The 125,616-nt window shown below is 43.7% G+C and overlaps 3 protein-coding genes across 11 annotated transcripts; 2 read left to right on the forward strand and 1 right to left on the reverse strand.

The window, feature by feature from the left end:
* The first annotated feature begins 17,203 nt into the window (after window positions 1–17,203).
* On the forward strand, window positions 17,204–36,245 carry GOSR2 (golgi SNAP receptor complex member 2). 8 transcript variants are annotated; one of them, XM_024573052.4, is made up of 6 exons: window positions 17,204–17,311; window positions 25,433–25,493; window positions 26,913–27,049; window positions 27,896–28,028; window positions 30,377–30,517; window positions 33,518–36,245. In XM_024573052.4, exons 1-6 carry the CDS (start codon window positions 17,283–17,285, stop codon window positions 33,677–33,679), a joined length of 663 nt encoding a protein of 220 aa, XP_024428820.1. In that variant the 5' UTR covers window positions 17,204–17,282; the 3' UTR covers window positions 33,680–36,245. The 8 variants fall into 8 exon arrangements, with proteins under 8 accessions (XP_024428820.1, XP_024428824.1, XP_024428821.1 ...); XM_024573056.4 differs by having other exon boundaries at window positions 17,207–17,311; window positions 26,941–27,049; XM_024573053.3 differs by having other exon boundaries at window positions 17,213–17,311; window positions 25,429–25,493; window positions 26,941–27,049.
* Window positions 36,246–47,181: 10,936 nt separating this feature from the next.
* On the forward strand, window positions 47,182–87,228 carry GDPD1 (glycerophosphodiester phosphodiesterase domain containing 1). 2 transcript variants are annotated; one of them, XM_045182489.2, is made up of 10 exons: window positions 47,182–47,449; window positions 63,077–63,119; window positions 70,980–71,115; window positions 73,143–73,188; window positions 78,395–78,606; window positions 79,021–79,110; window positions 81,260–81,393; window positions 84,001–84,060; window positions 86,099–86,150; window positions 86,535–87,228. In XM_045182489.2, the coding sequence occupies exons 1-10, from the start codon at window positions 47,308–47,310 to the stop codon at window positions 86,655–86,657; spliced, it is 1,038 nt and encodes a 345-aa protein (XP_045038424.2). In that variant the 5' UTR covers window positions 47,182–47,307; the 3' UTR covers window positions 86,658–87,228. The 2 variants fall into 2 exon arrangements, with proteins under 2 accessions (XP_045038424.2, XP_024428900.1); XM_024573132.4 differs by having other exon boundaries at window positions 47,183–47,449; window positions 78,395–78,513.
* On the reverse strand, window positions 70,132–70,545 carry LOC112316456 (small ribosomal subunit protein uS8-like). Its single transcript, XM_045182514.3, has one exon. It carries the CDS (start codon window positions 70,519–70,521, stop codon window positions 70,132–70,134), a length of 390 nt encoding a protein of 129 aa, XP_045038449.2. The 5' UTR covers window positions 70,522–70,545.
* Window positions 87,229–125,616: the final 38,388 nt, after the last annotated feature.

Raw genomic sequence — 125,616 nt, forward strand, 5'->3', positions numbered from 1 at the left:
GTGGAATGACAGCCCTGCTCCCCCCTACCTGGTGTTTAATCTTTAATGCAGCCCCAGCTGCCCTCGGGCAGGACCCATCAACCCACCCGCTCTGATAAAAGCGATAATTAGCTCTTTTTCAACTTTTCACTTCTCCCCCCTCCACTCTGATGTGTGAGCATTGGGAGAATTCCAGCTAATGGGGCTGCCCTCAGCCAATTCCCTGCTGATGCAGGCCGGCATGCACACAGGGTCATTAGCTGGGCCTCCGGGCAGGGGCCAGTGCTTGGGACGTGCTCTCCTGCCTGCTCTGGGTGCCCCAGCCACCCGGGAGAAGGCCCAGCCTCAGCAGAGCAGACCTGCCTGGACCTGCTGGATCCCACCTTCCTCAGTGGCGGCCCCTTCCTGCACCTCAGCAGAGCACACTGGGAGGTGGCCTTAGGCTCCCATGGGGCCAGGCTAAGAGGACACAGGGCCATCCGTCCCCAGGCATCGCCCTGCTTCCAGGTCAGGGAGCCCAGCTGGGTTCAGCCACCGGTCAGTGCGGAGACTGCTGGTTGGGATCCCCCCGCCCCCACCCCCCAGCAAATTATAATAACTAGCTTGTGCATGGTGCCTGTCCCTTCCAGATAGCTCAGCTCAGAGACTGCTGCAGCCCAGGGCTTAACCACGCAGGCTTGGGAACTGCACCTCAGAAGCATGGGACGATTCTGGCTTAGCTCCTCTTCCCTTCTTCTCTGACCAGCTCCAGCCAACACCCACAGACTCATTGGTCACCCAGTGCCAAAGACCACTAGCACCTAGAACTGTGGGGCCTCCATCACTAATACCACAGAGGCCCCAGCACCCAGATTGCCCAGGGCTACCAAGTCTAGCACCACTGCCTCCAAGAGGCATAAACAGGACCACCTTCACCTGGTGCTGTTGACACCTGGAACCATCTAGCCTCACAGGACGCAGGCACTGAGAACCCCAGAAGAGCCCATCCAAGACCACCATGGACTAGAACTCTAGAGTCATCATGAGCCAGTAAGATGAGCCACGGAGTCCCTGATGTCTAGTCCATCCTTGGACTTGTATTGGATTGAGGAACTTTGCAGTAAGGCCACACTGGCACTTAGTGACGGGCTCCCTTGTAGAGCTCCAGTGTATGTTCCTTTACTGACCCTGCTTGGCAATGAAATGCCATAGAGACTCTTGGGCCACTTCTTCCACTGCCTGAACCAAAGCGTTCCTCGCTACCTGGGTCCTGGATTCTCACTGTGAACTTTCCGAAGAGAAAAACAAAAAGTGACATGTGTCACATGGGTGTATCAAACGCCCAGTGTCTGTCCTTCAGTGGGGACTGTTCAGCAAGAGAGTCAGTGCCTGGCCTCCTAATGTGGTCTCCTCTTTTTCCAGAAAGTACTTTGGGTAGTAGGATCAAGGGACTTCCTGGAGGAGGCAGCATTAATATCCCAGAGACAGAGAAGAACATTATCAGGAATGGGCCACTGGGGCCAGGGCCTTCCTAAATCATATCCTCCCCATTCCACCCACCCAAGGGCCAACATTTCTCTGTGCATTTCAGCCTTGGCCACTACTGAGATCTTGCTGAGATACCCCAGGAAAAATGTGGGGAAAGGCTTTTCTCTTCCCACTTCCCCACCTTCCCCTCTCCAACAAATGCACTGCTCAGAATATCTTAAATGCCAACAGAAAAAGTTCCAAGCTCTTAACAACTGAAATCTTAGTAATATTGATTTTTAAAAGTCTTATATTTTAAATAATTCCCACGCGGTGTCTTGGCCTGCTACCCCAAGGGTTTCTACTGCTAAGTTCAAGGGTCCCCCAGGAAGTGGGCTACTTCTCCGTGGTCTGTGTCCATGGCTGTTCTCCTAAGACCGACCTCTTCTCTGGCCCCCCGGGGGTCTCCAGCCACCCAACTGTGTGTGGGGAGGGCGCAGCGAGACCTGTGGGGATGACAGGGCTAGAGGAGAGTTAGAGACTAGAGCCAGAAGAAAGTACAGAGGCAGGCCAAAGGGAGAGATGAGCAAACGAAGTAAAGTCATGGGGACTCTTGCCTTGTGGAACCCAACATTCAGAGAGGACCCTTGTCTACTGGAGCCAGCCTCCACTGAGTCAGACAGCTGTGTGTTCCGACTGTAGCAGCAGCAGCAGCACCTAGGACCCCTCAGACCTCGTAACCCTCATCGCTGCTGGTGAGAACAAAAATGGGGCAGCCCCAAAGAGACGGAAAACTCTTTGGCCGTTCCTCAAAGTGTTAAACATAGAGTTACCATATGACTCAGCAGTTACACTCCTATGTATTTGTCCAAGAGAATTGAAACATGTTCATTTAAAAACTGGTACAGGAATGTTCATAGTGACAGTATTCATAATAGTGGAAAGGTGGAAATAAACCAAAGTCCACCCACTGGTGAGTGGATAAGCAAATGTGCGCTATCCCCGTGGTGGAATATTATTTGGCCGTCAAAAGGAATGAAGTACTGATGCAGGCTACCACATGCATGAGCTCTGAAAGCATCATGCAGAGCAGACGAAGCCAGCCACAAAATGCCACATGTTGTATGATTCCATTCATATGAAATGTCCAGAATAGAAAAACCCACAGTGACAAAAAATAGAGTGGTGGTGGCCTAGGACTGGGGGGAGAAGGGCAAGGGAGTGAGTGCTAATGGGTGTGGGTGTTTGTGGGGAGGTGGTGAAAATGCTCTTGAATTCGATAGTGATGATAGTTCCTAATTCTGTGAATATACTAAAAACCACTGAGCTGTGCACTTTTAAAGAATGAACTTTATTGCATGTGAATTCTGCCCCAATAGAGCTGTTGTTTAAAAAATCCCAGGAAACTGTTAGGGAAGTTGATTATCTCATTTAACTCTCCCAGTGACCCACAGCGGAGGCAGGGAGGTGGTCTCGTGGAGCAGTTAGGAGCATGGGCTTTTCCGTCTGACTATGAGAGTGTAACTCCAGCTCTACCCTCTACTAGTCCAGGGACCTTGAACAAGTCCCTCAGCTTTCATGAGCCTCAGAGTTCTCATCTGTAAAATGGGCACGACGGTCTGTGTGTTACGCAGACGGCGCAGTGCCTGGGGTGGGTAGGCATCAGTGCTGTTACAGACGCTTCCTTTGCAGCCTCCTCCACCCTTTTCCACGTCCCATGCCCCATGAAGAGCAGTCGGCCTTAGAGGGTTAAGACGGTGAAGGAGAAGGGGAAGCGCTCATGAGAGTCTGGCGTCCACTTCTCTTGGTCAGCTCGCTCCTGGGTGTTCAGCATAGTAGGACACAACTAGGCAGGGAGACTGCAAGGAGCTAATCTCTATCAGCACTTTTGCAGCAGATTTTTGTTTGTTTCCTTTTTCATTTCAACCCAGGAAAGTGGTCCAGGCTGGAGATTTTATTGATTCACTCATTATTGAACATCATCTACAGGCCAAGCTCTGTACTGCAGGATAGAGTGGGGACCAAGACCGTCCAGCGCCTGGCCCTCAGGGGCTTCTATTCTAGTTGGGAGAGGTAGATACAAAAAAGTCAGCATATAAGTAGTGTGTTTTCAATCATCTATAATGCAATTAAAATAAATCAAATAAAGATGTGAGGGGTACACACCCCCCCCCCCTTATATATACATGTATCTGTTCAAGAAAGGGTTCTCTGAAGAACTGGCTTCTGAGCTAAGATAGGAGGGCATATGAGGGAGAGGGAACTGAAGTGGGAACAAGCATGACACATTTAAAGAACAGCAAGAAGGTCCGGGTGGCTGGAGCTGGGACAGCAGGGGGGATGACCAAGGGGAGACCCCAAGGTAGGCAGGAGCCCCATTACACTGAGAAAGTGGTCTGTATTAGACACCTGATTTTTGTACCTAGTGCAGCCAGCTGCTTTGGGAAGGGTCTCTGGACTTCTTGTGAGGGGGTGCCAATAGGGGACGCAGGATTCCAAGGAATACATCTAGCACAGTAATGCCCATGGCAATGGAGTGAGGCCTGAGTCACTTGCAACAAGTCTCTTGGTTCCCTCCACAGTGTCCAGCTGTCGTGCTCTGTCCCTGGGCTGGATGCAGCAAGACTTTTACCACTGAGATTCCTCCTGGTGTCTGTAATCGGCACAGCTGGACAAGCAGCCTCCCTCCCCGAAAGCTGCCTTGTCAGCATCTTCCTTGTGGTCGGGCCACGTGCAGTACACGAGGTTAGGTGAATCCAATGAGATAACAATCAAACCCTTTCCTTTGCTTTAGATCAAGCTCAGTCTCTGGCTCTGTGAAGTGCTCGTGCAGAAATGAAGGCTCAGAGATGGCAACTTGTGCAAACCCCATCAGAAACTGGTGAGGGGAGGGTGTCTGTGCTGGGGAGGGGCAATGCACTAAAACAGACATTTTCCTCATAGTTCAGAGCAATTCAGTGGACACCTAGATAGCGTGTGTGTAGGACCGAGAGACAGAGAAAACTCTGTGGCAGGAAGTTTTCACTTGGCCAAGTTTTAACAACAAACAAGGAGCAGTTTGTGGCTAAGCAGCAGGTCTAGAGGGAAAAACAAACAGAGTAGGGGGCTGAGAAAGCCAAGATGAGTTTCCCATCCCGGGGTGGGGGAGAAACACAAAACGCTGGGATCTGGTTGCCAACAGACACTGGGAGTAGCCTGGTCCCCCTTCTTCGAGGTAAAGGAACCCCAGTTCTAATGAGACACCCATTCTCCCCAGGGAAGGGATCTCTGTCTCCAGTTAAGGGATAAATCCAGGTGTGATCAACCCTTTTCCCTTTGCAGAGATTACTTTGAACATGGGCAGGTGATGCAATGCTGTTCAATGAGAGTTGAAGCCAAGTTCTTCTGGGGCTTTTGGGAAAGTTCTCTCTCTTGAAAAGAGTTGCAAGAAGAAACTGTTCCTCTTACACTTCAGTTATTATACTGTAAATAACTAAATACTAAAATTTACAGTATTGGCCCCCCGTACCCAGCTGTGTGGCTGACACTTTAACACCATGAGGTGAGCTGGCAGGCAGAAAGAAAACACCTGAATTCTCAGTGATGCATTGAGTCCCTGAATTGACCAATACCGAGCCTCCTGCCTCTGGCCTTCTTGCTATATGAGATAAGTTTTTCTTGTTTTTAAAGCCCTTTCAGGCAGGGCACTTCTATCCTAATCGATTCTGTCTCCCTCGCTGGAAAACGAGTTGAAGGTAGGAACCATGGCTTCCTCACCTCTCAATCTCCAGCACCCAACACGAAGGTTAGCTTATTGAGGGTGCTCGACACATGGATGGATGGATGGATGGATGGAGCTCACCATCTCTCACAGCAACTTTGTCCCAGTATCTGCTCTTATATTCTTATTTTATCCCCAATCAAGGTTAGAATGGACCGAAGAGGCATAAAAGCCCTGAACGCAGGAGACTTGCATGAAGCCTTCATGTGAACACAGGCCTGAGCTCTGCCTGGGGCTGCAGGAAAACTGGGACCTGCCCAGCAAAGACCTCAGACCGAGCCCCCTTTGCCCAGGGTTTCCTGCAGAGCTCTGCCACTCCCTTAGACAGGAGGTGCTCCTGTCTCCTGGGCCCCCTACCTGGGCCTCCATCTCTCAAAACACAGAGCAGGAGCGGCCACTCCCATCACACAGGAACCAGCTCTGGGATCTTGGAGCAGCTCTCCGTGTGTCCCAAAGCCTCCGTTTCTACACTGGATACAGGGGAACCACAGCGGCCCTAGTGAAGTGACCTTCTTAGACAGCTTGCATCACTGAGTCCACAGGTCCCCTGTGAAGATGACGTTTGGAATAACCCACCCCCAGCCCAAGTGGGCAGCAGCAGGAAGACAGAATTTTGTCCTTCTGCTGAGTCACGAACTGATCCCTTGTGTACACATTGCACACAGAGAGCAAGTCCTGGTACAGGGTAACATCTGTGGCAGTGGAAGAGGAGGAAATCTATGGCTCGAAGGATTAACCCATGACCTTGACCTCTTGGGCAATGAACACTGACATTGGGAATGAACATTGCTTCCCATGTCCCATTGTGCCTTGTGGCCCAGGACAGCCCCATGAAACGTCAAGCAGACAGACAAGTCCATAACTGGTCGCTTCACCCAGCGGCCCCTGGACTATGTGCTTGTGGGGGAGGGGGAGGAAGGTTGTGTGCCTGTGAGTGTGTGCCCAGCCCTGCAGACTAGGGTCCTCCAAGGGATCTGCCCCAGCGTGAAGGAAAGACCCCGCCCAGCCATGACGAAGTGACGAGGACATCTTTCCACAGCATCTGGGAGGAACAGGCAGGTCCGGATGTGAGCCGCTGACCTTCTCCCTTCCTCCCTGAGAGGAAGCTCCTCCTGCGGCCACCTTTGTGCTGACCGTGGGCGGGTACAAATGCATTCCCTGACTGTCATCTCTTCCTGAGCAGTGAGAAGCGGCTGGCCCAGCCCGGCCCAGCCCCCACTCCCAGGGAAGGAGCTGCACACCCTGCTTTCTGACCAGTGCTGACGGGAGGGGTGGCAGGCAAGGACCAGAGGCCAAGCCAAGGCCTTCCCTGGGCCTCTTCTGCAGCTTGGCTCCCTCCCCTCTCCCATAAGAAAATAGACACAGGGTCAGAAAGGACTTCCCTGAACTAACAGGACAGGGCCTGCCAAAGGCCTGAACTGGGGCCAGCAGATGGATGGAGAGCATCCCTGGGCAGGGAAGCTGGCCAATACATTTCTTTTAACAAAACAACCTGTAGCATGTAGCATGTGCCGTTTGTAATTATTACCGTATTCAAATCCCACAACAGCCCTCTGAGGAAGGTGCTCTCATCATGTCCATTTTACAGATGAAGAGACTGAGGCGCAGAGAGGTGAAGCACTGGCCTGAGACTGGCCATCTGGGACGTGGCAGAGCCCAGATCTGAACTCAAGCAGCAGAGCTGATGCTCCTAACTAATATGCAACCCAAACATACAAAAATGAAAGTATTGCATGAGTGCGCACTAGGAGTCATCACAGGGTCCTGTCACTTGAGAGACCAGCCGATAACTGTGCCACAGCCACACTGCCGTAAGAGCTGTTAGGGTGATCAAGGCTACATTGAGGGAGGGCAGGAGACAGAAGCAGGACTTCCATCTGAGAGCAGCATCCACTATGTGTTGTGCCAAGTACCTTGCAGTACGTGATTTCATTTAATCTTTGCAAAATCTTATCAGGGAAATGTAGGTCAGAGTAGTCACGTAATTTATCCAAAAATGCACAGCCAGCCAGTGGCCCAACGCAGGTCTTTCTGAGAGCAAGGCCAGATAGCTTTCCACTACAGCAGGGGCATATGAGGGGCACTTGCCAATTAAAGATACAGAGCTAAGAGAATTCAAGCAACCTGCCAAGGTCAACAGGAGGCAGGGGGCTGAGGCAGGATTTGAACAGAGGTCTTTCTGATGTCCAGATGAGCAAGGCTTCCCGTTCATCTCTGCCCTGTTCTCAGGACTTCAGCCCCAGTTGGACACCCCCTGGGAGGGAAGTAGAGAAGAGAAGTCCATGTTCTCGTCCACCTGGCAGCAAGAGCCTGACCGTGGCTATGAGCACTCAGGGCACTTGAGGTCAGCTGACCCTTGGTGAGCTTGGTGCAGGTGTTAGATCCGGTGGGGAGGACAGCTGGTCCTCCGCTCTTATCTGAGGGACCTTCTACTCTGCAGCCCCAGCTCTTGGCACAAACAAGGCTTTGGAGACTTCTATTGCAACCCAGATCTCCTGACTTAAAAAAAGAAAAGATAGTAAAGATAGCTTCTCAAATTGTATGCTATTTTCTTAAAAGCAGGCCCCACCAATTTCTATCTTGCCCTAGGCCCCTTAACCACAGCTCCAGTTGGGAGAGGGGAGTGTAGAGGAGTGCAGCCCCAGCATTGTGGGTGAGCAGGCTTGGGGGGGCATCCCAGCCTGGCTTGCAGACCCCTAATCCCCCACCAATGGAATGTGCTTGATTCTAGGAGGCTAAGGTTTTGCAGAAGTCCCCTTTAAAAAGCCCAATGTTCAGACAGGCCTGTGGCCCTGCTGTTTGATGGTTCTTGATGGATGAGCCTCCGACCCTCCTGCCGAGCCTCCTTGTCCCCCCTCCTTGTGCACCCCCCTCACTCTGTGAGGTCTGGCTTGTGCAAGGAAGCCTGTCAGTGTTGGGACACGTTAGCCCATGGCCTGCAGCAGCATGGAGGCCTCTGAGGGGTGCCTGCCGTCTGGCCCTCTCCTCACAGGGCTCCTCTAGCCCCGTGCCTCAGGCTCTTGGGCGCTTCCCTTTCAAAGCTGCAAAATTATCGCCATTAATGCAGCTTGTCTCCTGAAGGCCCGAAAGTGGGGCAAGGAGGCCCTGGCAGCAGATCTGGTTATTGGGGGCTGGCTCAGTGGGTGTTGAGTGGGGCTTTTGCCTGTGGGAGGCAGGGGCTCTTAGGACCACCCTGGGACTGTGGTACGTTCATCTGTGAACCTCTGTGGAGATATGGCCCCTGCCTGGTCCCACCGAAGGAACCATATTGGAGCTGGAAGCAGGGGGAACGGCAGGTGAAGTTCCTAGGGTCATTCCGCACCTTCTGAGAATGAGTGCCCCCTTACATTCTGTGCCCTCGGTACCTGGCTTGCCTCATTCTTGTCCTGGGCCCACTTGCCTTCAACAGAAAGCCTGCCTCGATCACCCTCATACCCAACTCTGAGAGTCGGGATCCGAGGGGCCTCAGAGGAGTCCACAGGGAAGGGCAGTTCAGTCTGGAGACTTGGGGACCCACTTTGCACATCAGCATGTGCCAGTCGGGGATCTCAGGCTGGGAGGAGTGAGTGGGTGGAGGAAGTACTGGCCAAGTCAGCTCTCCGCCCTCGGGAGCCTGCCGTCTCATAGGCCAGCCACATGGTACAGTCTAGACCAGCCTCGTCCCGTAGAAACAGAGCACATCTGCAAACACAAGCCCCGTGTTTAATTTTAAATTTCTAAAAGTCAGCTTAGAAAAGGGAAGGAGATAGGTGAACTCATTTTTATAACATTATCATTTCAACAGGAGTCCATGTAAAAAAGTAGTGGGATATTTTATATATTTTTAAACGTGTTTTTGAAAGCCAGTGTATATCTTACACTTACAGCCCAGGCCCATTTGCACTAGCCACACTTCAAGGGCTCCATTGGGGCCAGTGGCGAGCCCATTGGACAGCAGAGCCTGAGACCACGAATGTCATCCTTTCTGTCTAGCTTGGGCCAGGGGGACAGCACCTTCATTTCAGAGAGAAAAAAACCCAGATAGGATGCGCCAAGGCACAGCAGATTTGGGAGACTTGGAGAGGCTGAGGGATTCCTCCCTGGAGACTTTTCAGTCTGGGTGGGTTTCTTCACCTCCTCGCAGATTGAAGGCAGTCTGAATGTAGGGGTGGCTCCTGAGCTCTGGCTTCTGGCCTGTGCTTCCAGAATCCCTGTACGCAGGGCATTGCTGTGTGTGTCACCCAAGAGGCAGTGTGAGGCAGGGAGCTGCGCACTGGGCTGGGAGTCGGGCGTGTCGTTCCAATCCCAGCTAGGCTTTGAACTCTGTGCGATGTGGCACATCACATCCCCTCTTTGCACCTCAGTTTCTTCATGGGGGAATGAGCAGGCTGGTTGGTTCTCAGTTCCTTGGTAATCAAGGGCATGGGAAAAACTTACTCGACACGCCTGCCTCCCACCACACACCTGAAACCTTGAGGACTCATTGAATGGTGGAGATACAGGGGCTCCTGCTGGCTCAGTGAAAGTTCTATGGGGCTGTAGAATAGAGGGAAGGGCTTTTACGTTGCCACTCTTTGCCAGGTCCCATAATGTTGCCACCCGCCCAACCCCCCCCCCCCATCATATACACACTGGCCTTCCATGCCTCCAGTCAATTTGCGGATGTCAATTTACATATTGAGTTCTCCAGTAAGCCAGATCCTCAAAGTACCACTGCTTCAGGGCCTCACGTGGCAGGGTGAGATACCCTTTTCTGCCATGTAGAGGGATTGATTCCGGAGGACATCCCCGTAGGCCCACTGCCTCTCCAGTCTAGATCAGCTGAACAAATTCACTGAAAGACACAAGGTCTTTGCCCTCAAGAAGCTTGTGATCTAACCCAGAAGAGATGGATTATACATGGAAAGCCAACATGCCCGGGAGGTGAATGCTGAGGCACAGGGAATGGTAAAGACAAAAGAATAGAGGGGTTTCGACAGGATGGGTGGTCAGGAATCCAGCCAGAGGAGGGGTTGGGATCTGAGCCAGCTTGGAAAAAGGGACAGATCACTTCAAGGAGCCAGCACAAGCCCACAGGTATGAGAATACACAGTACGTTTGGACTCCCAGAGTAGGATTGTAACTCGAGCCCATGGTTGGCCAAGCAAGCAGAGGCTGTAGGTTTGGGGGCAGGAGGTGGGCCGGTCCAGGAAAGCTGAGTTCCATGCTGCGGAAGCAGTAGCAAGTATTGTGGTTCCTGAGTGGAAGACATGCATAAAGTGGTCTGTTAGGCAGGTGAATTTGAAGGCAATATGCCTGGAGAGGCAGGGGCACCAGGGGACCAAAACTGAAGGCATGAAACTCACTCAGGAGGTCCTCCGAGAATCACTGTGACAATAACTAACACTCAAATCCTGTGCAAAGCCCTTCATTCCCCTTCTTATTTAATCCTCCTTCGACATGGTGAAATACATAGAGTGGATCTTATTGTCCCCATCTAAGAGGTAAAGAAACTGAGGCTCAGCAATTAATTGATTTGGCCAAAAGGACCAAATTAGAAAATCAAACTCAGGCTCTATGTATCAAATCCTGAACTCTGTCTACTAACCCATGCCTCAGTGATCCAGGTTCATGGGGGCCCAAAAGAAGAAGGCACAGACAACCAAGGGAGGCTTCCTGGAGGTGGGGTGAAATATATTTAGAGGAAAGTAGAACTCACTTGACCAAAATTCCCTCAGAAGTTTTCACACTTAAATACTGATCTGGTGCATCTGATCCAACTGATGCTGAAATACCAGGCTCGGGAGTCAGCAAGACCTGAGTTCAGGTCTCAGCTGGCCACTTACCCACTGTGTAACTTGGGCACTTTTACTTAACTTCTCTGAGCCTCAGTTTTCTCGTCTATAAATGAAGATACCTGCATACAAGGGGCTTGTAAGGAATGAATGAGATCATTAGAATTAAGAGCCCAGAGAGACCAATTCTCAATCAGTCCCTCAAGTATAAATTAAGCCAACTCATTGCTGCATGTGCTGACCTACAAGCCTCCACAAGGATTAACCAGGAGACCACCTCTTCCCTTTGCAACTGCCCCAGCCTCATGCTAACTCTGTCTTCCTCAGACCTCCTCTCCTTCCAAGGATGCCCACACACTCACTCTGATCCATGTGGCCCCGAGGAGCAGGGGCTCAGAGGCATTTCTGCAGCCTGGCAAAGGGCTTCCCAGAATCTGTGCTGAGCCCTCTGAGTGCCTAATGAACATGGGAATCACTTAGCAAGAGGGAGAACCAGACCTTTGCCCTGGTGCTGCTCACAGCTGATGGGGTTAGATGGGGTTAATTGGGAATTCTCTTTCCCTGCTCAGGGCTACTGGTGGGGGTCCAACTCCCCGATGACCTGGGGACACATTAGTCAGTGATAAGTGGGGCTTTCCAGCCCCTTTTATCATGTTTACAATACACTGGCTCTTTTTGGACAAAACCCTGCTCCCCCACCTTGCTCCTGGCTGTTATGGCTACATGAGACAATTTGCTGATGGACTCTCTGTGGAGGGCAGCTTCCTGGGAGACCCCTCCCCACCTCCTGCAGCACCTGGGGCAACATCCCCTCCACCTGGTGGGTCCCGGCAGGGGCCACAGATGCTTGTTTTTCTCAGCTCATTGCAGCATCTGAGTTCAGAAATGTCAGCCTTTCTGTCTGCTCAGCTTTAATCGAAGGGGTTGGGGAGCAAACCCAGAGGCAATGAGATTATGTTTCTTTGGCTTCGGTGGGGTGACTAGGGTTTTGTTGCTGTTCAAAGTGGAAGCCGTCAGAGATGTCTTACTTATCTGTGGCAAGGCCCTGTTTGGGTCTACAGGAAGGAGGACACAGAAGCTACCTGCAGGGTGCCATGTGACTGCAGCCTGGACCCACTTCCCCTCTCCCGCGGTCAGCGCCAGAAAGCAAGTTTGCCTCTCCGAAGCTCAGCGTGTCTGTCTAGGAAACCGGGATGATGAAGCCTGTCCTGCCTCCCACCAGGTGGTTATGAGCACAGAATGAGAAACGGTTGTGAAAGTGCTTAAAAAGAAGGCATTTTCTTTAGCACTCTGCACTGATTTCAAGTGACAGCTCTTTCCGCAGGAATGGCTCCGCTGACCAGGCAGTCTATAATTGCCTAAAAATCAACTTTCAAATAATTCTGGGCTTCTGAAATGGCAGAGAGGTAGAATACTTAGGAGAGTGAGTTCTTTAAGTGGAGTCCATTTCAAGTCAACAGATATTTAACCAGCACCTAGAGTCACTGAGTTGGATGCCAGGGAAATGCAAGAATGAAAGATATACCTCCTGCCCTCAGGTTAGTGGACAGAGAATTGAGACACCTGTGGCAAAGATGAGAGGGAGCACCATGTGCCAGAGGAGCATGGGGGAGGAGTTCTCACCCAGCCTGGGTTTCAGGGGTGTACCCCAAGGGAGGTAAAACCAGACATCCAAAGAGTGGGAGTTAATCAGGCTTAAGGCAGAGGGGAGGGTGTTTGAGGCACAGGGAACAGTGCGTGCAAAGGCCAGAGGACACACAGGCCTTGTGAGAAAAGCTGCAATGACTCTAGTTAGGATGGGGGAAATGACCAGGGATGTGGCCAGTAAGGAAGCTTTGACTGCCAAGTGTGTGTCTGAGGCACCAGGGAGCTATCAAAAGGCTTATGACATCAAATCTCTTTGTTAGAAAGATCTTTTGGGCAATGTTGAAGAGGATTATTGGAATGGGAAGGGAGTGGTTGAGGAGTGACAAGGACCTTTCAACAGGCTCTCACAGTTTCATAGAGGCAGTGAGACATATTTGCAGCTGGCACCAATGATTCCAGGTGGTGCTTGGGCATTGGCACATGCGGGATAGACAACAGGTGCAGGGGGGCTGGTCGGGAGGGAAGAGAAACAGATGGTATGTGGGGGTGGAGCCCAGGGCTGGGGGAGTATTGGGAGCACTCATGGTTTGGTAGAAGGGGTAACAGAATCGTCTGTTCAGTTCAATTGAGATGGCCAGAGAGACACAACAGATTAATGTAGTTTCAGAGATATGAGTTGTTTCATCAAATTGGACAGACCAAAAAGACTCTTCAGAAGGATGTGTTCCAAGTTTATCAGACTATAAAGGGAACAAACAGGCTGACAATGGATTGGTTGGTCAAATCCTGGAGCAGTAGAACTGTGGGACATCTCTTGAAGTTCAGATATAAGGAGAGAGCATGAAGTCATCATAGTGATTTCCCTGAAATGGTCTTGACTCCATTACTAGAGGCTCAAAACCCTCTAGACAGTCCCCAAAGCCACAAGATGGAGACAAACATTTTTCCTGTCTGCAGTATAACTTTCCTTCACCATTCCAGCTTCATCTTTCTCTACAGCAGAACCCCCTGCTCTAGCCAAGAGGAACCACATAGACTGCCTCTTGGGACCACCTACACCTTCCCAACTTAACCTCTCTGCTTGCCAGGAATGCCCTGTGCCTGCCTCTCCATAAGTCTTAATCCTTCTTGTATTTTAAGGTCCTGCTGAAATCCCATCTCTTCTGGAAAGTCTTCCCTTATCCAAATTCAAAGGGCTCTCTTCCTTTTCTGCATTCTAACAGCATTTAATTGTCTTTAATACTCATTACACATTCACACTTTTTCTTGCATTGTTACCCCTTCATAAGCCCTGAACCCCATCTCCCCAATTAGAAGATGTTAAACATTTTGAGGTTGGGAACCTATTGCTGCATAACAAACCACCCCCCAATTCAGTGGCTTAAAATATCATCCACTTACTATATCTCTTGATTTTGTGGGATAGCAATTCAGGCAGAAGTTTAGCTGAGCAATTCTTCTGTTTCATATAGAGTCTGCAGAGGTCACCTGGTGGGATTTAGCAGGAGGATAGACTAGTACAGAGAGTACAAGGTGTCTTCACTTACATTTCTGGAGCCTTGGCTGGAAGACTGGGCTCTCAGCTGAGCATATTGACTAAAGCACCTGCAGACGTGGCCTATCTGGCATGAGGGCCTCCTTTCTAAGTTTCCTTTCAGTGGTTGGGATTGTCCCCGTCTGTTTCTTCTCTTCAGGATACTCTCCAGCCCTGCACCTCATGCGTGGGTTGACCAGGTGCTCTGAAAAGCTTTCAGGGCTCATGCCTATGGGTTGTCTAGGACAAACTGGCAAGCAAATTGCTTCTATTGGACAGCATAGTATTTCTTTTGTGGCACTGCACAAGGCCAGGCCACTGGAATGGTACTTACTTGCTGATCTGGAGGTGATTCCCATTTGCATTGGATACAGGATGAGTTCAGGACTCTGGGCTGCTGACAATCCACTACTGACCTTTGGGCTTGAGCCACCTGTGTGGGTCTATGCCATGGCTCTTGCCAGACTGTGTCTGACCACAGGGCTGCCTCCAGGCTACCGTGTACCAGAATAGTGGGGTGGCAGTATCCTTTGCCCTGTGTGGGGCTCCCCATTACCACCTGGACATCACATGTCAGGCAGTCCTCCAGAGGTGAGCATGCCTATCGAATCTCCACTCGAAACCACTGCTCTGCAATGCCAGCTTGCTTTTACAATCAATGTCCTATCTTCCTTTTGACCAATGTAGTGACTGGAGGAGCCACTAAGTCAGTCTTAAGCTGGTTCAGGTGCGGGCCAGATATTTCTTGCATGCAATATCTTGCTCCACCCATTGGACCCTAGCCTATCCACTCCTTCCCCTCTGCCAACTGGTTTCAGTGCATGGAAGGCAGGGGAGTAGTCAACACTGAAAAAGATCATGTCCAAGGAATGCAGTGATTAACACCTAAGAATTCAAGAGGAGACATGGCCAGAAGATATATTATTGTACATTCGCACTACAAAAATGTTTTTCATTTTAATTTTATGTTTATTTATTGATTTATTTTAGAGAGAGAAAAATAAAAATTTGTTGTTCCACTTATTTATGCATATATTGGTTGATTGTTATATGTGTGCCCTGACCAGGGATCAAACCCACAACCTTGGTGTATCAGGATGATGCTCTAACCAAATGAGCTACCCAGCCAGGGCCTGTACTACAAAATTCTCAACAGTGAGTTATTATTCATATTTCACTGCATACTCTAGGCAAAACTTGCCATTACCTCTATCCCACACTCATCACATAATATTCTAATTATCTGTGTAGATGTTTCCCTCCCAGCATATTAAAGAACTTCTGTGGCAAGCTGGTGTCTTACTCATCTTTGTAACACAACCCTTGCATTGCACTGTATGAGCTCAGTGAGTATATGTAGGATGATTCATGAAGAGAGACCACTGGTGAGCCTAGACAACAGTTCTAGCAGAACAGAGGAGAGGTTGGAGGGCAAGTCACTCACAGAAAATGTCAGCAATGTAAATCAATTGGTCGATCAAGTGGTTTAGCCTTAAAAGAAGAATTGGGATAGAAATTAAAAGTGCAGCAAGATGGAGGGATGGAGTTCTCTTCTCTCTGGAGGAAGGACTAAACACATACAAAGGCCTAACAGACCGAGTGGTAGAGGGGAGGTCCTCTAGACTTCAATTTCTTCATCTGCCTTACCCACGTCACAGGGATGTTGTGAGGTCCAAAGAAGAACAAGATATAGGCATAAACATTCTCTGAGGAAATTTAAAATTTCTATCCAACCTCTGATAGCTTCCAACTACCTATAGAATAAAAAAATCTATAAATAAAAATCTAAGCATAACATTTATGATCCCCCATGATCTGGCTCCAACTTTTCTTTTAATCCTATTACTGCCCCAAGCACCCTACACACAGCCACAGGAGATTCACGTTCTCTTTTGTTCAAGGTATTTTCTCAGCTTCAGATGCCTCCCCTTCATCTCCACCAAGCCAATACAACAAACATTTACTGAGTAGTAGTGTGTGCGAGGCACTATTAAAATTCTATTGATCTTTGAAGGCCCTATTCATGTTATTTAAAAGTCCGTGAACACTTGCTCTTCTCCAGGGAAATGGTTCTCTCTGTATCAATTGTAGCACATATTGTACCTGATAATATAGCCCAAGGGCATGACTAGCCCTCTCAACAGAAAATAGAAGATGAGAGATTTGAGGGCTGTGTCTTACTAGTATTCCTACACCTAGTACCCATGCCTTGTAATAGTAGGTGCTCATTAATAAATAAATATTAAAATAAATGGAAAAATAATGTTAGGGAAAGAATGTACATGGATAGACAGTCTCTGGAGACACAAAAGTGGGTGGGATCCAGGATACAGGAAAATAGTAGCACCAACTTGTCAAAGGAAGAGGAACGTCTCCTCCCTTGGGAGGAACCACAGATAAGCCTAGTGGGATGGAAATGGGTTAGGCCTATGTGGCGAGGCCAAAGTGTCCAAACCCTTCAAGTTTAAGTCCTAATTCCAATGCCACCTCCTACATTAACTCTTCCTTGAATCTACTACCAGAGCCAATCCCAGATCGGTTCAATATATTTGGACTTTCCACCTTGTAGACGTTTATCTGTATACATAATTTATATCCTTTCCTGGACTTCGACCTCTTTGAGGGCAGGAAGAACCTGATTTCCCCCACAGCATACATGACACAGTAACCGCTTTCAATGTGGGTTTACTGGACGGATAGTGTGGAGGTGGTGCAAATGGGCGATCAAGTGAGCAGACAAATTCGAGATAGCAGAAGCTTGTGCCAGAGACTCCGGTGAAGAGCTAGCTCTCCAGTTGCACAGTTAAACAGTTTAATGCGAAGACTAGTAGAAACCCCCCACCCCCCTCCACCTAGTCTTCAGGAGGGAAGAGCAGATACCCACCCATTCGCTTCCAACTTTGCTCTGAGGATCTCACGTCAGTACTCTGAGACTGCCCTTGCCAGTGCCTGACTCAATGTTGAACACAAACTCCCGCGAAATCCTATACCTCCTAGTCCCCCATCTAAATCCGAACCTCCGACTACATTTAAGCTTTCTCTCCCGGCCTCTTTTCTCGTTCCCCTTCCTTTTCTCGTACCCACCACCACCAGTAGGGCGTGCGGGGGTCAGCCCTGGCCGATAGGGTAGAGAGGGTCCTGAAACCGGAAGCCGAAAGCCGGAAGGAGCGCTGTGAGGACGTGTTCGGAGGAAGCCGGAGCCGGACCCTGCAGGGCCGGCGACATGGAACAGCTGTACCAGCAAACGCACAAGTGAGGGCCGCGTCGGGGCACGGGTGGGGCGAAGCTAGGCTCGGTGAGGACCGCTTCCCAGGCTGGGGCCTGGGGATTCCGCCTTGGTGGAGGCCGAGTTCTCCCGCCGGATCTCTGCGGGGGGCAGCTCGGAAGTGCTCAGTTGTAGGCGGGATGCCCATCTCAGAGGCGAAAGCAAAGTCTGGCCTGGGACCTGAGACTTTGTATTAGATGGCTCCCGGCATCTCCGAGGCCGTGATTACCTGCTGGGTAGACGAGGTGAAGTCGCACCTACAGGTTATAATACTTTGTCTCGCACCTGCCAACTCAGTCCTCGGGGTTGGTAGAGCTCGTGGAGAGTCACTAGGCCCTGCACAGAGGAGTTTGCGGTTTAGTTGGAGAGTCGGGCAATGTACGAAAATAGAGCTAACGTGTAGCAGGATAGCATTGAGGGTAAAATAAGCAATATAAACAGGATCAGCTTAAGCAATTTAGAAGGGTCCATCACTGGGCTAATGTCAGAATAAGTTTCATTATAGCTCGCAGTTCCTGAACGATGTCAGCCTCCACTCTTGAATGACACTAATCTTGACGGTACATGGTAATTTTTTCTTTTTTTCTGATTTGGTTTATACTAAAGACCATAGTCTTTAGTCTTCTTATGATACAAAGAAATTGCTGTAAAAGTACCATTCAGTATTACTACTTGTTATTCCTATCTAGTTACAGATTACCATTAAGATCAAATTTTGATTTAGCTTCCCAATTTAAATTCCTTGGTAGTATCTTTTATTAATATTGTCCTGTGTTTTGGGAACTTGCTGAGATACATAGTTGATTATGGTAATAGGGACTATACCTATCTTGTTATCTTGGAAAGAACTTCTGTGATTTATGTCATTTTTATTGTGGTAAAATATACATAACATAAAACTTACCACGTTAATCATTTCTAAGTGTACGAATCAGTGACATTAAGTACATTCGCAATGTTGTGTAACCAGCTATTCATTTCCAGAACTTTTTCATCAGCTCAGACACTCGATGTACCCATTAAGCAGCACCCTTCCATTCCTCCCTCCCCAAGCTCCTGGTTACCTCTGTTCTAACTTCTGTCTTTGAGTTTACCTGTTCTAGGCATCTCACATAAGTGGCATCATACTGTACATGTCCTTTTGTGTTTGGCTTATTTCACTTAACATGTTTTCTTTCTTTCTGCCCTTTCTTTGTCACCTGAGGACTTTTTTTTTTTTTCCATTGCTTTTAGAAAGAGAGGAAGGGAGAGAGAGAAACATTGACCAGTTGCCTCCTGTATGTGCTCAGACCCGGGACCATGTGCACCTGGACTGGGGGTCGGACCCACATCCTAGGCGTGTGCCTTGACCAGAAATCAAACCCGCAACCCTTGGGTTAGGGGACAGTGCTCCAACCAACTGAGCCACAGCAGACAAGGCTCACTTAACATGTTTTCAAAGTTCGTCTTTGTTGTAGCATGTATCATAATATCACCCCTTTTTATGGTTGAATAATATTCCTCTGTGTGTACACAACCCATACTTTGTTATCCATTCATCTGCTGGTGGATGCTTGGGTTGTTTCTACCTCCTGGCTATTATGAATAATGCTAATGTGAACATTGGTGTGAACCTGTTTGAGTCCCTGTTTTCATTTTTTTTGGAGTATGTATCTATAGCAATCCTATTTTAACAACTTTCATATTTATGCTGTAGTTTTGTTATGATGAAAGTACTTAAAACCACACTCCTTGGGCCTGCAAGGGAGATAAAATAGGGGCTCGCCTCCTTAATGAATTCACAACAACAAAAAATGCTTTGGAGCATTAGGAATAAGGATGGTGATCCTCTTACTCTTTCATTTTCTAAGTGTTTTGGTTTTTTTTTTACTTTAGTGATTAAGTGTGTGGTTGGGGTGGGTAAAAATATATAACCTACTTTGTAATGGTATTAAAATGACAGAATTTGCTCTTATACTGGAGAGCCCTATTCTGTATACAAATTATAAGAAGGGATTTAAACAATTCGACCCATGAGTCAGCTGGAAAAGGAATGAAACAAAAAATTATGCTCACGTTACTAAGGAAGGTAGATCTTTTACAACAGTAAGGCTCAGTGGGCTAAGTGTGCCTTGTAGTTAATCCGTACAGTCTCATCCAGCTAGTTGATGTGGTTAAAGGATGTTGCTAAGGAGACTGACCAGTTTATTCTCAAGAAGAATTTTATTTAGTCTCAGTCTGTACTTGTTATCCGGGTAGCAGGTAGTTGACCACTGAGAAATCTAAGTTGCTCAGTTCTATGTAAACTTAGGGAGAGGGGAAATACTAAGTGGTGTCTCAAACAGAGTGTAGATGAAGTACTTACCTCTGCAGGCCTCCAACAGTCTACCATTGGACTCTATAACAGGGCTCACCAACTTCCGTCAATGGCCAGGTAGTAAATATTTCACACTTTGTAGGCCATACAGTCTCTGAGGCAGATACTCAGCCCTGCTGTTACAGCATGAAAGCAGACATAAACAATATGTAAACAAATGGATGTGACTGTATTCCAATAAAATTTTATTTACAAAAACAGGCAGTGGGCCAGATTTGGCATATCACTGTTAAGTCCTCTACAGTGCGGTCACTCGTTCATTCAGTACTCTGTGTTCAGCACCATTCTCAGTTCTGGCAGGACAGCCCTGCCTCAAGGAGTTTCCCGTTTTTCATGCTGCAGTATATTCTAATCTGCCTTTCTCCTCAAATACTAAACCGGTGGGGTTCTGGCTCTAGGCCTCTGCCTTGTTTTTCCTCACCTATAAAATGGTAAGTTTTGGGCTGGTTAAACTGTAAGGCTCCTTTCTGCTTCACAATACTGGTGATTGTCTTTAAAAGGAAACATGCAGAGACCTGTGGGCATCAGAAATTAACTTCTGCAGTTGCAGAAATTAATGATTGTAGCTGAATTGACCTGAGCATATTAATTGTACTGGAACTTTGAACCCAAGTTGTGGTTATCTCTTGCCAGTGTCCCTGAAAGTACATTGGAATTAGATAAACATTTTAAAGTTATGTATCTTAAAAACTCCGGAACTGCCCGAACAATGAATGGAAAAGAAAACGGAAAGCAGAAGAAACATTTTACACTTAATGTGTTAGGGTGAACTTTAACGAGGAGCCAATAGCCAGGCTTCTGTTTCGGAGGCCCCAGTGTTGGAAAGGTGCCCCGTTTGCCCCCTTGTAGTCCTGGAAATCCTGGTTCAGAAATGTTCTTGTGTGACAGGTTTGGAGTACAAGAAGCTCTGTTTTTCCTCTGCCTGTGAGTCTGTTTCTCTTTTGTTTGTTGGTTTATTTTGTTCATTATATTCCACATATGGGTGAATTCTTATGGTATTTGTCTTTCTCTGACTGGCTTCTCTCCTTCTCTCACTTAGCATAACTGCTCTCCAGGTCCATCCATGCTGTTGCAAAGGCTGAGATTTCCTTTTTTTTTTTTTTTTTTTTTTACGGCCAGGTAGTATTGCATTGTATACATGTACCACAGTTTTTTTATCCACTCATCTTTTGATGGGCAGTTGGGCTGCTTTCATATCTTGGTGATTGTAAATAACGCTGCAGTGAACACTGGGGTGCATGTATTCTTTCTAATTAGTGTTTCGTGTTTCTTTGGATATATTCCCAGAAGTGGAATCACTGGGTCATAAGGCAGTTCCACTTTTAATTTTTTGAGATAACATCATACTGCTTTCCACAGTGGTTACACCAATCTGCATTCCCACCAACAGTACATGAGGGTTCCCTTTCTCTACATCCTCAGCCAACACTTACTGTTTTTTGATTTATTGGTGATAGCCAATCTGACAGGTATGAAGTGATATCTCACTGTGGTTTTAGTTTGCATTTCTCTCATGATTAGTGATGCTGAGCATCTTTTCATATGTTTATTGTCCATCTGTATGTCCTCTTTGGAGAAATGTCTATTCAGGTCCTTTCCCCATTTTTAAATTGGATTTTGTGTGTGCGTGTCTGTGAGTTTAAGAAGCTCTATTTTTTTAATAGGCTCGTCTGGTGATTTTGATGAGCAGCTGGATTTAAGAACTTTATGTCAAGACCAGTTTTTCCTCTTTTTTTTTTTATTTTGCCTTCTGACGAGAGGCTAAATACTGGAGGCAAAGTGGGTGAGGTAAAAATGACCAGACGGTTTTACTACTTTTAAGTAAAGTTAAAACAACAAACTCTTATGATGCTGTATAGGTCACATGGCATTTTCATGTTGCATTTGGATCTGTCACCCTAAAAGTAATTGTGATTATTAGTCTCCCTATTTTACAGTTGAGGAAACTGAGGTGTAAAAGAGTTATATGACTTGCTCAGTGTCCTTCAGTTAGTACACAGTGGATCTAGAACTTCAACCAGGTCTTTTAACTCCAAAACCTTGTTTCCTGCTTATGGTAGTCAGAGACAGCATGGATGGACTTTTAAAAAGAAATTCTGTTTTAAAATGCTTCCCAGATTTCTTACTGAACCTTTTTTAAAAGTCAGCAGTAGTGGCCCTTGCTTACTTGCTCCTGTGTCTCTGCTTAGTCATATCATCACCCAAGCCCTCCATGGACCCCATGCTAGATAGGGCGAGGACTTCGGATTTCTAGTGTCCACAGTCCCGGGTCTCATGAGAGTATCATCTGTTCCTCACTGGCTCTGAGTGTGCTGTCTGAACCCCAGGTCAGTTTAGAACAGATTTTCCACTTGGCACGTAGTAGTTCCCACCATGCCATGCACGCTTGCTTTGTTGTTGTGCGTATATTTCCTCTCAGGCATGAAATGTAAAGATTGGAATCACTTTGTTGGCTATATGTTGTTTCTAGTTCATTCGAAGCAAAAAGAGATTGGATGAGAAAAAAATCAGTTGTGTTTCCCCACTACTTAAAAAAAGAATTATTTATTTACTTTTAGAGAGAGGGAGAGAAACGTCAACTTGTAGTTGCCTCTCCCATGCCCCCAACCAGGGACCTGGCCCACAACCCAGGCATGTGCCCTGACTGGGAATCAAACGGGCAGCCTTTTGGTTCGCAGGCTGGTATTCAATCCACTGAACCACACCAGCCAGGGCTCCCTGCAACCTCATCAAGGTTATCCTTTTTTGCTTAGGAAGTGGTCAAAGTCAGCTGACGATTGTTACCGGGTTTTGTGGGTGTTGGCCTCATCTCTCCCACTGTCCTGGCAAGATCTCCCATTCCACCTCACTCTGCTCACCCTTTGTGTTTAAACCTGCAGGGGCTCTTTATTTCCTTTTCTTGACGAGATAGTTCATAATTCTTTTTGTTTGTTTTTTTTCTTGTGTTACCCCGAAATCTGTCATTTTGAAATTTGCGCCTTTAGTCCTGGTTCTCCCTTACCGTGCAGCAGCAGAGAGCAAGCCGCTTACTTTCTGTGGGTCAGCTCTAGGTAACCTGGAGAGCAGCAGCTGCTCCGTCTCCTTTCGTTTTTTCTCTTCTCTTCTTTTCCAAGAAGCTTATTATCACTTGCTATGTTGACCATTTCTCTTCATAACTCGACTTCTAAAGGCTTCTTCACTCATCCTTTTCAACTGCCATTGGGGAAAACCTTGAATTGATAGGGTTTCTTTATTAGATGGCTCCCAGATTTGAATGTCATTCTATAGTGTCCATTTGACTTTAAACAAAAATCTCAAGTCAGAATGCTTTTTAATCCCTATTTTAGTCTGAATGGAAAACGTTAATGTTTGTTTTGTTGTACAGTATCCTAACCCCTTATCCTGGCACAAAGTCATGTGCAAATTCCATAAACATAAGTTGACTCCTTTTCAATATCAAATGACACAGAACCAAAGGCAGGGCTGTGGTGGAACACTGGAGTCAGTCCCTCAGTCTGTATGTTCACCATGAGATATCACGAGAAGTTATCAAGTGCCTCTTGAAATCCACAGAAACGTACTGTGGTGTCCTCAGTGTATCGCTCCTTTCCCGCCATGGGCACACCTGTGGTTTCGTTCCCCACCTGCCCGTGGGTCCTCCTGATTGTACATCCCACTTACTTGCTGAATGAATGAATGAATGGATGGCTGAGTGAGGAAATAAATGATCCTTGTTAAACCACTGACTCTTAACATCTGGGAAAAAACTATTATAGTTAGTTATTTTATCTATGAAATATTTCAAACAAAAATAGAGACTAATATAACATATGTTAGGACTCATTTAATGTATGTGCTTCAAGTCATAGATTTAAAGACAAAAGAACTGAATCCCACACCCATTCTCTCCCCTTCTGAGGCCTCATTCCTAGGAGTAAAATGCTGGGCCAGAGGATATACACATATTTGACTCTATCAGGTATTGTCAAAAGGCTATTAAAAGTGTTTCTACCAGTTTATAACCCTACCAGCCATGTTTGAGAGTTCTGGTTTCCCCACGTCCTAATCAGCTGTGTTCAGACTTTACAATATTTGCCAATCTAATGGGTGACATGTGAAGTCACATTGTTCCTGTTCCTGTCAGCAATGCCACCAATTTTCAGATTTGCTCTGTTAGGCTACCATTGAAAATTTCCCTCACTGCCGACATCCAAGCCTTCAGTAAAGCCCCAGTTCTCCCTTCGATCGGTGTGACCCTCCAGTCCTCTGTAGCCGTTTCCACTGACCCTGATCCAGCTGTTCGTTACCTCAAGCTGAACTCCTGCATTTGCCTCCATGTCTCCATGTGCCCCATCCAAAAATGTCCGGACTTACTCTACTAAAGGATCAGTCTGGTCTCTCAGACTCTTGTAGTAGATTTCTAGTTGCCTCTAGTAGTGATTTCCAGGGGACATGGGTCTTGCCCAGGAGCATTCTGGGAGTCATTAGAAGGCTGGCCTTGCTTCTGGTGCCATGGGTCATGTTTAGAGGCCGCAGGGAAGCCCTGGAAAAGACCAGAGAAACCAGATTTGGGCCCCTGGCTTGTATTGGTACATCTGGGGTCATAGTTTGCGGTACTCATGGTGAAAGATGGTTGCTGACCTTTCCCTCAAGATTTAGGGGTGATACAAGAGCTCAGCAGGTCCCTTCAAGAGACTGTAAGCACCAGGAGACAGTTGCTGGGGGTAGCATAAGCAATTCCAAGGACGGATCCCAGGGACACTGGGAAAGGGTTCTGAGGGTGACCTTGGGGAGCCCCCAGGGAGTGCCCTGGAGCCTGATGTCTGGGACACGCCAGAGGCCCAAGGTGCAGTGTTGCCTTTCCAAATGAGATGGCGGTTGCCTCATATTGGCAGGGAAAGACCGAAGAAAAGATCCCTTTCTTTGAGGGCCTTCTGCTGGTCCACTAATCACCTCATCCCCCTTTCCCTTCTGACCCCGACTCTCCCAGTCAGGCCAGCCTGCTTGTGCTCCACAGGTCTTGCCTTGCCTGCTTCTTTGCCTGTCATTTTCTTCATATCTTCCTTCACCAAATCATACCTCCCTTCAAAATGATGTTCAGAACTCCCTTCACCTGCAACACCTCTCCAACTTAACTTTCTCAGCCCCAGCCCTTTCGTTCACTTGCCTTTGCTTGGCACCGCGGTGCTTATTAGCTCCTCAGCTCTGTATTTGTTTGCATACACACTTGTTAGTTGTCTCTTAAATCTTCTTGGGACTTTTCTTGTCCATTTGGCCTGTCTTTCCTAATTACATTGTTTCTCAAGGACAAGGATTCCATCTCTCTTGCCCTTTGACTCTCCCTAGTACAGACCAGTGCTCAGCACATTGGGTCAGACAGCAGAGAGTGGGATTGGCTGGGTTCACATCGAGGTTTATCACTTGCTCTGTGACCTTGAAAAAGTTACATAACCTTTCTGGACTTCAGTTGTCTTATTTATAAAATGAGAATGATAATACTTTACTCATAGGGTTATTGACTTTGCAGAATGTCTCAGATGTGGTAACCACTCAATAAATGCTGCCTGTCAGTATTATTATTAATATTAACGTGAAAATATCATAAACCATGCCAAAACATTTGGCATAAAATGCCACATACAAATTTTACAGTCCAGTGATGCTGTCAGTTTAAATCTGTTACATGCTGGCATCAGAAAGATTGTCGTTCCCGACTGAAACATGTTGATGGCTCCTGTCTCACCCATTTCCTCCCTCTTCCTTTGATAGGCAGGTCCACCAGATCCAGTCTCACATGGGACGCCTGGAGTCGGCAGACAAGCAGTCTGTGCACTGTGAGTAATTACCTATGGAGACCAGAGTCCTTTCTCTGACCACACGGTGCTAATGGGCTGGGTTTCCTGAGTGCATTTCTGCCTCAGGGGCTTACGATTCAGCGTGGAATGAGTTGTGTTGTTAGAGCGCAGAAAACCCTGTGGCACACTCACTGATTTCCCTGATTGTGCCCTCTGGAATCCGTGAGTCTCATCCTCCATTACCCCTCCACTCAACCCGACAGGGCCCTGTGGGAGTGCAAGTTCTTTCCTCCATCTGTCTTAATCTAATTACCGAGTCCTTAGAGGAATGTGCTCCACAAAAAGTCAGACATGTTTAACTGGAATTGGTCGTTTCTTCTGAGCTGAGTACTGTGGCTTTTTAGGAGGATTAGTTAGAAATGAGTAGCAATATTAATTAGTTTAGTTCCCACACCCTGTTTTCTTTCTAGAAGAGGGCTGCTTTGGGTTTTTTAGGGTTTTTTCTATTATAAGAAAAGGTCCTTTTTCTGGTTGGTCATGCAGACACTGCTGCTTACACATTGCAGAAGTCGTCTTCTTACCTCGCTGCTTGGCTGTCACCGTGCCCATTTCTCCTCTCTCCTTTCTGCAGCATCAGAAAGCGTCTCTTCTCTTGGTTCTGTGCCCCGCTTTGTTCTAATCTGTATTCGTTAGCTCACCTACAAAGATGACATTATTGTCATGTCTTTAGGGGGCAAGAAGCAGTCTGGATGCCTTTGTGCACAGTTTGGTTTCTGTCCGTGGACTTTGTTTGCCTTCCCAACAGTCTCATTGTTACATGATTAGAAATGGAAAAGAGGTCATTTGGACAGCTTATCACGAGGGATAAGGAAGATGACTGTGTTTATCATATCTTTACCTCTGTGGATTCTTTCCTGGGCCTTTCCTACTGATATTTGGTCTATTTTGGGGACTCTGGCATCAGCCTTCCCATTCTAATGGAAGGCCTTCAGGGAACTCTTCTCTAACTTTCAATTACTAATCTTCCCCTGTGTACTTTTTTTAAAATCTCATTACTTTAGGGAATTCAGTTGACTGTCTTGTTACTAGATATTCATAATCCATATCTGAGAACAATCTCAAAGGGAAAGAGACCTCATTCTCTATCAGAAAATACTACTTTTTGCTTAAAATTTTATTTGGACAACCTTTAAATGTTCATTTTATTTTCTAAAGGCAGGAAATGTATTTCTACAGATTTACCCTCAGCTTTTTAAAAAATTGGCATTGTTGTGGCATTAACAGCTATTTATACATATTTTAAACATTTACAGACTCAGTATAACTTGAACTTTTTCCATTATTCAATAGTGTACGCATTTTTCTCCTTTTGAAATACATATTTTTGAGTCTACTGGATATGGAAAAAAGACATGTTTGATTTACCATTCTAATTTAAGTTCACTATCTCTTTTCCAGCAATTATTTTTTGTTCTCTTTCGTGCAGTAGTAGAAAACGAAATCCAAGCAAGCATAGACCAGATATTCAGCCATCTAGAACGCCTGGAGATTCTGTCCAGCAAGGAGCCCCCTAACAAAAGACCGAATGCCAAACTGTGAGTGCACTAACACCCCAAGCCCGCGAGACTGGCCTCTGTCCCGGGAGAGGCGGTTGGATAGTCTGAAAACCATTCACACATTGAAAAGTGGGGACTATGCAAAGCCGAAGTCCCCATAAAGGGCACAATTCTGTTTCAGTGACACTCTCTCAAAATTAAATTCTGTGACGTTAGTGGCTTCGAAGCATTGTGTCTCCTTACCTCACTGGTGTCATTTTGAAATTTTACCTCCAGCACTGATTTTCTGTCCAAACCCGTGGCCACTTGAAGCCTAATGCTGCCAGGGAGTTTACTTCACCCTTTGGCTCCCACTACATTCCTGGGTTGAAATGAATCTTGCTCTTAATCGCTTCAGTCAGTCTAATTATAATGAAATACCGATCTAATGTTTGATAGGCCCCCATGAAGTTAAAATGAAACCACTCTCACCACCTCCACCCTAGCCCCTGCTCCTAAAAGTTTCATGAAACGACGTTGATGCTTTACTCCAAAGATGCCTTTGGGCTTCTTCCAGGAGAGTGATATAATCCATAGAGGGTCAGGAAGAGGTCATCGAGCCTGTTTCCTGTCACCTGTTCCCTGTCATGCATCCAGAATCAGAGACCAGCAGGTATTTAAGTAAAGCTGCTAGAATCTCGTGTGCTACAACCCTACTTTAACCACAAGCTACTTCTTTATTTTCAATGTCATTGATCAAAATCAGATCATCGGGGTGGGGGGATAGCATGGAGCGGTAGAGAAAGAGGTAAGGAAATGTCTTCCCTCCTCACTACAAAGCCTGGCGACCTCAAATTCTGCTGCTCTGGGTTCCTGGAATGTAATTTCTTTCTCTATCAATTCCAGCCGTGTTGACCAGTTAAAATATGATGTCCAGCATCTGCAGACTGCTCTCAGAAACTTCCAGCATCGGCGATACACAAGGGAGCAGCAGGAGAGGCAGCGAGAGGAGCTTCTGTCTCGCACCTTCACCACCAACGTAAGCCAGGCACCTGGGTGGGGCTCTGCAGGTACTGGGCAGCTTGTTGCAGCTGGAGCTCGGGGCTCTGGGCTTCATCCTTTCAGGTGGTGTCTGAAGCAGACTGATGGGGAGACCAACTGGAAATGACAGTGGACTTTGTGCATTGTCACCGACTATACCTAGACAGGGAATCTCTTTTTCTAACACAGAAACCTGAAGAGGAAGCAGTTAACATGAGGGAATGGACAGAGGTGAAGATTACCTGGTTTGACCAGTCCCACGCAGAGGTCATGCTTGCCATGGTGGAAGCGCTTCTCTGATCAGATAGAGACAGGTGATTAGGACCTAGACGGTTTTCAGTGCAGCCGCATTTCAAAGCTGCCTTCGGGCGATTGCCGTTGTGCTGTGTGTGTGTGGTTCCAGGGTCAGGTGCATTAAAATGTTTTTGTCCCTAGTCTGGGCAGCAGTCTGGGAGGAATTTGTTAACAGATATTTTGTTTTAAATGGATTGCTTGACCTGAGCCTGTTTGAAAGTGGCCTGTTTTAGTTTGTGTGCTTGATTTTGTAGAACACCATTGGCCCTGCCTTTCGGGCTCAATAGGATCCTTTCCTTCACATGGCTGTACAACATGCTGGCCTTTTTCATGTTCTGCATAATACATTCCACCAAATGAGGTGGGTTTGGGGTGGGGCTTTTGTGTGTTTGTTTTTTAATTGAGAAGTTTATTTTCTAAAGAAGTCTTAGCTTTCCTAGCTCGCCATCAGAATTCAAATCATTTCGCTCTTTGCTGTGCCCATACTTGCATTAAATTTCCCCAAGCGTTTCAGAATGTGCCTCCGTAGTGTCGGTTTCTCTAGAGTAAGCAGTCAGGTAACGACTAACAATTCAGAAGTGTGATGAAGACATGTTGGTGCTATAGTGGTACACGTAGCCAACTTTCAAGTGTAATGAACTATACAACACTCTGAAAGATGTTGTGTAGGCTTTTGATGGTTAGTCAGGTGTTTTTTAGGCTGGGGATGATAGCTCAGAATTATCTTATGTCTTACCAGCCTGGTGTGATGTTGTGTATACAGCGGGCCCTTAATAAAAACTGACTTGCTGAACGAACTTCTTCCTGGTTATTCTGTGATGTGCATTATCAAACATTTTTCTGAGAGACAGTGGCTCATCAGCTACACCCCTTCAAGTGGGAGAGGAAGGAAGATTCGTATGTGAAAGGCATTCCATAAATGCTTGCCAAACAAATGAAGAGAAGTCTCTGATTAATTCACATACTGTAGTCTTTTGACCCACTGAGCATTAGCTGTATGTAGAACACTATTTAAGGTGCTGCGAATAAAGTGTGTGAGAAACGCCTGTGTTAGCACGGGGGATTGAAAATGGGTGCGTGAAAAATTATTTTTAACTTAAGCATCCAAAAAAAGGTGGTTTAATCTCTTTATGATGATTAAAAGGGGTGAAACAGCCATGGTCGGCAGAGGAGTGTATGACTATCAGCAGGAGGCAGGGAAGAGAACAGAATTACGGCTGGTCGTGACCAGCTTCTGGGTACAGTTCACTTTCAGTGCAAAAGTCAGAGCTTAGGATCAGTCTCGATGTTGCTCCCTGCAGATGATGGAGAGCAGCCTCGGCACCCAGTGCTGGGATTCGTGCCCTGCTGGACTGCTTCCTGGCTCTATGAGATCTTGAACAAGTTATTCCACCTGTCTGGGCTGCAGTTTCCTCCCCTAAAGTGGGGATAACGCATTAACTACTTCATGAGGTTAGATGAGGATTAAGTGAGTTTAGGGTAATGGGAATGCAAAGTGGAAAGTACTTGGTCGGTAGTAGTTTTTGTCTCCCTTCCTTTTTGTGCAGATCTTTCTTGCCTGCTCAGGAGAATAGTCCCATCTGAACACCATTTGGCCGAAAGCACAGTCTCTTCTGTCCTTCGTCAGTCTCAGTCTAATTGGAGGGATAAGCTATAGATAAAATAGCTAAAGAATAAAAGCAAACATTTAATACTGTATTAAGGGGAAGCCAAGTCAAGAAACATTTGGAACAAGCTAGGTTAGTGAATAGTCAGAGACTTTGAGAGAAGCCCATTGAGGTCTTGAATAGAGTTTTTCCCAACTGGGGGTACTGCTAAGAGGCAGGCATTAACAAGACTCGTGCAGTGGAAGTCTGAGGAAAGTGAACAGAGGCCACCCTAGATCTTTGGTTTGTTTTTCCTTCTCTGTTAGGTTCCTCTGATTCCTGCACCATTCCCTCTGGCTGTTCTTCTGGCTTGGCCTTGGCCAAAAGGCAGAGCAGTCAGGCACAGTGGGACTGTAGGAGCTGATGGGCAAGCAGAGTTAATCAAGTGCCTGCGTTTCTTTCACAGGACTCTGACACTGCCATACCGATGGACGAATCCCTGCAGTTTAACTCCTCCCTCCAGAAAATTCACCACGGCATGGATGACCTCATTGGAGGCGGGCACAGTATTCTGGAGGGACTGAGGGCCCAGAGAATGACCTTGAAGGTGGGGGCCATTATGGGGGACAGGGAGGCGGCCTCTTGTTTTGGCCTCATCCAACAGTTCGGTGCCTGCATTTACATTTTGATTATATGTCCCCAGATTGTGATGCTGTGATGATGAGTCAGCCCTTTAGTTTGGGATCCTTCCTGTTGGCGTTGAATTATTATGGGTCCAAAAGTAACCAAATTCCCTTTGCCATTACGTATTTCTGTTGCTTGCAACAAATCAGAAGGTGGCATTCTTTGGTATCCGGGTCCTTTCCAGTTCACTGAACTTACTAGGAAAGTGACTGCTGCTGTGAGAGGAACCAATAGACTAAGGAATTCTATTCTAGAACCCACTCTCCTGGGATGTGGCTGTACTTCGGCACCTCACTCTCAGGTGTTTTCTGGTAGGGCCTCCACGGCGGACAGCCTCACAACTGAGGACCCCCAGGGGCGGGGTCTCGGGGCTGCCTTGGGTGTTCAGTAGCTAGCTTCTGGGGCACGTGCTGGCAGCAGCAGCTCCTCCCTCTCTCTGTAGTCCCAGGTATTGCTAGAAACCCTGCCCATTGGCTGAGACACTAACCCCATGGGAGTAGTTTACAGAAACATTACATAGACTCTGATGTCAGTTGTGATGTTTCAGCCTCAACCCTTTTCCTGTATCAACCCTGATGGATAATGGGGTGTGGACTGTGCCTTTTATCAGGGTGTGGTTCCCTGTGAACGAAGCACTGCCAGCCACTGAGCTGTGAGAAACAGTCACTCGGAAGTGTGAGCTTTATCTTCGTTTTTGTTGGATCGTGTTGAGCGGTCAGCTGCGCGAGACTTCAGTACATTTCTGCCACCTTTACCAGGGAGGAGGTCAGGCGAGCCACGAGTGACACCTAACCTCCTGCTGACGGCTGTGGTGCTTTAGACGGTCTCAAGTGTGGTCTCCGACAGCCTCACGGGTGCCCCCCTTTCAGAACAGCCACCTGCAGTAATCTAAACTGATACGTGTTGGTTAATCCGCCCTCTGTGTAGAAAACAACTGCCCCCGTTCCCATATCTCAGGAAAACAGTAAAACCCTCTTAGGACGGGACTCACCGAGACACACTGACATCGACCCCTGGGGGTCAGAGCTTATTGTGAAAGCAAACGCTGGCTTCCTACTGCAGTCTGGAATCACTGAGGAGTGCAAGCAACTCCTGCCCTTCACAGCCACCAGAAGTGAAGTGCCAGGGAGCCGGGTGCAGCCGTCGGAGGCTGGGATGTGAGCTTTCCAATCCCGTTTCCTCTGCGTACCCACCACTGCCTGTCTTCTGCCACTCGACTCCCTCCAGCTGCCCCCGCTCCCACCTCTGGCAGACAGCTTCTGCTTTAACCATTTGAAATTAACGTTGGGGAGAACATGAAGGAGCTGGGCCATGGTTTGGGGAGATCTGTGGTTGAAAATGGACGTATATTTTTAAAGGTTATGGTAATCTTTAGGTGATTTTAGAAGCTTGATTCTTGAACTTCAAATGAGGAGGAAGTAACCTATGCTTTCAGAGCTGAGCAGAATCTTTAGGGAGAGTCTAATATTTACCGTCTCCGTTGTGGCAAAACCATGTCTCCGTTCTCCGGCAATAATCAGGTTTGACTTGTGAGATCTCTCTTCAGTGAGGCTTTTAAGTGATTGTCTGGGCAGAAGGTAGGTTTGAGTTCCTGTCCGTGTGCCTCGTGAAATTCCTGCTCCTCTTGCCTCTTCTCTCAGTTGCTCATTAATGTGTTGTTCATTTAAAAAATGGGTATGGGGCGGTAGGTCAGATGCCCTGCATACAGAAGCAGTTGGTGGTGTGTGTAGAAGCTTGGGGTCTGCCCAGCATTCACTTGTGTTTGTTACTTCATAAGAATGTGAATGTGCTTCAAAATGAAAAAGAAAGCGGAGACGAAGATCAGGCTGGGTGGTTTGGACTGTTGGTTTAGGAATAAAATACCCTTTTGTTTTTAGTGGTGGGTGGTGACATTTATATAAAGGGTTTTAGGTCATTGTGTTGGTGTCTGTCCGTTGTGTTTCTGTCAGTCTGTCTTGCCCACTTCAAACCTTCTCGTAAACCTGGACACTGACCGCATGCTGTACTCAGCAGAATCCGCATGACTTCTGATAGCAGCAAGGGTTTTGGAGCCAGGGAGCAGAGACTGTCTTAATAAAAAGTGCTCTAAGAATTTCTATTGAGGTATTGTGTGTGTACAGGGAAGTTACACAGATCTTACTTGTACAGGTCATTGAATTTTGACAAGTTACGCACCTTTGTAACTCACACTGCTATCCAGACATGGCCATTGTCATCACCCTTACAAGTCCCCTGGTGCCTTTCCAAGGCAGGCTGCCCCTCCCCCAGGCAACCACTGTTCTGATTTATTTCACCGTAAATTAATTTTGAACTTCATATAAATGTGTTCACATTACTGTTTTGTGCGTGGCTTCTTCCTCTCAGGAATGTTTCCCAGTCTCATTCATACTGTCACGTGTTGGCGTTTAGGTCCTTTTTTGCTGCCAAGCTGTGTTCCATCGTCAGGGGCATCATTCATTGTCTGTCTGTCCTCTGGTGGCGCATACCCGCATTCCATCCGCTTTTAAGATAGTCTATGTTTTCTTCTAGAAGGCTTATTTTAGTTTTAGCCTTCATGTTTAATTCTATAATCCAAATTACTTTTTGTATATATGAATCAAGGACCAGTTTTTACATACATAAATGTATATATGATTTTACAGTATGTGCATGTGTGAGATACATACATGATACACAGTATATAACCACTTGTTCCAGCACATTTATGGAAAAGACTTTTCTTTCCCTGTTGTGTTGCTCTGGCATCTTGATCAAAAGTCATTTGGCCACATGAGAGTGGCCCATTTCTGGTGGATGCTGCGCTGTGGATGCTGCAGGCATGGCCAGGAGACCGTTGCTGGTCAAGCCCCGTCTCATAATGACGTCCACCCGCCTTGGGCAGAGTGAGTTGATCTCTGTTTTTCTCTCTCCTTGTCTGCCCCAGGGGACTCAGAAGAGGATCCTTGACATTGCCAACATGCTGGGCTTGTCCAACACAGTGATGCGACTCATCGAGAAGCGGGCTTTCCAGGACAAGTACTTAATGATCGGTGGGATGCTGCTCACCTGTGTGGTCATGTTCCTTGTGGTGCAGTACTTGACATGAGTCAGCTAAGCCTGGCAGCTGCACAGCACTGCCACTGCACGTGTGTGTGTGTGTGTGTACGTACGTGTGTACGTGAGGGAGACTACGGGGCCCAGAGGCCGCGTTTCCACATGTATGTTCATCTTAACTGTGAAAACCACTCAGAAGTCATTGTGATCTGTAACCTAGTGAGAGTTTCAAGTCTGCTCTGTTTTCTGTGGCATCTTGGAGGGGAAGCTAGTGCTGCCAAGCTCGTCATGTGTAGGAAGTGAAAGAAGTACCTGTTCTCTCTCTCTCCCTGGGAGGGGAAGTGATGTAAGGGTAAGGGAAGAAGCAGGAGGGGGAAAGAATGGTTTTGGTGGTTTGTCCACATGGCTGATGCGCGCCCCGGGAATGCTTTCACGGTGACCCTTGTGGACAGGACTGTCCACACTTTGTCATCATCCAGCCTTGCTGGTTCCTAATGGATAGGCTAGAGCAGAAGCAAAAAGCAGGGGAAAGAAGTCTTCTTTTCCTACGTCCATTATAGTAAATGGACTCACGTGCTCTTGCAACTAGCCATCCCCTCAACCCCTCAAATGACAAGCAGATGACTGATTGCCCATACTCATCACCCTTCCCCGGAAGCGGCTACCTAGAGGAAACAGGCATTGCTGCTGCTGCTGCAGCTGCTGACGAGCAAGAGTTTCCACGTTACAGCTGTTGGGTGGTCCTTCTTTCCAAAGCGAGGCCACTGTTATTTTCTGGGCGCATTCAGTCTTGAGACTAAAGACCTTAGTTACTGATTTTTTGGGGGTTTTGGTAGTTAATAGAATGATTGGCTTTTAAGCTTCCAAGACTGCAGCCTGGCACCCATGCCTAGGCTTTGTTGGGCATTTGCCCCTTAGAAAGTAGCTGTGAGCAAAGGAAAGTGGTCTGTCAATTTAGTCTCATTTCCAGTTTTGGCATCTCTGATTCTTTGGCTTTCTTCCCTTCCCTTGAAATACATTGGCAGCTGCCAGCCAAGCCCCGATTGTGCCCAGCCAGGGTGGGCAGGTGCCACACTAGAACCATCTCTGTTGTCCTTGTGAGACTGTCTTTCCAGGGACCGGGACCTTCTTCCTTCTCTGACCAACCCTGGATTAAGACTATACACTACCTGGTGTATTGTGGAATTCATTGTAAAGCTAGTCAAAATTAATCAATTTTGATTAATTGCTGAAAGTACCAGAAAGACCTGCTTAGCATATGTTTTTATCAATCACAGGCCTTTCTAGCTCTATGCTCAGTAGCCTTACGGCAAGACATAAAATGGCACTCAGAATGTCCCAGAAAAACTGGAAACCTGGTCAGTATTACCCCGCCTTTGTCTTGCTCCGCTGACTGTTTTTATTTCTTGTCACTTGGACTACGTTCTGTCGTCTTTCCCTTTTCTGTGTGTTCCACTCCACCTCCTTCATCCACCTCCCACCTGTTTCTGTAACAGTTTGGTCTCTTCAGCCACGTCTGTGACATAGATCCCCTTTTGGTAAATGTTTCTTAATAGTCCCAGATTTCCTGGGTACTGATTTCACACTTTTGGTGGAATCTCTGTCGCTCCGGGCCCTGGGTTTCCGAGGAAAGGGGAATCTATGACCCCTTCCTGAAAGGATTGAGGACCCTGGCGAATGAAAATGGTGGCCTGGAGGGTGGAGAGAGGGGTTGAGGCATCTTCAGACCTAGGTCTAACTTTAGGGAGGTACAGTTTGAAATTTCCCTCACTCCCAGCACCCTTGCCATCCTGGGGACCTAGCACAAGGCTCTCAGCAGTCTGTAATACGGGTTTTTAAACTGCACAGACCTGGCTGTCCTACCCCCTTGAAGATCTTGCCAGACTGTGTGCTTTAGAGGAGGGTGTACAAGGAGCAGCTAAAGCATTTGGACTTGAACTCTGGGAAACCAAAACTCCCCCCACTCTCTTACATTGTCTGATGTGACATCCATCCATTTGTGGCCACACTACTGTATTTCCACATTTTATAGTGGTTGTTGGCCTTGACGAACCAGGAGTAAGGCCTTCCCCCACCTTCAGAGCCACTCTCCCTCCTTTGTAATAAAAATTGTGGGGGCACTTTGTGGCTTTTTACCATCCTGGGCTAAGAAACAGCAGCCACAGTGCGTCTGTGAGAAACCCACCTTGGCCTAATTGGGTGCTCTGTCTCCACAGTCCCCTGAGTACAGGGAACAGTTCTGAGCCAGGGAAGGAGCGCCTCCTAGTGGAGCTGGGGTGAACCAGCATGTTGAGCTGGTACAAGGATCTCCAGTTGACAGCCTCTGTGACCTTGTGCAGGCTGTTGGTACAGGTTTGCCCTTTGAGGTTTGAGATGGGTGGGTTGTCAGGGAACTTGGGAATATCTTCTTTCTTTGGAATATACTTGTGTGACCACATTAAGAAACACCAAACTCAAAGACCAAGTAAGTAGGAGAGTCTTGATTTGTATAGACTTCATTGCTGGGTTTTTCCCTAAGTCCTTTGCCCCAGTGACTTAAATGGGTTTGATTTGCAAATTTGGACTTGAACCCATTGTTTCAGAAACACATCAGTTGAATAAAGTTGAGATTTATTTTACTTAGAATATTATGTTTTGTAAAGAAGTTTGACATTCATCGTTAAAACTAACAACCCCCTTTTCATGTTTCCAGACCAGGCCTTCTCCTGTACAGTTCCGCGGCTAGGGGCTTGTCTGGCTGCCTCACAAGCAGCTGGGAATCTTGTAATTACAGATCCTTGGGGCCTACCCCAAACTTTCTGAATCAGGATATTTGTCTTACTTAAAGGTAATCGCATTTGAAAATGTACGCTGCACTGACTTAGCATATCAGGTCTGTCCAGAAAGCACCCAGCCATGTACTATGAAAAAGAGACATTTAAGAAGATGCAAGAAAAATTGTACATAGGACAATGTCACCTCGGTCACCTCTAAAGTAGGCATGTTGGGACCTCACATAGTTCTCCCAGTCGCCATTAGCTGCCCTGTCGCATTTTCCTGAATCTCCTCAACGGTCTGAAATCTCCCCTTTCAAAGGTGATTTTAGTTTTGGGAAAAGACAGAAGTCACAGGACACCAAATCTGGGTTGTAGGGGAGCTGAGTTACCTGGGTGATTTGATGTTTCGCCAGAAAACTCTGCATGAGGCAATGCATGAGCAGATGCATTGTCATGATGAAGCTGCCAATCACCAGTTGCCCATAGCTGCAGCCTTCTGAATCATCCAAATAGTTTCTGTGGAAGAATGGTCAAGCTTAATGCAAAATCTGATGCAGATTCATTGCTCTACTCAGTCATTTTGAATGTGACAGCCACACAGTACACATGCTCACTCAATGGTGTCTACTGCCCCCATTGACTAGTACAGTGAAGTCATCGTTGTTCACACATGCGCAGTCCAGTCCACTCTCCTTGGCTGCCAGGTTACATCTATGTCCTGCAAACTGTTCCCGTTATATTAACAATGGCTGGGCTTTTTACGGACAGACCTTACATATGTGTGAAGAACAAAACTTAAAAAGTCCCCAGTGAGGTCTTATTTGTTTATATCCTATCTTATTCCAGAAAAGATGTGAGGAGACTTATAGGAAATAACTAAAACAGTGAAATACAAAGAAGTGAGGCCCAAGATCAAATCAGAGCAGAATGTCAATACCAACTCAAATATGTCATGAAACCCTTCTGGAGTGCTCTGGGGAAAGCCTAATTTGGCTTCAGGCCCCAGCAACCAAAGTAAAGAGAGAAGCGTGACTTAAAGGGGACGGGGTGGGGGGCGGTGCCATGTTTGCTCAAGGGAAAACTCAGACCATTAATACCGCTAGATTGCCTATGTCCTTACTGGAAGCCAGACATGGTTATTTTCCTGGGTAGCCCCTTTAAGTGGCACAAATCCTCCGGGTTTGGTGCTGTACTATCCCTGTTGTGTATATGAGGAGGCTGAGCTTTTAGTGACTTTCCCAAGGCCCCATGAGGAGTGGAGCTAGCCTTCTCTGATTTCATAGCCCAAGCTCGTACTGCACTGACCTGACCCCTCTGCTTGGTATGAGATGCAGGAGATCGAGGCGCCCTGCCAGGATTCGGTATAGGGCTAAAAGGCACTTGTTGCACCTTGTATAGGAGGTTCTCTGTCTGAAAATAAAGCTTTTCCAAGTTGAAGATTTTTATTTTTAGAGAGGGGAAAGAAGGGAGAAGAGAGAATCATCAGTGTTTGGTTGCCTCTTGTGTGGCCCCCACAGGCGACCTGGCCTGCAACCCAAGCATGTGCCCTGACTGCGAAATGAACCAGTTACCCTTTGGTTCACAGGCTGGCACTCAGTCCACTGAGCCACACCATCCAGGGCTATTTTCCTAAATTCAAAGGGGAGAGGCAATTTGGCTGGGAGCTTCTGGAGCGGAGAATGGGAGCTGTACTCAGGCCTGGCCACCAGAGGGCGACATAACCCTATCTGGTTGGTTTGCCCAGAACCAAGCCTCTTAGGACTGCTGCTGGAAGAGGAGGAAACAAGTGCAGATTTGTTTGGTCCTTTTTAGGTCCAAAGTTGGAGGCTTGGTAGCAGCTCTGAGCTGTTCGTGGAGTAGTCAGGGTATGGCCAAAAGACCTCTCAAATTACCATTCCAACTTCTAGGACTCCCCTTTCAGTCCCCACAGCCCAGGCACAGGTGAGCATGGTGCACACAAGCATGGGAAACATTTTTTAAAGTGTGTTCATTCCTTCTCCCCTTTCTGCCCCCTTTCGTTTTGTATGTCACATAGGACAAGAGAGAAGTGGGGTGGGGGAGTCTGGCAGGTCCTTGGCCCCGTCAAGTGCAGTTGGTATGTCCCTTGTCATAGGGCCTCTGAGCAGGTCCTAGCACAGGTTCTCAGCTTTGGTTCTGCACAGGTCGCAGCAGGGAAGCCCTCCCACCTCCTCAGCCCTTCAGTACCCAACTGCCAGAGCCCTGGCATCTGCCCAGCATCATGTTGGCCATTTCAGGGCAGATGGAGGGGTTGGATGCAGCCTCTGCCCCCTGCACCTGGCAGTAATTAAAGAGGCAGCAGTGAAAGCTCTGGATCCAGAATGTAGACAGTTGGCTTCAAGTCCCAGCCTGCCCTGCTGGTGGCAGCCACATGGCAGACACCCCCTGAGCCTCATCTTTCTCCTCTTAGAATAGGGTAACACCTGTCCTGCATCACCTCCCAGGATGGGCAGGGGACCCCAAGGACAGTGTTTGTGGCAGACTCTAGAGGTCTGCAGCAAGGAGCCTCAACTTTGTCTGAAGTGCAACCACCTGGAGAGTTTAATCAGCCCCCATTCTGGGGCTTGTCCCCAGAGGTTTTGAGCTCCTTAATCTGAAGTGTGACCTGGGTTTCAGGGAAGAAAATTTTTAACTTTCCAAGAGATTCTCATGTGTTGTCAAGGTTGAGAACCACTACCCTAAGTACCCTCCATGTGTGGTGGGTTGTTATTCCGGTTTTAACTGGAAAGTCAAGAAGTATTTTTTCAAATAAAATATTTCACTTACTTTTAGAGAGAGGGGAAGGGAGGGAGAAAGAGAAGGAGAGAAACATGGATGTGAGAGCTCGGTTGCCTCTCATTCATGCCCTGGCCAGGGACCAAACCCCTGCATCCCAGGCATGTGCCCTGACCGGAATCAAACCAGCAACCTTTCGCTTTGTAGTATGATGCCCAACCAACTGAGCCACACTGGCCAGGGCGTGACAAGAACTGTTCACATGGAATAACCAGAGGGCAAAGGAACAGAATCTTCAAGGCTGAGGGACAAGAGTTGGGAGTGGCTGTGGCAGTGGGGGCATTAATTGGGAGAGACTCTGGGGGAGAGCAAGGTGATCAGGATGGCTGAAGGAGAGGAAGGACTGGAGAAGTCCAGGGGGAGGGAGGCAGCATGGGGGAGTTAATAGCTCTAAACCGCCCTTAACGGCCAAAGACTGGTAAGGAGAGCTGCTGGGAGGGCCAACAGCCGCTGCCGCTTGCCTTGCAGCTTCCTCACACCAGCACACCCAAGAAATGATTGCTGTCAGAGCCCAGAGAAGCCTGAGATGGAGCTGAGTCCCTGGTGGGCTGTGCAGAAGGGAAGCTGTTTCACTCCCTTCTTTCCTTTTCAGCCCAGCCAGTGGGCTCCACGTCCTTTTACCCAAGACAGTTTGGGCGGAGCCCACCCTCTGGCCCTGCTCACCTCCTGGCACCTTTGGCATACTCTGCACTCAGGGCCTGTGCAGGGACGGAGGCAAGGGGTCAAGTAGTTACGGTGAGCTCCAGGTCCGAAGATTGAACTGTCATTTCAGTCGAAGTTGGCTGCTGAGCCTGAACATGATCTGGATGTGGGACTGTCACCTCAGGGTGCTTTGGGTTTAGTTGCAGTCTGCTGCAGGGCCATAGGATGTTCATCCTTTGGGGTAGGTTCTGGAGTTTTGGTGAGCGCCTGGTCCAAAGGTTGATTTTGTTCTGGAGCTAAAACTGTCACATCTTTATGGACTGGATGCTGTACTACTACCTCTTAGGTGGCTCTGGAGGCTGAGCTGGGGTTTCCTGCTGGGATGGAGACAATTCTATCTTTTCAGGGGGCTGTGGAGGACCTCCCATTGGGTTTAGGTTTGACGTCTTCCATGTACTTTGGAGGATTGGCTGAGACCCCTTGTTCAGTTTCAGGTGGTTCAGTCTCCTAGGAAGGATCTGAAGGTATCAAAACCCCCCAGATCCACAACTTTAACATTGGCATTAGGCAACACTGAATTCTGAGCCTAGAGGTGGGACTGTGGCCACATGATTACTAAAGATTGTGCTACAACACCCATAGGGGGTTTTGGAGGCTGAGCTGGACCCTTCTGCTCGACTGGAGAAGGCTGTACACCAGGAAGAGGCACTTGAAGCTGCGCTGAGCTCTCCTGTTGGATTGAAGAAGAACCAACAATTTAAGGAGGGGTTTGGGTGGACGCTGATCTGGGACCCTTTGGTGGACTGACAAAGGTTTCAGCAGCTAAGGAGACACTGCAGACTGAGCCGAGACCTCTTGTTGGGACGGAGAAAATACAAATCCTCAGGAGCCTGAGCTGAAGCCACCTCCTGGGTTGAGGATGGTTCTTCCTCCTCAGGGGCTTCTGATTACTGAGCTGGAGCCTCCTGCTGGTCTGTAGAAGGTTTATTTAACTTCTCCAGGTTGTTCTGGATGTGGAACTGGGGTGACCTGCTGGGTTAAAGAAGATCCGGCCTCATTAAGGGGCCCTGGAGTCTGAGCTGAGGCTTCCCATTGGAGTGAGGGAGGTTCAGCCTTTTCACAGGTATTTGAAGGCCCAGGTTTGGGGTTTTGCTGATCCAAAGGCCAATGCTTGGTCACCCCAGGACAGAGTCCAGGGCCAACTCCAGGGGCTGAGCAACTGGGACCAGCAGCCACCACATCTGCCAGGTGAGGAGGAGCCTGGGGTCCAAGGGTGCAACCCCATGTGACGTGACAGGCAGAGGCCTGGGGCACAGGGAGGGACCCAGGTAAGTAGGGTGCTGGCACCATGTGCTGAGCAGGAGTTGAGCCATCAACAGCTGTGTCACAGCTGGCAGCTGTGACATGAGCGCACCCCTCAGCAACCAAGCAGCCCCCCTCCCTGCCTCAGGTCCCAGCCTTTAGTTATGTAAACTTTGTTAGTCTTGAGAGTGACTGCAGGAGAGCCAGCCCTTTTCCCAGAATCACTAGGGACCAAGACGTCCTTTTTCCCTGCGGAGAGGACAACTGCCTCCCACTGGAGGCAGTCTCCCTCCTGTCCCCCTCAACGTGCAGCAGGATTGGGCCGCACACCTGGGGGGCCTGGACTCCAGCAGCCCAGGGGTGGTGGGCTAGGGGGCTGTTAAAGGAGGGGGGCTGAGGGGTGGTGCAGAGCTTCCCAGGGAAGCCACAGGGCCTGGAATCCCAGGAAGTTAGAAGTGCTAGTCCAGCTCCTGCTATCTGAACTCTGCAAAGCTGAAATCTGAGCAACATTTCTTCCTCCCCTTGGCCATGCTGCTTCCAAGAAAAGTAGCTGACCTACAGAATGAACATGAGTCAGGCAAGAAGGGGAAATGTTGCCATTTCCTCAAATCCTCAGCATCCGCGTCTGACCCTTCACTCCCCACTCAGTTAGACGGGGGCTACCACTGAATCAGTGAGGACTGCAACATTTCCGTGGGTGGGGTCGGGAGGGTGAGCGATTCAGTCTGGGAAAGAGGGTCTGAGACCAGGTGAACAACCCTTCACAACGGTCAGGAAAACGTCCCCCTCCCTCTTGGCTCCACACAGCCATTAATCTAGAAAAGTGACGATTGCCCTTTGCAGAGGTCCCCGCTGTGGGCACACAGGGAGAAGACATTCGGGTGTTAAAGACGGCGTGTTGAAATTTTCTTCAGACACTGCAGCTGGCACCCAATTTGCTTCCCACACAGCCCTTCTTATATTCTATCTTACTTTACTCCTTGTTTACTATCTGGCACATAAACCCCAAGAGAGAAGGGGCTGCATCTTATTCCCAGTGTCGAGCACACAGTAATGGTGTTTAAATGGGACTGATTCCAGGATTGGCCTCATATAGGGGATGGCTCTCTCGTTATATTCAGGTTTCTGGAATCTTTAGTACTGAGTCCCTTTTAAAAAAAAAAAAATTCTTTTTAGAGAAGGGGAAGGGAGGGAGAAAGGAAGAGAAACATTGATGTGAGAGAGAAACTGATCGGTTGCCTCTCGTACCCGCAAACCCATAGGCGTGAACCCTCAACCCAGGCATGTGCTCTGAGTGGGAATCAAACCAGTGACCCCTTTGGTTCGCAGGCCGGTACTCAATCCACTGAGCCACACCAGTCAGGGCACACTCTTTTTTTTTTTAAGGAAACCCAATCATAAATTGTAATTTAACTCAGCTCATACACAGCTATCAGTCCTAAGTATTTTTTGTTAGGCCTTCAAAGAGAAATTAGTGTTAGTTAAACTGCCCTCCCAAAATACCCTGGATAGTGTAATTCCGTCTCCATGGGTCTTTCAGTTCTGGGCTTTTGGTAGGGGGGGCCACGTGTGATTTCTTTTTTTGTTTTTCCTTTTAATGTTGATTTTAGAGAAAAAGGACAGAGACAGAGAAGCATCGATGTGAGAAACATTGATTGGTTGCCTTCCATATGCTCTGTGACTGGGGATTGAATCGGCAACCTAGGTATGTGCCCTGACTGGGAAGCAAACTGGTGACCTTTCACTTTGCAGGATGATGCCCAACTAACTGAGCCACACCAGTCAGGGCCACATGTGATGTCTTAAAGTAAAAACTATAACTATAAAAGATGTACTAAAATCAAGTTGGCAAGAAATGAAAAGTGGCATTGTCCCCTCTACATACAAGACACAAATACCTGACAATCCATTCCCCTTCATTCTCCGGCCAGCTCTCCCCACTCCCCCGAAACAGGCAGATGTTCCTCCTGTCGGGCAAAAGAAGTTAACTTTTTCATTTACTGTTAGGACCACCTAAATGGGATTATTCCTGGTTTGACACTCATACTCCTCCAGTGCATATTTAAGCATTTATTTTAAAGAAACATTTAAATTTAACCACTTCTACTCCCGTAGTCTCTTGAAAAAAAGTGAGACACCTTACTTTTTTAAGATCCTATTTCCTCATAAACTTTACTTTGTAAATGTTCTTAAAACTAGATTCTAATTTAGTTAATCCAGATTAACAAACATAAAAAGAAATCTTATAGGTTATTTCTACAATTTATGCTCTTTTCACAGTTTAGCAAGATGCAACTATGTATTTAATACAAAGCAGCAATTGTGTGGTTTGAAAAAAAATGCATTTCAGCACCCAACTAGAGACACTTTCTGTGAGAAAATTGGAGAGCGGTCACTATGGAGAAATTCATTACAGATCCAGAAAGGACTTTTAGGAAATGAGATAAAAAGAAAAGGTCATTTTCTAGTAAATCGTCCTGTTCGTTTGCTGTGTGACTCAGACGTTGCTCCAAAAGTTCACCTTCAGCAATTACATCTGCATGACCTACTGTACATCTGCACAGGAGACAGGAAACTGCGCTTCTCAGGCAAAGCAGAGGGACCGAATTAGTAAGACATGTTTCTATGATTTCTTACTTTCATTTATTTAAAGAAAGGTATTTTTTTTAATTCCTTACCTGAAGATAGGTTTTTATTGATTTTGGTGAGAGAGCAACAGGAAGGAGGGAGGGAGAGAAACATTGGTTGCCTCCACCCCAACTGGGGATGGAACCCAAACCTAGGTTATTTGCCCTGACGGGGGATTGAACCTTTTGGTGTATGGGAGGATGCTCCACCCAACTGAGTCACCTGGCCAGGATGGCTTTTATTTTGGATTTTACCAAAATGACTTCGAATGGGGTGGATTACATTTGCATTGGCTTTCTGCTTTGCTTTTTAATCAGCCATTCACCAGCAACTGTGGCACAAGCCCACTAGCACTCAAGAATAAAAACAAACACAGGACCAGATAAGGCTCCCCCACTAACCCAAACTGATCCGTTTCCTCAACACAACTTTAAAACCACAGGGCTCGGGGTGCCAAGAGAAGCCTGGTGTGTGTGCACCTTTGTGCCACGTGGAAGAGAAGGCCACACTCGAAACCTGACACACTCGGGAGGCCTGCATGGCAGCCTTACGAATTCAGAGACCTAAAGTAACCACAGAGTGTGGTCGGAAATCAAAACTTTCTAACAAAAACCATCTAATGGTGGGTAGTCCTGTCCTAGGCCGGTATTTTTCCCTAACAAAAGTCAGTCTTAACTGAGCCTGTCTGTCGTCCTTTTGCATCTATGATAGCACACCTTTGGAATGTCAAATTTCCTCTTTCCAGAGCCCTCAAAGCACAGGCACCGCCCCAGGGGAGACCACAAATCCCCTCACTGTTACTGTTATCCTGTTAATACTGTTAACAATCCCGCACCCACCTCTGTAAAAGGTGGCCATCCTTTCACTTTTTATCCAATCCCAGAGGTTTCCCAGCTTTGCTTCCTCCCACCTCCCTAATCTATCGCCAGTGGGTTTCAGTTAGCCCACTTACACCTCCTCTTCTGGTTATGATATATAAAATAAGGTATAAAATTGCCATTGTTCAGAGCGTTTTCTCAACTCACTGAGGTTTTGCTTCCTGGCATTGTGGTCAGTTGGCTCAAATAAACACAAAAATTCTCTACAGGTTTGAATGTTTCTTAGGTTGACAGCCACAGCCTGTCTAAATCCTCAATTCCTTTTTAAGGGGCGCTGGTGCTAGGAGGGGCAGCGGGTACTGCTGCCGTCCCTGCGCGAGCTCAGCTGTGTCTTGGGCGCCCCCTCAGCCTGGGCAGCAGCCCACCTGCCCAGCTGCTGCCCCGGCACCAGAGCAGAGGCCCCCCCGATGAGTCCGGTCTGTGGCGGTGGGGCCGGGCAGGGAGAGCCCAGGACTGCTAGGCACCTGCCCCTTCTGGGGAGCGGGAGGCGAGGTTGGTGGGCGCGGGGGGTGGGTGGGGAGGCCTGGGGGCCCTGCCAGCAGAAGCGGGTGGAGGGAGAAGGCCCATCCTCATTGTTAGGACTCCACTCCCCATGGCCTTCAGCCACCATCTCGTTTTTTCCTCTCCCTCGGTGACTGGGGATACCGACAGCTGCTCCTCCAACGTGGTCAGGGGGAGTCGCTCCACCCACGCGCCAAGGATGGAGCAAGGCCTCTGGCGGCCGCTAGGGGGCGCGAGGCCTCCTTCCCGGGTCTCCTATTCCCGGTCTAGCCTTCTTGGGGGAACTGATGCTGAAAGAGACAAAGGGTATCATGGAGAGGGGCTGGGCCACCTTTTCTTTGGGGGAAGAAAAGGGGAAGGTTTTCATCATACAGATTACCACGTCTTTCAGTGGGGGCCCATGTGGCAGATACTTTACTGGTGCTTGATCGGAAAATTACATACTAGGTGATTAAGATTATGTTTTTGGTAGAGGCTGAAACTGCAGTTTGATGAGGCACTAAATCTAGGTTTGTTATCATAGGCTTTTAGCATGAATGATGCCATTTTGGGCTTGTGTTGTTTTTCCATTGTTGTTTTTGAAATATTTTATGTATTTATTTTTAGAGAGGGGGGAAAGGAGGGAGAAAGAGAGGGAGAGAAACATCGATCAGCTGCCTCCCACACGCCCCCAACTGGGGACCTGGCTACAACCTAGGAATGTGCCCTGATCAGGAATCCAACCAGCAACGTTTGGTCCACATATCAACGCTCAATCCACTGAACCATGCCGGTCAGGGCAGGCCTATGGTTTTAACACTGTGTAGCACATCTAGTTTGGATTAAACTATAGTGATCTAAAATGGTATCTTCCTACAGAACCCCTGTAGCTTCTTGATTGTTTTCATATCCAAATGAGCTGCATGCCAGAGTAGCACATCTTGGCATGACTTGTTCTGAACCCCTACGGTTGTACTTACCATTTTTTATACTTATTTTTTCTTCTACAAAGGCTTTACCGTTTCTTTGGGTATTTTCGTGTTAGATCAAGAAATAGACTACTGATAATAAACTGATGCCAAAATCTTTTTCAGCTATTTTAAAAAATCTAATGAATGCCCCTGTTTTCAAGAATCTTATTTACTCCTCTTAAAGGAAGCAAGAATTTTGGGGAACCAAGATCATTAATAGAATGTAAGAGTTGGAGGTTTTTATTTAGTAAAAAATAAAATCCTTATTTCACAGATAAAGAAACAGAAGAGAGTAATTTGCTTCAGGTCAGAGACAAGAACCACAATATTTTAAATAATCATTCTTCATTCTATTTCCGTGGGAGACTTGCTTTTGCCAAATATTCTCCCTGGGCTCGGGGTTAATTCTTTTGCATTTAAACTATGGCTCTTAGAGTAGTTTGGAATGTGTGGGGTGAAAGGGGAACAAGCTGGGCCTTCTGGAATTCAGTTTCTGGTCTTCCTGAGACTTTTAAGTGATAACCTACAGCCTTTTCAACATCCCCCTGTTTTAAATAGGCTTGTAAGTCAACAAATATTTCTTGACTGCCTATCATATACCAAGCATGGGGATTGCGTTTTCACAATGAAATGAGAGAGGAGCCCGTCCCTCAAATATTTGGCTGATAAATTGGTATTTCTTATGGTTATGTGTTACAACAGGGAAAGTTCTCTCTTGGCTAGACAAACGGATGGGTTTACTACTTGTTTTAGCAAGCTTTAACTCCTCCATCAGTAACAGTTCTTTGCATTTCCCAGAGCAAGGGCTAAGATGCACTCTGGTATCTTTCCTTTTTGATGTGGATTTTCTAATTATGTCAGACCTTCCTGAAGGCAGTCCTTGAACAGTCTTTTCTGCCCGAGTGGTGGCGAAGGCACTGGCAGGTTTCCAAGCTTCGCCTCCGGATGGGGCTTCTTCGAAGAGCCGCAGACCCGACCACGAAGCTAGGTGACAAAGGTTCTTTACGGGTCCTCTACAGCCGCCGGAGTGCGCCTGCGTGCGGGAGCCCCTTTGTTGCTCGGCCGCTGGAGTCTAGCTGCGCCTGCGCGGTGGGCCGGCCGACAAGTGCGCCGCGCCGCTGGCACCGGCGGGGGGCGAGCTGACTTGGAGCAGCCGGCGCCGTCGTTGCGACCGCAGCACCCGAGTTCAGAGGCCCCAGAGAGGGGGAGACTTCCCACACCGTGACTGAGATGTCGTCCACTGCGGCTTTTTACCTTCTCTCCACCCTGGGAGGGTACTTGGTGACCTCATTCTTGTTGCTCAAATACCCGACCTTGCTGCACCAGAGAAAGAAGCAGCGATTCCTCAGTAAACACATCTCTCACCGCGGAGGTGAGAGGGGTCCTCAGAACCCGATGGCGGAGATGCGGGAGGCTTTCCCCCCTTTGGAGCTCCGCAAAAGGCTGGCGGGCGGAAATAACGTGAGAATTTGAGGAAGAACGGGCAAGTGTGAATAGGGGGCTCCTCCGGGGGTGAAGGCGCTGTGAAGGGGAGGTCTCCTGTGGGGAGGAAAGGGGTCTTGAGACAAAGCCAAGGTGAGGATCTCTTGAGTGCAGGGGTGTCAGGGATTCGCAGGAGGAGGAAGGACCAGGGTGAGAATGAAGGGTAGATAGACAGTTTCTGGGCGGACGGAAGAATGAGAATGATCGCGCAGCGAGGCACCACAAGGTGGGGAACGCGGAGGGAGCCGTGGGGCGGGGGGCGCATATCCGGCCGGGGAAACTGGGGACGGACTGCGCCCAGTGAGCCAGTGATTGAGCTTGAGGGGGGAGATCCTGGGCCACAGTGATTCAGGACCGAGGAGCTGCATGTCCCTGGAGCGCGCTGCAGCCCAGGTGTCTGCAGTCCCTGGTGGCCAGTCTCACCCCCCACGCCACACTCGGAGCAAGATAATAAGAGAGGAAAACCGAGTCCCTGAGATGGGTACACTTTCCAAGGTTACAATTAGAGCTTGGGCTGGATGGGACAGAAACTGGAACGTCCAGGTTCCCAAGTCTGCAAACGTCCTACGTACCTGGTTGGTTTGGGTTTTTTTTTTTTAAAGCCCCACCCTGCACCCTAGCAATGACGCGCGGATTCCCAAAAGACAAGAAGACGATTGAGTTTGTGACAGGACAGTGTTGTGTGAAGGAAACAAAGAAGTTCCTTTGGGAGAGCTGTCTTGCCACAAGGAGACTAGATAGTCCACCCTCTGATTTCCCGGATAGCCGGCCAACTCTTTGCCTCTTCATTATTAAGTGTCCATTTCATTCCAAGCATGATGTATATAAAATGTGAACATTTTATGGATTATTTCAATCAGTGTTAACTTTTCTTTAGAGATGAATGTTAAACTGGCGTAAAATTGCTTGGAATTTGCAGCCTCATATTGTACTCGAAATGGTAAATTTCTAAATTTACAGTCTAAAACTTGATTTAGTACCGTGACTCCTTTTTAAATGTTACAGAAATATATTCGCATTCTTCTGCATACCTTTATCAGTTACACATAGTACAAAAGAGTGACTTCAGTGGTTCTGCTAGTCTCCCATTCAGGAAGAGCACTGAAGGTTTTTTAAAGGGTCACCTGCTAAATGCCATGTTATTTCTCATTTGGTTTATTGTATTTTAATAGATACAGTTAAACTATAAGACAAACGTAGGACTGCTAACGTGCCTTCAACCATCAAAGCCCAAAACGACCTTTGAGTGTTGAAGTTGTTGCTGCAGAAGCAATTTGCAGTGGAGATAGTCCTGTTCTGGAGGCAGGCGGTGCGCACCGCAGTTGTGTTTGCTGACTTTAAAAAGGAACGGTGCTTACTAAAGACCCAGACCCAAACAAACCTAGGTCCCCTGAAAAAGCTATCTAAACTGTCATTAGGGACGATCCAAGTTTTATTTTGAAGAAATAACCTTGTTAAATATCTGCAGACTCAAAATCTGTTTCACTCTTCTTGTATGATGGGCTGGAGCACTGTGGTAAGTTTCAGTGCGTAATGCTTAATACGCTTTCGTGGGGTAAGTACACGCACTAATACAGTTGAATCCGGAGTGAGAGAGGAGATACTTATTTTTAACAAACATTTTGTAGCTCAAGATACTAAGTTTCTGGAAAATAATAGACTAGGGAGGAGTTACCTCCTTGTTTGCTTTTTTTTTTTCTTGGACACTGATAACAGCGATCACTAGTCTGTGTGTATCACTATTTGGGCTAATACTCTAATGTCCCTAACTACAAATAACCGATAATTTCACGTAAACCAGATGTATGACTATTTTGAGGTTGAAACATTGATGACTCTATATGTTTAAAGTGTATACACCTGAATTGCTATAACTTGAAACTCTTAATGTGTGCTGTTCTACGTTATGTCTGTCAGATACTGGAGGTACCACTAGTCAGCCTTGGGAATAAGCCTGAGTTTTCCTTATCTATAAATGGAGAGCGTTTGCCTTGCTTCTCTTTGGGTTGTTAGCGGAATTGGGTGTAGAAAGCACTTTGAAAATTGTAAAATTGCAAATAGAAGCATGGATACAGGGCATCCACATTTGCATTTTGCAATAGAACTTTGAGTTGATTGAGAAGCTTGAGATCACCCTATACTTATGTTTTTCAAAGTTTCAGTGAACGCTTTTGCTTTTTAAACATTGATTGTCCTTGAAAGTGGAAAATACTTACATTGTATTAGGATATATTAATACATCTGCTTCCATTACTAGACTGTGAACTCCTCAAGGCCAGGTTTTAGATTTTATTAATTCTTTTGTCTCTAGCCTCTAGTTCATATACTAACATATAATTAAAATAATGGCTTGTTGTCTGCTAATTATCTACTGCATGGTAGATGATGTCCATGTGTTTCTTAAATTTATTTGACCAAGAACACATTTTATAACTACAGTGTATTGATAAAACACCAATAGGACCAAAGATATACCCTTCAGATTAAATGGGGAGCAAGCAATACTCTCAAAGGCCATTTTCTTAATTTCTCTGAAATTATGAATTTTATTAATATTTTCCCCAATTGCATAAGTAACTCATGTTCATTGTAGAAAGTTTGGAAAACATGGAAATGACAAAGGAAAAAAATAGTTCTTAAACTTTACTAGACATAATCTCTGTTAATGTTTTGAAGTCTATCCTTTAAGTATATATTGTCCTGCATTTGGAATTATACTGTATATACATTTATTTCAGGTAGAGATAGGATAGCACAGAAATAACTTAGTGTAATACTCCCTAATCTGTCTCTATGGGCCAATTGAATTAAGCAACAGGCTTTTTATTATATTTTTTAAAGATTTTATTTATTTATTTTTAGAGAGAGAGGAAGGGAGGAAGGGAGTGAGGGAGAGAAACATCAGTGTGAGAGAGAAACATTGATCAGTTGCCTCTTGAACGCACCCCAACCCCCGGGACCAAACCTGAAACCCAGGCATGTGCCCTCACTGGGAATCAAGCCAGTGACCCTTTGCTTTGCCACATGACCCCCAAACAACTGAGCCACGCCAGTCAGGGCTAAGCAATAGGCTTTTTAAAAAGAGGTCTATTTTTTAGGGTTTAGTGGTCAAAGAATTGAAAAAAATCAACTGATTAAATCTTAACCTTCTCTCCTTATCTTTCTTTTCACCCTTGGAAACAAGTCAGAGTCCCGTCACGGTCTGGGCATCCTGCCACAGATTGATTTGGCAGGTGATAAGTTTTTTCTTCTTTTTTAAACCCTCGCCCTAAGATATATTTATTGATTTTAGAGAGAGAGGAAGGGAAAGAGAGAGAAACACAGATAGGTTGCCTTCTGTATATGCCCGACCAGGGATAGAATCTGCAACCTAGGTGTGTGCCCTGACTGGGAATCGAACCCACAACTTCTTGGTGTGTGGGACGATGCTCCACCCAATGTAAGCCACCCTGGCCAGGGCAGCAGGTGATGGGTTTGAGGGTAAGGATTGTGCTTGGATACTGGCTGCCTTGGGTCCTAAACTTTACTTGGTTGTTCAAGGAGAAAATTGATGCATCATTTTGAGTCTCAAAGTGTCACTGAAAATAGCATTCTGCAGTTGCAACCTGAAACTTGTTCCATGTCAGGATATCAATTCTTTCCCTTCAGCTTTTGTTCCCTCATTCCTATTTTCAGCGAACTCTTCCTCACTTGTCACTGAAAACTTTTCCAGCTGGCTCACTCATTCCTACTGATAACTTAGCAATGTAGTCATTTATCGCATATTTAATAGTACTTTCCTACTTAATAAAACAAACTCAAATGTACTTATTTTCAGCAATGGAGATGTGTGTGTGTGTGTGTGTGTGTACACATGTACATATACACATGCATCTCTTAAACTGTATACAAATTTAGAACAATTAAATATCATTATAGAAAAATTATTGAAATCATGACAAGATACTATCAAAAATCACTTATCATTGAAGGGAGCATGCATGTAGTGGTTAGTTGGTAAATGCTGCTTGTGTATCAATATAAGTTTGAATACCATCTCATGCTTGTATGCTATAGATATGTTTAATCTTTTTCTTATATACGCAAATATAAATTTCACAAGTTCTTTTCCCCTTGAAAGATGGGACCCATATTAAGAAATGCTCTTTCGTGTATGCTAACTCTAGCCCTTACAAAGTCTTTATGCCTTTGTAAAAATTGTATGTACTTTTGCCAAGGCACACTGTAAATGTTGAGTGAACAAATGAATTTAGAAATGAAGGGACCTACTTTGTGGTTTAATTTAATAAATAACTCCATTTTGAGTTGAGATAGGATCATATATTCAAACATTTTTTAAAAATATTTATTTTTAGAGAGGGGGAGGAAGAGAGGGAGAGAAATATCAATGTGTGGTTGCCTCTCACACGCCCCCTACTGGGGACCTGGCTGGCAACCCAGCCATGTGCCCTGACTGGGAATCAAACCTGCTACACCTTTGGTTCACAGGCTGACGCTCAATCCACTGAGCCACACCAGCTAGGGCTATTCAAACATTAAGATATGTGTTATTTGCACTAAACTGGCTTTGCCAATATCAGAAATTATTTAATTTTGAAGGTTGTTCTTTTGTGGCTGATGCACATTTGTCATATTTGTCATTGGTTTATAAACATCACACACACATACACATGCATAGATAATATACGAAAAGATGTAAATGACAGTGATGCTTGGAGCTTAACTAAAACGAGTCTACAATGTTTATTGAATGTGTATGGGTATATAAAACATTTGGGAGGTCAAAAGGAAACTGAACAGATGTTTCCTGCCTTTTTATCCAATTAAAGCTACAAAAGAGAATGTTCCCTTTATTTTTCTTATCCTATAAGAAATTAACCAATCACAAAATAATTATGAAGCACTGTATATATAAGGCAGGAAAAGTTAACACAGAATGAAAGCTTAGGAAGTAAATAGAGAAGCTGTAAATAAAGTGAGTCAGGAATTTTCAGAGAAGGTTTCCTCAAAGAAGGGGAAAATGTGAACTGGTGACGAGGGGGGCCGGAGGAGGCAGCCGAGGAATTACAACCAAATTGCATCAGGACAGCGTGCAAAATGTGTGATACGCATTCTCTTCCACATTTAATAATAGCTTCATAACTAAACTTTTGTTTATATGTAGAGTGGTTATTTGTAAAGCCAGGCCTTGTTGAAGCTGCTTATTGAGAGAAAAGAAATTGATGGCAAGCCTGCTCCTATGAATGATGTGATCATAATTGAAAAGGAAAGGAATTTAAACCATTTCATGAGAGAGGCACTAACACCAAATAATTCCTTGGAGAGGAGTGGCATACTCTTAATTAATCCCTTAGTTACTCTCCAGGCTTTCACCATATGTGTCCAACAACTAATTTGTGGGTATTGTCATTGTGGAATTTATCTTCAAGCTTTACAGACAAATAGAAGAATATGGGAATAAGGACCACGATGAATAATACCTCATCTGTATAACACTGAGCACTGAAATAGAGTTGTTAGATGAGGGGCTGCACCGAAGCTGCAGCACAGTCAGCGGGGAAGAGAGGGGGCTCTGGAATCATACTGCTTCTGCTGACGTCCCCATTCCCCTTCTTGGCGTGACCTTACCCTTTTTTTTTGAGATAGTAATACTTACTGTGGTTGTGTTTTTTAATGAGATATAAAGTTCTCTGCATAGTATTTAGCTTCTGTTAATTATTAATATCTTAACCACCTTTTCAATATTTTATTTAGTATTGGTTATGTAATATAAACTTATAAAATAGATAAAAGTTGGTAAGTAGTAATGTTTGCATGCTTAACTTGTTAGCTTTAAATGAATTATAGTTAAAATTAATAAGAAAACAGGCAGATTTTGAATTTAAATATTAGTAATAATATTTATTAACTGTGGGGAAATTTATTTCAGGGTACCAACTCTCTATCCTATATTTTTCCTAACTCTTTCCCCTCAAATTAAAAGATCACAGCCCTGGCTGGTGTGCCTCAGTGGTTTGAGTGCCAACCTGCAAATTGAAAGGTCACTGGTTCGATTCCCAGTCATAGCACACCCCTGGGTTGCGGGCCAAGTCCCCAGTTGGGGGTGTGTGAGAGGCAACCAATTGATGTATCTCTCATGTTTCTTTCCCTCTTTTTCACTGCCTTCCCCTCTCTCTAAAAGTAAATAAATAGACTTCCGGCCAAGATGGAGGCGTAGGTAGACATACTGCGCCTCCTCGCACAACCAAAAGAAGGACAACAAATTTAAAAACAAAAAACAACCAGAATTGACAGAAAATCGAACTGTATGGAAGTCCTACAACTAAGGAATTAAAGAAGAAACATTCATCCAGACCAGCAGGAGGGGCAGAGATGGGTGGCCGGGCGGAGAGGATGCACGGCAAGGCGGCTGCTGGTGGGACTGGGGAGGGCGAGGCAGCAGCTGGCGGACCTGACAAGGCAGCAGATTGTGGACTGGGTGGTCCCACATTCTCCTGCAGATAAACCAGGAGGGACAACTGGGGAGCGAGACAGACCTCACAACCCAGTGCTCCAGCATGGGGAAATAAAGCCTGAAACCTCTGATTGAAAACAACCGTGGGGGTTGAGGTGGCAGCAGGAGAAACTCCCAGCCTCACAGGAGAGGTTCTTGGAGAGACCCACAGGGGCCTAGAACATACACAAGCCCACCCACCCAGGAATCAGCACCAGAAAGGCCCACTTTGCTTGTGGGTAGCGAAGGGAGTGACTGAAATCCGGCAGAGAGTGGAGCAAGTGGCACTGTCCCCTCTCGGACCCCTCCCCCATGTACAGCATCACAGCACAGCGACCAGCATTAACCCACCCCGGTGAACACCTAAGGCTCCACCCCTTACACATAACAAGTGCGCCAAGACAAAAAAAAAAAAGGCCCAAATGAAAGAACAAATCAAAGCTCCAGAAAAAATACAACTAAGTGATGAAGAGATAGCCAACCTATCAGATGCACAGTTCAAAATACTGGTAATCAGGATGCTCACAGAATTGGTTGAATATGGTCGCAAATTAGATGCAAAAATGAAGTCTATGCTAAGTGAAATAAAGGAAAATGTACAGGGAACCGACTGACGGGAAGGAACTGGGACTCAACGGTGTAGACCAGAAGGAAGAAATAAACATTCAACCAGAACAGAATGAAGAAATAAGAATTCAAAAAAATGAGGAGAGGCTTAGGAACCTCCAGTACATCTTTAAACGTTCCAACATCCAAATCATAGGGGTACCAGAAGAAGAGGAAGAGCAAGAAGTTGAAAACTTATTTGAACAAATAATGAAGGAAAACTTCCCCAATCTGGCAAAGGAAATAGACTTCCAGGAAGTCCAGGAAGCTCAGAGAGTCCCAAAGAAGCTGGACCCAAGGAAGCGCACACCGAGGCACATCATAACTACATTAGCCAAGATTAAAGAGGAGAGAATCTTAAAAGCAGCAAGAAAAAAGGAGACAGTTACCTACAAAGGAGTTCCCATTAGGCTATCAGCTGATTTTTCAAAAGAAACCTTACAGTCAAGAAGGGGCTGGAAAGAAGTATTCCAAGTCATGAAAGGCAAGGACCTACATCCAAGATTACTGTATCCAGCAAAGCTATCATTTAGAATGGAAGGGCAGGTAAAGTGCTTCTCAGATAAGGTCAAATTAAAGGAGTTCATCATCACCCCGCCCTTATTAAATGAAATGTTAAAGGGACTTATCTAAGAAAAAGAAGATAAAAATATGAACAGTAAAATGACAACAAATTCAGTTATTAACAACCAAACCTAAAACAAAAACAAAAACAAACTAAGCAAACAACTAGAACAGGAACAGAACCACAGAAATGGAGATCACATGGAAGATTATCAGCGGGGGAGTGGGAGGGGAAGAAAGGGGAAAAAGGTACAGAGCATAAATAGCATAAATGGTAGGCAGAAGATAGACAGGGGGAGGTTAAGAATAGTACAGGAAATGAAGAAGCCAGAGAACTTATATATATGACCCAAGGACATGAACTAAAGGGGGGGAATGCGGGTGGGAAGGGGTGTGCAGGGAGGAGGGGAATAAAAGGGGGGAAATGGGACAACTATAACAGCATAATCAATAAAATAGATTTTTAAAAAGTAAATTAAAAAAGTAAAAATCTTTTTTAAAAATCACAGAAAAAAGATATATATTACAAAGCCCTTGCTATTGGAATTTGAGGAGGCTAATAATATTGCTTACTTTCCCTTGACATATTTGGAACCAATTAAAAAATAAAATACCATCATCAGAAAGATGGAAGTGAAAATACTAATAGAGTTGATGTTGTACTCTATAATCCTCTCTCTAAATTGAACTTAACACTAAAACTGGAAGCCTTTTTCTTATATGGGTAGAGCCTACGTTGGCAAGCTTTCTGTATAGATGAGCAGAAATTTTGCTCCTTCTAAGGGTGGGTCACAGCAGATTAAGAGGACTGTGAAGGATTGGGTCACAGGTAGACAGCTCTGTCTCCTAAGTCACTTCTGCTCCCATGGGTAGAAGTGGGAGTGAAGAAGAGTTAAAAGTATTCCCTCCATTCTTTTCCCTTCTTGGGGACTGGAGTGGAATTTTCCTTCATTAGGTGGAAACAGGTAGTAGGGGGCAGATGTCCCCCTTAGTTTTTGCCCTCAAAAAACATTCTTAGGCCCTTGATGGTGTGGCTCAGTGGGTTGAGCACCAGCTTGTGAACCAAAAAGTCACCGGTTCAATTCCAGTCAGGGTATATTCCTGGGTTGCAGTCCAGGCCCCCACTTGGGGGCCTGCTTGCAAGAGGCAGCCGATGGGTCAATAGATGACAGATGCTTCTCTCCCTCTTTCTCCCTCCCTTCCCCTCTCTCTCTCTCTCTTAAAAAAAAAAAAAAAAAATCAGGGTTTAGTTTAATATACCTGAATACAAAAATCATAAAACTTGGAACTAAGTCATTTTTTAAAAGAAAATTAGGTATAGCATACATGTAGTTAGTAGAGCTAATCTTGAGTGGTACAGCTTAATTAATACATATATTTGATACACATCCGGGTAGCCACCACTTGGGTCAAGACATAGAACATTTCTAGAATATATAAGACTCCTTCGATTCAATCCTCCATCCCCAGAAATAACCACTCCTCTGACTTTTATCATCAATTATTTAAGACGGTGGTTTTCACAGTTTGGTCTGTGGACTCCTAGGAGTCCCCAAGACCCTTTCATGGTTCAGCAAGGTTAAACTATTTTCCTAAGACATTAGTTACCTTTTTCACTTTGTTGAAATTGGTACCAATGTTGCAAAAGCAGTAGTGGGTAAAATTGCCATCTCTTTACCGAGAATGAAAACAGTGGCACTGAGTAGTAATACACTTTAGTAGCCATTGTATTCTTCATCACCACTTGCTCCCAGTTTAAAAAACAGGCAGTTTCACCTAAGAGTATATTTGATGTGTTAGTGAAAATTATTTATTTTATTAAATTTCAACTGTTGAGTACACTTTTAATTTTTAATTATACTTTATTGATTATGCTATTATAGTTGTCCTGATTTTTCCCACTTTGCCCCCCTCCACCCAGCACCCTCTACTCCCTCAAGCAATCGCCCCACTCTTGGTCATGCGTATAAGTTCTTTGGCTATTCCATTTCCTATACTGTACTTTACATCCCCATGGCTATTCTGTAACTACCTATTTGTACTTCTTAATCCCCTCACCTCTTCACCCATTCTCCCCCCCTCCCATTTGACATCCTTCCTGTAACTAACTTCTTTTTCTATCTTTTAAAGTTTCTCTTTATCTTTAACCTTTGGCCTTTCAATAATGATGTGACTTGGAGTGGCCTCTTTACATCCATCATAATTGAGACTCTCTGCGCTTCGTGGACTTGGATGTCTATTTCCTTCACCAAATTAGGGAAGTTTTCTTTTCACTATTTTTACAGATTCCAACTTCTTGCTCTTTCTCTTCTCCTTCTGGCACCCCTGTGAGGCAAATGTTGGACCTCTTAAAGTTGTCCCAGAGGCTACTTATACTATCCTTATTTTGGATTCTTTCTCCTTCTTTTTTTTTAAGATTTTATTTATTTATTTTTAGAGAGAGGGGAAGGGAAGGAGAAAGAGAGGGAGAGAAATATCAGTATGTGGTTGCCTCTTGCACATCCCCTACTGGGGACCTGACCTGCAACCCAGATGTGTGCCCTGACTGGGAATCAAACCAGCCACCCTTTGGTTCACAGCCCTCGCTCAATCCACTGAGCTACACCAGCCAGGGCTTCCTTCTTATTCTGATTGGTTGTTTTTTGCTTCCTTATGTTCCAAATCATTGATTTGATTCTTGGCTTTATCCATTCTACTGTTGTTTCCATGTAAATTGTTCTTTATTTTGATTAGTGTATCCTTCGTGTCTGTCTCTTTTATGCTGCTGAGGTCCTCACTAAGTTCCTTGAGCATCCTTATAAACAGTGTTTTGAACTCTGCATCTGATAGATTGCTCTATTTCATTTACCTCTTTTTCTGGAGTTCTGACCTGTTCTTTCTTTTGGGTCATGATTCTTTGTCTCCTCATTTTGGCGGCCTCCCTGTGTTTATCTCTATGTATTAGGTAGAGTGGCTATGACTCTGTGTCTTGGTAGTGTGACCTAATGTACTGGGTGTCCTGTAGGGTCCAGTGGCACAGCCTCCCCAGTCACCCAAGCTGGGTACTCGTGGTGTGCCCTTTGTTTGGGCTGAGTATACCCTCCTCTTGTAGGTGAGTCTTGGTTGCTGTTGGCAGATCAATGGGAGGGATTTATCCAGGCCAGTCAGCTGCAAAGACTAGATGTGACAACTGGCCACCAAGCTCTGCCCTCCATGGAGGGCAGGGTGGTGGTGTTCTGTCATGGTCTGTAGCTGTCCACTGGGTGCACTGGCCCTAGGGTTTCCTGGGTGGTGCAGGCCAAGGTCAGCCCCTACTGCCTGGGTGAAACACGTTTCACCCAGGGCATCCTGCCTGAGCTGTAAAGCAATCTGAGGTGGCTGCTACTTGTGCTGGGTTTGGAGATTCCCAGGTGAAGCCAAACTGTGGCTGTAATCTGGCTGCCGCTAGTGCTGGCCTGGAGCTCACTGAGGCCAGCTGTTGCTTGTTTGATAGGATTTAGGAGCCAAGACCAGCCATTCTTACGGAAAAGCAGCTTGTGTGGGCCCGTAAATTGGGTGGGGTAGAGCCTCTGTGGATCTCAAGGTGGGTCAGATTGTTAGCCAGGTCGTTGGGAGTCTCAGATATGGCACCTGCCTACCGGCTTTTTGGGGGGGGCTCAGCAAAGGGACAATGACAATGGCCTCTGCTTGCCCCAATGCCAGACCCTTCAGTCTCTCCCTACATACCTCTGGTGCCCTTCAAGCTGCCACCCTGGTGCTGGAGCTCAGAGGGAGTGAGTCTGAGTAGGTGAGTCTGTGTGTGGGTTCCCCAAGAGGAACTGCTTAGGGCTCCAGCAGCCTCCTCCACTGACTCAGTCCCTGCTGGTTTTGTAGCCAGAAGTGGGGACTTATCTTCCTGGAACTGGAATCCTGGGCTGGGGGGCCTGGTGTGGGTCTGGGACTCCTCGCTCCCAAGGTTTCCCTCCCAATTTTTCATCCACGTGGGTGTGGAGCCAGCCCATTCTCCGTCCGCGCACTTCCTACCAGTCTGGATGGATGTGGTTTCTTCAATTCCATAGTTGTCAGACTTCCATTCAGCTCAATTTCTGAGGTCCCTGAATGATGGTGGTCCTTTATTTTAGTTGTAATTTTGATGTGGTTGTGCAAAGAGGTAAGCCATGTCTGCCTATGTTACCCTCTTGACCAGAAGCCACACCTTTTTTTTTTTTTAAGATTTTATTAATTTATTTTCGGAGAGAGGGGAAGGGAGGGAAACATCCATCACTTGCCTCTTGTACACGCCCTGTCCTGAGATGAACCCACAACCCAGGCATGTGCTCTGACTGGGAATCAAAATGGCAACCTTACAGTTTGCGGGATGATGCCCAAGCAACTGAGCCCCACCAGTTGGGCACAACTTTTACTACTCAGTGTGACGCAATGGGAAGCACACACGAAAGACTTTCGCTGCACACCAAAGTGTGATGATGGTGGGCTTGAGGAAGGGCACCTGTGCAGTCACTGGAGTGGTGAGCTGAATTAACCTCTTTCCCTGCAGAGCACCGCTTTTACTGTAAGAAAACTGACAAACTGGTTGTTCACACCTGAGTATTCGGCAGATAGGTTCTAGAAAATTAAAAAGTGTATCTCTCCGAAGAAAAATAACTTACTGCCTTCTGTGAAAGCAGTGCCGATGATTCAATGTGAGCTCTTAAGCAAAAATTAGAATTTTGAAAACTTGTATCCTCCACTGTGAGCTCGATGGCTTTCCAATTCTCAAATATTATCTTGATGAGATCAGATATTAATGAATGAGATTTTTTTTAAATACCATATAATGAAATGTGTCAGCATTTAAATGATCAGCATAATTCAGTAATCAATATTTTCCAAAAGACTAGTGCATGATATTACAAAATCACACACGGGTGAAAGATCCATTCAGAGTTCACAGTGGCCCAATGGATTTTTTTTTTCAAATTATAGGTGCTAGTTTATTTAGAAAATTACAGAGGTAGTAGAAGTGAACCAGTGGGGCTGCGTGGGCTCAGGAAATGAGTTACAGGGGCAACTGAAGGAGGGCCCTTGAAGCTCAGGAGAGACAAAGGCAAAGGTAACGTGCCTGGGGCGAAGAAGAGGGGAGAGGGAATGGTGTGGCCAGGCCCCCAGAGGGCGAGCTCACCTGGGCCCGTGGGTGTTCATGTAGTAGAGAATGAAAAGGTCATTGATACAGTCAGATTCCACATTGCAACTCACTTTACAAAAACTACCCCTTGTTGATTTTTGATGCCGTATCAGAGAAGAACCTTTCTAATGACGTATCTGGGTCGAGGTTGATGTATATATGTATGAAGCAGACAGGAGAATCTAGCTGCCTCCTATTAAGCCAGACATTAAAGAGATTTACAAAAATGTGAACAGTGCCATTCTCATTAAATTTTTGGAAGAGAGTTATTTTTCATAAGATGTAAGTTATCGTGAAATGGGTGTGCTGTTTTCAAATCAGTAAATGTAAAACATTTTAAAAGTCAATTTCTGAACCTCTTCGAGGTAGTCAGTAAAAGAGGCCTAAGACCGAAATGGCTGGGAACTGCCAGTTGAATTGATTCTTGCCTGTAGTAAGAATCATTGTAATCTGAAGTGATAAAGTACTTTCGTGGAGGACTTGAGAAGTGAATTCATTCTGGAGTTAATGTTAAGATACACTGGGAGGCAGTGGGGAAGAGAACGTCCCAGGCACGGAGCATCGGCTTAAGACTTTGTCTCCTCTGTGCTTTAAAGGTAGCGCCTATTCACTGTAGAGGGTTTGCCCAGTAAGAAGAATGCATATTAGAAAAGAAGTCATTTGTATTCTGACCATCTGGAGATAACTGTTATTAATTAGATTTGTCAAGTTAAACTACTCACTGCTTGCTGCCTGTGCCAAAAAGCAAGGACATTAAAAGGACACAGCAGTCAGCTCGCAGGTTCTAATGGTGTTGACTTTGGTCACTTGGTTAAAGGGGTTTCTGAGAGACCTTTCCATCGTGAAGTTACTCCTTTACTCTTTTGTAATTCATACGTGTTTTTGTAGGGAGGTACGTTGGAACCGCATTCCTCATCAAACTCCCCATTTATTAAAATGGACTGGGAATTTCCTGTTTCACTCAATGCTGTAAAAATCTCTTACTGTCATTAATTGGATGCTGACATTGTTCAGCTGTCGCTGATGACAGCTCCTTCAAATTGACTGCTGTGTCCTCTTAACGTCCTTGTTTTTTGGCACAATAAGCAGTCTGGAGTTTAACTTAACCTCTTGATAACCATTTTAGTCCTCTTTTTGGTAATTCTAGAGTGCTTTGTTCTTGAAATATCGGTTATCTGAATATAACATATTTCCATAGTTTTTTTACTAAAATAGGCACCAACTAGATTTTTGAAAGTCATTAACCTCAAAACAGCGCGTTCTTTTGAAACACACCTGTAATATCCATGTTTACTTCCCTGTTTTCTGTTGTGCTTCAACTCTATATTAACTAAAGTGAACGTAAAAATCAAAGGAGCCTTTGTTCACATGGGTGTGTATCCCTTTCTACTAGACTGATGTTAGAATATTTGGTTAATAGATTTGTTTATTCATACCTTGAGTTTCTGTTGATTATTAATTAGGTTGTAAAAATACAGTGTAATAATATAAAAGAATAAGAACATTTTAATACTCTTGCAACTATGTTCAGATGATATTGTATATCAAACATTTTAATGCTAATACTTAAACAGCATCCTAAACTTGAAGTGCCTCTGTTTGCTTAGAAGAAACTGGCTGTTTTTCAAAGTATTTGGAAACATATTTCCAAAGTATTTTCCCTGTGCTTTTCATTAATTACTTATTAATACTGAAATCTTTTACTTTAAAAATATTTTAAAACTTATGGCCAGCATATTATGCTAATAGATTCTCCCCAGTATATAATACTAGACAATATTAATTAGCTACTTTTTATCTGTGTGCTTGTTGTCATTACAGTATTATTCTTGACTTTAGCAACAGACGTTCACCAAACACCAGTTCCTATAATAATGGTATTAGTAATAATAATTCTTTACTTTTACTGAATATTCACTATTAAATTGAATATCCAATGCCATTAGCTGTAAGATACACAGATTTTTATGTAACGCTAAAAGTTGCCAATTAAACTGTTACCATCCATTGTGAAATGCACCCTAACTTCAGAAATGTTGAAAAGTAAAAAGCTATTACTTTTTGAATTGATGGCATGGCACTTAACATGTTCATTCATTTAATTATGCCAGTCCAAGGAGATGGGTGCCGCCATTATCCTCATCTTGTATGTAGAGAGGAAGCTCAGCCTCACGGAGAGGTCAGGCAACTTTCCCACGTGACACAAAAACATCGGATTAGATTTTAGAGCAGAGACCCCAACTCCAGATCCCACTCTCAACGCTATGCCGTACTGCCTTCAGCCAAGGCAATGAAAACACACTCTCTTAAAAATTTCAAGTAATTCATGGCAAAAGAAGGAGGGAGGAAGTAAGTAACTTATGCTGTAATATGATAAATGCCTTAGTAGAGAGATACATAAGAGGCTGAGGGGACACAGAGAAGAGGTGGTGTAACTCTGTCTGAGGAGGTTCCCTATGACAAGCAGGTATTATAGTTTAAAAATTATGTTTAGGTTCTTCTAACCCCCCTGATGTTGTGGCTGTGGTTTGATCTCTGATTCTTCCTGGTGCAGCCCAAAAAACTCAAAGTGCCACTATACTCTTTAAAACACGGGTAATGTCTAAATAACACCTAAACATCAAGATTCACAAGATACAGCTTTAAATGAATTTATGAAAAAATGTTCAAGGCATCTAAGTAAATGAAGTTTAAATTTAATGTTTTTACAGGTGCTGGGGAGAATTTGGAGAATACAATGGCAGCCTTTCAGCAGTAAGTATATAAGACTGTTCTTTTCTTTTACAGTTTATCTTTAAAGTGATGATGGCTCACAAAGTGAAGATAGTATACATGTAGCATCCACCTGTGATAGTTGTTTCTATTTTATTAAAGTTGCTTTTTTGGGTAGTTAGTCTGAAGTGTTACAAACAGTGTTTGGCTTCCCCGTAGTGGGAAAAAACTAGACCAGAGTTTTGGGTAATCAAAAAATACTATGGTTCCAAAGTTGAAAGAAGACATTTGTAACAAGGAACATACTGTGTGTAATGCTAATTAGTCTTGGAGAGAAAGAGAAAGGGCGAAAATGAAACAACTGTTATACCAGCTGCTATTTGTGAATAGGATTATGTGTCTACTTAGTAATTCTTGTACAGACCTGAGCCTGTAATCTGGCCTAAAACAGGGAATGTGAAAAATTAAACCCCATGAAAGACATTACCTATCCATATTGATTTTCTTATATAATTCTTAAGCCATTTTTATGTATTTAAAGACAGCTAAGGCATCAGGAGAATTTGGCTTATGTTTTTGTTCTGCTTCTCATCGTTCAAAGACACCTTAGAGATTATTTTTTCCTGTTACCAGGTTGAAAAGTACTGCTTCTCCATATTTTAGTTTCATCTAAGTCCTGTCCCCATGGATTTGTCATAGCTTGCTTTTCCTCTTTACAATATGATGCCTTTTTACGAACTATGGAAATGATCCCTGAAAATACAGTCTTGGTGCCTTTTTACTATAATCTCAAAAATTTCTTACAGCTTTAAGATGCAGCCTCTTTCCTCTTATCACAGACCGTGAAACAGAATAATTTAAATTACTTTATTTTCACTACTGAGGTTATATATCTAGCTAGCTAGCTACAGCTGAACATGTGTATAATTTCACATGTATGATTTCCACACACATATTTAGATGCACAGTTGGCAAAGCACATGTATTATGACACGGAAGGGAAGATGAGAAGAGAGAGAGTTTACACAGGAGAAAGTATACACAGTTGGTGTGGGAAGCCTGGTTAAGAGTAACCAGAAAATTGAAAAGATACCAGGACTAGGTAAGCTATAATGTGGTGAAGAGGAAAAATGCGAAATGGTTAAGATTAAGATGTGAGGATATATGGACCAGGTATATCTGGGAAATTGAAAGGACCTTAAGAATGTATGGAAAACTAATTCATTATATTACAGTGGAGCTAAAGAAGTAATTAGGAGTGACAAAGAAATAATTGCATCTAGCAATTTACAGAAAATTCTTTATATGGCTCTTCAGTAAAATTTTGGAAACAAGAATCTTTCCTTATTGATCTCTCAATCCCTAACAACTAGCTCTGGTGCTAACAGGCTCTTACTAGTTGCTCACTAGTGAGATGCACGGAATAGGGCACTTAAGAACAAAGCAGAGTATTAGCAGAACACAGATGAAGGAGACTGAACCCCATCCATAATAAACAGAGCCAAAATCTAAGCAATTATACTATACACACACACACACACACAGAGTCACTAAGCCCTTGAGTATATAAAATCTGGTTCTTAAGAGCTAATAAAACTAGGTTATTAAACCAGGCTGCCTTTGTAAATACCCATAGGACAATTTGATCCCCACGGTATTAACTTGAATGGTAAGAGAAAAAAACAAATTGCGTTAGCAGTAGCTAGAAGTAAAAGTTGGCAGACAGTCAAAGTAATTTATCAGCAACCTGATTCTCATGATAAATTTTTTAGACTAATGAATATAATAGTAATGACCTCATCAATGAAATGGGAATGATAATACAACTTCAATGTTGTGAGCAGGAAATGAAATTCAAATAAATTCCTTACTGTGAATTCCGTTTATAAATTGTATGTATTCTGTAGAGTTTCAAGTAATTTCACATCTTCTTTTCTTTTTAAAGTCTTCACTTTTTTTTTTGGTAAAGATTTTATTTATTTATTTTTAGAGAGAAGGGAGGAGAGGGAGAAAGCAAGGGAGGGAAACATCAATGTGTGGCTGCCTCTCATGTGTCCCCCACTGGGGACCTTGCCTGCAATCCAGGCATGTGCCCTGACTGGGAATCAAACTCGTAACTCTTTGCTTCCAGGCCTGTGCTCAATCCACTGAGCTACACTGAGCCAGGGCTCACATCTTCTTTTAAAGCTACAGTTTTAATTTCTTTATCTGGAAATGTTGAGTTCTGGCTCCCTAACTTTTTTCAGGGTTGGTCATCAGCTTATCAGAAATGTAGCTACAAAATACCTGGTGTTTCAACTGAAGTAGTGCATATTGTTATGTGGGGAAAATTTGAAGGCTAAAGTGATCAATTCTCTTCTCGCTATGTTCTAGCTATTTGTATATCAAATTAGGGATAATTTTATTAGGATAATTTATAAATTGTCCTAGATGTACTTACTATTGCTCTAAATTTTTATTTATTAGCTTGTTCATAAGAGGTAAGCATGCAATAAATAATGTTTTGCATGTAACTCAAACATTTTTTTAAAAGGCAGCATTTCAGCTAAAGGCAAACTTTACACTTAGAAAAATTTCCTAGGTAATAGGTAAGTATACTTTTTTAAATTATTTGTTCATATAGTTTCTGCTTTTATTTTTTAAATATATAATCTTTATTATATTTTTTCCATTTCCATTTAGTCCTGTTATATCCCCTCCCCCCGGCAATCACCACACTGTTGTCCATGTCCATGAGTCCTTTTTCCTTTCTGCTCAATCCCTCCACCCCCTACCTTCCCCACCTAATTTTTTTTTAATATAGGAAAATAAAGATAACCCCTGCTCTTCCCCTCCCATCACACAATCATGCAAAAAAAGAAAGAAAAGAAAAGAAAAAGAAAGTAAGACGTGTTCATGACCAAAAATCAGTAGTACCATTTTTTACCTTTTATAAAGGACAGAATTTATTTCAAAACTGTTCGTTAGCTATATATGTTACTTATAGTTTCTACAGATTTTATCCTTTAAAAAAAATTAAACAGTATAACAACAATATTTAAAGAAATTTAAAAATACAGAGAAAGAATTTTACCAACCTAAAAACCATTTTTGTTTGCTTATTCCTCCTTGGATTTCATTTTTACATATTTCTGGCTCTAACAAAGACACACCGGCAAACATTTTCTTTTAAAGGCAGATATCCTTTAGAAGAGGTCACTTAAAGTTAACAACTTAATTATTTACATCTTAGTAAGAATTACATTAAGGAAGCAGGTTGATTGGTTTGTTTCCTTTAAAAACTGGTAATCAGGACATGGATGGGGAGGGTTCCTTAAAGAGGACTAAGGGAGCAGTTTGAGACTTTGGCACAAGGCAGCAGGTAGCCATTGGGTGTTTTGAAATGAGATGCTGGTGGGGGTGGATCATTAGAAGCGGGTGAAGTAAGAAAAAATGGGGAAGATTTTAAAATCATTAGAATCATTTAAAATCATCTGGGATGGTCCAGGATCTTAAAAGTCATCTAGTCCAACTCATGATTGGATGCTTGCATTTCTCACAACTTCATTCTTTCTTTTTTAACCAATGAATTACCACTTTCTTGAGAAACATGAAGAAACTTAACTGTTAAAACTTGATTCTTTAATTGTTATAAAATATTTTAATAGTATGTGTTTTAGGTTTAAGTACTACACAACAGAAAATATAGTCACCCCATTTGGCAGATTCACAGTCAAATAGGAATCATGAGTGCTTATATATTTAAAAGAATGTTAAGTTTTTCTTAGGTCAAATTCCTGCTGTAATTCATTCTGTAATTTTTTTTTTGATAAAATGTATTCATAATGTAAGCGTTCTTATTTTTCCATTATAGAAGTTTGTGCAGGCGCACCTCGTTGTGATATGCTTTCTTGTGCTTCACAGATACTGCATTTTGTTTTGTTTTGTTTTTTACAAATTGAAGGTTTGTGGCAACCTTGCATCGAGCAAGCCTATTGGCTCCATTTTCCCAACACTTTGTGTCTCTGTATTACATTTTTATAACTCTTGCACTGTTTCAAACTTTTTTTATCACTGTCATAATTCTCAAGATGATCTCTAGTCAGTGATCTTTGGTCTTAACTACTGCAGTTGTTCTAGGGCGCCGTGAACCCCACCCGTGTAAGGCAGTGCACTTAATCAGTAAACGCTGTGTGCGCCTGACTGCCCCACAGATGTTCCCCAGCTCCCTCCCTTCTCGGGCCTCCTTATCCCCAGAGACACAACAGTATTGAAATTGGGCCAGTTGATAACCTTCCAATAGCCTCTACGTGTTCAAGTAAAGGGAAGAGTTGCACGCCTCTCACTTTAAATCAGAAGCTAGGAGAATTAAGCTCAGTGAGGAAGGCACGTTGAAAGTGGAGACAGACTGAAAGCTAGTCCTCTTGCTCTAAACAATTAGCCAAATTGTAAAAGCAAAGGAAATATTCTTGAAGGAAATTAAAAGTGCTACTCCAAAGGACACATGAATGATAAGAAAGCAAAACAACCTGATTGGTGAGATGGAGAAAGTTTTAGTGGTCTAGACAGAAGATCAAACCAGCCACAACATTCTCTGGAGCCCAAGCCTAACCTAGAGCAAGGCCCCAACTCTGCATTTAAGGCTGAGAGAAGTGAGAAAGCTGCAGTAGAAAAGTTTGAAGCTAGCAGAGGCTGGTTTATGAGGTTTGAGAAAATAAGCTGTTTCTATAACATAAGAGTGCAAGGTGAAGCAGCAGTGCCGGTGTAGAAGCTGCAGCAAGTTCTCCAGAAGATCTAGGTAAGATAATTAATGAAGGTGGCTACACTGAGCAGATTAGCAATGTAGATGAAACAGCCCTATATTAGAAGAAGATGCTACCTAGGACTTTCACGGAGAGGAGAAGTTGATGCCTGGCTTCAAAGTGTCAAAGGACAGGCTGCCTCTCTTTTTAGGGGCTAATGCAACTGGTGACTCTAAGTAGAAGCCAGTGCTCATTTACCATTTTGAAAATCCTAGGGCCCTAAAGAATTATGCTAAATCGACTCTGCTTGTCCTCTAATAACAGAACTATAAATCCTGGATGACAGTATGTCTGCTTACAGCATGGTTCACTAAATATTTTATATCCACTGTTGAGACTGACTGCTCAGAAAAAGATTTCTTTCAAAATTTATTGCTCATCGACAATGTACCTGGTCACCCAAGAGCTCTGATGGAGATGTACAATGAGACTAATGTTTTCATGCCTGCTAGCATGACATCCATTCTGCAGCTCATGGATTAAGGAGTAATTTCAACCTGCAAGTCTTATTATTTAACAAATAATTTGTAAGGTTAGAGCTGCCTTAGGTAATGATTCCACTGATGGATCTGGGCAAAGTAAATTGAAAACCTTCTAGAAAAGACTCACCATTCTAGATGTTAAGAACATTTGTGATACATGGAAAGAGGTCAAAATATCAACATTAACAAGAGTTTGGAAGAGTTGGTTCATTTCATTGTGGATGGCTTTGAGGGGTTCAGGACTTCAGTGGAGGAAGAAACTGCAGATGTGGCGGAAATAGGAAAGGAACCAGAATTGGAAGTGGAGCCTGAAAACGTGGCTGAATTGCTGCAGTCTCATGATAAAACATTAATGTATGATGAGTTGCTTCTAATGGATGAGCAAAGAAGGTGGTTTCTTGAGATGGACTCTAATAAACTCTAAAGTGAAAAAAAAGGAAAATAATTAAAATAGTGTCATTGCGGGATTACGGTTAAATATTTTCATCTTAATGTTTTCAAATATTCCTTATAATAGTGCTCTGATACACATACAATCTAATGTAGGTAGAACCTACTCCTGGTGAAGATGCTGTCAAGGTAGATGCTGAAAGGACAACAGAGACTTTAGACTATTACATAAACTTAGTAATAGCAGGGCTTGAGAGAGTTGATTCCAGTTTTGGAAGACTTTCTGCAATGGATCAAATGCTATCAAACAGCATCACATGCTACAGAGAATCATTCATGAAAGGAAGAGCCAACCAGTGTGGCAAACTTCACTGTTGTCTTATTTTAAGAATTTGCCTCATTCACCCTAACCTCCAGCAGCCACTGCCTGGTCAGTCAGCAGCCATCGACATTGAAGCAAGACCCTCCACCACCAAAAAGATTGTGATTCACTGAAGATTCAGATGATGGTTAGCATTTTAAAAAGTATTTTTTAATTAAGGCATATACATTGTTTCTTAGACATAACGCTTTTGCACATGTTTCTGAAGTGGATGCCTTGGCCATCAAAGCTTCAGTCAGTTACTTGCATTACAAGGAAAAAGGGTCAGGGGCTTAACGACCCTGTAGCTTTGTAGTAAGTTTTGAAATAACGAAGTGGGAGTCTTCTAACTTTGTGGGGGTTTTTTTTCAAGATTGTTGTGACTCTTTGGGGTTTCTTGAGTTGCCATATAAATTTGAGGTTGGATTTTTCTATTTTTTCAAAAAACATCACTGGGATTTTGAGAGGAATTGCACTGAATCTGTAGATCAGTGTAACATTTACATGTGACAGTGTTAAGTACTCCAATTCATGAACATGGGATGTCTTTCCATCATGTATCTCCTTTTTCATTTCTTGCAGCAATGTTTTATAGTTTACATAGCTTTTACAAGTCTTTTACCTCCCTGTTAATTTCTAAGTTTTTTTATTCTTTTGATGCTGTTATAAATGGAATTGTTTTATGATACCCTTTCTAATATGGACTCCCCTTTTTTTTCCCTCCTTGCTTAATTGCTCTGGGTAGAATTTCTTTTTTTTTTAATTTTACTTATTTATTTTTAGAGAGAAAGGAAGGTAGGGAAAAAGAGAGAAACATCAATCTGATGCTTCTCGCAGGTCCCTAACTTGGGATCTGGCCCATACCCCAGGCATGTGCCCTGATTGGGAATCAAGCCAGCAGCCCTTTGGTTTGCAGGCTGGCACTCAATCCACTGAGCCACACCAGCCAGGGCTGGCTAGAATTTCTTTTTTCTTTCCTTTTCTTTTTCTTTTTTTTTTTGTCCTCTGAGGCATTTTATTTGCACATGTGTATTACATCCCTAGGAAAAGAATCCCAGGGTTTTCCCTCCTTTGTGTTTTCGTCTTGCTTGTTCATAGTCCATGACGCCTGCTGGGGTTGTCAGTGCAGTGAAACCAAACCGACGGGACGGAAGCAGGTTGCTCTGCCGTTTCCCTAGATCTTTGAGTTGCACATCAAATCTGGGGCCAATTACTCTACACTTGTTCAACCTGCCTGTACAGTTCACAACAATTCTCCCAGCCTTGTGGTCAGTAATTTCAAATTCGCCAATGTAGCCATGCTTCATCATCACAGTTAGAAACCGGACGATGACTTTGGTGCACGGCCTGATGAGAACCTGGCGTTTGCCTCTCTTTTCGGCATTGTTGATACTCTTGAGAGCATCAGCCAGGACATTCATGCGCACCATTATGGCAGCATGGAAAGGTGGCGGAAAGAGCTAGAATTCCTAATACTATATTGAACTAAAGTGGCAAAAGCTGGCATCCTTTTCTTGTTTTTCACTCCTTTCATTTAATAGAAATGTAGGCCCAGAGGGGGCATTTACTTGCCCAATGTTACACAGCAACTTAGTAGCAAAGCAGAAACTGACTCCCAGATCTCTTAACTTCTGATCCAGTGTTCTTTCCATTACATGGGTTAATAGAAATAGGGTAGCTGGTTATAGAAAGGAGGCCACATGATTCTCTTATTCTAAGTTCACTTAAAATATTTTCACATTAGTAAATCATAATAGATGACTGTTTAGAAATTTAGCATTATGGGATTTTTTGATGTTTGATTTGTGATTCTGAATTTTACATCTGATACATGTAACCTCAATGTTTACTTAAGTTAAGAACGTCGTTATTCTTTGTATTTCTTCAGTGCGGTTACAGTTGGAACTGATATGCTGGAATTGGACTGCCACATCACAAAAGACGAGCAAGTCGTCGTGTCTCATGATGAGAACCTGAAGCGATCGACGGGGGTCAACGTAAACATCTCGGATCTCAAGTACTGTGTAAGCGTAAAACGCATGATAAACTACTACCTGGTAGAGATGAGGGCCTGTAAGATTTTTTAAAACAGCAAATATCAGAGAGTGCTTATTTATTTATAAAATTATTATAAATAAATAATTTTTTAAAAATGATAGTGGTTAAATGAATGTCAAAGGAAATTTTAAGAAACTATTCTTAGTTTCGGTGAAGATGTACTTGCTACATACATGTATGGAAACTTAGTTTCGTAAGTATTTTCTTCTCTTTAAAAAGAAAAGATTTATTTATTTATTTTTAGAGAGAGGGGAAGGGAGGGAGAAAAAGAGGGAGAGAAACATCAATGTGCAAGAGATACATAGATCAGTCGGTTGCCTTTCTCATGCCCCGAAATGGGGACCAGGGCCATGTGCTCTGACTGGGAATCAAACCAGCGACCTTTCGGTTTGCAGGCTGGCACTCAATCCATTGAGCCACACAAGCCAGGGCTAATTCTATAAGTATTTTAACAAAATTACCAAAGTCCTAAAATTTACAAAGTCCAGTAAAACTACTAGAGTTCAACTTGCCCGAAGTATTCTATAATTTATTTGATTCAGATTAAATATGTAAATTAGTTTTATTCTTCAAGTATGGGAAAGAACCCTTTAAAAATTTTATTTTAGTGTTTACATGCTCATTATAATAAATATTGATAAATAGAAGGAAAAATGCTCAATTTTGCCACTTAAAGAAAACTTATGTTAACATGTATTGTTTATATAGTTGTCATCCTGCTGTGTACTATATATACAGTATTTTTAAATATTTTGGCATGATACAGCTTTTTCTTTTTAATAGATTTGAGTTTTTAGAGCAGTTATAGGTTTACAGCAGAATTGAGCGAGAAAGTACAAAGAATTCTCACGTAACCTCTGAACTGACATAGGCACAGCCTCCCTCCACCCCGGCATCAACATCCTGCACCAGAGTGGTGCATTTGTTATAGCTGATGAACCACATCAGCATCACCCAAAGTCCATAGTTTACTCAGGGTTCACTCTCGGTGGTGTACATTTCGTAGGTTTTAACAGTAGTGTCATACAGAATATCATTGCCCTAACCTTCCCGCACCCCTCCAATCCCTGACAACCACTGATCTTCTTATTGTCTCTGTAGTTTTGCCTTTTCCAGCATGTCATAAAGTTAGAATTGTACAGTATTGAGGCTCTTCACATTCCATGCTTACTTTTCATAAACATTTCAAATGACTGCAGTTAATCCATTGAGTGAATACATAGTTATTTTTAACCATTCCTCTATTGTTGGACTTTGGATTAATTCTTAGTTTTCACCATTATAGGTAACACTGCACTGATCAACTTTATGCATAGTTATAAAATTTTCTTTGTCTTTATTTAAGAGATATAAATGTATATTTATAAACATATATTTATATTTATTAAATATTTATATAAATATAATCTCTATATTTAAAATTATTTCCCTAAATAAACTCCCAGCAAAGAAATTGTTGGGTAAAAGCTTAGGAATATTATGTTGAAAAGATTAAGAATAATACATATTGAAAGTTGCTATTGACAGCTTGCTTTTAAAAAGTGTTTCAAAGAGTTCTAGAATCTGATACTTAGAAGAATTCTCATTTTGCTGTACTCTTACCATTATTTGGGCATTATAATTATACCAAACATTTCCTAATTTGCTAGATTAAATTTTAGTTAGCATTTATTTATGTGCATTTAAAGATACTTCTATATGATCTTAAGTCATTTTTTTTCCTTTGAACTATCTATTCTTAACATTTATCTACTGAGATCTTTGTATATTTATTTTGAGAAAAGGTCCATATTAAATAACAAGATTTCTTGTAGGCTGTGAAACTAAGTAATTACATGATTAATTTACTGTTGGGAATGTTCTGCTAAAGGGTGCCATATATAAACATATGCAGTGTTTGTTTTTTTGAAGAATCAAATCTCTATTTCTTAAGACATTCAAATACTTTTGATTTTTTGAGAGCTAACTTTTTCTTCAATCATATCTTTTAAAGGAACTCCCAACTTACCTTGGCAAACTGGATGTCACATTTCAAAGAGGTAATGTTTCCCATTTACCGCTTAAACATTTATATTGAACTGTATTCACTTACGCTGAGAATTAGATACATAGGCATGTTCTCTCGCATAGTGAGTTCCAGCTGAAAGTACTGCCCTCCAAACCTGTTCTCTCAGGCCTGCCAATCTGAAATCTTGACCCTGAAGTCATGGAGTCCAGAGATTTAATTGGTCCATTCTGTTAAATTTATGTACAGTTAACTTAAACCTAAATACTAATGACAAGAATCCCAGATATTACTAGGGATACTTTGTATCACTAAAGTTTCCAATTCTGGAATGTTACTGTAACTTACAGTAATCATAAATTAAATAAATGAGTAAATGAAAAGAAATTGAAGGGATCCTTTTCAGATCCTTACTGATTGTCTTACATTTGATTCTATGTCATTTAGGTATTCCATATTTTAAATTTTAAAAAGAATTCTGTTACTCAAATAAACCATCCATTTCCTAGTCATCTTCACTTTTTAATCACCAGCATAGCAATTTCCTTTCTTTTGAGGGAAAATGTCTTCCAGAGAAACGTGTCCCTTGGCCCCAGTTTGTCGGTTACGTTAGAACGGAGTGGGTTAGAATGGAAGATACACTGCCTCGAGGCACAGGCTCCCTCAGTGTCACGGTTCAGCCTCATGTTTTGAATGATTCAGATGTAACTCGGTAAAGCGTTTAGATGTTTCATGGTATGGTCCATGGTGTGGCTTGCATATAGTTAAAACTTTGGTTAAATGTCAAGGATCTATTGATATTAATTTTCAAAAATACCTGTAACTGCTCTGTGAATTAGATTTAAAACTGGCCAGTAAAATTTCTCTTTGGAAAATTTTGGAAAGGCAAAGAAAAATTAGAAAATTGTTTAAATTAGCTATCTCTAAGTGATATTTAGATCTGATGTTTGTTGATTTTTGCCTTCCAAGTAAGCATCATGAAGCTTGGCTCGAGAAACACTGTTTTCGTTCTTGTAATTAATAGTTTTATACTACTCACCAAGCTTTTCTGATATTTGTGTCAATTGTGGACTTGTGAAGGTTAAGAAAATTGCGTAAGTGAAGTTTTTTCTGTTTTTCCCTGTGTAGAACAAAGCCCCACAAAGATTAAAAGCTCTACCTCCCTCATAAAGTCATACTGCTTTTGAATGTGAACAGGCCTTTGAGACCATGTGATTCAGTCTCTCCCTGTTGCAGATAAGGATACAGGCCTAAAGATGTACAGTAAGGTCACACAGCGGGTAATGTCAGAGATAGGCCTTGAACCTAGATCTCCTCCTCACCAGGCCAGTATTCAGCTACACCTCCCTGCCTCTCCACCTGGAGCCTCTTCAAATGCCTTATTAATAGCAATGCCATGAGACAACTGTAAAAAAATAATTAACTTTAGTTCATATTGCATTCAACTCATCAACTTACGAAGTGTGCAGTATTTGAAACTGACTAATACATAGTACTGTATAAACTTGACTCAGATTAGGCAAAAAGCTGTTCAGTTTTTTCTATCTCATTTCTCTGCTCAGAACTCTTGCTTCCTTTAAATTCTGACGAGAGAGAGTGTCCACTCTCAGAGGAACACACGTATCAGGCCTTCGTGTGGTTCCCGTCTTCACTGGAGAAGGATTGTTTTCTTTTACACGTGCTTCCATGTGCTGCAGGTTACGGTAAAAAGAAGGAACATAAAAATGTGTTAACCAAAGAGCTTATTATTCATCCGACTTACTCGAAAGTAGTCTTTTTCATGAAAAGAATGCTCTGGATAACCTAGAGCCGGCGCCAATGACCAGTTTTAAACTTTTAGCGTGCGGTAGCGGCCTCTTCACTCAGCACATCCTGAGGCATACTTGCTTAGCGTTCTTGTATTTTATGTTTAAAAAGTTTTCAATTATAGTTGACATTCAGTATTATATGAGTTTCTAGCACTCTTGTTTGTTATTTTTCCTTTTATTTTAGACCTGGTTATCCTCTGCCCAGAACAATACTGGGGACAAGCTTCTTTCTCCAATTCTTTTTTTTTTTTTTTTTAAACATTCTATGCTGGCTGAGACATCTAATTGAATTATCCTCATTTTAGCACACCCTTTTTTTTCTTAGCACGCTTTCATTTCCTCGTTTCCCCCACTATTTGATGCAACATTATTTTGGTGTAATGGGTCATTTTGTTGTTCCATAGTTTTTGTCTGTTTGGCCTTTTTCTAAGTTGATTCTTACGTGTATCTTACTTGCGTGTGAATATCTATTGCCCATGGCAATTCTTTTGATTGCTGAGTTAATTTTTCCACAAACAAGCTAACAGAATTATTTTTTACTAGAGCGGCACTGTTTAAAGAGAATTTTCCTTAGTGATATCAATTATTTTTGCACTGTCCAATACAACAGCCAATGGCCACGTGTGACTAACGAGCACTTGAAATGTGGCTAGTGCATCTGAGGAACTGAATTTTTAATTTTATTTAATTTTAATTTAAATAACCCTATGCAGCTAGTGACTGCCATACTGAATGTACAGAACCAGAACATCATGTTCAGACTTTTTAGGTAGTAAGTAACAGAAATCAGTTTACACTAGCTGAGGGGAAAACACAAGATTTATTTTATTATCAACTGTCTAGGGTGGTGGTGGCTCTGACGTTAAACATCCAGGGGCACCCAAAGGACTCTTTTTGCTTCATTTCATGGCTCTGCTTCTCTGGGGTCTTACCCTCTTCTGCTGTAAATGGATTTTGTCTCTGTGGCAGGGAATATACGACAACTGTAAATTCACATCCTGCCTGCACCGTGACCCCAGGGGAAAAAGAAGATCTCCCCTCTGAGCTTCAAGGGGCAAGTTCTAGAGAAAGACACTGATTGGCCCAGCGTGGGCCATGTGTCCACCTTGAAGTATTCACTGAGGATAAAGAGCTAAAACTATTATGATTGGCCAGACCTAGGTCATATGCCTGCCACCGAGGATGAATGGTCCTGTTTTTGACAGCCAGTGTACTAACAATTAATTTTGCAGCCTATGATAAGTTTAAACTCTTTAGTTATAAGTGCTAGAAATCCATTTCAAGATAACTCAAGAAAAAAAAGTTTTAAGAATTTATTGGTTTTCATAACTGAGAAGTCTAGAGGTTATATGCCTTCAGACATGACTGATTCCAGTGGCTCAAACAATAGTAGGTTTCTATCTTCATTTTGTTCTGCTTTCATTTGTTAGCTTTGTTTTTAGGCACACCTTCTCCACGTAAAGATGGACTCCTGACAACGTCAAAAGTACATGATCCATCCAGCTGAGGATTTCAGGAGACCTCTCCTAGTGTCCATGCTGTTATGCTTACAGGGCGTTGTACTCTCTGTGGCCACAGATACAGAGCCAAATGATTGACAGTCCCATCAGAATGACCCAGAGACCCATCTGACTTAGAAGGAGCAAGAAAAAGGCAATAGGAATAGGATACAGAACAGATAAAATAGTAACAGATTTTTCCTTTTTTTTGTCTTATTCATATAAGCCTTTATTATAATTAATGTCCTGACATAGATTTAATTTACTTTTTTGATATGCTCCTTTGTTTTGGTTTGCTGTTCAATAATGATAAAATAAAGGATCTTTCACTGTTTGGTTATTCACAGATTAGTAGAACTGAAGTTTCAGATGGAAGGGGAAATTTTTATAATAGTTATATAGTATGGATAGTATATTGTGTAAATGATTAGAGGCAAAAGGGACTAGAGAACGAATAAAGAAAATAATCCTCAGTATATAAAGAGTGTTTAAAAATCCTCTTCTAATCTTTTCATGACTCAGTTTTCTTTGAGTTGAGCTGCATTGACATAATTCTTCAACACATTACTGAATTAGCATGTTTTTCTCTTGCCTGAACATTATTATTCTTGATCTCTGAAAAATTCAATGATGATATCAGAGCAAAACTTTGGAAATAATCTCAATATCCACGGGTAGGGTATAGAGAAGGAAAAAAATATTTTTCTTTCTACTCTTCTAGACTCTCAGCTGGGATTCTGTAACAAAAGAGAGATTAATAAGAGAAAACCAAGCAGAAGTTTGTTACTATGTATGTCTCATGGGAGAAACTCAGAGATGGCTGCAACCTGAGTTTATATAACATCTTAAAAAAAAGTAAAACCCAATAAATTTTCAGAGAAGTGACAAGACAAAGGAAAAAGACTTTTGAGTTTCTAGGGGGCAAATGGCGGGAAGGTAAACACATGGGAGAATAACGGAAGATAAAGGCTCGTCGGTAGTTTGTTTTGTAGAGTCCTCTGGTGCTGATACACCTCTAGAGTTGTTGGCGATTGATTTTTGTACAAATTTAAGTCTTGTTTTAAGGCAAGTAGGGGGAGGGCAGAGAGCCTGTTTTGTACCTATCTGCTTCTCAATTGCCTTCAGTTCGAAATAATCCTTATACCAAAGCAGCATATTTTGGAGGGGCAAACACTGATACATTTTAAGGGGAGTGGTTAAACTAAAATAATTAAATTGATGTATGGCTACTCAGTGGAGGATTTTATTTATTTATTTATTTATTTAATTATATTGATTTTAGAGAGAAAGGAATGGAGAGACGGACAGAGAGAGAAACATCGATTTGTTGTACCACCTATTTATGCATTTATTGGTTGCTTCTGGTGTGTGCCCTGTCAGAAGATCAAATCCTCAACCTTGGAGTATGGGGACGATGCTCTAACCAACTAAGCTACCCGTCCAGGGCTCAATGGAGTGTTTTAAAAACCTTTAAAATAGTAGTTATAGAATAAGATTGGTGGATTCTATCAATGTTGGTGCCGTGGTCACGATGTTGTATTGTAGGGTTACCATCAGGGAATCTGGGTAAAGGGTGCCCAGGACTCTGTGTATTATCTCTTACAACTGCATGTGAATCCACAGTTACCCCGAAGAGTTTAATGAAACGCTTTTAAATCATAGTTATAAACACAGTGTGTTAACATGCAACATTTATTTTTTCCTGATGCAAACGATGAGGTGAAAATCTGTAGGTAAATTATGCACAGGACAGAAAAGAGTAGAGGCACACCGAACGGTCACAATGGTTATATCTGAATTGCATTTTAGCTGGGTTTTTTTTTTTATACTTTTAATCATTTTGTAAGTGTCCTATTATGACTACTGCTTTATCTCTTCTAATCATCGAAAAAAGTAATTTCTAAAACCACATGTACAAATCTCGCTTTGGCAGCATGCCAGTGTGAAGGGAAAGATAACCGGATCCCGCTACTGAAGGAAGTCTTCGAGGCCTTCCCCACCACCCCCATCAACATCGACATCAAAGTCAACAACAGCGTGCTGATCAAGAAGGTACCGAAGGCGCCGCCTGCTCTGAGCGCGTTGCTTCCCATTCCACCAACTAGCGAGGTGGCCGCACAGACTGATCGTGTTCACGCCAGTGTGGTAGGGCTCTCGGGGTCCCTGCTGTTCTAAGCAGCTCCCGGTGGGAGGGACCCCCGTGCTGCAGGAAAGCCCCTTTTCAGAGCGGTCATGTTGCAGTCGTGGGTAGAAGGGAGCTCCTGAGAGCCGACGGTTCTGGCGTTTATATGATGAACTTCTAGTTCAACTGGATTCATTTGTAGTTCGTACGTGTTAAATTACCAAGTAGTTGTGTTCTATTAGATAAATCATATAACGGTAAAATGTAAGTAATTTCTTATATTTTGTCAAGTAATCTGATTTTATTACATTGCTTCTTCCAAAATTTTGTGCTGTTCACTGGCCGATAGTCAGTTATAACTTGGTTTTTAAAAATGAAATGGTGTAAGTGGACTTACAAGGAGGCACGTGCATAAAAGCTTGAATTTCCATTTGTAGGTTTCCGAGCTGGTGAAGCAGTATAGACGAGAACACATAACGGTGTGGGGTAATGCCAGTTACGAGATTGTGGAAAAGTGCTACAGAGAGGTAATTCTTCAAAAAGTGATACAGGATGATCTTTGTTGTTATTCTATGTCTATAAGTGGTAAGTTATTACAGCAATAATTATTTGAAATTATCTTATTTCATAGCCTTGATATGAAAACCAATGGTACCGAGTGAAAGCAACTAACCAGAAGTTTGCTAGTGGAGATAACGGACTCATAGATAATTAATTTAATAGAGAAAATGGACCTTTGCATTAAAGTTCAGTGTAATTGGACTGGCTTACAGGGTTATTGTTTTCACATGCTGATATTAGTTGCTTACCAATGGTTTATTATGTACATCATAAAACAGAATATTCCTATCTTTTAATGTCTGTTAAGGTAATTTGTAAGGTAATTGAATTTTTGGTATAATTTTTTTAAAAGATTTTATTTACTTATTTTTAGAGAGAGGAAAGGAGGGAGAAAGAGGAAGAGACATATCCATGTGTGGTTGCCTCTCACACACCCCCAGCTGGGCACCCAGCCCTCAACCCAGGCACGTGCCCTGAGAATCGAACCAGTGACCCTCTGGTTCGCAGGTTGGCACTCAATCCATTGAGCTACACCATCCAGGCGAATTTTTTGTGTAATTTTTAATTAAGGAAAAATATTTAGTCCTTCAGCTGTAGCTCAAGCTTTTCTTTACCTAGAATCAATCAAATGAAGCCGAATATTATCGATCAAATTAAGCCAGGATCATGATTATCAGTAGTATAAGAAATAAGGTCATCCAACCGTACTTATTTTCTGACTGAAGAAACTGTATCTGCAAGAATTAGTTTTGATGTGTGTTGAAATGGTATGTTAAGACTCTGTAAGCAAGTTTAGTTATATAGTCAGCTAAGAGAATTTGAAATTCAAAATGTTAAAATGTTCTAAGGATTGAAGACTCTATTTTGGAGTACAAGTGATAGTGCAGAAGTGTAACAGAAGTAGCAATTCTGAAATGCGAAGAATTCTTTTCGGAAGACCTTCCTTCCTAACAAACAAGGCAGAAACGTAGGTCCAAGATCAGCAGCGTTACATACAAAGTACGTGATGGGGTCGAGGCCCTCATCAAGGCAAGTAGGCTTTACGTATGTGCAGCAGCCTCTCCGCCCTCTCCCACCAGCAGCCTTGCACGACTCTTCACAAGTACCAGTTACTGATTTTAGGTCTCCGGTTCCAAAGTTGCATGAGTTTTGAGGGCCAGCCTCCAACCCCATTTTCCCCATAAGCCCTGTTATTCTTAAGATATGAATTTGCAGAAATCAATTTTTCAGGGACTTGTGTATTGTGTTGCAGCTGACACACCTGTATATAAATAAGCTGAAAATACTACAAAGCAGCATATAAACGTAGGGGAAAAAGAAATCCTCAAGCTTATCTACTCTATTTTTTAAAAAATTAAGAGGTGGGTAATTTAGAGCTAATATTTAAAATAAGTTAATTTTTTGTATGATTTTTCAATATATTACTTTTATACAGAAAATTGAAATTTATCATAATTTTTATTTGTTTTAGAGACAAATATAGGAGGAGCCAGGGAGAGGGGTGTTTGGGGAGTTGTTCAGAGGGTGTAGAGTTCCAGTTTGTAAGAAGAAAAGGGTTCACACATACAGGAAGCTGGCATTCTAAGGGCTTGGGGATCTTAAACACGTTTTCCAATAGAAACTTAAAATGGTGGTTAGATTCTTGGACTAGTTTACAAAATCCTATTTATATTTGATGTATAATATAGTTGAAAGGTGATATATTTGCAACAGTATTAATATATATCTATACAGATACAGTTACATATTTTTCAACAGGAGTAAGGTTACTGTTTCGCATCATCATTTCTCCGTCTTGTTCCATTAGATTTGGTGCGTTTAATTTCTAGTGGTAATAAGCTCCGTTACCAGCAGACAGAAGTGGGACTGTAAAAACACAGAGCAAGGAACACAGAAACTTTAGTGTCATCAGTTAACACTATAGGGCTCCAAGATAGATACTGACCCCTTGTCACAGACGGGCCATTTCTAAGTGTGGTGCATTTGGAGATTGATAACTCAAGGGCTACTTTTAATAGCTGTCAAGATACAGTCTTGGGAAATTTTGAAGGTTGTGAAATAACCCCCTTTATTTGAGCAGTTTTCAAGTTACATAATATTGTCTGTGTCTTTTAGAATTCAGATATTCCCATACTCTTCAGTCTACAGCGTGTTCTGCTCATTCTTGGCCTGTTCTTCACTGGTCTCTTGCCCTTTGTGCCCATTCGAGAACAGTTTTTTGAAATCCCGATGCCGTCTATCATATTGAAGTAAGTGGTTACCTGTTTTCATCAGTTGTCAATTGCAGGAGGACGAAGACAAAGCCCCTTAATATCAACATTAATGATAAAGGATAGATTGCTGTAGTTATTTCCATGTTTAATTAACTGACCTATGTTAACCATGCTATTTTTTTAAAATCCTCACCTGAGGATTTTTACTTATTGATTTTAGAGAGAGAGAAAAATAGAAATAACAGTGTGAAAGAGAAAGATTGATCTGTTGCCTCCCGTAGGTGCCCCTACTGGGGATTGAATCCGCAGCCTTCTGGTGTACAGGACAGTGCTCCTGCCAACTGAGCCACTTGGCCAGGGCAACAATGTTTAAAGGATTATAAGCATTTAATCTGGACCCATCTCATGTAACAATGACTTTCTTTAATACTTCTTAAAATCAGGTAAAAAGAATTGAGCTTAATTGTTGAAGTTTAATAATTCTCTTACTCTAACATCCAATAACAATTGCCCTCCAACTTCCTTTCTTCCTAATTCATTGACAAATATACGGAGCTGAAATTCCATTAACCTTAAAATTCACCACTAGTATTAATACACTTAGGAAGAAAAACAACCGTCACCACAACAACCCCAAAAAACCCTCTGCAGATGGGAGACAGAAAAGAATAGAATTAGTTTATCTAAGATTCTTCCATGTATGCATAACTTCTCTACAGGGTATGAAGCCTTGCTTTTCACACACAAATTTACTGCAAAGAAAAAAAGCATGAGACACTTAGCATTGCCTGGCAAATAATAAGCACTCGATAAATGATAGTTTTTCCTCATTAAATTATCTTTATCATTATTATTAAAGAAAGGTAGTTTTAGCTCATGATCCTGCGCCCTCAGAATGTTATTTCTAACTATAAATTTGTAATAATAACCACCAAGCCGTGACAAAGGAATTCAGAGTTCCTGGGGAGACCACTTAAATGGATTTCACCTGCATGAAAATTTTTTTCATTCCCAAACAGAACTTTAGAAAAATCAAGCTGAAATATTAGTCATTAATCATTAGAAAATGTTGGTAAGCAAAGCAATTTGGTCAGTACCCTTGTATTCAGCATCTGTGTTTCTGGCCAGTTTGAGTTTTATTTTGTGTTTTAAAGATTCTATTAATTTATTTTTAGAGAGAGGGGAAAGGAGGGAGAAAGAGGGAGAGAAACATCAATGTGCGGTTGCCTCTTGTACGTCTCCTATCAGGGACCTGGCACGCAACCCAGACATGTGCCCTGACTGGGAATCGAACCAGCGACCCTTTACTTTGCAGTCTGGCACTTAATCCACTGAGCCACACCAACCAGGGCAGTTTGAGTTTCATAGTGATAAACATTTTTATCTGTTCCCAGTTAATATTTATTAGCAGCCTTTGTAGCTATTTCTCAGACAAAACAATAGAAATCACTTCTTGTTAACAAAGAAATAATTTTCATTTGCTAGAGTAAAATGATTCCTAACCATTTATTCCTAAAATACTTAGCTTTCCTCTGGCCTGGAATGGATTTATTGTGCTTTCTAGATTACTTCTGTGTGTTCATTTTAGAAGCGCATATTATTGAAATACAGACATAAGAACAAACTTCATAGAATTAATCTCGTCTCTAAAAAGTGATTATGGATTAAGACACAGGTAGAATATTATGTGTGTATGTTTTAATGTTTTGGGGTTTGTTTGTTTTTTTATGGAAGACAATGGGTACTTCCTAAGACAACATAGTAATTTGTGTTTAACGAGGTAATTAATATTTGAGATACTAAATCCCTGAGATTCCTGAAATAGCAACCAGGACATTCCACCTTGGCTAGAGCTAGAGAAAAAAGGATTTTATTTAGAGAGCTAATAAAAACTGAATTCAGAGAGAGGGGAAAAATGCATTTAAGTGTGGATAATCAGGAGTATACTGAGAATATATGGATAGGTGGCGTTAGAAGGAGAACAAGAAATGAAGACCTGGAGAGACTGAGAGTCACTGTGTGCTGTCAACCCTAGAAGCTGAGAAGCCTCCACAGCAGAGAGGCTACTCAGAGGTTTCCTCCGGGCACAGCAACGCGGGTGGTGGCGCCGCTCTCGGCGTCAGAGAGCGTGGAGAGGAAACCCGGCACAGCTCTGCACGGCGTGTACTCTCTCAGTAGCCAGGATCATCAAAAAGTACAGGGCCTAGGTCTTCAAATACTGAAAGGGAAAGAAGAAAAACACGCTTTTAGGGTTTTTTGTCTCATTTCTACCCCAAATATCTTTTAGTCCATAGTAAAGTTTGGTTGTGTGTGTAAATCTACTATACATTGTATTGAATTATAGCAGACAAAGCAAGAGAACGAGACTTCACAAAAAAAAAAAAAAGAGAAGAGGCGTGAGCCCCGGGCACGCAGGGTCTCTGGAAAGGCGACTTTTTTTCTAACCTTTGAATAGTGGTGGCAAGAAGCCTGGAATCAGGAGAAATAGAGAACCCAAATGGGCTTTATTTTAATTTATGTTTGTCCTTCTACAAATATTTTTTGAGTACATACTAAGTGCAAGGCTAACTTTTGTTTTTTTGAACTTGTTTTATTTTATCTCACTACTTCTAATTTACGATTCAAATTTTATTTTTGTCACAGGTTAAAAGAACCACACACAATGTCCAAAAGTCAGAAGTTTCTCATCTGGCTTTCTGATATGTAAGAATTTTAGTTTCCCGATATACACTCCCGTCGTTGTTTGAACTCTATCTATTAAATACTATACTTAACTTTAGTGCGAGCTGTCTACTTGTAATTTGTAACAAGGATGTGTTGAGTACCCACTATACAAATGGATGTGTATGAATCATTTAGAACTAGCTTCATTACTAGGGAATCTGGGGGGGATAATCTCATTGAACTGCAGGAGAAAACTGAGCACCAACCCACCCAAAGTTAAATGATTTCTTTGGGGTTATCTACCGAGTTAATGGTAGGTCTGGGATATGGTATAACCATTCCCTTCTACTTATTTGTTTCCACTAGCCTCTAGTCAAAAGCATAATTAAAGAAGTGTGTAGAGCGATACAGTACATGTAAAATGTATATCGACTAATGGCACATTTCTCAGAAAAATCTAAGATTTAGCAGAAAGGAAGCCCTACCTATAGGGTGGGTACCTCTCTCCCTTTCTTCCTTCCTTTCCCCCTTCCTCCCTTTCTTTCCTTCAAAGATTTTATTTCTTTTTAGAGAGAGGGGAAGGGAAGGAGAAAGAGAGAGAGAGAAACATCAATGTGTGGTTGCCTGTCACTCGCCCCATACTGGGGATTTTGGTCTGCAACCCAGGCAGGTGCCCTGACTGGAAATCAAACCAGTAACCCTTTGGTTCATAGGCTAGCACTCAATCCACTGAGCCACACCAGCCAGGGCTATTTAATTATTTTTTATTGATTGATTTTACAGAGAGGGAGGAAGGCGGGAAGAGAGAGAAACATCGATTTGTTATTCTACTTATTTATGTATTCATTGGCTGATTCTTGTATGTGCCCTGACTTGGGATCGAACCCACAACCTTGGCATATCGGGATGATGCTCTAACCAACTGAGCTACCCAGCTAGGACTAAACATCTACTTAAAAAAATTTGTTTAAGATTATTGTTTAGAGGAGAAGGAAGGGATAAAGAGCAGGAGAGAAACATCGATGTGTGAGAGAAATATCAGTTGGTTGCCTCTCGCATGCCCCAACTGGGGACTCAGCCCACAACCCAGGCATGTGCCCTGACTGGGAATCGAACTAGCAACCTTTCGGTTTACAGGTGGGTGCTCAACCCACTGAGCCACACCAGCCAGGGCTGGGCATCTACTTTAAAGAAAATGCCTTAATTTCTAAGACGTGTTGAGTTTATTTTTAGGTTAAAAACACAAAGTTATTATGTTATATTTTGTTGTAAAATGGAACCTTGAATGTGTAAATAACAGTCCTTAGTGACAGCCTTATTAATTTAGCTCCTCTTTCAAAGTGATGGAAACCTAATTTCATCTTTTCTCTGTGCTACAGGGCTTATTGTTTTTTGTTTTATTCCTGATTTAATTTCTAGTTTTCAAGGATACATTTTTAATTCACATGATTAAATGTATATGATTTAGTTTAGTTTCTGTTCTTTAATCCTTCTAATAAACATAAACAGAATAGAAATTTGATGTGTAACTTTTCAGTAGAATTAGTTCCCAGCTTGCTCAAGAGAGTTATATTCTAAAAGTTCACTTTTAAATTGGTTATTTGGAGCTAAAAAAATGCTTTTTTGCTATATAGAGCATAGTGTAATTAATAGACATTAGGTTTCCAAGAGAGCTCACACAAGTCTAATCATTCTGTAAATGAACTATGATGTCATAAAACTTGACCCAAGTTTACCATCGTACTTTAACTTGCAAATTTAGGGACACAGGCTGCATTGAGCTGCTTCAATAAGAATGGGGCTCTTGAGGATCTAGTGACAACAAGGAGCAGAAAGAAGGTCCTGGTTATTCACCAGCAGGCAGCCAGCAGCAGTGAAGAGAGATCCAGCAGTTAAATACAAATGCATCCACAGCATCGGTTATTATTCGAGGTCATTATTTATATTGCGGAAGCATTGGGATCAAATTCAACCTGGGAATTATAAACTCTAAGTTGACTACATTAGGACTAAGGACTAATTTTAGTCCTTTGTAGGGCTAAGAAGTACCTAAATCTGTTCTCCTTTTGTTTTCTAGTTTGCTAATGAGAAAGGCTTTGTTTGACCACCTCACTGCCCGCGGCATTCAGGTAAATCTCTGGGATGATGCCTCTTGGCGACAGCGTAGTTTACCGGTTTAACCCAAGTGTAGGGGCAGGGGCTGGTAACTGACTTAATGTGGTCCCGGCTCTGCTGGTGCTGCTTTACCGGTTGACTTGTGGACTCCTTAAGCTCTGCCTTACAGTGAACAGGAAAGCACTGGCCCTTCAGTGAAGTCCAGGTGTGTGTGCAGGTGAGAGCAGCTGAAGGCAGAGGGCTGGGACAGTGCCCGTTGAGAGTGATGATTTCATAAAATTGCGTGCGTAAAAGCTTATTTCTTACGTGTGCTGATATTGTAGTGGATAAATGTTATTATAAAACTGATTTTCTATCTTAACATTCCTTCTCATGCTTCTCATGCTTCTAATTTTCAGGTGTATATTTGGGTACTAAATGAAGAACAAGAATACAAAAGGGCTTTTGACTTGGGAGCCACTGGGGTGATGACAGACTACCCAACAAAGCTCAAGAACTTTTTACATGATTTTTCAGCGTAGAAAAGGAAGTCCTCGAAGCATTCAAAGAAAACGTGAAAAGAACTAAGAAAAAAAAATTTTCACCATCGTTTTCCTAAGCCATTTCAGAATGGTAAAAGGTTTAATCAGTTAAGTTTTATTACCTCATTTTTAAGCCTGTCTGAGAATGTACACACAATATATTGTGTATTTATTTTAAATAATATTGCATATTTTACATTTGTAAATAGTTTGTTTAGAAATAACTGATTGTAAGATGTAAGTAGAAGATTATTGATCAAGATGTCTGTATCTGATTTTATTATTTTAAGTAATTCTGAAATCAAAGACTCTTGGATAATTTAATAATTTCACTGGAATAAGGTTAGCTAGTTAGTAAAACAGAACCACTGAAGTCCACTCCAGCTATTTTGAATTGCCATGTTATTTCTAGGTACATCTTAGTTAACGGGGGAAAATACAGCGGAGGGAGAGCTGGGAAATCAGTGACGTGGTTATCTGACACGTTGTACACGTTGGCAGAAAGCAGACCCAAAGAGTAAACTGAAAGCTTATTACTTGACCACAAATAAAATCCGTAGACTGAATTAGATTTCTGGGTTGCTGTTGTGAATGGACATTCTATCTGGAATCTTCTTCAGGTGTGTAACAATGTCTTTTTTTTGCGGGGGGAGGTAAACATTAAATTTGGACTTATCAATTGTAAATTAACATAAGGTGCAAATAGTCATATTTTTATGTTTCCTGTAAAGAAATGTAAATTTTCCATTTTGAGCAGTGACTGAGTATTTGGGCCTACATCTAGACTTTAAATAATATCCGCAGTCCTAGTAATGTGAAACCGAGGGAAGTGCATATCACTGTTTTTAACACTTACAGCGTAAACTACCTGTTCTGACCTTTAAGAATTTATTCTTCTGAGTATTAACGTGGAGACAGAATCTCCCACAGCATTAGCTATCACTTGCTCAGGTTTTCTGATGTGACCTCATGTAAAGCTGTTTCCGGTCTTTTCCACTAATTCTCGTGATCTCTTTGGGAGGTGAACACGCTGGGGATCAGTTAGGGTCTGTTACCTAGATCACATCTCTCATTGGGAGCTCACCGGTTTACCGCCGCCAAGGATGGGCTTACTCTCACTTCCCCTGGATGACTCAGTAACGTTTGCTTTTTTTGTTTAAGCCGAAATAAAGTTTTCCAAGAACAAAGTAAGTGTTCTTCATTGTTGTTTGCAATTGTAAATCTACACATACGTTGTAGATTTTCTTTTGCAGAATTTGATGAGGTGATGAATTGATGAATGAATGCACCTGTTATCTCTCCCTAGAGGAAAGAAAATTTGGAAACACTTTTATGGCAAAGAAGTTGCTTCTTGGCACGTGAACAAATAGCTTGGGCAGGTAATCTATTAAATCAGTCATTTTCACTTTTATTATAATTCACAGTTACAGTTCCCAGGGATCATTTTGATCATATTTGACAGAATTCTTTTTGTTATTTCTTCTTACCAAACTTTGCTTTGTTACAATTCGGAGCAGTTCGTATTGTGGGGCCAGCATATATTTTGTGTCAACCAGTAGAAGATAAAGTACACAGTGTGGTAAAGATGTTTAGAAAGTCATATTTTAAAAGTCTGATGATTTTAGAGTCGAGGTGACTGACTTTAAATCACTTAATAAAAGTATAGTATCTATAACAAGAGAGTTGATATTCATTATCAGAAAACATCTGAATACTGTTCCGATTGGGGTATCATGTTTTAAAAGAGGCTAAATATCCTTTCATTCTGAGACAGCCGTTGCTGGGCGTGGTGGGCAGCATGGTGGGGAAGGCTAAAGAAGTGGTCAAAAGATGTGATTAGACCCTTCTGCTGAGATGAGGCTGGCACTAGGTTTGCCAGAACCAGCTACGGGTATAGTCCCCCGTGTCAGTAGTATCCCAAGTGTATGGCAATTGGACAACAGTTGACAGGCATTTCAGGAAGGTATTGGCATGAAGGAGTTTTCACATGAAGCAGTAAGCGCTTCCCTATAGGACTAGAGTCCTAGGCATGTCACCAAGGCAAAACAGGACACGAGGTACCAACCAGAACTAGGACCCAGGTCTTGGAAAGAAACTCATTTAATAGAACTGAAGAACAGAGTGATACCACTGGACTAATGACAGAGGTAAGTTGGTACTGAGGCCCAGAGCTATTAAAACTCTAATTTCTAGCTAGGGCTGGTTCTAGAAATTGGGCTAAGTATCTAGTAGCCACAACTGTAGAGAAAGAATGGCTGCGGAGAGCTGGGTTAAGAGAACTTAAAGCAAGTCTCAGTGTGTTCCAGTATGGAAAACCATTAGACTTATGCGACACGGTGGCCCTGGAAAGGTACATTAAAAAATAAATAGTCGAGAGAATCTGCAGCAGATAAGAGTACCAACTGAGGGGGAGTGCCGGGTTGAAGCGTTTGTTCTGAACTGAAAGTCTTATGTCTTAAGTGGGTGGGTAAACTCTAGACATCAAAAACAAGAACCAAAACTTCTAGGCCGTAATATGAGAAAATCATTTCAGTGCCAAAAGGAAAATGTAAATAGTAGTCTGAGACCAGGCGCCAAAACGAGAGGAGAACTTAAGCGGTCAGATCCAAGTGGGAAAGGAGATCAGGATTCAGAGAGGGGGGGTGCCAGGTGGGTTCTGGGCGTATCAGGGGACCACTGTGTAAACTACATGGTTATCTAACCACTATGCTGTTAGATACCAAATGTTAGATGCCACCTGAACCAATACCAAATACTATTGAATGTGAATTGTAATTTTTTTTAATTTGAAAAATTAAAAAAACTTTTTTAAAAATTAAGTAAAAAACAATGCTTAGAGCATACCAAGAAAATTCATAAAGCCACTAGTAACGTTTAGCTTTTCTGCCTCTTTTATAAAGCACTGACAAACTAACACTTGGAAAGTTAAATCATCTGTTGTAGGGGTTCAGGATGAATCACTCCAAGATGTGTCTCTGCGGTATGCAGATTATTTTGAGCTAACGGCAAGCAATAGCATGGTGAACACACAATACAATATACAGATGATGTGTTATAGGATTGTACCCCCGAAACCTACATAATTTTATTAACTAATGTTACCGCAATACATTCAATTAAAAAATAAATAAAAACAAAATTTTAAAAAGCAAGCAAGACCCTATGAGCTCAAGAGAAACTTCTCCCCCCTCCCCACAACTCCCTGGAAGAATCTGAATTAGGGGCTTTGCCCATAATAAGAGATTATCAAAGGGTAATCATTTTTTTTAAGATTTTATTTATTTATTTTTAGAGAGAGGGGAAAGGAGGGAGAAAGAGAGGGAGAGAAGCACCAATGTGTGAGACAAACATTAATCGGTTGCCTCTCACATGCCCCCAGCTGGGGACCTGGCCCGCAACCCAGGTGTGTGCCCTGACCAGGAATCGAATCGGCAGCCTTTTGGTCTCTAGGCCAGTGTTCAGTTCACTGAGCCACACTAGCTAGGGTCAAAGAGAACCATTTTCTGACCTGGCTATGTGGCCAGGCGAACTACTAATTACTGAACATCCGCTCTTCGTATCGTCCTGCAGTGACATTCCAAGGTGCTTACCTCATCCTTAGTTTAGAATGTCTTATGTACCTCGTGACTTTATGTCCCTGAATCTCCCATGTATGTGGTACTCTGACTCTCATGTGTGTGGGGCTCCCATGCATACATGTGTATTACATTTGGTTATTTTCTCATTGTCTCATGTAGATGCAATTATTACACCAGCGGAACAAACCTTGAGGTTAGAGGAAGGTTTCTTCCTCCCTCACACTATGATCTCAAATAAAGCTAAAATCCTAGACTGGAGAATACAACAGAAACCAGGTCAGAAGGCTAAACAAATTCAAATGACATTAGACTGCATAAAAATTAACACGCAATACTCTATAGGGTGAGAGACTTGAGCAACCCAGACGTGAAGTGATAAAGGCCCGGATAAAGGCAGTGGCAGCGTGAGTCAGGAACACCAACCGACTTTCCGTGTCTCTGAAAGGGAAGAAGGGTTAGCAAGACTCGGTGACTGGCTGAACCCAAAAGGAGAAGTGAAGTCACTGCCAACTCCAAAGCAGCAAGAAAACATGGAACTTGAGGAGGGGAACCAGTGTGGCAGTGAAATGAGGAACTTGGTGCTCTCTGAAATGACAGAAAGGCATTGGACTGGCTGTGCTGCAGGCATATTAGCCCCTAGATGAAAGGGCAAATGTGGAGAAATAGATTTAGGAGTTTTGTGTGTTTTATGCAGATGAATTTGCAAAGCCAGCCCTTTAGAGGCGATGTTAGTTCCTTCTCTATGCAGTATTCTACTTGCTACAAGAATGGGTTGCCTATGAGGTGAATAACATAATTCATACCATAGTGAGGTGGGATGATAACATACCTTCCCATGCATTTATGCCTTCATTTTCTTTAGTAAATACAGAACTCTATCAAACAGGCATAATTTAATTCATTGCATTGTTCATGAAAAGAATGCAAATACCCTGGCTGGTGTGGCTCAGTAGAGTGAGCTCTGACCTGCGAACCAAAGGGTCACCAGTTCAATTCCTAGTCAGGGCACATGCCTGGGTTGTGGGCCAGGTCCCTGATTGGGGGCACATGAGAAGCAACCACACATTGATGTTTCTCTCCCTCTCTTTCTCCTTTCCCCTCTGTCTAAAATAAATAAATAAAATCTTTAAAAAAAATTGTAAATGCATTGTTCTCATTAGTTTTAATGAGTAACAATAGTTTTAAATGTAGTTTCTTAAAGCCCTAAGATAGAAGACAGCTTCTGCTGGGTGAGTGGGGTGGTCAGGCTCGGAGCAGGCTGAGCAGGTTACCAATCCCAGTCTGACCAGAGCTGCTCTTAGTTTTTCTATTTAATATATGAACTCTTGCTTTCATAATCTTTGATTTCTCTTTTCCTTCCTCCCTTCCTTCTTCCTTCCCTCCCTTCCTTTCTTAATTTACTCTAAGCCTTTTTCATTCAGTCAGTTCCTCGAAGGTTTATGGTCCTTTCTGGTCAAAACTTTTCAAGAAAAATAAGTGGTTGGGAAGGAGCATAAGATATGGACAAGTAATCCACAAATGTAAACAGTCAACAAAAAATGTTTACCCTCTCTAGTAATCAAAGACCTATATGTTAAAAAAAAAAACATTAAGTGAGATACTAGTTTCCAACTCAGGAGGACACGCATGAAAGCATTGTTGAGAGGCAAGGAGAAACAGGCACTCATGAGCTGTCGGTGGGAGTGTAAATTGGCAGAACACTGAGGATCAATCTGAATACATATTTTAATTAAGAAATTCCAATTCTAGGAACACTATCCTAAGAAAATAATAGGACAAGTGCCTAAAGATACATATGCAGAGTAAGAAGTTAGAAACCACCTGAATATGCAACATTAAAGAACTGGTTAAATAAATTGATAGATCCATAGTGATATAATTAAAACATTACTGTTTTTTCAATCTACAGACATGAAATATTAAGTGCAAAGACTGTGCCATAAAACTGTTTCCTGTGTAAACAAAAATGTTTATACATACACATTTTAAAGATTTTCTTTATTTATTCCCAGAGAGCGGAGGAGGGAGGGAGAAAAAGAAGGAGAGAAACATCAATGTGTAGCTGCCTCTCAAGTGTCCCCTACTGGGGACCTGGCCCATGACCCAGGCATGTGCCCTGACCGGGAACCGAACCAGTGACCCTTCGGTTCTCAGGCCGGAACTTAATCCATTGAGCCACACCAGCCAGGGCTATACAAATGCATTTTAAAGGTGAAATGATAGCTATCAAAGTGTTCATTGTGATTTTTATGATGATGGAATTATGAGTGACTTTTAAAATTTTGTTTAGGTTTTTCTAATTTTTGTACACTAATAGAGGGAAATGATTTTACAAAATAATTTTAAAATAAAACCTTTTCTAGCTTCTGTAGGCCATTTGATGTTCAGTTGATTCTTCTCCAAATTTTGCTTGCTTTCTTGAGAAAAATCTTTCACTGCCAACTTGGAGTTGACCAAAGAACCCACACTTTCTCCTTTCCAACAAATGAGGAAAGAGGGATTATGGCTTTGCTTTGGATATGATCCAGAGACTGACCGACCTGGACTTTTAAAAAAATTATAATTCCACAACTTATTTACTTGTTAATTTTTTTGCTCTACTTTCTTTCTTTTTTATAATGCATAGTTTGGGGCATTTTCACATGGTCATAATCATACTGTATACACACTTTTATATTGTTTCCATTGAGTATAACATGAACAGTTTCCCATGTTATAAATTCTTTTCAAAAGATGGAATGCTATTTAATCAAGTAGATGTGCCATCATTTTAAAAATTAAAAATTTAAGTTGTTTCTTATTAGTTATTACAAATAATGCTATAATGAACATTCTTATGTAGCAGACCTCACTCCCTCACCCAATCATGAAATCCAAGATACAGAATCTGTGTACTTTTTTCCAAACCTACTTGCCCCCTCCTAGTACAAACCACCACCATCTCTAGCCTGAAAATTGTAACTGCCTCCCCCCCAATTTTAACGTAATTTATCTGACTAGGCAATACATTTACTAGTTTGCAGAGTATGGAAGGATATACAGTGAGACTTCTCTTTCCCACTCCTATCTTCCAATCACCAATTCCCTGTCTTGAGGAAATAGGAAATCAATATTATTATTAATTTGTGCCGGAAATATTTATTGAGCACCTCTTACAGGTCAGTCACTTATGAGACCCGGAGGTACAAGGGGAAAAAAGATAGATGTGATGTATGTGTTGCCGATGGAGACGGGGTCCAGGCTCCTGGTGGCTGCGAACAAAGAACTGGATTGACCACACAGATACTGTGAAGCAAAGTAAGTGGGGAATTTATTAAGGAAAGTATACTTCCCAAGAAATGGGATCAGGCCACCTCTGGCTGGGGAGTGGCTCCCTTCTTTTGAAGGGTTACTAGCTTTATAGTGTTTTTAAGCTTCTACACACACCATTTCCCACAATTCTCCTTGATTGCCTACTTGTGGAGGAAACCACAATGCTAATTATTATAATCACAAGACGATTCTCAGACATCAGGATGCTGACTGGTGTCAGCGGCAGTGTTTCAGGGTTTCCTACTCTATCTCCTGCCTCAACTTCCACCTGAGACGCATGGTTCTCAAAAAATCTTTCTTGGGGTTGCTAAGAGGGAATGGTTTATCTTCTGTATGTGCTTCCTCCCGGAATGGGACGGTAGACCCTGCCTGCTGAGAACTGTGGAACGCTCACCCTATCTCATCTAGTGGTTGGGGAGGAATTCCTGAGACCGCATGGACGCTGGGAGTTGTAAGGTGCTGGTATCAGTAACTTAGGGCTTGGTTGACAACCAGTCACCATCGTCATCCTGATGGGGTGAGTATGGAAGATATAAATTTAACCAACAGGCTAAAGATGCAAGGGCCAAAGATTAATAAGCCCCAACTGTGGTTCACTCTGCTCTCTAGTTGATGGAACTGATACCAGATTGCAAAGGCTGAAGAGGACTGAATGGTACTAAATAAGGCTAATAAAAGGGAGCCACTCATTCAAAGGAACTGGAGAACCGGGACATTTGAAAAGGCTGTATCAAGTGAGCTGTGTTCTGAATGGGGAGGCTTATAAGTGTGTGAAATGAGTAGCCAGTGGAGAGATTGGAGAGATTGGAGAGAGAGGATGTGTGAGAAAAGGTCTCTTTCAAGACCAAATGGGTTGTATTTATTCAAGAAATAAGTATGAATGCCTGCCATTCCAGGCACCTGGGTTATACCTGTGAACTATACAAAACAATTCCTGCCCACCTTAGGGCCTTTGGCCTAGTTAGTAGGCAATCAAGAGCTAAGAGGACAAAGCAGTATCTTTTTTCTTATACTCCAGTGACGCGGATCCCGGCCCAAGGATCCGGTGCTGTGGTTGCAATATGCAAATACACAAGGACTACAGAAATCCTGTGGAGAAAAAGGGACAGCGTGGCCACTCTCTCAAGAGGAGAGCACCCCAACCCTTGCCTTGACAGGCTTTTATTGTTTTTCTAGGCCTCTTACGTCAAAAGATGGTCCTCATTTACTATGCATAGGTTTGTTTTGGGTGGTTATCTTTTACAGACAAAGGAGAGGATCTTGCTGAATACTTCAAAGAAGGATATTTGCAATGTAAAAGGAGAAATGGTCTAAACCGGCTATGCTCCATACCTGGAAGGTCTAGCTCAGATTTTAGGAAGATAAACATTTGCTGCCTCAGGGTGAGGGAGTTTAGCAAGAGCAAGTCTCATAGCAGTCTAGGTACAATGCAGGCCTGATTTCCCACTGGAGAACCTATCCATGGACGTGGGTCCTGCCCGCCAACCTCGCTCCCCACTGGCTTTTCCGAGTGGGGGCTGAGCCACATTTCCCACGCTTGGAACAGTTCCCCACACTCCAGGGTAAAGTCAGAGTCTAAAAAACTGGGATGTTTTGCACTTGAGAGAGGACAGAAAAGCTAAGGTGTCTTTAGTCCACTCAGGCTGCCATAGCAAAATACACAGACTGGGTGGCTTAAAAGGAATTTATTTTCTCAGTTATGGAGCCTGGAAGTCCAAGATCAAGGTACAGCATCGGTATCTGGAGACCTTTGTTCTTGGCTTGGAGACAGCACCTTCTAGCTATAGCCTCACATGACCTTTCCTCTGAATGTGTGCAGAGAGAGAGGTCTCTGGTTTCTCTTCCTCTCCCTACAAGGACATCAGTACTGTCAGATTACTGACGGATTACATCAGTACAGCACTTCCCTCAGGACTTCGTTTAATCTGAAGTACATCCTTGAAGGCTCTATCTCCAAATATAGTCATTGAGGGTTAGGGCTTCAACACATGAATTTGTCGGGGGGGGGGGGGGGGGGGGCAGGGGGACACGACACATTTCAGTCCATACACATGGGGATGGCGGTTCAAGTGGGAGAGCTGGAAATGGGCAGGGTAAACTGAGGATGTCAGAGTTGGAGAAGGAAGCACTAATAGCTAACCACGGAGGGGCTCGGAGAGAAGTCTTGTGTGGCCAGGAATTGTCAGAAACCGTGTGTATTCCTTAGTTTCCTAGGATACTTACTTGGAGATTTACAGACAACTGATGCCAGACAAGCCCACAGGTGGCTAGAGAACAACAACAAAAAAACCTTTGCTATGTTTAAATTCACATTAAGCTTCACGTAACAATGAGTTTGGAAGTTTGGGTATCGCTGAATAGTAACATGTTACGTTTATATAAATGTTACATTTATATAAATATTTAGATGTTATTCACTTTTACATACATTCTCATGTGTTTCTTACAACAACGCGGTAGAGTAGTAGATGTCACATTCCCATTTTTTGGATGGAGCTGAAATGAAGGACTTTACGAGGCCACCTGGCTGGAACTGGTGTGGCTGGGTCTTCTTAACCTTCCCACCCACTCTGAGTTTTCTAATTTGTCTTCATTTCACCATTCAATGCCAAGAGGAACACCAAAAACCGGGGAGAAGGGAAGGTTATGTGATCCTATGAAAAGTGGACTTTTTCAAATAAAAGCTACAGAAGAGAAAATTCCCACGTGTCAGATGTACTCACTGCTCTCCCACGCGGCCTGCACAATGTCGATCTCGCTGTCGGTGGTCCACGTTCCCATCGGTAACTGTGGGAGTAGATGGAAAACTCTACCACCACTTTTCTGAGAAATTAAGAAATCTCAGATAAAAACAAAAAATGATAGTAAACATTTGTGAATCTAACCCCGAGAACTGACAAGTGTTAATAAAACCTTTCCGATAAAATGCCACCAGAGCCCTGGTCCCAGTCCCGTTGTCCGTCCTGTTTGGTCAGTGGGGATCCCGAGCACACGATCAGAGAGGGAGCAGAGGGAGGCTGGTATAGATTCTCTCAGGTCCTTTCCTATGAAAATCACTCTGGGCTGACTGAGCCCCTTGACTGAAGGGCAAGGTCATTTCAAGGTGGCCCTGTCTCCAGGACGTTCTCCTTCTACCTTCCAGTAACAGCTCCTACTTTTCTCCGTTCTGGGCGGGAGATGGTAAGAGCTCTGCTAGTAGGCCCAGTAGGTCCTCGGGCTTTTTAGCACCCTGGTTGTTTCCTCAGACTTCCGTAGATGACCTCTTAATAAACAACACTCATGGTGCTAACCGGAGTGTGCCTCTGTTTCCCGCTTTTCCCTGACCGACTCACCTGGGGAGCTGGCCAAGATGCAGACTTCCAAACCTTCACCCCTTTCTTATCATTAATGTACTTAGCTATTCATTCAACAAACATTCGAGTGCCTCCTGTGCCAGGCACCGGGCAAGGCGCTGTGGACACAGTGATCAACAAGTCGCAGCTCCTTCCTTGGGGAGAAGACAGGCAACCGACAAGGAAATAACTTACTTATGGCTGATTTTAATGTGGTAGTGGGTTAAGTGGGCAGGGAGCAGCTTTAGCTTCAGTGGCCTGGGAAGGCCTCTAGGGGTGTCACACTGGAACCTGACGTGTGTGATAAAACCTGAGGGAGGAGGGAGGCAGTGCGGAGTACAAAAGGTGGGGACCTGCCGGGCGTGGTCAGGGGCAGAAAGAACCCAGTGTGTTTGGAGCAAAGTCAGCGGGAGGTGCATCGGAAGGCTAGAGAGCTGGTCAGATCAGGTTGGGCCTGATGGAAATGTAAAGGATTTGCATTTTATTCCAAGTGCAAAGGGGAGCCATTAAAGGGCTTTAGGTCGAAGAGCAATGTAGTATATATATTTTTTAATTTTTCAATTACAGTTTACATTCAACACTATTTTGTTAGTGTCAGGTGTGTGGCATGGAGCTTAGACAATCATACACTTTACCCAGTGCCCCCCCCTTATATGTCAAGTACCCACCTGGCACTGCAGTTATTACAATATTATTGACTGTGTTCCCTGTGCTGTACTTTTGATATCGTGTATTTCTAAAGATTATTCTTGCTGCTGAGGAGAAATAGATTGAAAAGAGCTGGGATGGAGAGAGAGAGGGGTCAGTGGGAGAAGAGAAGGAGAGAGTGGCTGGATTTGAGATCTGTTTTAGAGGTAGAACCAATAGACGTGGTGGGTGAAGAAAGGGGGAAAACTGTAGGTTGATTGGTGGGTCTGGCTTATCCAATTGGATGGCTGGATGGCGGAGCCAGTTACTGAGATGGGAAAGAAATGTGTTTCCCGAGGGAACATGAAAAATTCTGATTCAAGTCACTCTTTGAGAAACACTCTCCGGAGCCGAAGTATGCATGCTTTAAGCTCTACAAAATAACTAGGTGACTCTGGCTCTACTTTGGAAAAGGGAATAAAGTTGACGTTTATCCAGTATCTTTTGTATGCCAGGTATTGTCACACCTATTAAATGATAGGTGTGATAAAGCTATTACCATAGTTTTCTGAAATAAGTGATATTATCTCTGATTTCCAGATGAGGAAACTGAAGCTCAGTCGGGTGGGTGACTCACACAGATTACACAGCTGGGGAGGTGACACACCGGCAGTGCAAAACCTAGTCCTTCAATCCCAAGTTCAAAGCTGTTGTCACCTTGTTCTTCCTCCGTAACCTTTGTCACTGAACTTCTTCAATATGATCATAGGAAGAGTATGTTCGGAGAAATCAGATTAGCTCTCGTGCAATTGTTTTCCTGCTTCCAAGTAAGACTTTTGATTTAACAAATTAATATTTCATAGACATCCATGCTGGCTGTCTTACTACTGTTATACGGTGTTACACAGAGGGTCTTTTCTTCAGTTGCTTATTGTAACCATTTCATCATTTTGCAAAAAAGGGCGATTTGAGTTTTAAAAACTCCCAAGAGTTTTTACCTTTCTGTCTTCTGTGACCTTTTTTTTTGTTTTTAGGAATATATTTTTTTAAAGATTTTATCTATTTATCTTTAGACAGAGGGGAAGGGAGGGAGAGAGACATTAACACCAATCGGTTGCCTCTTGCACTCACCCCAACGGGGACCGAACCCGCAACCCAGGCATGTGCTCTGACCCCAGAACCGGGCCAGCGACCTTTTGCTTTGTGGGACGATGTTTCACCAACTGAGCCACACCAGTCAGGGCTTCTGTGATCTTTGAAGTCAAATACTAAAGCTTCCCAGTGATGCAGCTGTACATCTGTGTACTTAACTAGAAGTTCAAGTGATAGAACTCATTACAGGCTCTTTCCCAATCTCCTCTCCTTCATAGCTGATTCATTTCCTTTTTTCTTGGGTGTATTCCGTCAGTCCTCATGTTCAGGCCATGTGATTCTAAAATAAGAAACCACTTGGGTGGCTTTGCAAAATGTAACAGTCTACACCCACTCCTATTAATCACTAACAGCAATCCAGATTTAACCTATCAAAAACTTAGATAAATTGATATCATCTTAGTAGAAAAATACCTCTTGGTTCAGGTGGGAAATGCTGAGAACGACAGCAACATTTTTCTCAGGAAAGAAGTTGTCTTTTTCTAAATTGAAAAAGCTTTTGGAATAACTTCTCCCCAAAAACTTATTTTTAAAAAGCTACTTGAACAACCTTGCACTGATTAGAAGGGCCACTTTGAAAAATTCCAGACAATTACAGATATTGGCAAGGTTGTAGAGAGACTGGAACCCTTGTGCACTGTTGCTGGGCGTGTAAAATGATATGGCTGCCTAGGAAAAAAAAAAGTAGGGCAGTTCCTCAAAAAAGTAAAATAGTATCACCATACGACCCAGTAATTGGGTTTATGTAGGAAAGGATTGGAGGTGGGGACTTTTTCAATACATCCGCGTTCATGGCATTATTCACGCTAGTCACGGGGTGGAAGCAGCCCAGTGTCCATCAACAGATGAGTGGACGGACAAAATGTGGGGTACATATAATGGGGTACTATTCAGCCTTCAAAAGGAAAGAAATGCTGCAGTATGCTACAACATGGATGATGAACCTTGAGAACAACAGTATGTTAAATGAAAGAAGCCAGACACAAAAATACATGTATGAGTCCGCTTGTGTGAGTCCCCCTAGAGTAGCCAAGTTCACAGTGACGAAAAGCAGAGTGGTGGCTGCCAGGGCCTGGGCCAGGGGTGCGGGGAATGGGGAGTTCCTGTTTAGTGGGTAGAGCTGTAGTTCTGCAAGATGAAAAGTGTTCTGGAAATAGGTTGTAGGAATGGATGTGCAGTGGGATGAATATATTTAATGCCACTGAGCTGTGCACTTAAAAATGGCTAAGATGGATTAAATCAAATATGGTTTAAAAAGTAAGTTCAAAATAAATTTGATGAATGTTGGGTGGTGCGTAATTAGGGTTTTCCATCTACTGAATCATCCCCAGAGGCTACAAGGGAGGGCCTGTAATTTCTGCAGAAATTACTTATCTGCAAACAAAATGTGAAAGCTTATCTGTATGAAATTGGCCAACTGACATTTTATTTGGGCACCATCCAAAACTTTTTTTAAAAAAGTTAAGGTGGTAAATTTTATGGTATGTGTATTTTTTTTAATTATTTTTAAGTTATTTAGGTGGCCTAGTAAGGCCTTGACTAAAGATAAATGTGACACCCACTTTGACACCCACTTTGGGTCACAACTCAGATTCCCCAGGCCGCATCCCCCTCTGACCCACAGGCAAAGCCTGGAAAAAGAGCCCTGGTGTCGCACTGGAGCCAGGCCTACCCTGATGCCAGCGTTAAAGCGCCTGCAGGTCAGTAGCTAGCGGGCTTGGGTGTCTGCGCTCTCTCTGCCTCGCACCCGTTTCAGTGCCTGTCCGCTGGTCTGCGGGAGGCATCAGAGGGGAAAAATTGTTTTTAAAATCCAAAAACATAACAACAACAAAAAACGAATAAAAAAAAGAAAACAAAAAAACAAACAAAAAATCCCAAAGAACTAAAGAAGGAAAAAGGAAAAAACCAAAATAAAATCCAAAAATAGGTAGATACGTGTAGAGTGAAGAAAGGATCTCGCGTCTTTCGCCCAGTCCCACGTCCCAGAGGTGACATGGTCTGCTGTGAGTTCAGATCATCTTCAAGCACAAGGTATCACTCTGTTTTATCACAAATGACACCGTGCTCCTTTTATTGTCCTGCAGCCTGCTTCTCTCATTTTGCATTCTACTCTGCGTTGTTTAAATTACCCAAACGTCTTCTATTCACAGGCTACTCTGAGGCACGCATGGAGAAAGCACAGAGTCGGCTGCAACGGTGGGCTGTGAAGGGTTTTCAGGGCACTGCTTTGCTTACCTCGTCCTCAATCCGTTGTGAGAACTTTCTCACAAACCAGGGATTTGATTCGGATAATATCCAAACCTGAGCTCTGGTAAAAAACGAATTTAAAATCTGGCAAATTGCTTTTGAAGAGCTCCTATAGGAAAGCATAAAAGTTCATGAGCTTTACTGCACTTTGAATTTCTGGTGTCTTTCTTTTGGGTTCTTGAAACTAATTGTTGGCCCTGATTCCTGAACCATCCCTGAGCAACACAAGTCCTGTCGCCTCACTGACACCGTTTCCTTCGGGGAACATGAATCGCCTCTTCCTGCAGGATCCGACAGGGGTCATCCTCTGTTCCATGTTCTTCCTTCTGCGCTCTATCTGAAAGGTTCATATTTGCGAACTGACCGCCACTTTCCTGTGTAGCCAGTATTTGCCTTAGGGTCCAGTCTGAGGTTGTGCTGGCTTGGTAGAGGGACCTCCCGTGCCGTGGCAGACACGCAGCCCTGTGCGGGCTCCGTGAAAGCCCCACTGCGCACTGGGAGCACGGTCTCCAGGGCCTGGGGAGGAGCCCAGGGCCTGGGCCTCGCAAGTGAGATCTGCACTCTGTTTCCACTTTATCAAGATCGAAAACTTACGGGACATGATGCCCAGATGCATGGTTCTGGGTAAAATCCTGGTTTTCGTGAACCAGCTGTAAAAGACCATTTTGAGGTTGGTGAAATTTATATATGGGTGTTAAATGAGAGAAAGAATTACTGAAATGAGTAGGTACAGATCATTAAGAAGCAGGTTATAAGACGGCATGTATATATAATCTCATTTTGGTAAAAATGCACATATTAGCATATCTCTTCATAGGAAAAGTACCCCAAAAGAATATATAGCCCTGGCTGGTGTAGCTCAGTGGATTGAGTGCCGCCCTGTGAACCAAAGGGCCGCTGGTTCAATTCCCAGTCAGGGCACGTTCCTGGGTTGTGGGCCAGGTCCTCAGTAGAGGGTGCACGAGAAGCAACCACACATTGATGTTTCTCTCCTTCTCTTCCTCCCTTCCTCTCTGTCTAAAGATAAATAAATAAAAATCTTTAGAAAAAGAAAAAATAGAATATACAGTAAGGTAATCTTTGAGTATAATATTAAATATTTTCTAATTTTTTACAGTGCTCGTTAAACTGATTTTATAATGCTAAAAGCTCAATTTTTATTAAAAAATAAAATAAAAAGTATAGGTTCTAGAAAAATACAAATATAAATTAAGTTATTATAAAGATAACTTCAAGCCAGTTAGAAAATGGGGATTATTATATATGTATATGGTATTGTGATATCTGCTAATCACTTGGGAAATAAAAAAAAATCCCTGCCACATACCTTGTTCCAAAATAAATTCCAAATAGAATAAACATTTAAATGTCAAAAAATAAAAACAAAAGTTTTTTCAAAAAATAGGCTAAACTTACGTGTTTTCTTGTAAAAAACCTTCCTAAAAATAAAATCCAGAAGCAAAGAAGGAAAAGATTAATGATTTGACTATATAAAAAGTAAGTCTTCTGGAATTGTATGACATATGAAATATATCTCAATGAGCTATTAAAAATGGAAATTTTCTATATGTCTAAAATACTCTAAAGTTAAAAAACTAAGAAAAATATTTGCAGCTCATGTTAATAGCTGAAGGATTAAGTCCTTTAGTTTACATAGAATTTATACAATTGAGGGAAGAAAAGGTGAACAATCCAAAAGAAATAGGGCAAGTACTATAAATTGGAAATGTAGAGAAAAACAAAATACTTTGCAAATTAAAAAAAGAAGTTTTGGACATTTGATCTTGAGAATTTATCCATGCTGCTCTCTTCCCCAGAGCCTCCAGTCCTACTTGATTTTTTTTTTTAATTTTAATTTTAATTTTTTTCCTTACAGATTTTAGAGTGAGAGAGGAGGGGAGGCAGGGAGGGGAGAGCGAGAGTGAGGCCATCAATTCGTTGTCTCATTGTTGCTCCACTTACTGACGCATTCACTGGTTGGCTGTTGTACGTGACCTGACCAGGGATTGAACCCGAAACTTTGGCCAGGCCAGGCCCTTTTGGTCTTTTAATTGTCTGATATCTTCGCCATTCTACAGTCTGGTCAGTTTAATTACCTGGAAGTTAAGTTCATGAGATGCCAGTGTGCCTTTGATCCCCATCAGAACCCTCCCGCTGAGAAGTGCTGTTCCGTTATCTCTGAGCTCCAGCACTCGGCCACGAATGGGCCCCATTGTTCACAGGACACCTGAAAGCAGTGGTGTGGCTGGTTCATCGCAAACTGTTGAGAAAACTTGAAGCGCAAAATCATCTTCAGAATAAAAGGTATCAACATCATGAGTCTTGGAGTAACTTTGTTCCTTAATGTGCACGTACAGTTTTCTTTACCACACAGCTGTGGGGTGTCTACTGTGTATAAAACCCTGAGGTTGGGCTCTACCGTCAGGAAAATCATATTTTAGAGAGAAGGACCTAGAATAAGAGCTTAATGGCCTAAGGACAACTTCCAACTTGGCATCTCATACTCAGTTACTACCCATTTATTAATCCACAAATTATAGTAAAAGTTGCTATATGACAACATAGCTGTATGATAAAGCATTCCTTCAGTCAAAATGAAGTGATTGACTATCTCCTGTGTACCAGACATTACTCTAGATATTGGGGATCTAATACGGAATAAGACACGGTCTCTATTCTCAAGGAATTGGTGGGGCATTATTATTTAAAAGGCATTTTTATGTATCTCACCTTCCTTGATTCTTACAGGAGTCTCATGAGGTAGCCATGAAGTGACAGAGGCTCAGAGAGCTCCTCCCAGAGCTGCCTAGGACTGTGATCGAGTAAGTCACAGAGGGTCCAAACTGGGGTTTTCTCGTGGCAAACTCATGCTATACACAATAATTAATATTTAGTACCTGAACTTGGAGAGAACCTGGAGATCTGACTTACTTCTCTGTATTTCCTCCCTTTTTTATGGTAGTCCAAGGGAAATTTTTATTCTTAGCTGGTAGTGTGTTTGTACTTAAAATCTTGAAGAACCAGTAGAGTTCTGGCTATTTATCTCTTGACACTACTTAAGGAACAATCTTTAAAAGATCTGAAACAAGAGCATAAAAACTGCAAAGTGCTCTTGTGGGAATTTTTGTTGTTGTCATAAAAATAAAGTAAATACTATCCAGGAGAGCAGAGATTCCTTACATTTTTCTTTTTGTCTGCCATGTGGAATGCAGGTGCAGGAAGTTCCCGTTCCCTGGGGGTGATGCTGTCACAGGCAAAAAACGGCTTTATCACACTGAGCTGCTGGCGTCTGGGGGCTCATCGTGTTCACCTCTGCTATTTCCTTTTTCCCCCGAACGCGGCAAAATGCACGTAAGGTACTTGGTAGATCCTCATTAAAACTTCAAGTGGAGGCAACCCTCCCTCCCTCCCAGGAGCATGCCTGTGAACCTTTCCCTATACCTCTCCCTCTCCCTCTCCTCCCCCTCTCCCTCTCCCTCTCCTCCCCCCTCCCCCCACCCCCCAGGCATGTTACCTTTACGTCTCTTTCTCCTAAGCAACAAGGGCCCTTCTTTTGCTTCTGTAACTTGTTTACTGAGCCCATTTTTTTCTACCACTCATTTCTTCTACCTCTGTGACTTTCTAAATGAACTTTCTCTTATAGTTGAAAAGATTACAAAACAAGAAATTGAGTTATGGAATCTCTCTTTGGGTAGACAACAAAAACATTCTTCAGGTTTAATGTTTCAGATAATTTAGTTAATCTAATGTTTACAATTAGGGAAAAAAAAAAAAAGAACAAAAGGATCACCCTGGCTGGTGTGGCTCAGTGGACTGAGTGCCAGCCTGTGACCTGAAAGGTCGCCAGTTTGATTGCCAGTCAGGTCACATCCAGGGGTGTCCAACCTGCGGCCCACGGGCCACATGCGGCCCAGGATGGCTATGGATGCAGCCCAACACAAAATTGTAAATTTACTTAAAACTTTTTTTTTTGCTCATCAGATTTTGTTAGTGTTTGTGTATTTAATGTGTGGCCCAAGACAACTCTTCTTCTTCCAGTGTGGCCCAGAGACACCAAAAGGTTGGACACCCCCGCCCGGATTGCAGGCCAGGTCCCCAGGTGGGGGCAGGCAAGAGGCAACCAATCGTGTATCTCTCGAACATTGGTGTTTCTCTCTCTTTCTCCCTCCCTTCCCCTTTCTCTAAAAATAAATAAATAAAATCCTTTAAAAAAAAGAGCAAAGGGATCAATGAACTTCTTTGGCATTTAGTGAATGAAGATAAAATGGCTTCCTTGCGTAAATAAGAATATTTGGGTTTTCTGTCGCTTTGGTTGGTATTTTCTTCCCACATCGTCAGTGGTCTTTGGAAAACACTTCAAGGAGGAAAGAGCTTTGTCTGCAGGAAGAGGAGATAAGGAATTTGACTTAGGTTGTAAACATGACTGCTCATACTGGCCAAGGCCTTTCTGATGATGACTAACCCCACAAGCTGGAATCCGAACTAAATCTTCCCATGGAGCCTTCCCTAAATAGTAGCCGTACTTGCCCTTCTATGTAAGCACCGAGAAGGGCTTGGGGCCACTAGCTCTGGAATGCTCGGGTAATAAGGTTGACCAGAGGTCTCAAGTGTTACTGCAGCGTCCCCAAGGCAATTAGAGGCTCAAAATGGTTCTTTTTGTTCAACACCACAGCTTGAAGAAAACAGGAGATATATTAGCCAACTTTCTCCGTAAATGTGTGCAGAGTTCATTCTCATGCATCCAATCAACACATTTGAGGGCTCACTGTGTGGAGGTTCTAAGGTTAGAGGAGTAGAAAAGGCAGGCAAGGGCTCCGTTCTGGAAATCCGTTCTGGGAGTTTTAATGCCGCTATGTGCAAGCTGACTAAGTCCCCTGTGTAGCATCTGACTCTGTGCACCTTTTCTCTCTCACTAACTCCCCATGGAAAAGACCAACCCGAGAGCAGAAAACATGAACAGTATCTGATTCTCGCTGATTAAATGGATTAGTATCCCTTTCCTTTCTGGGAAAAGTGATCTTTCTCCTTTCTGCTGCGTGGAGTGCCACGTGCTGCAGGTAAAAGCTCTGCACGTGCACCGTCAACCCGTTCGGTTTCTGCGCTTTTCCACGTCTGGCATGTGCGCTCAGTGGTACTTTGGAAATGTGAGTTCCTTTAGCTGTTATTTCTACCTTTATGCATCAGTGTGATATCCAGTGGGGAATTGGCAAGCTTTTATCTGGAAAGGATTAGACAGAAAATGTTTTAGGCTTTTCAGGCTACAGGGTCTCTGCACAACTCCTGAGTGAGAAAAAAAGAAAGAGACAGAGAGAGAATGACAGAGAGAGAAAGAGGAACCCTATTCAACTTTCAGCTCTGCTGTTACGATGCAAAAGCAATCATAGCTCATATCTAAATGGACAAGTGGGCTATGTTCCAGTTAAGTGTTATTTATAGATACCAAATTTGCACCTCATGTAATTTTCACATATCACAAAATATTCTTTTGATTTTTTCAACCATCGATAAATGTAAAAGCCATTCTTAGCTTGTGGGCCATGAGTCATGGTTTGCCAATCCCCGACACAAAGGACTGGTTAGTTCAGCTAACTGGGACCTGGCGACAAGGCCGCAGCGGTGGCCTTCACCCGCACGGGAACCATCAGCTTTGCTCTGGGGAACCTGTTTGTACCCTCGAGTCCCACCCTCGGTGCGTGCCAGCACCCTGAACAGGTGGGCCGTGAGTTGTCCCCAGAAGCCATTTCTAGCAAAGCTTGCTGATGATTAATCACACTTTTTCTGTCACTTGAAAGTGTTTTAATTCCACTTTTTCAGAGGAGGGTGACACTAACTGCAGCGTGCACTCCTCGCTCCCTTCCTGAGGCCAAAAAGCCAGAACTCGGCGGGGCTTTGCTGTTGTCGTGGAGGAAAACCGACTCATAAGCATTTGGATAATTAATTCTCTGAGAGAGCAAAACAGCTGTGTGGTGCACATTTGATACGAATCTCGAACTTTTTACTGACCGGGATCACTTCACTCCATTAATGCCCTTAGGTTTGCTTTGCAGTGCGAAATAGAAATAAGAAAAGTACTTTTGCTTCCTGTTGAGGTCATTTCCGAGAACTTTTGTGAGACCCAGAGCTCTGTTCGCTTTAAGCATTGCAGATGGCTCTGTGCTATTCTTTTAGGATTTAGGTGGAGGTTTTCGTTTTCCTGACATTTCCTCGCCTCTTTCACACCTCTTCATTCTCTGCTTTTGAAATGCCTTTGTTTTTGAGGTGAAGCAACTGGCTAGAGCAGAATTTGTCAAGGGTTTAGAGCCTGTGGGGGAGATTATAAACAAAGGCACGCTTTGTCAGTCATAATTGTAAACTGGCTGAAATCCCGCCAGGAGAAATGGTTGTTTGATTACAGGTATCAGTAGGTCCAAGGTTGTTCCAGCAAAGCTCTGTCGCATGGACTATTTCCTAAATTTGATGATACTCTAATGAGGTTTGAAGGAGTAAAGCCCTGGCAGATTCTCTGTGTGATCAATTACACCAAAAGGTTTGTACAGAAGACTGGGTTCAATTCCATCCTGCTCAAGCCTGAAAACCTGGACTCATGCTTGATAATCTCTTGTTCTTACACCCCAGTGCCTCAAAGAACTGTCAGGTGTATCTTTAAAGTGTATCCAGAATCAGATCCCTTCTTACTTCTTCAAGGCTGCGAGCCCACCCAAGCCCAGAGCAGTCTCTCCTGGATTACTGCAGAGCTCCTCCTGTCCCTGGGGCTCTGCTTCACTCAGCCTTTCCTCAGCAGAACAGCCAAACGGATGCAGGTAAACACCGGTAAACACCGAAGTCGGATTATGCCTGTCCTCTCTCCAACTCTCCAATAATTTCTTCTCTATCTCAGCATACAAGGGCTTCCGGAATCTCACTTTATCCTTTGCCCCAGCGCCCCACATCTCTTACCCCGCCTCCTATTCCCCAGTTCCAGCCCCACTGGCCTTTCTGCTTCTCAGGCAACACATGTCTGCCTCGAGGCCTCTGAACTTCTCTCTCAGAGGCAGTGTGTTCCAAGCAGAGCATACTTCCTTCAGGTCTCTGCTTGAAAGTCACTCTACAAACACACAGGGTGAAAAAGACAGATGCACAAGGGATGGCAAGAATGTGGAGGAACTTGAACTCTCATACTTGGCTGGCAAGAGTGTAAATTGGTTCCATCACTGTTTATCATTAATGACTAAAAAGGACACCTATACCTATTCCACGACGCAGTAATTCCACTCCTGGACAAGGGCAAGACCATAGCCACTTCACTCCTAATAGCCCCAAAGTGGGAATGAGCTGAATACCATCAAGGAGAGATGGGCTGACACGAGAACAACCGCCTCCGCGGCAGCAGTGTGGATCCATCCCGCAGACATCACGCTGAGCGGAGGAGGCCAGACACCAATGAATACATACTCTGGGATTCCATTTGTTAGGAGTTTAAGAGTCGGCAAAACTTATCCATGGTGATAGCTGTCTGCTCTTGGACAGCGCTGACCCGGAGCAGGCACTGGAGGACGTTCTGGGACACTGTAAATGTTCTATTTCCTGTCCTGGGCTGAGGTTACATGAGTGCATATAAAAATCATCAACGTGTACATAGCTGTACACTTTACATAATTTGTAGTAGGTATGCATTACCTTGATAATTAAGAAAAAAAATTCACTTATCTAAAATAGCCCTTCTTCCTACCTTCTCATCACCTCCCTGCCTTGCTCTGCTTTATTTGTATCCACTGCACGTATTGGCAGCTGACTTACTGTGCATATAGTAATGTCTTTGTTTGTTTACTATCTGTCTCTCTCACCAGGATGTAAGCTCCGCTCCATGAGAGCGAGGACCTTGTTTGTTTACCGCTGTGTCTCAGAGCTTCCAACAATGCTTGGCACGGAGAAGACGTCCGTAAAGACTTGTTAAATAAATGAGTTACTGCATTGCAGCTTCAGCTCTGGATATACTTACAAATCGATTTTTGGCCGGAACATGAGCTAGCCCTCTCTCCCGATAACCATCACTGTGACGAAATTACACAGCTCAGTTTTTTCCTGATTACAGATTGCAAAATGGGTTTTCGGACCATATCAGTCTTTGTGTTGAGTTCAAGGCACTGAGATTTTATTGACAAAGACAGTATTTGGATGACTTCCGGGCCCAAACCTAAGAAGGCAGCAGAGTAGAAGACATCAGTTCATATTTCTCACCCTCCCAAGATTTTTGAGTTGCTGGCGGTTTTATTTTCTCAGAAGCCCGGAGGGGAACGTGAATGAGCCATTATCTCCCTGAGCTGAATGCTTGCGCTATCACGAAGATCTTTGACCCTGGAATCAGATAGAAAGAAGCAAACCTTAGGAAATGTGATACAGTAAAATGGACCGGGCGGAGGAGCTGGTTTTTCCAGATCTAGAAAGTTCTTGTTGACTTGAAAGGTAAGACAAAGGGGAAGGATAAGGAATCTGCAACAACAAAAAAGTTTGTCTTAAGGAAGAGTTTAAGATAAAAAATATAGACAGGAAAAAGAAAATGGGTAGAAGATTTTGAGAAAGCTGAGCATGAAAACAGTGATCAGTCAGTACAAATGCAAATTTCTCAACTGTAAACTCCATTAAGGTAGGAGCTGGCGCGGTTAGAAACAAGGCTTACTGAGCACCATGTATTTGGCATCTCATAGGTTTTTCCCATTTAGTCCTCACTGCAGGTATTTAGGTTGGCATTATTGGCCTCATTTTTTTTTAAGATTTTATTTATTTTATTTTTAGAGAGGGGAAGGGGGGAGAAAGAGAGGGAAAGAAACATCAATGTGTGGTTGTTACTTGAGCGCCCCCTACTGGGGACCTGGCCCGCAACCCAGGCATATGACCTGACTGGGAATCAAACCAGCGGCCCTTAATGCTCAATCTGCTGAGCCGCACCAACCAGGGCTGTTGGCCTTATTACTTTATTATAAGTCGGGAAATTCAGGTTCAAAAGCTGCAAACTTTGTCCGCAGAGAGAAAGCTGGGATTCCTGCCTCGGTCTGATTTTAAAGACAAAGTTATGTCCCTGCATGGTGATGACTCCCTCCCCTGGATGCCTAGCTATTGTCTGTGCAATCCATCGTCCCAGCATATTTCACCACTTGGTTACTTACTTGTTCTCATCACTCCGGTACCTGCAGGTTACGGTCCAAATTAGCTCCCTGTGGCATGCCACGCTCTCCACAGTCTCTTCCCGCCCAACATGCCATCCCAAACAAATACACTGTTCTGTGTGCAGAAAATACTACTCACCACCTCCCTAGCAATTCCCATTTGCCTCCCCTCTGCCCTTCACACAGAAACGCCCAGCTTCCCAGATGGGTACATGACTTGTTCTGCTCTGGGGAATGGACCTTCTCCTTTCTTTGCCTGGGGCACCCTTGTTTACCTGGTATCGTGTGCCAGATATTACCTCCCTGGTGCAGCCTTATTGACCTTCCTAGCTCAGAAGGTAACCTTATTTGGAAATCAGGTCATTATAGATGTATTAATAAGTAAGATGGGATCATACTGGAATAAAGAGGGTTGTTAATTCTAGATGGTTAGTGGCATCAGAAGAGAGGAGGGCACCATCTGAAGACAGAGACACACGGAGAGAAGGTGGCCGTGTGGCTATGGAGGTGGAGATTGGAGTGATGTAGCTACAAGCCGAGGAATGTCAAGGATGGCCAGCCAATAAAAGAAGATAAAATAAAAGGGGCAAGGAAGAATTTTCCTTTCGAGTTTTCAAAGGGAGTATGGCCCTGCCGGTAACCTTGATTTCGAACTTCTGTTCTCCAGACCTGGGAGACAAGCCATCGTGGTTTGGAGTAGTTTGTTACAGCAGCCCTGGGGAGCTAATACACCACCCTCGGGGAGCACCTGGTAGGAATAAAGATGTATGTTTAAGGATACTCATCATTGAATTATTTATAATTATGAAAATTTAGAAGTGACCAGAATGTAGAATAATAGTAGAATCAACAAGTGAAAAAAAATACTTAGGAATACTTTTTTTAAAAGATTTTATTTATATTTAGAGAGAGGGGAAGGGAGGGAGAAAGAAAAGGAGAGAAACATCGATGTGCAATTGTTGCCTCTCACATGCCCCCAACCCACAACCCAGGCATGTGCCCTGACCGGGAATCAAACCGGCGACCTTTTGGTTTGCTGGATGATGCCCAACCCACCGAACCACACCAGTCAGGGTGAGTGGAATATATTTATAAGGTAAATACAATGGTGCCAATTAAAATCACACTTTTGAAAATCTGCATAAATGTTTCACAATACAATGGTAAGTGAGAAAAGACAGGAAATGGCACTGCATATACCATATGATTCAAAGTTCATTTTAGGAATCATAAATTACACATTTATAGAAAAAAGCTTGTGATAAATTCTCTAAATAGTCTAATAGTGGTTAGAATTTTTTCTATAATTTTGTGTAATTATCATAGCAAGGTATAGATGTTAGAAATGTCAGAAAGAAAGAAGAGACATAGAGACGGCTTTTCAGGTACCTAACCTGCCACCCCCTCAGGTTGCCGGCCATCTGAATAAAGCACCATAAAGACTCAGTCCTTGTCCCTACTAACTGGTTCTGGTGGTGACAGGCAGTGCGGACGCCGGCTGTTCTGGCTTCAGAAGCACAGAATAAAGAATCTGAGGAGTCTGGTAAAGACCTGGGCTTGGTCTTTTTGACTAAACCTGTTGTGTAACATTTAAAAAAAAGCTGAACTTAAAAAAAAAATAAAGAAGAGACATAGTATATATAAATTTGATCATCTCAGGGACAAAAATACAGAGACAAAGAAAAAGGAACTACAGGTGTCCAGTTTATACTATTTCTCCACGCAGCTGGGACTTGCTCTGTCCTTGAAATGCAGCCCAGAGCAGAGCGGGCAACAAGACTGAGTTCAGGTCCAAGCCTTTGTCCCTTATATGGAACCAAAGATAGGAGCGATCAATTTGACTCTTGTATTTTACGTTCTTTGTGTTATCGCCTACACAGCCTCAGAGAAAGCACTCAGGAGAGTCTAGGGGGAGCCCGGGGATGTTCTTTCTTGCTTGAAGGGCTCAGTCATCCTTCAGGATTACCCATCTCTGTGTCCAGGACCCCAAGTGCCCAGCAGGGAGTGAAGCCTCACAGGCCCACAGAAGAGACAACCAGGGCCAAAGTGGAGGTGTTCCCAGGAGGAGGGATGTGGTTGCCATAGCTACAAGTGCCATGGTCCCTTGCAAGGAAGCAAGGCCTAATCCAAGGCCAATATCATGCAGCCAAAGACCCTACATCATTGCCATGAAAGGCAGGTTCATTTCTTCACTCACTGCAACTTCTTCTCTGAGGAGTGATAAAATCCAAGTTCTCTTTTTCTCTCCCTCCCTCCCCCCTTCTTTTTCCTGATTAAAGCGATCTCAAAATATTCTCTACCCACAGATGTGCACTTTTAGGAAGATAATTCATCCATGAAAGCAACATAAGCCAATAAAAACTTATTCCTAATAATGGAGCAAACTTTGAATCAAGTTCTGGGTTGTAGTAAAAATGCAAACTGTGGGCCAGTTTTTGCTTTGCCTGTGATATTGTAAATTGGTACAATCTTTTGGGAAGGTGACATGACAAGAAGTATCAAGAGCCTTAAGGAAAATGAGAAAAAACAACCAAGACTGACAACAGCAGTAATTTGTCTATTTGCCAAGATCTATACTGTGGACTCGGCGTACACAGTCTCGCTTCGTCATTCTCACAATTCCCGGGGATCAGGGAGCTTCAGCAAATCGCTCAAGGCCCATCGTGAGCAATGGGCAGGTCTGAGTTCGGTATCCAGGTTGTCCATTTCCAAATTCTGTGCTCCTACTTGCTCTCTTATGTTGTCACACAGTGTTCATACTCTTGGGCCCCAGAATCCGACTCCTAGAAAGGTATCCAAAGAAAATGCTGTAACTAAAGAAAAAAGTTATACTGAAATGTTAGAAAATATTGAAACAGTATAATTGTCTAACAATAGGAGAATGGAGATAGTATGGTTCACCTACATTATGAAATATTGACATAGTACAGACATTGATAAAGATAATGAGCCCTGGCTGGTGTGGCTCAGCGGATTGAGCACTGGCCTGTGAACCAAAAGGTCACCAGTTCAATTCCCAGTCAGGGCACATGCCTGGGTTGTGGACCAGGTCCCCAGTGGGGAGCGCGTGAGGAAACCACACACTGATGTTTCCCTTTCTCCCTCCCTCCCCCTCTCTAAAAAATCTTAAAAAAAAAAGATAATGAAAAAATTGAAAAATAAAAAGATAGTGGAGATGCTAGGAATACAAAAACATTCCAGATACAACATTCCTTGAAAAAAGCAGAATACGAATATGATTGCAACAACATCAAAATAGGAACGCAATTGAAATAGTTGTGGGTCGTGGTTGTAATAGACCTGGCTGCGATTTTTTTCCTCAAAATTGTTCTTCGTTTTAAAAAAGTACCTAAAATAATTTTATTACATAATCCTCTCCTCAAAACACTGGCCCGGATTTAGTTTCTTTTTCTGCCTGCCCCTCTTCTGCCCAGAACAGCTCCCTGTGTACCATTGGCTTCCGTTTTGCTCCACGTCGTGAGCTCCTGCCGTCTGTATTCATGTGCCCGACGTTGGCCCAGAAAGAAAGCACACGTTTCCAGAAGTCATTTCACTTTCTCTAAATCTGCTGCGATCAATAACGCTGAGCTGTACATTTTACCAAAGAATTCGTCCTCTCTTCACAAAACACAGTTTTTTCCTCTCTCTCCATTATAACAGCCTTCACTTGAGCACAGCTGTACCCTCTGCACACCTGTGCACAGCTGTGGGCACAGGGCTTCCTCACCTCAGCATTGTTGGCATGTCAGTTCAGGTAATTCTCGTGTTGCACAGGTCCTGTGCGTAATAGGGTATTTAGCAACATCCCTGACCTCTTCTTAGTATACGTCAGTAGCGATGCTTACCCGAAAGTGTGAGAATCACAGACGTCTCCAGATACTGGCAAATATGTCTCAGGGCTGGGGGGCAAAGTCATCCCTGGTTAAGAACCACTGGACTGAAGGAATGTCAGTGGCACAAGGTGAGAACCTGTAGCTGGCTGGTTATGCCCCCATTTAACCACTAGAGGTCTCCCTAGACCCCATTATGATTCTAATCTGGCAGCTAGTACAGGGCTATGGAAATCAAATAGGTTAATTGTCCTGACGCGGTGGCTGTTGACAGCAAAGCGTTTACAGACAAAAGCCTTTGATCAATCTCCAGTGCAGAAGCATTCTACATAAATGATCTAGATATTCCACCTTAAAGGAGGGGGGCATAACTCCCCACAATGTGGGCTGTGCGTGGTGACTTCCGAGAGGGGAGTGGGGAGTAACAGTGAAGAAATGAACACAGCCTCAGCCAGGGGATTCAGGTCAACATCGTCACCGACAAACCTAACAGATAGCATGTACCCTTGGTATGATGTGATGACAATGGCACTTTACCTCTGTGATTCTCCTCTGCTACCCACATAAATCCAGTCTGAACGGGAGAAAGACATCAGACAACTTGCAACAGAGGGGCATCCTAAAATGCATGACCAGAACGCCTTGGGACTGTCAAGGGCATTAAAAATAAGGAAAGTCTGAGAAGCTGTCTCAGCCAAGGGGAGCTTGGAGATGCAATGACTAAATGTAAGGTGGTATCCGGGGGGAGATTCTGGAAGAGGAAAAGGTCAGGTGGAAGTTAGGACAGCTGAATAACCATGCACTTAAAAAAGCTTCAGTATTGGCTCGTTAACTATAACAAATGTACCATATTAATGTAAGATGCATTTAATAATAGGGGAAACTGCAGAGGCTGTACTTGGCTTAATTTTTCTGTAAGTCGAGACTGCTCTAAAAAATTAAGTGTATTCATTTTTTTACAAAACAGCTGATCAACACAGAAATGGAGATCACATGGAGGGTTATCAGTGGGGGAGTGGGAGGGGGAGAGAGGGGAAAGGTACAGAGAACAAGTAGCATAAATGGCAGGTAGAAAATAGACAGGGGGAAGGTAAGAATAGTATAGGAAATGTAGAAGCCAAAGAACTTATATGTACGACCCATGGACATGAACTAAGGGGGGGAATGTGGGAGGGAGAGCAGGTGCAGGGCAGAGGGGGATAAAGGGGAGAAAAAAATGGGACAACTGTAATAGCATACTCAATCAAATATATTTAAAAAAAACAAAATAGCTGATTAAGCCCTGCCTCGGTAAAATAGACAAAGAAGATTTTTGGATGGTGGCTTTGCTATGATTCTGATTTCTGATCTAAATGAGATTGTTGGTGACTCATTTGGTCATGAGAGATGTGACCGCACAAACCAACCAAGCCCCTCGCTTTACGTGGAAGGTTAGCAAGACCAAGACCCATGCCGAAGAAAACCTTTACGGAATAAAGGAGCCCAACCATAAATAACTCTTCGAGATTCTCCTCACTCCAACAAGCAGGTACATGTGGCATGGGTACATGGCGGGAGTATCAACATTGTATCTCATCAATACCCCTTTGAAGGTGGTACTGTATGTGTGTTCTATATTCAGATGAGGAAATTGAGTCTCAACGAGATTATATATGTGCTTAAGATAATAGACATAATAAGTAGCAAAACTTAAAAATTCCAATTTTTACATCTGATTTTAAAATACTTGCTTTCAATCCCGTGTGACATTCCCTCCCCATATGTGACAGCTGAGGTTATTCACTGTCACTGTGGAGTATGTATTGTGTAATATCAAAAGTTGCTGAACGAAAAACAAGTCTGGGTCGTCGGCTGGCTCAGGATATCAACTTCCTTACCAGAAAATGGTGGATAATAAATAGTACCTGCCCTGCTTACCTCCAGGGGCTATTTTAAGAGTCAAATGTAAGAATATATGAGAAAGTGTCTTGCAGCCTGTGAAGCGCGGCATCGTGTCATTGACACGTTTTTTCTTTTGCAGCTTTTTGCAAATATGTCTGTGTGTGAGCTAACTGTGAGAGCTTCAGACCAGCCGGCTTAGAAGAGAATTGTGCCAGCCTCCAATCCTCTCTTTTAATGTAAAATCCCAAGCCTGTGGTCTTCATCACCCACTGCACTTATCACCGGGGGGCTTTCAAAGGCTTCCACACCCAGGTTCCACCCCAGACCAATCAACTCGCAATTGCTAGGAGCGGGGCTCAAGCATTGCTGCGTTTAAAAACCTCTCCAGATGATTCTCATGTGCAGCCCAGGCTGAGAACAGCCGTCCTGACTGATCTGAAGTCAGCCCGATTCCAGGGGCCCACGGTACCCTGTCTGCACAGGCTGCTCCTCACTCCGAGAAGTTGCTGGAGTTGGACTGTTGCCATCAGGCAGTGAGGCTAAAATAAAAGTCTGGTCATCCAAGCTGCTAGGACAGCTGATGGCATTGTCATTCGACTAAAGAAAATGGATCTATTTCGGTTTTATTCAAAGAAGGAGCAGTCCCGTCGTGGGGCGAGAAGGCTGCAGAGGCCGGCCTGGCAGGCTCAGCACCCAGGCGCAGCGGCAGGCCGGCAGCGCGGAGAGGCTGCCCTGAGCCTCTGCCACCGCGGCTCGGCGGGTCCGTGGATCGGTGTTGTCTGAGGGGGCTTTGTGGCGAGCCTGAGCCTTGGTGCCTGGCAGCCCGAAGCAACAACTGGCTTACCAGTCAGTGAGTTAACGCTGTTCAGAAACCGAGGCCGTGGAAGAAACGGCTGTTGAACAACAGTAACGTCAGATGTACTACAGAATGAATAGAACCCAGAGCTACAAACTCCCTCATTTTAGAAACAAGGCCCAGGTGTGCATGCATAGTGCCTCTCAGGGTCTTCGATGGAAGAATTGAGGTCCCAGCACCAGGAGGAGACACTATGGAGAGGTCACCTGGGGAAACGGAGGGTCCCTGTCCTCTGGGGTCTGGGCTGTGCCATGAGAAACCCCGGCATTCATTTCATAGCGCACAGCGGTGAGTGGTCTCGGGAGTGGACCCACCACGTCACCGAGCCCGCAAGAGCCCAGTGCTGAATTGTGCAGTGGGTGGCACCTTCTCTGCCCATAAGAAAGGGAGCAACCTGGGAAGCCACATTGGAATCATAAATTATCCTTGAAAATCAGGATATCATTAAGAAATGGGTTGGGCGATCTTAAAAGAGGGTTTCATCAAGCTGTGGTCGCGAGGTTGCTCCAGCCTCTCTGCAGGCGCACCCAGCTAAGCAGACCAAAAAACCTCAGACTCTGGGTGTCTCTGTCTGGACCGTGTTGGAGTCACTGGCAAATTCTTGCTCTTTGGGGGTCACTTCTTCAAACCAGGGGTCTCCAGATGTTTCTGATGCTGTGTTCCCAACAGCCAAACATTTTGTAAATCCATTTTCCACATCATGCGTGGATCATTTTGAAATTTTTTTGGTACCATCTCGTTGCCAGATCTGACAAGCGGATCACCGCTTTTACTGAGTCGAGTGGCGGACGGCTTGTAACCAAGGTAGAGAGAAACGGTAACCCCATCGTTTTCTCGTGCTTTCACTGTTAGTATTGACTGTAATTCCTGGTTTCTCTGCAGGAATCTGGTTAAGCCTCTGCCCATTTCATGAGGATTGACTTGGTGAAGACTGAATGCTGTATATACTATGTGATCTGTGTAGACAGTGCAATCTGTAAGTCCATTAAACGGGGCCAGGAAAGGCAAGGTGCCGCACGGGGCTGAGAGGAAGCGGGGAGTAAGGTGCGGCTGCAGCCCTCCGCTGTGGAATTCCCATTCTTTGCTGGGAATTATGTTATGAATGAGGCTATTGTTCAGATAAGATGTAACACAAAGCATTCACTCAGAGACTAGAATATTTGACAGCTTTGGATACAATAGCCATGTACAATAGTTCTTGCTCAGAAATTACGCTTTGGTAATCCCTGATTGGATATGGGCAGTCCTAAGTCTTTACCCATTGGCTGACTTGGTGAGTCTTTTGGGTAGATGCTCGCTCTCTTCCATCACATTTTGATTCTCCATACTGTTACTACCTGTGGGGAGCTTTATGTAGAAATTCAGGGGTGCCTCAGGACTACACTGCTCTTTATAGGGCCACAAAGTGAGGATGAGGTGAGGAGCCCTTGGTCATTGCCAATTTTATTATTGGGAGAACAGTTTTATTTAAACTCAGAAGCAAAACAGCTCAAAGCAGAGCTAATCTGATGGAAGGGACCAGGATGAACTGGGCTCACTCCTCTCGTAGATGTAGCCCAGGCCTCCCATTCCTGAGAAGTCAGACTTCCGCTGCTGGGAAGGGTCCTCTCCAGAACATTGAAAAATCGCCTGTGACGAAACTTGGTTGTGACCGATGCTGTGCCGTGAGTCAGCCTGCAGCGACTGGAGACGCAGGCGCTCACTCTGCCCCGCAGTGTGTGCGGGGAGTGCAGAACAAAAGGAAGTTTTCTGATCCGCGTCTCATCCCGAAGACATTTCCCATCGCAGAGTTTGAAGGTTTGCCCTCCAGGCTTTATTTCCTCCGTAGAAAACTTAATTTCATGTTTCGTAGGTAACACATACGGGCGATACCAAGAGGGTGAGGCTCCCTCCCGTTTGCAACCCCCACTCTTCCACTTCTTCTTCCCAGCGGCAACCAGTTACTAGCTGCTTGTGCAACCTCATCAAGACCGTGGAGGCGTATTTCAACATACGCGTGTACAACGGCACATAAATATGTTTTTAAAAACAAAGGGTGGCACACTACGTGTAACGGTTCTGCACCAGGCTTGTTTCCTCCCACTTAATTCTTGACCTTTGTTCACGCTTCATCCCTTCACTCAGCAGACGCTTACTGAGCACTGGGACAGAGGGACACACTGTGCTCGACTCCTCGTGGTAGGGCCGTACATCCTGCTCTCTGCCTTGGGACGCTGGAGGCTCTTTCAGTAAAAGAGTATACTGCTCTTCCCTCTTGGCTTCAGGCTTGACCGGTGATTTTCTTTGATGGATGGACTGAGGTAGAAGTGACAGTGTGCCATGCCAGGTAGAGGCTGTAAGAGGCAGTATAGGTCCCCAAGCACTTCTTGTACATCAGTGGTCCCTAAATGAGAAGAAGCTAGAAGCCAACCTAAGCCCACCTGTGACCCTCAGCCTGGGTCACTGCCACCGTAGCTGCCCTGAGTATCCATGAGGGAAAAGTAAATGTTTTTTGTGCGTAATCCACAGATATGTTAGTTTTGTTTGTTATCACATCCAGGGGCGAACTAAAACTACTTCATGCCCAGGGGCTAGATTCATCGAAGAACAAAACCAAATCTTTGCCCTCACGGAGTATGTAAGTATAGACCCACCTCTTTTTAATAACTGCATGGTGGTCCATTGTGGAGCGGTGGTGGGATTTATTCAGCTACTCCTTCACTGAGGGAATGGGGTCATTAAAAAACACGTTAGTCTTAAAAGATGAAAAGCATATTTCTAATATAAATGCATAGAAAACTCTTATTAAAGCTCTATTTAAAAATAGAGGCCCTGGCTGGTGTGGCTCAGTAGATTGAGTGCTGGCCTGCAAACCAAAGGGTTGACAAATTCGATTCTCAGTCAGGGCACATGCCTGGGTTGAGGGGCAATTCTTTGGTGGGGGGCACGTGAAAGGCAACCACACGTTGATGTTTCTCTCCCTCTCTTTCTCCCTCCCTTCCCCTCTCTCTAAAAATAAATAAATAAAATCTTTTAAAAAATAAATAAAAATAGGCCCTGGCTGGTGTAGCTCAGTGGATTGAGCAAAATTATTAAACCAAATTGCTAGTTTTTATACAAAACTAGGTGATGTCCTAAAGGGTAAAAATAATAACTTCTGAGGTTCTTCTGTACTAAACAGAAAAATACCAGTTTTAGAGAGTTGCAAAATATCTGGGCTTTAATCAACTGTGAGTTTGTATTCCTCAAAGAGATAGAGTTTTTGCTAACACTAACAATGTTAAAATATCCTTCGTATCCATCCTTGTGCTCACGTGAGTAGCTCTTAAGGATAAATTCCTAGAAGCAAAATTTCTGAGTATATTAATTTCCAATTTTGAGAGAGGTTACCAACTTGCCCTTCGTGGAAATTGTCCCATTTTACCTCACCACGAGCGGCCTATGAGGGGCTGTTTCTCCATGTCCCCTCCAACACAGTGTCACTGAGTGTTTTGCTGCTTGCCAGTCTAAGATGAAAGTAGCACCTCACTGTAATTTTAATTTACATTTTTTCTTTTGATAAGTATGGTTAAATGTTTTTCATATCTTTACAAATGACTTCCATTTCTTCTACAGTAAATTGTCACTTCATAGCCTTTACTTTTAGAAAAATGAGCTTTTAGTCTGTCATTTGTGTTCCAAATATTTTCTTTTCACAGTTTCAGACATATTTCTCACTCTAGCTCTCCTAGTTACTGGCTGTGTGGTGCTGGCAAAATTACTTACCCTCTCTGAGTCTACATTTACTTGTCTGTCACATAGGGATAATAATATAGTCCTCAACGCCGTATTTAAAACCCTGGGCAAGGCAGGTGTTTAGATTCTAGAATCTTTTAGAGCATATACTGTATATTACATAAAACCCTAGGAAGCATGAGCTCTTTCAAACATTAATATTTCTATAAGAAACCCATGACTATATGAGATGGGAATAATAAAACCTACACGTGACCTCATATTAGTTTAAGTTTACCGTTCAATGAGCTATGCCAAATTTTGGTGCTGGAAAGTAGGGTACAGGAAAATCTTCTATGGTTTATCACATCAGTTCGTCGAAAGTGAAAAGTCGGGCGGGAGAGAGACATCCTCAATGTTATTGTAACTGATTGTGAGATGTAACCTATTGATTAGATAAATATTGAGACTGGCCCATGAGGGAAGGATTGGAAATGAAAAGACACCCAATGAGAGTGATATTAGTAGCTTGTGAAAACAAAGGAAGGAAATGTAATAGTATCCTGTCAAGTATTCCTTACCCTATGGATTTTAACTATTGAGTATCACTGCCTGTTATTATTCCATATGGGCTCTGTCAACCTTACTTTTGATTTTCAGAGCTTTTCAGGTTTTGGAACTGTGGTTAAGGAATCATCTCATAAGGCTGTTGTGAAGACTGAATTAGATTAACCAATGCATCTGAAGTGTCGAGACCAGCTCCTAGGATGTAAGAAGCACCAAGTAAATATTCTTGTTGTTTTTAAGATAGGGGTGCTAAGCCCTTGCCACTCATTTTTCTGGGCCTTTTGCTTGGCTTTGTGGGGTGGCTTGGTGGTGGAGTGAGCTTCCTTGTAGAAGAGACTGGGATATTTGAAGCAGAGAGAAGCATTTTCACTCTGATGGTGTAGAAGAAAGCATGACTGGGCTTTGAAGCCAGAAGGATCAGGGTTCAAATTCCATAAGATCAGCTTCTTTAAAGAATGAGGGAAAACACCTACCTTGCAGGTTGCTTTGAGGATGAAATCAAACTCGATAGAAGAGAAGCTGCTCTGTATACAATAGTCGCTCAGTAAAGGAGAGCAGCTTGTTCACTAGGGTGTGTTCAGAAGGGCCGAGGTACAGCCTTTGCCCATTTCCAGTCTGAGAAGCGCATAAGCAGCCACTTTCGTGACTGAAAATAAGGGACTTGGACAAGGATCAGAGAAAGCATTTATCGTACATAAACAGCAAAGCATGTTACCGTGATCTGTCGGCAGGAAGGTGGCACCTGGCCCTCCTTTGTGACATAGTGGCATGGGAGGGGGTGCAGCGAGACCTTCCAGGAGCAGACAGGCCAGAGGGGAAGGTTTTCCCAGGTGGTATCGTAGTGCGAGAGCCTATAGCCTTTAGCTTTCCGGAAGTTCCCATTGTACTGTGATTTTAAGATGTAGGCTGCCCCTTTTATTAGAGAGTATCCTGGAGCTTTCGATTTCATGTTCTCAAACTACAAAGGAAGGCTGCTATCTCTTGACCAGTATACCCCGAGGCTAGACCCTATCCATTTCTGCTAAATCCCTACAATTCAACCCCCGGCTGCAAACCTTGAGGGAGTGCCTACCATGTGCCAGGCGCTGAAAATACAAAGACGATCTGATAAGTTTCCATCCCAGGAGGGACTGGCGGAGAGGAAGGATAACTGATCACTCTTAATGGGGAGTGCAGAGTGTTGAGTGATGTAACAAAGCGGTGAATACAGTGCTGTGGAGGGTACTGAGAAGAGAGCAGTGAATTTTCCCTAACCTAGGAAAAAAGAAGTCCCATTTGATCTGATCTTTGGACTGAGTCAGCAAGCCAAAGGCTTGGAGATGAAATGAGGAGAGAAAAAAGCAGAGAGGGAGGGAAGGAGGTGGTGGGGGTGGGGGGAAGGAAAGGATAACACTCCAAGTGAAAGGAACAGCAGGAACAAGGGCATGAGGCAGTAGGCATATTCCTTCACTTGTTCAGTTATTTATTCGACAAGCACATATTGGTTGAATGCCAGGCACTGTTCTTGGCCCTGGAGATGCAACAGGAAGCATGACCAAGTCCCCGATACTCTCATGGAGTTTACCCTTTAGGGCTGGATGGGACTGAAAACAAATAAATAAATGAGGCAATTTCAGAGAGCGATATGTGTTATGAAGAAAATAAGTTGGGAGGAGGTATGATAGAGAGTACCTTGGCGGGGGGATGGGGCGGGGTGGGGGGGCACATGTGAGATTGTGTCGTCATCTCAGAGGGATGCCCTCTGGAGTGGAGGAGGCATTTGACCTGAGAACCAAGTGGTGGGAGGCAGCCGTCTGGAGGCAAAGTGGCCCAGGTGGCGGGAACAGCAAATACACTCTAACAGGACGAGGCCTGGTGTGTTTGAGGAACAGAAAGGCAGCCAGCTTGACTAGAACGGTGCAAGCAAAGGATTGACGGGGGAGACCAGGGTGGGGCGAGCCTGATTAGTGGGGCCTTGGGGGGCATCGTCAGGAGGTTGTTGTGAAGAAGTTCCATCTGGCTGCTGTGTAGAGAATGGATCGGAAGCAAGGAGATCAGTGGGGAAGCTGTTGCTTATTTTAGGCAAGAGGTTTTGGTGCCTTGGCCCAGGGTGGTAGCTGCATTTACAGACATGTTCGGAGCAAATATATATTTTCAAGTAGATCTGCAGCTGATGGGCTGGTGCGGGAGCGAGGGAAAGGAAGATGTAATCACGCCAAATGCTGTAAGAGGTAGAACGAGATGAGGATGCAGATGTGACCTTGTTCATTGAAGCAGTGACGTCGATGTAGGGACAGTGGGAACATGAGTTGCGGAGAGGGTGCTGGGAAAGAACGGCTGTAAAGGTTTTGGGAATGGATGAGTCTGGCCTCACACAGAGGAGGGAAGGGGACGATGACATAGCCAGGCTGACAACCTGTCTGCGAGGCCAGGAACCTCTCAAAATTTTACTGACAAGGGTTTTTTATTTCTTTGTTCGTTTGTTTAAAGAGCCCTTTGGCTAAATCTGAACATTTTTTTTTTCTTAAACATCTCTCCATCTCTTTTTTGCCTTATAGGATAAGTATCTGCCTGTTCTCACACACTGTCCATTGGCCTCAGCTTCTCTTCTCTCAGTGGATTATTCAGAATGTGTACTATCTTCCAAGCCTGGCAGGAAATTCTGCACATAATAGGCTCCGGGGAAATGTGTACTGAGGGGCACTTAGAGGTGTTTGCTTTCAGAGAGGAAGAGAAGATGATTGTTTTAATCGCACTTAACAACTCGGACATTTGACTCTTTTGACTGGGAAGGGACATTATCAGGCTTCTTAGATACTTTCTGTTGGCTGGCTGGCTGGTTCTATTGACTCCTGGTCCTACCTACTGAGAGCCTCTTCCAGCGCCCTGCAAGCACACAGCAGGCCTGCAGGGGTCCTCAGACTCTCTCTGAACCACCGTGCCAGGCTTGTCCTCTTTAGCGAACATTATCTTTTATTTAAGCAGAAACAGTAGCCACCAATCTTGTTACATAACATACCGATATCCTAGAGCGTTAAACTAATGTAGTATCTACTGTTGGCGAGTGGTAATCTGTCAACACAAAATATTGCCGAAACTTTCAAACAGGTTTGACTTTCTGGGGCCTACTTAGAACTTGGGAGCTGGAAGGAACTTTAGAGATCTTACTATTTCATTCTTCCTTTTATTTACTTTTTTTTTTAAAGATTTTATTTATTTTTAGAAAGAGGGGAAGGGAGGAAGAAGGAAACACCAGATCAGTTGCATATTAGTTGCCTCTCCCACATCCCCACCTGGGGACCTGATCTGCCACCCAGGCACATGCCCTGACTGGGAATCCAACCAGTGACCTTTTGATTTTCGGGAGGATGCCCAATCCACTGAACCACACCAGTCAGAGCTTAATCTTCCTTTTAAACTGTAAAAACCAAGGCCTAGAGAGTCAAAGACATTTGCCCAAGAGGCAGACCAAAGGCTAGAAATCAAGCTCTTGATAATCTAAATAATCCATCACACATTCTTAGATTAAAGGATTAAAGTGTTAAACCTTTCTTGTTCGCAATTCTTTCTTATCTCAAAAACCTTTTATTTTTTTTTCAGTTTTAGACTTTCGAAGTTTGTCAGTTGTGAACAGTGACTCTGTGCTCCTGCTTTTAGAAACACCAGATCTGAGACTGACAACATATGTACAATACTGACATATTTGAGGTAGTTTTGTTGTTCTTACTAACATTAGGACTGGATTCACACCCACCCATACAACATATAACAACTGAATACAATTTGAATGCAACGTGTATCAACTGCACCAAATATATTTTGGAGATAGCTGGGTGGAGCTGCGGGCGCAGCTGGAGCCACGGGGGCACGCACCCCAGTGCGGTTCTCGTTTCTGGTCTCTGAGGAAGTGCAGGAACCACAGTGGCCACGTGAACCGGCTGGGCTGCTCGCTTCCCCTGACCCCTGCCAGCATTCTTTTTCAAACTGACCTGTTTTCCTGCTGGGAGCCTGCCCCACTCCACCCACCTGGTGCCTCCCTGGATTTCCTGACTGCCCTGGCTTATTTTTTAACCTTCTGTTCCTTGAAAAGCACCACCCCACTGACCCAGAACTTGCGCTCCTCCCTTCTGGTCATTGACCAACCTGCTCTCCTGGGGTTACCATCCCCATCTCCCTCTAAAAACCTTGGAAAATCAGTAGCCATAGGGGGCTGAGTGCCGTCCAATTCCCCTAAAGCCTCTTTCCTCTTAGCTCGCAGAAAGGACTCGCAAACAGAGAAAAGAGGGAAAATGCCTGGTTCCGAGCAGGGCCTGGCTGGGCCGGGTCGGGCTGGCACTACCTTATGAAAGGCACTGCCCGGGCACTGGGGACCTCCTCGGGTAACTCAGGCTCCGGGCGGGGGGCGGCTCAGGTGGAGGGAGAGGGTTGCCTCTGGGGCCTCTAAGCAGCAGCCCCATGAGCCTCCCTCCTCCCTGCCCCGGGTTCTGGGAATCCCAGTCTGGACCCCGGCACAAATCCCCAACCCAAACAAACGGTCTCCTCCCGTGCACGCGGGGCCTCCCGTCCTCGTCACCCTTTCCCTCTCCCTAGTCCTCCCGCCAGCAGCCTCGCTCAGCCGGGCTCAGAGGGCTGAGCCGCGAGGGGCCAGAGACGCCGTCCGCCGCCCTCCCCGCACCCGAGCCCCGCCAGGCCAGGGGGTGGGGGCGGGAGGCAGGGGAAGCAGGGGGCGGAGTTCCGTCCTCCTCTGATTGGCTGGGGCAGA

Source organism: Desmodus rotundus, chromosome 9, assembly GCF_022682495.2.
Source record: "Desmodus rotundus isolate HL8 chromosome 9, HLdesRot8A.1, whole genome shotgun sequence".
NCBI lineage: Eukaryota > Metazoa > Chordata > Mammalia > Chiroptera > Phyllostomidae > Desmodus > Desmodus rotundus.

Coding starts and splice junctions, on each gene's coding strand:
- GDPD1 (XM_045182489.2), top strand. CDS start 47,308: ATGTCGTCCACTGCGGCTTTTTACCTTCTCTCCACCCTGGGAGGGTAC. Junction 71,116..73,142: donor TCTCGGATCTCAAGTACTGT/GTAAGCGTAAAA, acceptor TATCTTTTAAAG/GAACTCCCAACTTACCTTGG. Junction 84,061..86,098: donor CTCATCTGGCTTTCTGATAT/GTAAGAATTTTA, acceptor TTTGTTTTCTAG/TTTGCTAATGAGAAAGGCTT.
- LOC112316456 (XM_045182514.3), bottom strand. CDS start 70,521: ATGGTGCGCATGAATGTCCTGGCTGATGCTCTCAAGAGTATCAACAAT.
- GOSR2 (XM_024573052.4), top strand. CDS start 17,283: ATGGAACAGCTGTACCAGCAAACGCACAA. Junction 17,312..25,432: donor CTGTACCAGCAAACGCACAA/GTGAGGGCCGCG, acceptor TTTGATAGGCAG/GTCCACCAGATCCAGTCTCA. Junction 27,050..27,895: donor AAAAGACCGAATGCCAAACT/GTGAGTGCACTA, acceptor TATCAATTCCAG/CCGTGTTGACCAGTTAAAAT.